Source organism: Ovis aries, chromosome 8 (genome assembly GCF_016772045.2).
Source record: "Ovis aries strain OAR_USU_Benz2616 breed Rambouillet chromosome 8, ARS-UI_Ramb_v3.0, whole genome shotgun sequence".
In the NCBI taxonomy this organism is placed as follows: Eukaryota; Metazoa; Chordata; class Mammalia; order Artiodactyla; family Bovidae; genus Ovis; species Ovis aries.
The window spans coordinates 74,135,145-74,277,276 of NC_056061.1; the positions used below are offsets into that span (position 1 = coordinate 74,135,145).

Sequence of the window (142,132 nt, forward strand, 5' to 3'; positions counted from 1 at the left end):
GCGTGTGGGGCGTTCCTGCCCGATTCTTACGAAGCACTGCAGCCCTCACCTCCTGTGCTTCCCTGCCCTGCCCCCACTTGCTTGTGGCAGATGTAGGCGTCTGTGCTGCTTTTCGGCTGGGGGAGTTACTGTTGGGCTTGTAATCTGTTGGTTTTAATTATTTATTTATTTTTCCCTTCCTGTTATGTTGCCCTCTGTGTTTCCAAGGCCGCCACAGACTGGGCAGGGAGAGTGTTTCCTGGTGTTTGGAAACCTCTCTTCTTAAAATTCCCTTCCCGGGACGGAGCTCCCTCCCCACGTCCTTTGTCTCCTTTTTTGTCTTTTGTATTTTTTCCTACCTGTTTTTGAAGACAATGGTCTGCTTTTCTGGTTGCCTGATGTCCTCTGCCAGCCTACAGAAGTTGTTTTGTGGAGTTTGCTCAGTGTTGAAATGTTCTTTCGAGGAATTTGTGAGGGAGAAAGTGGTCTTCACGTCCTATTCCTCCACCATCTTTACAGTTCCTCTCTCTGTCTCTGCTTTTTAATATGCTGTCTTGGTTGGTCATAACTTTCCTTCCAAGGAGTAAGCGTCTTTGAATTTCATGGCTGCAATCACCATCTGCAGTGATTTTGGAGCCCCCAAAAATAAAGTCTGACAGTGTTTCCCCATCTATTTGCCATGAAGTGATGGGACCAGATGCCATGATCTTTGTTTTCAGAATGTTGAGCTTTAAGTCAACTTTTTCACTCCCCTTTTTTACTCTCAAGAGGCTCTTTAGTTCTTCTTCACTTTCTGCCACAAGGGTGGTGTCATCTGCATATCTGAGGTTATTGAGATTTCTCCCAGAAATCTTGATTCCAGCTTGTGCTTCTTCCAGCCCAGCATTTCTCATGATGTACTCTGCATAGAAGTTAAATAAGCAGGGTGACAATATATAGCCTGACATACTCCTTTTCCTATTTGGAACCAGTCTGTTGTTCCATGTCCAGTTCTAACTGTTGCTTCCTGACCTGCATACAGGTTTCTCAAGAGGCAGGTCAGGTGCTCTGGTATTCCCATCTCTTTCAGAACTTTCCACAGTTGATTGTGATCCACACAGTCAAAGGCTTTGGCATAGTCAATAAAGCAGAAATAGATGTTTTTCTGGAACTCTCTTGCTTTTTCCATGGTGCAGCGGATATTGGCAATTTGATCTCTGGTTCCTCTGCCTTTTCTAAAACCAGCTTGAACATCTGGAAGTTCACGGCTTATGTACTGCTGAAGCCTGGCTTGGAGAATTTTAAGCATCACTTTACTAGCATGTGAGATGAGTGCAATCATGCAGTAGTTTGAGCATTCTATGGCATTCCCTTTCTTTGGGATTGGAATGAAAACTGACCTTTTCCAGTCCTGTGGCCACTGCTGAGTTTTCCAAATTTGATGGCATATCGAGTGTAGCACTTTCACAGCATCATCTTAGAGGATTTGAGAAAAGCTCAACTGGAATTCCATCACCTCCTGTAGCTTTGTTCATAGTGATGCTTCCTAAGGCCCACTTGACATCACATTCCAGGATGTCTGGCCCTAGGTGAGTGATCACACCATTGTGATTATCTTGGTCATGAGGATCTTTGTTGTACAGTTCTTCTGTGTATTTTTGCCACTTCTTCTTAATATCTTCTGCTTCTGTTAGGTCCATACCATTTCTGTCCTTTATCAAGCCCATCTTTGCATGAAATGTTCCCTTGGTATCTCTCATTTACTTGAAGAGATCTCTAGTCTTTCCCATTCTGTTGTTTTCCTCTATTTCTTTGCATTGATCACTGAAGAAGGCTTTTTTATTTCTTCTTGCTATTCTTCAAAACTCTTCATTCAAATGGGTATATCTTTCCTTTTCTCCTTTGCTTTTCGCTTCTCTTCTTTTCACAGCTATTTGTAAGGCCTCCTCAGACAGCCATTTTGCTTTTTTGCGTTTCTTTTTCTTGGGGATGGTCTTGATTCTTGTCTCCTGTACAAAGTCACGAACCTCCATCCATAGTTCATCAGGCACTCTGTCTATCAGATCTAGTCCCTTAGATCTATTTCTCACTTCCACTGTATAATCATAAGGGATTTGATTTAGGTCATACCTGAATGGTCTAGTGGTTTTCCCTACTTTCTTCAATTTCAGTCTGAATTTGGCAATAAGGAGTTCATGATCTGAGCCACAGTCAGCTCCTTGTCTTGTTTTTGCTGACTGTATAGAGCTTCTCCATTTTGGCTGCAAAGAATATAATCAATCTGATTTCAGTGTCGACCACCTGGTGATGTCCTTGTGTAGAGTCTTCTCTTGTGTTGTTGGAAGAGGGTGTTTGCTATGACCAGTGCATTCTCTTGGTAGAACTCTATTAGCCTTTGCCCCGCTTCATTCTGTACTCTAAGGCCAATTTGCCTGATACTCCAGGTGTTTCTTGATTTCCTACTTTTGCATTCCAGTCCCCTATAATGAAAAGGACATCTTTTTTGGGTGTTAGTTCTAAAAGGTCTTGTAGGTCTTCATAGAACTGTTCAGCTTCTTCAGTGTTCCTGGTCGGGGCATAGACTTGGATTATCATGATATTGAATAGTTTGCCTTGGAAATAAATAGAGATCATTCTGTCATTTTTGGGACTGCATCCAAGTACTGCATTTTGGACTCTTTTGTTGACTATGATGGCTACTCCATTTCTTCTGAGGGATTCCTGCCCACAGTAGTAGATATAAAGGTCATCTGAGTTAAATTCACCCATTCCAGTCCATTTTAGTTTGCTGATTCCAAGAATGAGAGATGTTCACTCTTGTCATCTCCTGTTTGACCACTTCCAATTTGCCTTGATTCATGGACCTGACATTCCAGGTTCCTATGCAATATTGCTCTTTACAGCATCAAACCTTGCTTCTATCACCAGTCGCATGCCCAACTGGGTGCTGTTTTTGCTTTGGCTCCATCCCTTCCTTCTTTCTCGAGTTATTTCTCCACTGATCTCCAGTAGCATGTAGGACACCTACGGACCTGGGGAGTTCATCTTTCAGTGTGCTGTCTTTTGCCTTTTCATACTGTTCATGGGTTTCTCAAGGCAAGGATACTGAAGTGGCTTGCCATACCCTTCTCCAGTGGACCACATTCTGTCAGACCTCTCCACTATGACCCGCCCATCTTGGGTGGCCCCACAGGGGCATGGCTTGGTTTCACTGAGTTAGAGAAGGCTGTGGTCTGTGAGATCAGATTGACTAGTTGTCTGTGATTGTGGTTTCCGTCTGTATGCCCTCTGACGCCCTCTCTTAGTGTCTACCGTCTCACTTGGGTTTCTCTTACCTTGGAAGTGGGGTATCTCTTCACAGCTGCTCCAGGAAAACACAGCCGCTGCTCCTTACCTTGGATGTGGGTACCTCCTCTTGGCTACGTAATCAATAGAAATTGATAAGAGGCCAGACGAGAAATTCAGGCTAGGTTTTATTGGTGTTCCTGTAACTAGGGTCTGGCTGCTTCCCGCTCAAAAGCCATTAAAGAGGTCATGTTGATGGAAAGGAAAGTTTGCCTTATTTTGGATGCCAGGAATGGTGGAGGGGAAGCGGGTAGGGGACTTCCATGGTAGATCAGTGGTAAAGAATCTGCCCAGAATCCACCCATCAATGCAGGAGGTGTGGGTTCAATCCCTGCCTCAGAAAGATTTCTTGCAGAAGGAAATAGCAACCCACCCCAGTATTCTTGCCTGGAAAATCCCATGGACAGAGGAGTCTGGCAGGCTACAGTCCATGGGGTCACAAAGAGTGATGCGCTTAGCAACTAAACAACAAATGAAGGTGAGGGCATCTCCATCTGTCCAAAGGCTGACTCCATCCAACTGACAATCAGTGGGCAAGAACTTTTATAGACAGAGGGAGGGGGCTGCATGCAGAAACAGCATAGTCAGCTCTGACAGTCATCTCTAAATTGGTCATGGATGGTCTGACCAGAGTCATCTTGATTGTTTCAAGTTCAATTAATCTTTTGTTCCATGGTTGGCTTGTTTTCATCTCCTTGAGGACAAGTCTTAGAATTGTGGCAGCTTATATCATGGCTACAGTCTGGTCATCATGTAGCTAATTTCTTCCAACTGGTGGGAATTTATGCATCTGTAAGACAGCTCACAGGATAGAGCTCAGAATATTATCAACAGCCCTTGAGAAGGACCTCACAGTCCTTGACTATGCTTAATGACTACATTATTCTTATTTGGTCTCTGTTGACTATTTTCCTTAGTTTCTTCATTTTCTCACTTCTCTGATTAAGCTTAGTGTGTGGCTAAATCTTTTCCACGGACAAAAGGCAGGCTGAGGACATGGTGGGGCAAGGACCGTAGGGTCCCGCTCTGTTTCATTGGAATTCTTACTACAGTTTGAGGGAAGGGAAACAAGTTCCCTCGCTTGATCCCAAGGGGGACAAGCTGGTCCCTTATGTGGGGTGAGGGTGGGGTGGATCCGTGGGTGAGGCAGAAGGCGTGGCTTAGGTGGTCTGCCCACCCTGTTGGTGGTGCTGTGTGTCGGCTTATACTCACTACCTTGCTTTTGCCCCCAACACCTCAGTAGTGGGAGCTGGGGCTTGATCATTTTGTATCTTGTTCCTCATAATTGTCCCAACTGTGCATGCATGCAGCACTTTTTCTCCCTTTATAGTGTCTTTGCATTTTGATGCTTGATGAGACCTTAGTCCAGGTCCCAGCCTGTCTCAGGTGTGACAGAAGCAGGAGGAGAAGAGGGAATTCTCGCTTGGACTCCCCGGTCATAAACTTTCCCATGGTCTATACTCAACACCCAGAAAATGAGTTCTCAGAATAACTGAACCCCCTTCCATCTGATTTCATCAATCTAGTTAATTGGAAGAACTGCTGTATGGAGTTAATTTCATAGTGTGTAGTGAATTAACTTCTCATCCAGACATCTAAAAGTGGTTCTGGCTACGTGCCATCCTTGTGGGATGAACTGAGGAAATAGTCACTGAACTCAATTACTGTGCTCCATGGTTCAGATGAAGAGTGTGGTTGACACAGAGACAGATTCTGGCCACACTGTGTGAGGAGATGGTCAACAGGGGCAGCTGCTGTCTGTGTGCCTGCCAAGTTCCCATTTCTCAGCAAGAGTCCAATAAATATTTATTGACTGACTACATGTTCAGTTACTGCTTGTTCTCTAGTGTTAATGAATATGTTATCAGTCCAGGATCATCAATAGATGGTAAAATTATGTGCTGAAATATTGTCAGGGGACAGGATATTCCTGTTTTATAATAGAGGAATATTACACTATTCCTATTATTATTACTGTTTTATAATAGAGGAATATCCCTCTATTCTAACACAGAAATGAAGTTTCAACCCACGTTTTTTTTTTTTTTTGTCTGTGCAAATATCAGAGTCAAATTCATCTTTTATTTTTATCATCATCGTCATCATGATCACTTGCTAGTCTGTATCTTATTGACATTCTGGAGACTTTGGTTTGACCTCCTTTATCCTCACTATTGAGGACTTTTTCTTCCTTAGGTGAGTTGCTGTGTGGTTTCCACTGGCTTTTTTTGAGAAGTGTGACTAGGATAAACTTAATATTTCTTTTAGCTGGACTAAACTTGAGATGAAGCTTGAGCTCATTCCCAGCTCTAGGCCTCTAACTTCCCTTTTCTTAGAACATTTTATTTCAAAATCTTGTTGTCACTTTTTCTCTTACCAGTTTTACAACTCAGGCCTGTTTTCTCAAAGCCCTGGGCGCCATCTCTTTCTTCTTTCTCTTAAGGTGACTTACTAAGGCCATTGCTTACTGAGACGCGCCAGCACACTCTGTGACCACGCCCACCCAGATGAAAGGGAGAGTGAGAGACTAAGACAAGCCACACACCTGGTGGAAACGGAGTCAGTGGCGGACACTGCTTTGCCAGTCTATGTGACATGAGCTTTTCTACAGGGTATTATCTGATAAGGTATAACTTCCCTTGCTGCTGTTTAGTTCCTAAGTCATGTCCAACTCTTTGAGACCTCATGGACTGTAGCCAGCTAGGCTCCTATGTCCAAGGGATTTCCCAGGGAAGAAGACTGGAGTGGCATCTGTGACAGATTTTTCTTTTTGGTTGCCCTGGGTCTATGTTTCTGCGTGCAGGCTTTCTCCTGCTGCAGCTGGCAGGGGCTCCTCTCTAGTTGCAGTGCTTGGGCTTCTCACTGAGGTGGCTTTTCTTGCTGTGGAGCACTGGCCTGAGGCATGTGGGGTTCAGTGGTCATGGTATTGGGTTCGGCAGTTATGGCCTGCAGGCTCTAGAGCGCGGGCCTTGGGAGCCATCTCTTTGAATCTGAAGTTTTAAAGGAGATAGTACTGGCATCTCCCAGTCTCTGTAGGAGTGTAGGAGCCTATATTTGGCTCCCAAGTAGCTCAGCTGGTAAAGAATCCACCTGCAAGGCAGGAGACCCTGGTTCGGTTCCTGGGTTGGGAAGATCCCTTGGAGGAGGGCCTAGCAACTCACTCCAGTATTCTTGCCTGGAGGATCCCTGTGGACAGAGGAGCCTGGAGGGCTATAGTACGTGGAGTCACAAAGAGTCAGACAGGACTGAGCAACTAGGCACAGCACAGCACAGGAGCCTATACTAGTCAGCTGGTCCTGCCATACAGAGGACCACAGACTGGATGGCTTACACAACAAACACAGGCTTTTCTACAGTTCTGTAGGGAGGAAGTCCAAGATCGTGGTGCTGCAGTGTTTGTATCTTCATAAGAGTAATGTATCTTATTTTTTGATGCATTTCAAACTTGAAGACAATACAACATTTGCCTCAAACACTTCATCATGTAGTTCAGTAACTAATGATCTTTTCTGCCTTTGAATCTGTACTCTGTTTCCCCATGTCACCTTGAACTTCTAATTTAATGAATATTGTGCATTTTCTTTAATGGACTGTATTAATTTTTTAGTTTTAATATTTAAAGGTTAAGGTTTAAAATTTAGTTTCCCCGGATAGAAATTAAGATGCATCATTTTTATTTTCTGGCTGTGCCATGAGGCATGTAGGGTCTTGTTCCTTAACCAGGCATTGAAACCCTACCCCTAGAGTCTAAGCATGGAGTCTTTACCACTGGACCACCAGGGAAGCCCCCCAATCCACCATTTTAATATATATATATGTTTTTATATATATTTATAATATAGATATTATAAATATATTTTATATTTACCTTTTATCTCAGTAAGAGATAAATGATCGCTAAAGGGAGCCTCCCCAGCTGCATAAATAGTACAAATTGAAGAGCTCTGGTCCATGGATGGAAATGAAGAAAGAACATAAGATAAAAATAGACATCAGGAATCAAGACAGCCTTTCATTACCGTCCCTTTTGGTTGTTGTTGTTAGTGTTAGTCCTGTTCAGAATGATCATCTCCAATACATTTTTAGGGGCTATATCAACCAGGCTCCCCTCTAATTTTCAGAAAACGATAGGGACCTCAGCTCCAGAATTCTCCTAGAGGACTCATGAACGTGATGTTAGCAAGACCACAGTCATAGGAGAGAAAAACCTCTCCGTCCACCTGGCCTTGAACCTCACACCACGGCTGTCCAGGTCTGGGCTGAGGACTGATGGTGAAATTATAGGAAAGAGAGTGAGCATGTGTGAAGGCAAATCACAGTGAGGGTGAGGTTGGGAGAAAAAGACCCATAGGCCTCCTCCCCCAGTTATGTGAGAGCGGAGTAGGGCTGCAGGGCTGGGCGGACAGCAGGACGGCCCCACCTGCCCCACCCCCGAGCCCAGCAAGAGTGCCCAGCTCAGACTCGGGCGCAAAGCCTCCAAGCGGAAACCTGGGCGGGGCCTGTCGGCGGAGGGACCGCCCAGGCAGTCAGCCCATAGGCGGCGGAGGTCCACACCGCAGCTGCGGGCTAGCAGAAGAGGATCCCAGGTTCTGACTTGGCAGCCTCGCACTCTTGCAAAACTGGGATCCAGATGGGTGACTCCAAGAGCGGTCTTGGCTTCCTCGTTTTGCTTCGGATTGTGTTGTTCAGCGGGACGTCCAGCGGTGAGTTCCGGATGAACCTGCGGGGGAACGCGAGGAGGTTGGATGGGTTCTGACCCGAAAAGGGGATGGGGGTGGTGTCCGCGGGGTTCGCGAAACTTCTTGCATGGTGTCGCCGCCGCCGCCTCCTCTTTCCATTCCCTCGGCCCCTTTTCTCCTCGGAGGCTCCTCCCGGCTTCTTGCCGGCTCTCCGGGCCAGAACAGGGGCGCCTTGGGTGAAGTAGTGATGCCGGGAGTTTGGGAGGTGACGCTGGGAGAAGCGGGCGGCCGGGACGCGGCAGGAAATGCGGTGAACCGCCCCCACCCCCACCCCCAAGGTTCCACCCGCCCCTGGAAAGTGGGAGCCCTGGAGCCGGGCGGTTTGGGACCAGTCGGCCTTCCCGGGGAGAAGGGACCCAGATCCACCCCACAAAGCACACCCTCCCGCCCCGACCTGTGCAACAGAGACCCTTCTGGTCCCTCCATCTCCTGGCCCTTGAAGGACCCGCGCTCTTTCCCGGCGGTAAGTTATAAACGCAGAGCCGACCCGGGTGCCCAGGCGGCAGCGGCGGCGGCGCACTCCCGGCTTAAACGTGCTTGAGTTGCTGTTGTCCGAGCCGCAGCTGCTGGTTCCACCCCGGTCCCCGGGCTCCAAGGCGCGGCTCCGTCCGTGTTCCCTGGGCTCCACCCCCGGCCCCAGGGCTCCAGCCCAGGACCCCGAAGCTCCGCTGCGCGGCTCCCCTGGTGATCCCCGGGCTCTGCGGCGCAGTTCCTTCCCCGTTCCTGGGCTCCTCTGCGCGGCTCCACCTCGGACCCGGGGCGGGTGCGAGCCTCTACCTTTGCAGGGACCACGTGCGCTGGCCCATTGGTCTATATGCAGAACTTTTTTAATTAGAGAATTGATCTTGTTGGGCACCACGTCTATCCTTTAACCTGTTAGTACCCAGCGAAACAGATGTCCTGCCTTTCACGTGGCCTGCAGAGTCCAAGTTGAGTATAAGCAGGTTTCCAAGTGGACAGTTTCGTGGACCTTCCCCAGGCCAGCATTTCTGCTTGGTGGGGGTGGGGGTGCGAGGGGCACGGGGAGGGGATTTCCAGGCCCTGTATCAGTGATTTGGCTCTAGCTTTCCTTCTCTGCAAAGTAGATGATGAGGTTATGATACTAAATGCCGTGTTACACTGACAGGATTAGTCTGTCAACTGTCAGTATTAGTATTGACAGTAAGTTCTTCAAAAACTTCCCTGCTTCAAAAATTTGAAAGGAAGGAAAATGTGCTACGAAATGTGATGGCTTGTGCTGGGCCTCAGATTCAGAGGAGAAGCCCAGTTCCAGCAGCTGGCTGAGTGTCTCACAGGGCTCCATGCAGCCCTGGGGGCCTGTGTCTGACTGTCCTCTCACAGTCCCCCAGCGTCAGGGGGAAGGTGCCTGCTGAAGCCCGCTTGGAGCCAGGCAGCCACATACATCACCCAGCACCGCAGAAGCACATTGTCTTCCAGAACACTGTGCCTTAGGAAAGCCATAGCATCTGAACTTTCTAAGACAGACTTAATAATGTGGAATATTTTCTAGATATCACCTTCATTAGGTTGAACTGAAAGTGTTTGTATAACTTTTGTGACCAAGAAATTTTTAAACAATGTTATAAAATAAATAGTTTTTAAGATTGTTTCAACACAAATACTTGGACTAGCTTAGGGCCAAGTGCTTTTTAGTTTCTACTTCATCAGAGTAATGTACTTGATTCATCCTTGAATGTGCCATGAGTAGTTGCTCACTCCTGTCTGACTCTTTGGGACCCCATGGACTATACAGTTCGTGGAATTCTCCAGGATTGAATACTGGATCGGATAGCCTTTCCCATCTCTAGGGGATCGTCCCAACCCAGGGACTGAACCCAGGTCTTCCACATTGCAGGTGGATTCTTTACCATCTAAGGCACCAGGGAAGCTCACGAATACTGGAGTGGGTAGCCTCTCCATTTTCCAGGGGATCTTTCTGACCCAGGAACTGAGCTGGGGTCTCCTGCATTGCAGGTGGATTCATTACCTGCTGAGCCACCAGGGAAACCCTTAAGTTTCTTTCTTTCTTTTTTTTTTTTTTAATATTTATCACTAGTTGGGAATTATTTGTCTATAAGATGAAATACTTTGTCTTAGGAAAAGAAAATGAAAAAATGCTCTAGCCTTGTACAAGAAAAAGCAGTGTTGGAGGAAGAAAACTTAAAAGCCAGAAGGAAAAAAAAGGAGAAAAATGCAATAGAAACAGAAACTGCTCTTTCATGGAAAGTTGCCTTAAAAAATTTTTTTTAATACAGAGGAGTTCTGCTGTCTTACTTTGGGGAAAGTAGGAGAGGAATTTACTGAAACATCTTAAATTTGGCAGACCCTAGCATTTCTCAGTGCCAGAAGTGGGTTTGGGTCAGGTCAATAGTAAATAATCCCTTTTACTATGCACAGAATGGGTGCCTGAGTTGTGTTGCGTAGAAAAAAACAAAAAGTAAACAGATTTTGTGCTTATCTTCAAGGCTGGCTTAAGTAGAAAATGGATTTTTTAAAACACTTGAAAAAATTAAAGAATTCAATTTATTTATTTTTTTAAATTACATATGCATCATGAGGAAGGCGCTCAATGCCTAGCCCTGGAGTCAAAGCTCCTCCCAGACAGCTCAGGCTGTTACTAGCTGAAGCTGGTTATGACCCACATCCTACCACCTATGAAGGTAACAAGTGGTTGAAAAGGACAAGTTGGTTTGCTCAGGAGCCCCGGGAAAATAGTGACCTAATGTCCTCAGACTGCCTCCAAGTTTCCAGGTTAGAAAGGGGGCAGAGGTGGCTGCTGCAGGGCGCATCAGCATCTTGAGCACGGTCAGGTTGGTTGGCACAAGGCGAACGTTTGAGCACCACCTAACTTATGGTTTCAACCAGTCTGGGGGTCTGCGTGCTTGCAGCCAGCAGTTTTGATGTGCTGGGGGTCTGCTTCCTGTAGAAACATCTTGAGGCTTGTGTCAGCTCTTTGTTGTCTTTCAGGGAACTGGGAATTTCATGACACTGCTCTGTGGCTGCTCACAGTCTAAATTGTTACCAGTTTCCCAGCCTAAGGAGTATTCCTTTCTCCATCTTCACATGTTCTAATCCTTAACTCTTAAACCACCATTTTGAGACTCACAGGAGGCCTGGCTGACTAAACCTTTTCTACAAACAAGAGGCAGACAGAGACCATGGGGGACGGGTCTTTCCCACTAAGGTGCCCTAGGGCCCTTTTGGTTACAAGACCATTTATTACCCATTTTTCCATGATCCCAAGAAGCTCAGGGCCTCCAACAGCTTCCTATCTCTTCAAGAGAGTCTAGACATGCCCTCTCTCAACTGGCATCTTATCCCTTTGTCTGTTAACTCACCCAGCAAAACCCCCCGACCTGGCCCCCAGGACCTAACTTAGGAGGGACGGGAACAGGGTTTCCCAGAGTGTGACACAGGGCTCGAGGGTGAGGCTGGGCATCCCCACTTCTACCCTTTGCTCCCAAATTCATAGTGTCTAGGAATTGGGACAGCATCAGCCTGTAATGGTTATTGATTAAGGTAGGAGTTGACAGATTTTTTTTTCTACAGAAGAAAGTGAATCTCAAGGTCTCATTAGGCAATTTGGTATCTGTGTCTGGGTGCAAAAGGAGCTTCTGCATTTGTGGAACAGCAGGAGCCAAATATAATGTGTAAATCAACTGAGAACCAGATTGTGCATGGTCCTGGTTTCGCACGCCAGTAATGAGTGACCCATTCCCTAGAGAATCATCCAAGAGCTGCCTCAGTTGTCTGTTTATGAACCAGAAACGTACCCTGTCCTGCCTTGTAGCTCCTGGTGGTGGGACTGTGATAGGAGTGTGGATCTGCCTGTTATGGGCTAATGCACCCCCTTGCTGTAGATGGCTTCCCTGGTGGCTCAGAGGTTAAAGCATCTGCCTCCAATGCGAGTAGACCCGGGTTCGATCCCTGGGTTGGGAAGATCCCCTGGAGAAGGAAGTGGTAAACCACTCCAGTATTCTTGCCTGGAGAATCCCATGGATGGAGAAGCCTGGTAGGCTACAGTCCACGGGATCCCAAAGAGTTGGACACGACTGAGCGACTTCACCTTCACCTGCTGTAGACTGGCTTCCTTGGTTCAAGGAGCGGTAGGGGACACTACATGAAGTCACAGATGTGATCAGGGGATAGTGGCCCTGTATCAACTCTGGTGTCAGGCCTAGGTCCCCTTGCTGGTACATCTTCTTTGTTCCCTGTGGCCCTGGTTATGCCAAGCCACATAATCACTTCTATCCTATGACGGATGGCCTATCTGAACTAATGGTTAGGGGTTGGTGAACCCAGATCATGCTGGGCAACTCTGACATTCCATGACCAGAGGCCTCATCTCTGCCAGGCCCCAGGGCCATACCAGGAGCCACACTGAATGGTATGGGCTTTCTCACTGCAAGTGGTGTGTCCTTTCTTCAGGACACTAGGAGTCTGTGTTGTGAGCCTCCAAGTAAAATGCCTCATACAGCATGTAGCACCTTTCCAAACACAGATAGCTGTGATGTCACCGGTTCTGTTGGGTCACCTGCCCAAGAAGCAGGTCCAGCCACACTCATCATTCATCAGTTGTGACTACTTTTGTGCCAGGACAGCAGTTGCAGCAGAGACCTAGGGTCTGCGAAGCCTGAAATGTTTCATATGTACCATTAGAGGGAACCTAGGACCTCAGTGGTAATTCAGTGGAGATGAGATAGGGACCACAGCTCTGCAGGCCTAGGGTGACTGTAGGTTGGTACTCGTTTCCATGATTTCCTCCAGGAGATGATGTTGTTTACACGTAGTATCAGGCGATGGGGAGTCAGGGTCAGAAGAGTGAATGTGGAATTCACGACTATGGTCCCCTCACCCATGGTAGTTTACTAACAACACAGACTGTCCATTCATATCAGAAGTCCAGGACATGTGCAGTGGACACTGAATGGATCTGTGGACCCAGAGATAACCACCATTAGCAGGACCTGGGACAGGTGTCTATTAATTGCCTGGTCCTCGGAGCATCACCTCACAGCACGGAGGCCATGATCATGCTACAGTCCTGTGCATGATGTTAGTAACACACTGGGTCCTATGTGAATGTGGGAGTGGTTCCAGCTCACTTCAGTCACTCAGTGGTGTCTGACTCTTTGCGTCCCCATGAACCACAGCACGCCAGGCCTCCCTGTCCATCACCAACTCCCGGAGTCCACCCAAACCCATGTCCATCGAGTTGATGATGCCATCCAACCATCTCATCCTCTGTCGTCTGCTTCTCCTCCTGCCCTCAATCCTTCCCAGCATCAGGGTCTTTTCCAATGAGTCAGTTCTTCGCATCAGGTGGCCAGAGCATTGGACTGACTTACCCCAGTAAATAACCATGTGGCTCATCGGGAGAGAATGGAAGGACTTCTGCACTTGCCGTGGTGATGAAAGGGCCCTCCTCACTGGGACGTGGCTTCTCTCTCTGGTGATGCCTTCTGAGAAGTAGCTCAGTCCTGGGAATTTTGGTAGGGGTGTTTGGGAGGGATGGCTGCTTTCCGCCTGCTGATCATCCAGTCTTGTGTTTGTCTCTCCCTGGTTTCTGTCTCTCAGTCAAGCAGTTTTCCTCCAGGTTCACTGGCCATCTCTCTGCCTCTAGATCACCCTGTGCTCTGAGCCGGCATTGTGCTCTCGGCAGTCAGGCCCTGGCTGGCATTGGGACTCTAATCACTTTCAGCTTCCCTGATAGCTCAGTTGGTAAAGAATCCACCTGCAATGCGAGAGACCTGGGTTCGATCCCTGAATTGGGAAGATCCTCTGAAGAAGGGAAAGGCTAATCACCAAAGTATTCTGGCCTAGAGAATTCCATGGACTGTATAGTCCATGGGGGTCACAAGAGTCAGACACGACTAGTGACTTTCACTAATCACTTTGACCATTGTACCAACTTTGCTCCTAACATACAACACTCCACCTGGAATCTTTTTTTTTCCCCATTTTCCATCCTGTTCCTGCTGGAAGCCCACGGCAACACGGTCTCCTACCACTATCCCTGATTTCCACAAAAGTCATCCTTGAGCTGTTGGAGATGCTTCTCATCCACGCTTTCCTCTCGGGCTCCATAGACTCCATCAGGCTTTCCCATGGTGCCTGGTGGCCTGGACACTTTCCTGCCCTTTCATTCCGTGTCTGCCCTGGCACATTCAATTCTCTGAGCCTTGGATGCCCTCCTCTACCACCTGCCTCAGAAGTTCTGGACTTTCTCTTTCATGCCATGTGGGCCAGGCCTTTCTCCAGGCTCCCGAGACCCATCCTAGTGGGAGAGCAGCAAAATCTCACCAGCCTTACTAAGTCCTATGACCCGTAATTATTAACTCTTCCTTCTGCAACTTGGGGTTCTGTGCTCACCCGTTGCCTCTTTGCCCTTCTCCCTGTGATCCTGTTTCCTCAGGGGAATCCCCACAGGCTCCCCATCTCTCACAGGACCTGGAGTTAGATTCTGACAGTGCTCTGTCATCTAGACTTTTCCTGCAGAGCAGCCTGGCACGTCTCTGCAAAGGTTATGATGCTGGGAACGGACCTGGTGGACAAGGGGACACAGCCAGGATGTGTGAAATTTGCCAGGCAGGGGACTCCTCCTTCTCCACAAGGAGAGGAGGGGCACTGGCTGTATGGTGTGTGCTGTGGGATGTCATTGCTCTGTCAGCCCGCCCTGCACTTTACTCCCCTCTCACATAACTGGGGGAAGGGGCCTCAGGGTCTTATTTTCCCCAATCTCACCCTCACTGTGTTTTGCCTTCACAGACGCTCATTCTCTTTCCTATAATGTCACCATTGATCCTCAGCCCAGAGATGATCAGCCATGGTGTGAGGTTCAAGGAGAAGTTGATCAAAAGGTCTTTGTCTCCTATGACTGTGGTAGAGCTCAGATCAAGTACCTTGGTCCACTGGGAGAGGAAGTGAAAAGTATGAGCGCCTGGGAAACACAGACTGACACACTCAGAGACACTGGAGACTTGCTCAAGGGGCAGATGCCTGACGTTACACCGGAGAAACACACAGAGAAGGGTGAGTTAGAAAATCCAAATGCAGGAGGAGTAGACTGGGAGCTTAGCTGCATCCACTGTTTTCAGGTTAAAAAAAAAAAATTGAATATTGTCCTTCCCTAGTAGTCCAGTGGAAACAGCAGCTGTTGCAGGAGAGACCAGGGCCAGATTAGCTGGGCCCAGGGAAGGTGGACCCAGGTGGGTAAGAATCTGTCAAGCCCAGAGGCTGAGCTCTTTCTTTCCTTCAGTGGGATCAGGCCCTCTGACACTGCAGGCCAGGATGACATGCTGGCGTGAAGACAATGGACACACCAATGCATCCTGGGAGTTTGGCTTCAATGGACAACTGTGCCTCCTCTTTGATTCGGAGAATGGGCACTGGACAATGGTTCATCCTGGAGGGAGACAGATGAGAGAGAAATGGGAGAATGACAGGGCTGTGACCGACTTCTTCAAGAAGGTCTCCATGGGAGACTGTCGGGCCTGGCTTCAGGCTTTCTTGGTGCGCTGGGAGAAAATGCTGAAGACCTCGGGTAAGTGAGAAGAGTAGGAGAAAGTGGTCGTCCTCTCATGGTGACATGGACCCACTCCCGTGTGTGTGTGTGTGTGTGTGTTTGAGAATGTGATCCGTCAGAGGTGAGTTGTTCCTGGGAGAGCAATGGCCCGGGGATGCTCTGTCATCCTCCTTCCTCTTCCACTCCTGACGTCTCTCCTCACAGCACAGGCCTTTGGATGACTGAACAGGGATTTTTGCTGACCCCAAACCTGTAGACATCTCTTTGATTTCTGGGATTTATTTCTCACTGTACCCTCTTTCCAGAATCTTCTTTCAAATGTCACCTATACTACTTTGGGAAATCTGTCAATACCGCCTCTGCTGTAGCTCCTGAGGACTGCATCCTCAGGTCTCCATCTCTGATGTCACAGCAGGACTGAGTGGCTGTGTTGGAAACCTTGCTCCCCCATTAGCTGTCAGAGCCTCGTGAGGACTGGGCTCCTCCCTTCCCCCCATCTCGCCTGAGGATCTATCACAGGGGCCTCCATGTGATGGGTGCAAGCTGTCTGCACAGTAGGGGTACTGAGTCAGGGGGGCGAGGAGGCATCTGCTGAGTTTAGGGTCTGGACAAGGGCTTCACTCTTACTCTCCTTGCAGCACCACCAACCACAGTCCACGCTACAGTGCAGCCCGCGGCCCCAGCCAGCAACCACATAACCAAGATCGTCCTTGTGGTTCTCGCCGTTTTCGTCATAATAAGCATCGTAGCCTGGATCCTTTACAAGAAGAGGTACTGAGGGCAGAATTCAGAGGGAAAGCAGGAGCACGGGGCCTGGCGTGAAGGCGGGGAGGGAAATCCCAGCCAACCCCTGCCCCTCACTGAACCTCCTCATCCTGGAAATAAGCCGGTGAATAAGACCCCATATCACCTGAGAGCAGAACTCAGACAAGCTCAGCCCTGAGTGCTGAAAAGTCCCCACTGTCAGGTGACATTGTGAAAAGGGAGGGGCCTTCACTAGGCTGAGGGCCTACTGATGCTTAAAGGGTTTAGCCAAGTCCCCTGGCTGAGCACAGACTGCTGGCTGGCAGGGCCCAGGGTAGGTGGTATGAGAACAGCAGGCACTCAGGGTGACGGCAGGACTCAGGGGGGCTGAGAGCAGCATGGGGGCTCCACGATATGTGTCAGCAGGGAGGGGACCCACCCAGGGCCCAAGATGAGAGGGGCCGGGCTCTCATCCCAAGAGGAAGGCTCTCATCCCAGACCCAACTCCAAAGGCCCGTTCTCACAGGAAGTGGCCTGGGTCAAGCAGGCAAGGCAGGAGCCATACAGCAGAGACTGGGGGAAGGGCTGAGGCCAGGCCTGTGCTCCTGGAGCAGCAGCAGTTGTGGGTCAGCATGTGGCCTGCATGTCACCAGCCTCCTGGGGACCCAGAGCCTCCATCACTGACCGGCCCTGCCTTGAGCAGAGGTGCTTGGGGATGGTGGGCCTGAGCTGGGTTGGAGGCACCCAGCTGAGCGGGACCAGGAAGAGATGGGGGGCAGGGATCCTAGTCCTGAGAGCTGTGTGTGCTGCTGGCTCAGAGGCTGGAGGGGAACTAAAGAAGGAGGTTTGCCTGCAGTCCCCCACGGCTGTCAGGAAGCCAGACCCCTCCTCTGGGGACCTGCTCCCTGGTCCTTTAAGCCCCCCTCGGGGAGGATCCAGACCTCAGTAAAGGGAGCAAATTGATTCCTCACTGGCTCCAGTCCTGAGCCTGAGCAGGGGGTGTCAGGGCCTGGGGTGACTCTGTGATGCAGGAAGGAAGGAGGAGGTGACAAGAAGCTGCTGGGCCTGGGGTGGGGGTGGGGGTGGAGGACACAGGAGCACCTCAGTGAATGCAGGACTAGGGGGGCTGGGGAGGGGCCGCCCCAGGAAAGTGACAGGATTTCCTCAGCCTCCTGGTCCAATACCTGTTTCTTTTCTGCAGGAGACGGTGCTCTCAGGAAGCCCAACGGGCTCTGTCAGCCTGAGGACTCAGTCTCTGCTTGGACGCCTTTGTTCTCCTGCGTTCACTTTAGAGCCAGGAGATGAGACCCAGGAATTCGGAGCCTGCCTTCCAGTTATGATGACAAGGTGGCTTCACTGTCTCGTGTCTCTTGTCACATCTGGTGAACAGCCTCCTCAGTCTCTTTTTTTTCCCCAGCCTATTTTACCTCTTTCTCTTGGTGCTAAGTGATGGAATCCATGTACTTGAAATGTTCAACTACTTGAACAAGAAATCTCCTCAAATAGGACACTTTCTGTCTTCTAGTTTGTGAAAAATCAGACTCTTGTCTGTATGGCAATCTCATTGTTGCAAATGATGATAATGGGAGAAAAGTACCATCGGCTATTACAGGACTCAGGGATTCTTTGTATGTTCAGAGAAACAACTTTAGGGTATTTTCAACAAATAAAATATTATGCCTGAATGCCTCTTTTAGTCATTTTATTTCCTAATATGAATATTTAAGTCAGTATCTTGCTCTTGCAAAAGACATAAATACTTCAACTTTCTCTTTCTAATCAAGGAGGGAACTCGGGACAATTCACCCTTTCTCCACCTTATGGGATTAAATAGAACTGACGATTCAGCTACATTTATTGTGGAAGCCAAGAATAAAAAGAATGCTCTTAAAGTTACATGCGGTCTAGCTGTCAATCCCAATCCTGATACCTGGATCCAAAGACATATCCTGGAACTTGTGCAATGAGACCGTTTTTTATTTCATCAAGATCTGCACCCTCAATAGTGACTCTCCTGTGCTCCTCTACGCCTCCCCCTCTCAAAGAAGAGGCCAGACTTCACACTACACACTATCTCTGTTTTGAGAAGTAGATTTATTTCCCCATTGACAGAGGATCATAATCAGAATAGATAATGAATTACTACAAATAAATAAGATAAATTGTAACTTTTTGGCCACTGATTGAGCTGTTCACATATGATGAATTGTTGTTCAGTCGCTAAGTCTTGTCCAACTCAGTGACCCCATGGACTATAGCACGCCAGGCTTCCCTGTCTCTATCTCCGGAGTTTGCTCAAACTCATGTCCATTGAGTCACTGATGCCATCCAACTATCTCATCCTCTGTTGCCCTATTCTCCTCCTGCCCTCAGTTTTTCCCAGCATCAGCGTCTTTTCCAAGGACTTGGCTCTTCACATCAGGAAGGCAAAGTATTGGCGTTTCATCTTCAGCATCAGGCTTCCAATGAATATTCAGGATTGATTTCCTTTAGGATTGCCTGATTTGATCTCCTTGCAGTCCAAGGGACTCTCAAGGGTCTTATCTAGCACCACAATTCAAAAGCATCATTTATTCAGGGCTCCATCTTCTTTATGGTCCGACTCTCACATATGTGCATGACTACTGGAAAATCCATAGCTCTGACGGGATAGACCTTTACAGCAAACTAACGTCTTTGCATTGCACATTCTACTCCACATCTTTCTTCTTTCCTCTCAAACCAATTTTACCACTTGCCTTGATGGTCAGTTTTGCTTTCTTATCATGCATGTGTTCAGTGGAGGACCACTTTTGATTTCCTTTAAGTACTTTTCCTTTGTGTTCACAACTTGACCAACTGTTTGATGTGAAAGGCCTGGCTTCTGCCCTGTCTTGGCTTTTGAAATGTCTTTTTCAAAAGCTTAACTATTTCTACCCTTGGGTTTAAAGACAAAGACGTCTGATTCTTCCTCTCACTCGGACATGTAGAGGCCACTGTTTGGTTATTCTTTTCTTCTCTTAAGCTTTTCTTCCAAGGAGCAAGCATCTTTTCATTTCTTAATTAAAATTAATTTTCATTTAATGGCTTCAGTCGCATTCCACTGTGATTTTAAAGCCCTAGAAAATAAAATCCGCCTCTGTTTCCACCTTTTTCCCATATTATTGCCATGAAGTGATGGACCTGGATGCCAAAATCTTAGTTTTTAGAATGTTCAGTTTTAAGCCAGAGTTTTCAACCTCCTTCACCTCCCCCAGGAGGCTCTTTAGTTCCTCTTTGCTTTTTGCCATTTGGGTGGTATCATCTGCACATCTGAAGTTGTTGTTATTTCTCCTGGCAATCTTGAATCCAGCTTGGGCTTCATCCAGCCCAGCAATACACATGATGTACTTGGCATAGAAGTTAAATAAGCAGAGTGACAACATATAGCCTTGACGTACTCCTTTCCGAAGTTCAACCACTCCATTGATCCATGTCCGGTTCTGACTATTGCTTCTTGTCCCGCATACTGGCTTCTCAGGAGACAGGTAAGTGTGGTCCGGTACTCCCATATTTTAAAGAATTTTCCAGTTTGTTGTGATCCATGCAGTCAAAGGCTCTAGTGTAGTCAATGTAGCAGAAGTAGATGTTTTTCTAGATTCCCTTACTTCTTCTGTGATCCAGCAGATGTTAGCAATTTGATCTCTGCTTCCTCTGCCTTTTCTAAATCCAGCATGTATATTGCAAGTTCTCCAGTCACCTACTGTTGAGGCCTCAGTTCAGTTCAGTTCAGGCGTTCAGTCGTGTCCAACTCTTTGCGACCCCATGAATCACAGCACGCGAGGCCTCCTTGTCTATCATCGTCTCCCGGAGTTCACTCAAACTCATGTCCATTGAATCAGTGATGCCATCCAACCATCTCATCCTCTGTCATCCCCTTTTCCTCCTACCCCCAATCCCTCCCAGCATCAGAGTCTTTTCCAGTGAGTCAACTCTTCTCATGAGGTGGCCAAAGTACTGGAGTTTCAGCTTTAGCATCATTCCTTCCAGGGAACACCTAGGAGTGATCTCCTTTAGAATGGACTGGGTGGATCTCCTTGCAGTCCAAAGGATTCTCAACAGTCTTCTCCAACACCACAGTTCAAAAGCCTCAGTTCTTCAGTGCTCAGCTTTCTTCACAGTCCAACTCCCACATCCATACATGACCACTGGAAAAACCATAGCCTTGACTAGATGGACCTTAGTCGACAAAGTCATGTCTCTGCTTTTGAATATAATATCTAGGTTGGTCATAATTTTTCTTCCAAGGAGTAAGCATCTTTGAATTTCATGGCTGCAGTCACCATCTGCAGTGATTTTGGAGCCCCTCAAAATAAAATCGGACACTGTTTCTGCTGTTCCCCACCTATTTGCCATGAAGTGATGGGACCAGATGCCATGATCTTCGTTTTCTGAATGTTGAGCTTTAAGCCAACTTTTTCACTCTCCTCTTTCACATTCATCAAGAGGCTTTTTAGTTCCTCTTCACTTTCTGCCATAAGGGTGGTGTCATCTGCATATCTGAGATTATTGATATTTCTCCCGGCAATCTTGATTCCAGCTTGTGCTTCTTCCAGCCCAGTGTTTCTCATGATGTACCCTGCGTATAAGTTAAATAAGCAGGGTGAGGCCTGGCTTGAAGAATTTTGAGCATGACCATGTTAGCATGGGAAATGTGTACGATGGTATGAGAGTCTGAACATTCTTTGGTATTAGAATGAAAAACGACATTGTCCAGTCCTGTGACCATTGCGGAGTTTTCCAGATATGCTGACATATTGAGTGCAGCATTTTAACAGCATCATCCTTTAGGATTTTAAATTGCTCAGCTGGAATTCCATCACCTCCACTAGCTATCTTCTTAGTAATTCTTCCTAAGGCCCACTTGACTTCACACTCCAAGATACCTGGCTCTAAAGGAGTGACCACACCATCATGGTTATCCAGGTCATTAAGACCTTTTTCGTACTCTTCTTCTGTCTGATTTGTCACCCCTTTTTCATCTCTTCTGCTTCTGTTAGGTCCTTTCTATTTGTCCTTTATTGTGCCCATCTTGGCATGAAATGCTCCCTTGGTATCTCAAATTTCCTTGAACAGATCTCTAGGCTTTCCCTTTCTATTGTTTCCCTCCATTTGCACCGATCATCTAGGAGGCCTTTCTTACCTCTCCTTGCTACTCTTGGGAATTCTGCATTCAGATGGAGAGATCTTTCCTTCTCTCCTTTGCCTTTCATGTCTCTTCTTTTCTCAGCTATTTGTAAGGCCTCCTCAGGAATCATTTTGTCTTCTTATATTTCTTTTTCTTGGGGATGGTTTTGGTCAGCACCTGCTGTAAAATCTTGTGAACCTCTGTCCATAGTTCTTCAGGAACTCTGTGTACCACATGTAATCCCTTAAATCTATTTGTCACTTCCACTGCATAATATAAGGGAGTTGATTTAGGTCATAGCTGAATGACCTAGTGGTTTTTCCTACTTTCTTCAATTTAAGTCTGAATTTTGCAATAAGGACCTCATGATTTAAGCCACAGTCAGCTCATGGTCTTGCCTTTGCTGACTGTATAGAGGTTCTCCACCTTTGGCTACAAGGAATATAATCTGTCTGATTTCAGTATTGACCATCTGGTAATGTCCATGTATAGAGTCTTCCCTTGTTTTGTTGGAAGAGTGTTTTTGCTATGACTAGTGTGTACTCTTGACAAAACTGAAAGTAGCCTTTTCCTGCCTTCATTTTTATACTCCAAGGCCAAACTTGCCTGTTACTCCAGGAATCTCTTGACTTCCTACTTTTCATTCCAATCCCCTATGATGAAAAGGACATCTCTTTTGGTGTTAGTTCTAGAAGGTCATGTAGGTCTTCATAGAACTGTAAACCTGTCAAAAGATTGAACATATCTTGAATAATCAGCCTGACAAAAATTGCTGGGATATCCTCATATGTTCATATAACGGACAGCCTTTAAAATAAATCTGGATCAAGTGGTACAGGAAATGCAATAACAGGAGTTCTCATACATTGTTTGTAGGAGTAAAACTGAATCCTGTCTTGAGATGTATATTTCACTGTATCTCAACAGTAGATCGTTTGTCCATCTTACTACACAACCAACCCAATGTTAGTTCCAGATGGAAAATGTAGACCAAAAGCCATGTAGATACAGCAAAATCTCAGAGATAGTCCAGGCTGTGTTCCAGACCAGGGCAATAAAATGAATATCATAATAAAGTGAATCACCCAAATTTTTCATTTCCCACTTTGTATATAGTTAATTGACACTGTCCAACATCTGTTAAGTGTGCAATAGCTTTACAACTAAGTAAATAATATAGAGAATTTCATTAACAACACTTTGTTTCTAAAATAAAGTAGTTTGAGCATCATCTCTGTCTTCACAAGTCAAAATCTTTTTGCTTGTCTTGTCTCACTGTCTGTCTGCTGACTGATCAGGATGGTGGCTGCTGAAGGTTTGGGTGGGTAGGGCAATATCTGAAAAGAAGACAACAGTGAAGTTTGCCACATCCTTTGACTCTTCCTTTCACAGATTTCTCTAGAGGATGCAGTGCCCTTTAACAGTGTTTTTACCCACAGGAGAAGTTCTTTGAAAATTGAAGTTCATCCTCTGCAGTCTGCCACTGCTTTTTTCAACTAAGTTTATGTTATATTCTAAATCCTTTGTTGTCATTTCCATAAACTTCATAGCTTCTTCACCAAGAGCAGTTTCTGTCTCAAAAGCCACTTTCTTTGCTCATGCATAAGAATGAATCCTCCTTCATTTCAGCTTTATTATGCAGCTTTATGATGCAACTGCCGCAATTCAGCCACATCTTCAGGCTCCACTTCTAACTCTAGCTTCCTTGTTATTTCCACTTCATCTGCACTTACTTTCTCCAGTGAATTCCTGAACCCCTCAAAGTCATCTGTGAAGGGAGAAATCGACTTCTCCCATACTCACATTAACGGTGATATTTCAACCTATTCCCATGATTCACATTTTCAGCGGAATCTATAATCATGAATCCACTGTAAAGGGACTTCCCTGGTGGCCCAGTGGTGAAGAATCTACCTTCCGATGCAAGGAATAATAGCTTGATACCTGTTCAGAGACCTAAGATCCCACATGTCACCGAACAACTAAGCCCACATGTTGTAACTGCTGCACCCAGGCAACACCACTAGAGAGTCTGTGTGCTGAGATGAAGGATCCTGCATGACCCAACAAAGTCCTTGCATGCCTCAATTAAGACCAATGCAACCAAAAATATAAATTAGCAAATGTTTTTTTAAAAGACTATATCATTTTTTAAAAAATGAATTCAGTGCAGAAATTTTTCAGTTGACTTTGCCCAGATCCAAAAGAGGAATCTACGCAGCTATAGCCTATAATGTGCTTCCTAAATATAATGAGTTGAACATCATAATTACTCCACGATCCATGTGCTTCGGAATGGATGTTGTGTTGGCAGCCATGAAAATAACATGAATCTCATTGTACTTCTCCATCACATTCTTGGATGCTTTGTCAATCAGCAGTAATATTTAGAAAGGAATCTTTCTTTCTGAGCATTGGTCTAAACATTGGACTTAAAACGCTTGGCGCCAATGTAAACATACCTGTAAACAGGTATGTTGTCATCCAGGCTTCATTGTTTCATCCAAGGACAACAGGCAGAACAGATTCAGCCTAATTCTAAAGGGCTTTAGAATTTTCCAAGTGGTAAGGGACCATTGACTTCCAGTAATCTGCTGCATTAGTCCTTATCAAGAGAATCAGCCTGTTCTTGGAATCTTTGAAGCCAGGCATTGACTACTCCTTTCCAGGTATCAAAGTGCTGGTGGGCATCTTCTTCCAATAGATGGATATTTTGTCTACACTGGAAATCTCTGATTCAGTGGAGCCACCTTCATAGATTGTCTTGGCTAGATCTTTTGGAAAACTTGCAGCAGCTTCTACATCAGGTCTAGTTACTACACTCTGCACTGTATGTTATGGAGATGGCTTCTTTATTTAAACTTCATGAACCACTCCTGCTATCTTCAAATTTTTCTTCTGCAACTTTTTCACCTCTCTCAGCCTTCATAGAAACGAAGAGTTAGGGCTGTGATCTCGATTAGGTTTTGGCTTCAGAAAATGTTGTGCTCGGTTGGACCTTCTATCCAAACCCATAAACCTTTCTTCATATCAGCAATAAGGATGTTGTGCATTCTCAGAAAGAGACTTACTTAGAGAACAAACTTCTAGTTGCTGGAGGTGGGATGGGGGAAAGGGATCATTAGGGAGTATGGAAAGGTCATGTACACCCTGCTCTGCTGAAAATGGATAGCCATCAAGGACTTAAGTATGGCACATGGTGTGTCTGAGTGTGTGTATACTCCTTCTGTGTGTGTCCAACTCTTTCTGTCCTCATGGACTGTAGCCTGCCAGCTCCTCTGTCCATGGAATTTTCCAACCAAGAATACTGGAGTGGGTTGCTCTTTCCTTCTCCAGGGGATTTTCCCAGCCCAAGGAACAAACCCACAACTCTGCTCAATGTTATGTGACTTCCCTGTCAGGATGAGAGTGTAGGGAGAATGCATATATGTATGTATACGGATGAGTCCCTTAGCTGCTCACCTGAAACGATCCCAACACTGTTTGTAAACCAGCTATACCCAATACAAAATAAAAAGGCTTAAAAAAATAGATTGTTTTTTAGTTGGAGTAGTTGAAGCAAATTCTGGAAAAAAGATACAAAGAGATGCAAAACCCAACTGCCACTTTTGAAGAGCCCAGAGCAAAAGCAGGATGCCTCACATGCCCCCGGAACACAACAACACTTAAGGGTTCAGCCAGTCACCTCGCCACCCCTCTGACTGGCCCCTGGACACACCCCTCCCCTCACCCCATAGAAGGAACCAGCTCGCCCCACCCCCTCGGGGAGTGGGCACCCAAGGAAACTGTCATTTGTTCTCACTCCCCTGTGCTGCAGTAGTGGCCCCAATAAAGCCTTGCCTCAATTTCTTTTCACTAAGAAATTTGATTTATTTCTATTGTCTGGCCTCTGATTGATTTCTACTGATTAAGGAGGCCAAGAGCCTGGTGTGTATCAATTTGGGGACAAGAGACACATGGGGGCTGGGAGGAGGACAGGACTCAGGCTTGGGTGGGGCACCAATTTAGTGGGTTCAGGTGATCAATGTGTCAGGGGAAGACTCTCATGCATAGGCCTGGGCGACAGGGCCCTGGGTTTAATCTCTGGCAAGAGGCAACACGGGGACCACATAGCCCCAGTGGAGGAGGCTGGTGAAGAGGCAAGTGATTAGGAGAGCAGGAGAAAGACGAAAGGACAGCGTTAGAGCCCTGGTCAGGACAGCCACATAGGAGAAGACGGGCCACTCTGGACAGGCCTGGCCACCCCCAGACACAGAGTAGCCCCAGATGGGAGTGAAATCAACCGGGAGGTGATTATAATGAGTGTCGACAATGAACATCCTTCCAAGAACATGAAACTCCACCTGATTGCTCTTGCTACTTCCTTAATATTCTGCTCGCATCCATTTCCATATCTACAAACAGTGAAGCCAGCCTCACTCAGTGACAAGACATGAAATGGAGCACTGCCCGTGCTGAAGTGTCAGCGCGACCTTCCGAGGTCAGGGCTCAGTCACCCCTGAAGCTAGCAAAAGCCGAGAGCCCCGTGATAACAGAGAGATGGATCCCTCTGTCACTGACGTTGACCTCTCAATGTCATTGATAGATCACTATGTCATAGATAGACCACTTCCCAAGAATTAGGAGGTCTTGTCAGTCCCAGAAACTGATGGGTCATCTCACTCTTCATCAGCGGATAGCCCTGAGATGTGAAAGTGAGATGTTCAGTGCTTGCTGGATGCTGCATGCAGGTAAATTATGAGGGGGAATAAAATGGATCACACAGGCTACCAGTGTAGAAGGAGCAGCCTGAAGAGACCGCCAGGGGGCGCCTGGTGGCAGTTCTGGATCCCGGTCTCCACGGGGAACTTGCAAATTCAGGTTCTGGCCTCAGTCCTCAAACTCTTTCTAATGAGCAATTACTTTGGCCCACAAAAGACCTAGGACTACTCTGGGGCAGAAACTACTAGAAAACATATTGCTGATGACACTGCAGTTAAGGGCTGTCTGCAGGCCCTTTCCACAGATCCGCAGAATTCTTTGGTGGGGGTGGTTGCGGGGTGGTGGATGGCCTGGAAATCCGGAGTCTTTAAAAAAAAAAAAGCAGGGCTTCCCTCCTGCCTTAGTCGGTAAAGTCTCTGCCTGCAACGTAGGAGATTCGGCTTCGATCCCAGGGTCAGGAAGATCCCAAGGAGGAGGGCATGGCGACCCACTGAAGTACTCTCGCCTGGAGAATCCCCATGGTCAGAGGAGCCCGGCGGGCTACAGTCCTCGGGGTCGCAAGAGTCGGACACGACTGAGCAAGTAAACCACCACCGCAGGAAGATTGCAGGCGGGAATGGGGAGGAAGGTTGAGGGGCGAGAAGGACTCGGAGAGGAAAAGAAACGGGGAGGGACTGGAGGAGAAAGGAGTGAGTCAGGAGGGGGCGGCTGGGTGGGGCCATGCGAGGCTTCGGAAGCCGGAGAAGGAGCCGCCTGGCTCCCCTGGACCGTCCGGGAGTCACCTGAGGAGGGCGGGGAGGTGACACGGCGGGGAAGTGGCGGGAGTGGACGGGAAGGCGGGGCGGAGAGTGGAAGGGCGGGGCGGGCTCTCATATAAATAGCTCTGGTCACCGCGTGAAGTGGGAAGATCTCCTGGAGAAGGAAATGGCAACCCACTCCAGTACTCTTGCCTGGAGAATCCCAGGGACGGAGCAGCCTGGTAGTCTACAGTCCATGGGGTCGCCGAGAGTCGGACATGACTGATCGATTTCACTTTCACTTTACTTTCCGCGCGAAGTCAGATCAAAGCACTTTCCACGTGGTGATGGGCTGGACCACTGACTCCGAAGCGCCTCTTAGTTTGGCTGCCTTGCTTCTACTCGTGGCTTTCCGGTTCTGCACGGCGCGAGGCGGTGAGTTCATGGATTAACCTGCGGGGAGCGGACGCGGGGCCTTAAGACCCCGAGAGGGATGAGGGTGTCCGCCGGGGTTCTGGGAACGGCGAGCCGGGACTGCCTCCCTGCTTTTAGACCTCCGCTCGCTCCTTTCCCGCTGGGCTCCTGCTCCCTGCCCCCACTCCCGAGCTTGTTGCCGTCCCTCGTCCCCCGCCCCGGCTCCCCTCCCCGCCCTGGCATGTAAAAGACACGATCTGGGTGAATCACAGCATAGAGGGAGGGAAAGCTGGGAGAAATGGGAGCCCGGGTAACAGCAAGAAATGCTGCTCCAATCCGCGGGCCGCCTCTCGGGAATTTGGAGCCACTGGAGCTAGTGCAGGACAGGTGGAGGCCGCTCCCGAGGGACCGAACCCACGGGGTTCAGGGGAAGGCTGGGTGGAGTCTGTCCAGTTGCGTTGGGCGGGCCGGGGCGGCAGGGGGCGGGGAGGGAGATGGGCAAAGGTCTAGGTGGAGTCCGTCACTTGGGTGGGGTGTGGGGGGGTGCGGTGCAGGAGGTGGGGGAAGGGAGATGGCTGGAGTCTACCTAAGAAGCCTCCTTAGAGTCCTGCTTGGTTACAACACTATTTTTTCCATATCCCTTCCCATCCCAAGAAGCTCAGGGCCTCAACAACTTCCCATCTGTGAAGGGATCCTAAACCTGCCCTCTGTCAACTGGCACCCTATCCTCTTGCCTGAGAATTCACCCCAGCAGAAGCCTCCCAGCCTGGCCCCCAGGACATAAAGCAGGAGAGATGGGAGAAGAGTTTCCCAAAGTGTGTGACACAGGGCACGAGGGTGAGGACGGGCACCCCCACTTCTACCCTTCAGTCCCACATTCATATTCCCTGAGACTATGGAGACGTGGCCTATAATAGCTATTATTTAAGACAGGAGTTGGAGAACCTTTTCTTTAAAAGACAGAGAGTAACACTGTTGGTCTCGACAGGCTATTTGGTGTCTGTGTGCATTATACATCTCCACGTTTGTGCTACAAGAGCAGGCAAAGACGACCTGAAAAAAAAAAAAAAAAGAACAATGTGACTGCCCTGTAATAGTAATAGTAATAGTAACAGATGACTCGTCCCTTAGGGCCTAGTGCAAGGATGCTTAGCTGGCTGTTTCTGAACCAAAAACTTGCTCTGTCCTGCCTTGTATGTTCTGGGTGGTGTGAATGTGAAAGGAATGTGGGTCCAGCAGATATAGGCTAATGTCCCCTGACCCCCTCTGTTCTAGAGTGGCTTCCATGGTCCATGGAGATATAGGGGACACTGCATGAAGGCTCTGGCATTAGCAGAGAATAGTGTGTGCATGCTAAGACACTCCAGTCATGTCCAACTATTTATGACTATAGCCCACGAGGGTCCTCTGTCCAAGAGATTCTCCAGGCAAGAACACTGGAGTGGGTTGCCATGCTCTCCTCCACGGGATCTTCTCTCACTTAGGGACAGATCCCACATCTACTCCCGCTCCAACATTGCAAGTGGATTCCTTACTGCTGAGCCACAGGGGCAGGCCCTGGAGAACAGTGGTGCTAAAACAATTCTGATGTCAGGCCTAGGCCACCTGCTGCTCTCTCTTATTTGTTGCCTCTGGCCCTTCTTATGCCAAACCACAATATCACTTTAATCCTCTGATGGCTGGTCTATCTGAACTAATGATTAGGGGTTGGTGAGCCCAGATCATGATAGACAACGCTGACATTTCATGACCAGAGGCCTCACCTCCACCAGCCCCCAGGACCATACCAGGAGCCACATTAAATGATGTTGCATTCCCCATTGCAAATCTCATGGCCTTGCTTCAGGACATAAAGGATCTGTGTTGTGAACCTCCAAGTAACATGTCATATTCGGCACATAGCATCTTTCTGACCACAGACAGATACCTCTGACGTCACAGATTCTGCTGAGTCATCTGCCCAAAGAGCAGGTCATCAGTCACCAATCGTCCTTGACTGCTTTTGTGCTAGGACAGCAGTTGTAACAGAAAACCATGGTCTGCAAAGCCTGAAATATGTCATATGTACAATTGTAGAAATCTATGGGCCACACTGGGAATTAAATGGAGATAGGATAGGGATGACAGTCCTGCAGCCCTGGAGGATTGAAGGTTGTTACTCTGTCATTTTCTCCAGGATATGATATTCTTTACACGTACTATTGGGGGATGAAGGTCCATGTCAGAAGTGTGAACTTGAAAATCGCTTCTATGGTAGCCCTCACCACCTGGTAATTTACTAACTGTGAAGATTTTTCATTCATATGCAAATGCAGTGGATGTGAAATGAGCACTATGAGGACCAGTGAATGGGTGGCACTCCTGTGGGCAGGACGTGGGACAGATGTGTATTCCTTACACAGATCTCAGGCACCACAGTAATAACAGGCGGGCCATGATGATGTTTCAGACTGCTGGACATGATGACAGTCCCACTCTAGGTCCTTATGAATGTGGGGTGGCTCCTCTGCCAAGTGTACACTTACCCCAGTCAATGACCGTGTGGCTTCCAAGGCCAGAAGGACTTCTGCACTTGCTGTGGTGATAAGAGGGCCCTCCTTGCTGATGCCTGGCATCTCTGTCTCTAGGAATGGATTCTGAATATAAGACCTGACTCAGTGCTGGATACTGCACAAAGGACTTGGACATTTGGTTGGGATGTCTGCACTCAGCTTCCTGAACATCCAGCCTTGTGTTTGTCTGTTTTTTAATATAATTTTTCCTTTCAATCATGTAGTTTTTAACCGGCCTCACTGCTCATCTGTCTGCCTCTAGGATCACCCTGTGTTAGGAGCCAGCATGGTACTCTCTGCAGTGAGGCCTGGCTACAGGGGGGCTCTCTGGTCCCCTTGGCCGCTGCATCTGCTTTGTTTCTGACATAGGGCACTCCCCCTGGCATCACCTCTTCCACCTTCTCCATCCTCACTCCTGCTGGAAGCGCACAGGAACACCAGTTCTGCCACCATCCCTCACCTTCAGCAAAAGTCACCCTGGCGCTGTTGGAGATGCTTCTCATCCGTTCTTTCCTCTCGGGCTCCATAGAACCTGGGGGACTGCACACTTTCCTGCCCTTTCATACCGTGTCCACCCTGGCACATTCACTTCTCTGAGCCTTTGATCCCCTCCTCTTCCACCTGCCTCGGAAGTTCTGGATTTTCTCTTTCATGCCTTGTGGGCCAGGCCTTCTCCAGGATCCCAAGACCCATCAAAGTAGTAGATCAGCAGCATCTCCCTGGCCTTGCTAAGCCCTGTGACCCCAATTGTGAATTCTCCTTTCTGCAGCTTTGGGTTCTGTGTGGGCCTTATGAGCAGAGTAGACATAATGTTGTGTGGTTTCTCCGCTTGCTCAGCCTATAAGTGTTGTTAGGGGGCAGGGGGGCCTTCCTGCTCTACCAACCCAGCCCTGCAGCTTTCCTCTGCTCTCACATAAATGGGGGGAGAAGGTAATGGGTCTTCTTCTCCAAAACCTGCCCTCACCTGCGTTTTCCTTCACAGATGCTCACTCTCATTGCTACAATTCACCATTGATCCTCAGCCCAGTCCTGGAGAGCCATGGTGTGTGGCTCAAGGCCAGGTAGATGAGAATGTTTTTCTTTCCTATGACTGTGGTGGCACCATGATCTAATCCACAAGCCCATTGGGAGAGGAGGTGAAAACTATGAACACTTGGGAAACACAGAGAGAAACACTGAGAGACATCGGGGACTTCCTCAAGGGGCAAGTGCCTGATGTTATACTGGAGAAACACATGGCCAGAGGTGAGTTCAATTCAGTTCAGTTCAGTCACTCAGTCATGTCCCACTCTTTGAGACCCCATGAACTGCAGCACGCCAGGCTTCCCTGTCCATCACAAACTCCCAAAGCTTGCTCAAACTCATGTCTATTGAGTCAGTGAAGCCATCCAACCATCTCATCCTCTGTTGTCCCCTTCTCTTTCTGCCTTCAGTCTTTCCAGGATCAGAGTCTTTTCCAGTGGGTCAGTACTTTGCATCAAATGCCCAAAGTATTGGAGCTTCAGCTTTAGCATCAGCCTAATGAATGTCAGGACTGATTTCCTTTAGGATTGACTGTTTGACTAAACTCTGGGAGATAGTGAAATACAGGGAAGCCTAGCATCCTGCATTCTGTGAGGTCGCAGGAGTCAGACATGACTGAACAGCAACATGAAAGGGATAGAAGACAGCCATTACCTGCAGGGTCATCAATAATATGTTCTCTAGTTGTTTCTGTTCCAGGGGAGCCCAAGACATTTTGTGGACCAATGTAATTGCTCTTTAGAAAAAGTTTGAGGACTCAGCTTGAAATGTCTGTTTCCAAGTTGGCAGGGAGACTGGGATCCAGAGCTGTCACCTGGAGACGTCTTAAGTGTTCTTGTTCTCCAAATGACACTCGTAACCACTATGAAAGACTTTTCTTCCCTTGGTGTTCGTTTCATTCGTTTCCTTTTGTACAACCTCCAACCAGCGTTTTACTATCTCAGAATTCTCATCTCAGGGCTATCTATCTGGCGATGAAGAGTGAAGCCATCTATCACCTGTTGAGACTGACAAGGCCTCCTAATTCTTCGTAAATGGGTCCTTGTCTTTGGTCATTATTTCCATCCGAAGAGATTGTGAATGACCTAGAGAGGTCAAAGCCTGTGACAGAGGGCTCCATCTCTCTGTTATCATGGGGTTCCTGGCCTTTGCTGACTTCATGGGTGACTGAGCCCTGAACTAGGAGTGTGCTGAGGCCTCAGCACAGGCAGTGCCATTTCGTGTCTTCTCATTCAGTGAGGCTGGGTTTCCTATTGACATCTGTGGAAACTACGCATGTAGAAGTTTAAGAAAGGAACACAAAGCGATTGGATAATTTCATCGTGACCACTGTTTTTGGAAGTATGTTCTATTGCTGACACCCACTAAAATCACCTCCTGGTTGATTCCACTCCCATCTGGGGTCTGCACTGTGTCCAGGTGCCAGGAACATGCATGGGTAGGGGTGGCCAGGGCTGTCCAGGTGTCCAGAGAGGCCCATCTTCCCCACCTGGCTGTCCTGACTAGGGCTCTAACGCTGTCCTTCCATCTTTCTCCTGCTCTCCCAGTCACTTACCTCTTCACCAGCCACCTCCACTGAGGCTACCAGGTCCCCCATGTTGCCTCTTCCCAGGGATTAAAGCCACGCCCCTGTCCCCCAGGTCTGTGCATGAGAACCTTTCCCTGACACACAGATCACCTGCTTAGGCTTGTGACTGAAGCCAGTAAGGAGTCAATCTGTTCCCTTTACTCCTGTCCTGATCCTCCCTCAGGGGGCAGGTCTGGGGAGGAGGGGCCTTGCTTCCTGACAGCCTTGGGGGGCTACAGGGAAACCTCCTTCCTTCGTGCCCCTCCAGCCTCTAAGCCAGCAGCACACACAGCTCTCAGGACCAGGGTCCCTGGCCCCCATCTCTTCCTGGTCCCCCCGCTGGGCACCTCCACCCCAGCTCAGGCCCACCCATCCCCAGGCACCTCTGCTCAAGGCAGGGCCGCTCAGTGATGGGGCTCTGGGTTCCCAGGAGGCTGATGATGTGCAGGCCACAGGCTGAGTCAGACCTGCTGCTGCTCCAGGAGCACAGGCCTGGCCTCAGCCCTTTCCCCAGTCTCTGCTGTGGGGCTCCTGCCTTGCCTGCTTGACCCAGGCCACTTCCTGTGAGGACGGGCCTTTGGAGTTGGGTCTGGAGTTCTTGCTCTCAGGTGATATGGGGTCTTATTCACCTGCTCATTTCCAGGATGAGGAGGTTCAGTGAGGGGCAGAGGTTGGCTGGGATTCACCTTCCCTGATCTCACACCAGGCCCTGTGCCCCTGCCTTCCCTCTGAATTCTTCCCTCAGTACCTGCTCCTGGAAAGGACTCAGCCCAGGAAGACAGTTATGATGAAACTGGTGAGGACCACAGGGAGGATCCAGGTGATGTGCTTGATGGCTGTGGCCACGGAGTTGACTGTGAGGGGAGCTTCAGTTGGTGATGCTGTAAGGTATGTGAGAGTGAAGCCTTTGTTCCGATCCCTAAACTAAGCAGATGCCTTCTCAGCCCCCCGGACCCAGGTACCCTACTATGGAGTCATTAGTGCATAATTTCTTTACAATGCTGTGTTGGTTTCTGTTATAGGACAATGAAAATCAGCCATAATTAGATACATATATCCCTTCCATCCTGAACCTTCTTTCCCGCTCCCATCCCGCCCCTCTAGGTCATCACATAGCACCAGCCTGGGCTCCCTGTGTTATATAGCGTCTACCCACTGGTTAGCTATTTTCCGCATCTTAGTACGTATATATGTCCCTGCTACCGTCTCAATTCGTCCTACCCTGTCCTTCCCCTGCTATGTTCACAAGTCTGTCTCGTGTCATGCAGTCATTTGAACCAACCATATGGCAGCCCCTGTGACAGGTCCTGAGGTGAGATGGGGGAAGGGAGGAGCCCCATCTCCACAGAGCTCAGACAGTGAATGGGCGAGAGAGGGTCCCCACACAGCCACTCAGTCCTGCGTGACATCAGATGAGGTGACATGAGGATGGGAACAGATTAAGTCCTCTCAGGAGCTGATGTTTGAGGCAGTATTGACAGATTTCCAGAACTAGAAGAGCTGATATTTTTTAAAAGGTTGTAGAGAGGGGGTCAGTAAGAAGGAAATCTCTAGAATCGGAGTGGTGCCCTCATGTTAGGGGTCAGCAAGAATCCATGTACAGTGATTCAAAGGCCTTTGCTATGAGGGAGAGATGTCAGGAGGTGGAAGAGGAAAGAGGATCACAGAGCATCCCCAGGGCCATTGTTCTCCCAGGAACTACTCACCTCGAATAGGTCACTTTTACACACACACACACACACACACACACACACACACACACACATACACACAGAGGGGTGGGTCCATGTCACCCTGAGTGGACTACTGCTTCTTTCTTCTGGTCTCACTTACCCATGGTTGGCAACATTTCCTCCCAGCGCACCAAGAAATGCCGAAGCCAGGCCCGACAGTGGCCCATGGAGACCTTCTTGAAGAAGTTGCTCACAGCTCTGTCCTTCTCCCACTTCTCTCTCATCCGTCTCCCTCCAGAATGAACTACGGTCCAGTGTCCATTCTCCGAATCAAAGAGGAAGCACATTTGTCCACTGATGCCGAACTGCCAGGATCCACTGATGTGTCCATCGTCTTCACACCAACATGTCATCCTGCCCTGCAAGGTGAGAGGGTGCCGGGGTCCAGCCCCGGTGGATCCAGGGAATTCGAAGGGTGGACGGCGTCGGTGTGGAAAGACTTGTTTATTTATTAATGTAAGATTAGATTAAGAAACTATAGTGTAGTAAGAAGATTAAGTGGAGGAAGAGGGCTGAATAGCTTGGTTTACGCGGAAGGCCAATAAAATTCCAGACAAGGAATTTGCACCATCTACGTTGGGCCACCGGCGCCCGCTTGAATATCTAAGGGTGCCTCGCCTTAAGCTCCCTTTCTCGCGGGTCTTAACAGCCGGGGCAAGTAGACCTGGCGAGCCTCCGCGCCCCAGGTGGAGATTCAGCCTGAAGTTAAAGTAAAGAGCAGAGAGAGGGAAAGAGAGAGAAGAAGAAAGAGAGAGAGACATGGGGGGAGCCAGAGCCCCAAGAAACCAGGCCGGGAGACTAGTTAGAGAAACTGGTCCGAGAAACTGGCCCCAGAAGCTGGCCCCCACCTTTATTGTTCAGAAGGCCTTTTATACTTTTGATAAAACACAGAGATCAATGGGTAACACAAGATTATGTAGAGTTCGCAGCTCAGACTCTTTCTATACATCATTTTGTATACAAAAGGTCTCAGGTGATTTACATTATCTTCTGGCCAAGAGGCTTGTTAACACTTTTGGCTCTCTTCCTTAATGAATGTTAATCTTGTTTCCCCTGAAGTGTTTTTCTTTAATCTACATCTCCTTAAAGTATTAACATTAAAGTTACATCTCTATAGAACAAAGGTGCAGTGGGATATAACAAAGAAGGTACTTAACTCAAAGATCTAATGTTGCTAATACAAGGTCTACTACTTGTTTTTCTGTATACCAACTATATCTACAAATAAAGGATGTGAAAATTTGGCAGCAAATATTGACTCAACAAATGAAACCTTTAATCAGTCCTATTCTAAAGATTTTGACTCCTCGGAAGCCCCTACATTCCTAGGATGTTTTAAGCTTCCTGTGCCTCCTGCGGTCAGGAGGCCTCAAACATTCACACGCGCAGCTGTATGAGTCCTGCAGGCAGGCTAGAAAGCCATCAGAGGGTTTTTTGGATTGAAACACTCTTTCAAATGCAGAAGACTAAAGCCCTGAATTGACTTTTTCCAGAAAATTTCAGAAGAGTAGAAAAGCAGAGCACAAAAGCCGGCAGATTTTTGTTGGGGTACATGCTTAGGAATTTCCAGAGGGGTCCCTGAAGTCTGAGCACGCCTTGCGTATGTCAGCTTCCTTCCTCATGACCTTGTCACGGGCGGGATTCCTCACACTGGCTCCCGGCAAGAGGGTCTGCCCCCACCGTGGTAAAGAGCTCAGCCTCTGGGCTTGACAGATTCTTTGCCCCACCTGGGTCCACCTCCCCTGAGCCCAGCTAATCTGGCCCTGTTCTCTCCTCCAAGGCCCGCTCCTTCCACTGGACTACTAGGGAAGGACCAATATCCTCCATTTTATTTTTTACCCAGAAACAATGATTGAGTTTAAGCCCCTTGCCTGCTCCTTCTGCACTTGGACTTTCTAACTCACCTGTGACCTTGTGTTTCTCTGACGTAACATCAGGCAGCTGCTCCCTGAGCAAGTCCCCGATGTCTCTGAGTGTTTCAGTCTGTGTTTCCCAGGCCTTTGTCGTTTTCACCTCCTCCCCCAGTGGACTTGTGAATTGGATCTTAGCACGACCACAGTCACAGGAGAGAAAAACATTTCCGTCCACCTGGCCTTGAACCACACACCATGGTTGTCCAGGTCTGGGCTGAGAATTGATGGTAAAGTTATAGCAAAGAGAGTGAGCATCTGTGAAGGCAAAAGACAGGTGAGGGCCGGGTTGGCAGAAAAAGGCCCATAGGCCTCCTCCCCTCAGTTATGTGAGAGCAAAGTAAAGGTGCAGGGCTGGCCTGGCAGAGCAAGCATGGTCCCTCCTGCTCCATCCCCAACACTCCATAGAGCCAGTGCCCCTCCCTTCTTCGTGGAGAAGGAGAAGTCCCCTGCTGGGCAGAAATTGCACATCATGGATATCTCCCCTTGCCCACCAGGTCCGTACCCAGGATTGGCCAACACACAGCCTTTCTGGATATATGCCAGACGGCTCTGCAGGAAAAGCCTAGATGGAAGAGGACTTTCAGCATCGAACCCAGTGTGCTGCCAGAGATGGACAGCATGTGGGGGCTGCTTCTGAGGAGCATTTCATTTCTAGAACGGAGCCCTGCCGGGAGCCGGCTTGGGGAATCCTGCCCATGGCAAAGGTCATGAGGTTAAGGGGCCCGACAGGCAAAGGCGAATCGGGCCTTAAGGGAGCCTCCCTGGATCTGCTCATGCATCTGTCCCCAAAACCAGAGTTTGCCTGCCTTGCTGCCTTATGCCTTTCACCTATACTTCTGACATTATGGGGGGCTATCCCCCACCACCTCTCTCTGTAAAGGAGTTAACTTAGGACTCCAGTTTAAATCTCCTGGGCATGACAAGGGTGTTTCCATCCAAAAACTCCTCTGATGGCTCTCTAGCCTGCCTGACAGGATTATCCGGCCACATCTGATTGTTTACAGCCTCCCAACCGTGAGAGGAATGAGACACTTTAAACTTTCCAAAAACAGATTCTTTTGAAAAGTTAGAAAATTATTAGTATTAGCGAGTTAGTTAGAAATTATGTTGGTGAGGGGTTTCATTGCTGAGTTAATGATTGCTGCCAGGCCTCCATATCCTTAGGCACCTGGGAGTATGTTAATCAATGTAATTGGAATGTAGAAAAAGAAATATAGTAGTTTTGATGTTAGCAATACCAGACTTTTTGAGTTAACGAATTTTCTCTTTTGTTATAGGTCACTGTACTCCTCTTTCTTTGTTGTAAATCACTGTGTCCTTGCTATGTAAAAATGCAACTTTATCACTATCTTAAGACTAAGTAAATCTTAAGGGGAAACAAGCTTTCTGATCGATTAACCTTTATCAATAGAAAGAAAGGTGGGGCCATAAAATGTTAATCGGTCTCCAGACCAGAAGATATTGTAAAACAAATGTAAGACCCTTGTAAGAACAAAGGTACGCTGAGAACACATTTATCTCTATGTACAGCTAAAAGTATAAAAAGTGGACCTGGAAAATAAAGAAAATGGACCAGTTTCTGGAAAGACTGGTTTCCCCTGCGTTGTCTTTTTTTCCATTTCTGGCTGAATTCCCATCTGGAGCGCAGGCTCACCGAGTCTACTTTTTTGCCCTGGCTTCTAATACCCACGCCAGAGGGAGCCCAAGGCGGGGACCCTCCACTATTCAAGTGGGCACCAGTGGCCTACGTAGACGGTGCAAACTCCTTGTCTCAGAGTTTTATTGGTTTTCCACATAAACCAAGTTATTCAGCCTCTTTTCTCCACTATTTTCCTACTACACTATTCTTTCCTAATCTCTCTTTGCTAATTAAATAGTCCTTTCCTAGACGCCGACTCCGTCCCTGCCTCGAATTCCCTGGATCCACTGGGGCTGGACCCTGGGAGAGTCCCTTTTCAGAATGCAGCCCCAGAGAAGGAAGCCACGTTCCAGTGAGGAGTGCCCTTTGATCACCACAGTAAGTGCAGAAGTCCTTTCCTTCTTTCCCAGTGAGCCGCATGACCATGGGCTCAGGTAAGTGAACCTGAAGAAACAGAAACGACTCCCACATTCATGTTGGACCTAGCATGTTACTAGCATTATGCACAGGGACTGCAGTATCGTCATGGCCTCCCTGTTTCTGAAGTGAGGCTCAGGGCTCCAGGCAGTCAGTGGACAGCTGTGCCAGGCCCTGCTAACAGTGCTTATCCCTGGGTCCACAGATCCACACCATGCTAATTTCACATCGCCTGGATTTCTGACATGAATGGACAATCTTTGTAGTTAGTAAAATACCATTGGGTAAGGGCTACCATAGTAGGGATTTCCACATTCATACTTCTGACCTGACTGTCTATCTCACAATAGTATCCGTTCAGTTCAGTTCAGTCACTCAGTCATGTCTGACTCTTTGCGACCCCATGGTCCGCAGCACACCAAGCCTCCTTGTCTATCACCAATTCCTGGAGTTTACACAAACTCATCTCCATTGAGTCGGTGATGCCATCCAACCATCTCATCCTCTGTCGCCCCCTTCTCCTCCTGCCCTCAACCTTTCCCAGCATTAGGGTCTTCTCAAATGAGTCAGTTCTTCCCATCAGGTGGCCCCTTGCCAATATCTCCAAGCTAACCCAGTCCCAAAGCAACAGAAACCACTGTTTACTGTTATGCAAGCCATTTAGCTTGCAGTGTAATTTGTTACATAACAATATATAACTATTATAATTTCTCAACAAGACCTGGAACTGGGCCTCTTCTCCAGATCGAAGGCCCAGCACAAGCCATCACAGCAAATGGTTCATCAGGACAGCTGATGGGCTGGGCTATTTGGTAACCCCTTTCAGGTACCTGCCCATCTCAAATGGGTAGATGTTTATGTAGAGCATTTATGATCACGTCGGTCTCTTAGTTGCAGGATGCTGCTTTCTTAGTTGTGCATGCAGGATCTGGTTCCCCAACCAGGGACTGAACCTGGGCCCCTGCATTGAGAGTGCTGGACTCTTGGCAACTGGATCACCAGGGAAGTCCAGAGAACTCATTTTTAACTAGACTTTCAGGGGCCATCCATTGATCCATTGTTTTCATTGTTCCCCAGACAGTGAGATCCCATGGGGAACAAGACTCTGGAGAGGGGTTGTCTGTACTCTTAACTTAAAGTTGTCATCAATGACACAGCTCCTAGCAGCCTGGTATTTGTGGATGACTTCCCTTCTGACCAGGTAACTAATCCCACAGGCAATGTCAACAGACCTGTGGACCAGGTCTTGTTGAGAAATTCCCTGTGGCCTCTACTAACTTGTGCTGCCTGTGGATTACTGGCCTCTACTAACTTGTGCTGCCATAAAAACACTTTAAGATTCTCCCAATTCATGTAAGGCAATCCACCATGGGTTTTTCTCCTTCTATACACACATGGGTAACAGGGAGATTTCTGTGATGAAGCCTTCATAGCTTACAATTTTCAGTGAGCATCACTGCCACCTGAATTTCAGAAGCTTGATTTTTTTTTTAACACAGAACAAGAAATTTTTATTATCTTGAATGATGGTGCATAACCAAAAACAATCTTAATTAGAGGAGGAGACAGAGGGAAACTTCAAATACTGAGGTGGATTTCTGGGAAGATTTAAAACTTTTAAGGGCTGTTCATAATGTCTTTTTTTTAGATGTAAGGCTTTCCTTTTACTGGACAATTTTCACTTAACATTTCTTACATTATGAAGTTCAACCAGTCTTTTGCTGTAAAGCTAAATGAAAAAAGAGAGCAAGAGAAACAGAAAATTCTCTAGTATATAAGGATGTTTGAAAGAGTTTGTATTCTTTGTACCTTCATGTACATTTTACAGTCTAAATTTGAAACTTTATTAAGGATGTCTTAACTTTTGCCTTTTAAAAATGTTCAAGGCAACTAATTTTCTTGAATTAAAGATTACAGTAGCTTTAAAAATGATCAAGATAAACGTACAAACAAAATCTCCGTTGTTCTTGGAAACACGTTTTAAGATATAGCACACATGACACATACCTCTTTGGGGACTAGATTATCCTTTGAGATCCTGAGGAACACTGGGTGGAAGATTTATTTTACAGCAAAATTTAGCCTTTGATAACCACAGCTTGGATAGCTCACAAAGTTGAATCTTTAAAGTTTTCTCAATATGCTTTGAGTCCGAATAACTCAAAGACATCTTATGTCCTAAGGTGGATAAATCAGTCATTTTTTTCTCATATAATTATCATCAGTGGGCTCTTGACTGGCAGTCTATCTTGGTCATAACTTATTCTTGCAAAGCCATTCCTTACAGTGAAACATGAAAGATTATCTTCCCCAATAAGAGGAAATTAACCTGAATAAACAACAAAGTCAAAGCCATAAGTGTCTCTGGACATTCTTGAAAACAGATTTCAACAGTACTAAAATACTTTATTAGGTGAAGTTGCTCAGTCGTGTCTGACTCTTTGCAACTCCGTGGACTGTAACCTACCAGGCTCCTCCGTCCATGGGATTCTCCAGGCAAGAACACTGGAGTGGGTTGCTATTTCCTTCTCCAGAGGATCTTCCCGACCCAGAGATCGAACCCAGGTCTCCCGCATTGGAGGTAGATGCTTTAACCTCTGAGCCACCAGGGAAGCCCAAGCTTTAACAATTTTCCTCTTTTTTCATAACTGTGCAGTCACTACCTTTTTCTACTCTGCTTTTTTTTTTTTTTAAGTTGGCAGGGGGTGGGAGGTGGGGTGGGAGGGAAGATCAAGCTTTTCATTGGCACAGAACTATTTGGAATGAACCCCAAAGACAGTGGAATGCTGGGTCTCTCCTCAAGCAGCTTCCTCCTCTCTTAACAGCATTTAACTACTCTCTATCAATGATCTCATCACAGCCCAGTTCTTCAGTCAGACGATTGACAACCATAAGTGAAAACTCTCCGATAAAAGCCAACTGATCAAACAGGGTCTTCTCAGAATGCATCTGAAACCCGCCATCCAGAGCTGCTTCTCTGGCTCTGGAGGTTCTCAGAAACATCTTGGTGGCTTCTTCAAGGACCACTGATACTCTGTAGCCCTCACCGCTGAGCGGCTCCTCTTCTGGAGAGTCATAGTCGTCCTCCCAGTCATCGAGTTTCTCGCCCTGGCCTTCGCTCTCGAATTCAGGGCCCGTGATCTGGCCTGGCTGCTCCCCAGGGCTGGGGCCCCTCTGGGGCCATTGGCTGGGCTGCCTCTTCCTCCGTGGGGCCTTCCTCCTCCAGCTGTGGCTCGGCACCGGCTGCGCGGGAGGGGTTCTGGGATAGCTCCGGGCTCCCGCCGCCTACCATGATATGCGGAAGGTCACTCTCACCAGGCCTCACATTCATCTACAGGTCATTGCTCTCTTCATAGAGCTCCGACAGCTTGTTCATTTCAGACATAGTGTAAGCAGCTCAAACTCCCCGCAAGTTGTTCGTTTTCCACCCAGAAGCTTGCTCTTTAACTGTTTCTCTTTATTTGGATATTTTGCATCTACTAAAACCCCATGAAAAATACACCTCAAAGTACTTCTTTTAGAGTTATCCTTTCCCTGAATACGTGTAACGTGAACTTCCAGATGTTCAAGCTGGTTTTAGAAAAGGCAGAGGAGCCAGAGATCCAATTGCCAACATCTGCTGGATCATCAAAAAAGCAAGAGAGTTCCAGAAAAACATCTATTTCAGCCTTTGACTGTGTGGATCACAAGAAACTGTGGAAAATTCTGAAAGAGATGGGAATACCAGACCACCTGACCTGCCTCTTGAGAAACCTATATTCAGGTCACGAAGCAACAGTTAGCACTAGACATGAAACAACAATCTGGTTCCAAATAGGAAAAGGAGTCCATTAAGGCTGTATATTGTCACCCTGCCTATTTAACTTATCTGCAGAGTACATCATGAGAAACGCTGGGCTGGAAGAAGCATAAGTGAGAATCAAGATTGCTGGGAGAAATATCAATAACCTCAGATATGCAGATGATACCACCCTTATGGCAGAAAGTGAAGAAGAAGTAAAGAGCCTCTTGATGAAAGTGAAAGAGGAGAGTGAAAAAGTTGGCTTAAAGCTCAACAATCAGACAACTAAGATCATGGCATCTGGTCCCATCACTTCATGGCAAATAGATGGGGAAACAGTGGAAACAGTGGCTGACTTTATTTTTCTGGGCTCCAAAATCATTGCAGATGGTGACTGCAGCCATGAAATTCAAAGACGCCTACTCCTTGGAAGGAAAGTTATGACCAACCTAGACAGCATATTAAAAAGCAGAGACATTACTTTGCCAACAAAGGTCCATCTAGTCAAGGTTATGGTTTTTCCAGTGGTCATGTACGGATGTGAGAGCTGGACTATAAAGAAAGCTGAGCACCAATGAATTGATGCTTTTGAACTGTGGTGTTGGAGAAGACTCTTGAGAATCCTTTGGACTGCAAGGAGATCCAACCAGTCCATCCTAAAGGAGGCCAGTCCTGGGTGTTCACTGGAAGGACTGATGTTGAAGCTGAAACTCCAATCCTTTGGTCATCTGATGCAAAGAGCTGACTCATTTGAAAAGACCCTGATGCAGGGAAAGAATGAAGGGGGGAGGAGAAGGGGACGACAGAGGATGAGATGGTTGGATGGCATCACTGACTCAATGGACATGAGTTTGGGTGGACTCTGGGAGTTGGTGATGGACGGGGAGGCCTGGCGTGGTGCAGTGCATGACCTCTTCCTAGATACAGAGGCTCAGACCCTCCAGTCTTATACCATGGCCATTGGGCAATTCCAACAGGACACACACTTATGGGGTGTGAACCAGGACCCAAAAGATTCTAAGGAGTCACTACTATCTGCTCCAGGGACTCAAGTCCTAATTAAAGTCTGGAAAGATGGGTCCCCAAAGGCTCAACTCCAGCCCACATGGAAGGGCCCCTACCCTTTAATACTTTCTACCCCCACAGCAGTCAAGGTACCAGGACATGACTCCTGGGTTCACTACTCACGAGTCAAGCTGTGGATGAAAACAGGAGACACTCAACACACCTGTGAGTCCCTGGGAAGATCTCAGACACCTATTCAGGACTACAGAGGAGTGCCACTCTAATGAGAATGCCCAAAATCTGGTTTCTGGGGATAAGATTTCTCAGCTCAGCTCTAAAGAGCCAACATATCTTGGCAGGGGTTATACTCCAAAACAGACAGGAGATAGGTCTTCTGATCCCTGAACAGGGAGGGACTTGAGCCATCCTGGCGACAGAATTTGAAATTGGCTAATGCCCCTACTAGTCCTTGTTATGCCATATTGATGCTGCTTATGACTGTTCCATGTATTATCAATTGTCTAACCTGTGTTGTCTCTGCCACCAGGTCAACAAGCTACAACATGCAGTGCCAGTTCAACAAAGATATATAAAACTACAGCCGACCATGAAAAATCTCACTCACCCTTACATGGACACCACCATAAGGACTCTGAGGCCTGAGACTAACAAGAGGGGTAAGCCCAATACCCCTCGCCATCCCAGTTCAGCAGGAAGTAGCCAGAAAGAACTTGACACCCCTATTCCTAAAGAATTGGGCCTCCCATCTCTTGAGGAAGGAGTGTTAGGTAGTTAGAATAGGAAACAGGAGTCCAAAATGGCGGTGGCTAAAAGACAAGGAAGGGAAAAGCCCGTGAAAAGCGAACAAAGGAAGGTGCAAGGACCAGAGTGAGGACCACAGGCAGAACAGCACTCCTGGCTAGTCCAACTTACATAGGGCAGGCCCCGGGGCAGCGGTGGGGGGGAGTGGGGGGAGACATATAAAAAGAGGAGCCAAAGGGCTGGGGTGCTCTCTCTTCCCCACACGTGTGTGCTCATTCCCCCTCTCTCTCTTCTCTTCGCTTCTTTGGGTCAGCATGCCCTCATGCCTCCAGGATGTATTTTCCTGCTATTTTTTAAATATAATGGAGCTGTAACACTGATCTAATAGCTATAACACGGTCTGTTCCAACCTGAGAGGTATAACATGGTCTGTCCGAGAGCTATGACAAGCTGAGGGCTCTAATGTCCATCGTTTCAAATTTTTGTTGAGAGGAGACAGAACTGAGAATACACTCTCCTGTCAGGGGGAAAGGACCCACAGGCATCCCTTCCCAATCCCTGTGACAGCAAGTGCATCCCTCTGTAGGGCTGCGCTTGGCAGAGCAAGGACTGTCCCTACCCAGCCCTGTCATCACCAGTCAAAATGGTGTCCTTTGCTGGCTTGAGGAGGGAGAGGAAGATGCGGGGAGATGGAAAGCATGTGGAGGCCACTCCTGAGGAAGTGGGATCACAGAGGAGGCGAGGAGCACAGAATCCAAAGCTGGATACCATAGGAAATCAAGAAACCTGGCAACCCAGGCATGCCCATCGTGATCTGCGCTCCTCAACCCAGTACTCATTAGGTCAGGGGGGCTCAGTGATCATCAGATACACCCTCTCCTCACACCTTCAGCTTCACGAATCATCTCTCGTGGCCCCTTAGACCAGGAAGGCACTGCATAGCACACCCATGCTCCTAGCGCATCCACTGTGCCCCGAAATCATAGCCAGGGCTCTTCAAAGGCAGGCTGAGGCACCCCTCAGCAGGTTCACTAGAGGTGAGGCACCCATTTCTGGGACCCCCATATACCCTAGATCTGAGGATGGTAAGCTAGGACAGTGGCACTCCTGTCCCCCGCATTGATTTGTCTGTTGTCTTCCGTTGCTTTTGTTCTACAAAGGTCGGGCTGGGCCCCTGAGACAGAGACTGAACCAAACGGCCTGCAGGGAAAGGTTTGCAGAGTCCTGCTTCAATCAAGTACCACCGTGATATTTGTGTCCCCAGCAGGTAACTATACGGATCTGGGACCAGAGGGTAGAAGTGGGGTGCCCATCCTCACCCTCACAGCCCAAGCCCCACTTTGGGAAACTGTACTTCCATTCCTCCTACTTCAGGAACTGAGGGCTTCACTGGGGTTTGTCCTCAGGCAAAAGGATAACATGCCAGTGTTTGGGGAAGTGAGCGTTAACTCGCTTTGGTTAGTGGTTTTCCTCTGGCAAGTTCAAGGGTAAAAGCAGAAGTGTCATGAATTTATCGAATGAGGGGGAGGGGTGTGTTTGTGTGTGTGTCTGTGCGCGTACATGCATTCACTTGCTCACTGGCTTTTTAAAGCATTTCAGGTCTTCTCACAGCTCTGCAGGGAACCACAGGGAGGAACTGCCTTGTCCTGCCCTGCCCAACTCAGGGGCTCCCACTTTCTGAGGGGGTGGGGTGGCCTGCTGGCAGCAGCATTTCCTGCCACGCCCTCTTCTCTGTGCGCTACCTCTCCTCCACACAGTACTTTTAGGGGGCCAGTTTTTAAATTTTATCTGGCCTTGCCTTGACTGGAGGATGGCAACAAGCCCCAGGAGAATTTACAAGGAGGAAGAGCCTACAGAGAGAAATGAGTCAGGGGTGAGGAAACCACCAGCAAGAAACTTCTGGGGCACCGCCTCCTAGTCCTGGGTCTTAATGGCTTCCCAGTCCAGAAACTCTAAGGAAATGGCTTCTGTTAGTGATCTAGGGAGGTGTGAAGCTGATTCCTCTCAGGGCCCAGGCCAAGGGCCCAGCTGGTCCACACTTTGATTTCAGGCTGGAGAGAACCAGAGCAGTGAAACTCAGGGAGTCACCTCGGACTTCTGTCCTGCAGACAAGAAGTGTCTGAAAATAGTGGGTTTGATTTGAGCAGTTGAGTCTGTGTTATGGCAGAAATAGAAAACTAATACACACACCCTTCCCACTTAAAGGAAACTTTGTCTGGCTATAAAACTGTAGGCCTAAAACTCTTTTCAAGACTTTGGCAGTAGAGCTCCTAGGGGCTTCACAGGTGGCTCAGTGGTAAAAACAATCCGCCTGCCAATGCAGGAGACCTGGGTTCCATTCCTGCCTTGGGAAGATCCTCTGGAGAAAGAAATGGCAGCCCACTCCAGTATTCTTGCCTTGAGAATTCCATGGACAGAGGAGCCTGGCGGGCTACAGTCTGTGGGGTCACAAAGAGTTGGACACAACTGAAGCAACTTAGCATGCATGCACACACAGGCAGTCATTTAGTCCTAGTGGACGTGGGGGAAGGCTTCAAAAATGTTTTTAAACAACAGATCAATAGATGTGCTCATAGATGGGACAAGTTCATTGTTTTTCTTTTCTTCCACTATTATTAGTCTTCTCTCTTTCCATCTTTAATGTAAACCAGTTACTGAGACATAATTTACAGACAGTTATAGTTGAGATATAATTTATAGAAAGTTATTGAGATATAGTTTATAGAGTACCTTCCTTTTGAATAAAGCAGCTTAAAGTCCTTTATCTTTGGGAGTATATTAGAAACATGTAGGCATTTGGCAACATTATAAGACATGTTCCCAGGCTATGGAAGTAAGAGCAGATGAATGATATTACTTCAACCATGAATCATCATCAGTTCAGTTCACTTTAGTCACTCAGTCATGTCTGACTCTTTGCAACCCCATGGACTGCAGCAACCCAGGCTTCCTTGTCCTTCACCATCTCCTGGAGCTTGCTCACACTCATGTCCATTGAGTCAGTGATGTCATCCAACCATCTCGTCCCCTGTCATCCACTTCTCCTCCTGCCTTCAATCTTTCCCAGCATCTTTCCCAGGTCTTCTCCAATGAGTCATCTCTTCACATCAGGTGGCCAAAGTATTGGAGCTTCAACTTCAGCATCAGTCCTTCCAATGAATATTCAGGACTGATTTCCTTTAGGACTGACTGGTTTGATTTCCTTACTGTCCAAGGGACTCTCAAGTCTTGCCCAACACCACCGCTCAAAAGCATCACTTCTTCAGTGCTCAGCCTTCTTATCGTCCAACTCTCACATCCATACATGACTACTGAAAAAACCATAGCTTTGACTATAGGGACTTTTGTTGGGAAAGTGATGTCTCTGCTTTTTAATATGCTGTCTAAGTTTATCATAGCTTTTCTTCCAAGGAGCAAGCATCTTTTAATTTCATGGCTGCAGTCAGTGTTCACAATCATTTTGGAAGGCTTTAAAAACAAAACAAACAAAAAAGGGAGCTTCCATTTCTCCTCTCCAAAAATATAAGTCTTTTGCCTGGGTTCTCAGGAACCATCTGATCCATCTGTGGTCCCTCAGAGTGAGGGGAAAAAATAGCATTTTAAAAACCAAAGCAGTAAAACAAGGAGATTTCTGGTTCTGTCTTTACATGGAAATGAATTTGTAACTGACCTGGATTTAATTCGGTTAAGGGAAAGTAAGCACTATATAAATAAACTCTCAGAAATATCAATAAAGCTCACCAGAACACATTTCTGACACGAGGGACGACCCTGAGTCAGAATGATTGGCCAGAGATGACCCAGAAACTAACTCCATCACCAGAGACCCTGAGACTACAAGCCATGTGGCAGAGCAGTTCTCCTGGGTTCCCTTACCCTGCTGCTCTCCGCCCTGTAGCCCCTTCCCAAAAAAGCCTCTTGCCTTGTCAGCATGCGTGTCTCCTGGAACCATTAATTTCCCAATGGTTACACAAAAGCCCACTCTCAGACCCTGCAAGGAGTCCCCCTTTCTGTAACAGATGGCGACTCTGGTGGGATTTCCTCACTGCGACTGATGCCCTGACCATTCAGGTACTTAGGGACAAGCTTGTCCGCTGACTAACCCAACCCAGTGGCCCAAACAAGAATTTTCTTTTGTTCCTTGTCTCCTCCCAACTCAGATGACTGGCTTGAGTGCCCCCGATCTGATAAGGAACAAGAGACTTAAGGCTGATAAGGGACAAGGTGAGAAACAAGAGCCTTAAGTTCAGTGGCTCAGTCGTGTCCGACTCTTTGCGACCCCATGGACTGCAAGCCCATCACCAACTCCTGGATTTTACTCAAACTCATGTCCATCGAGTCGGTGATGCCTTCCAACCATCTCATCCTCTGTCATCCCCTTCTCCTACCGACTTCAATCCTTGCCAGCATCAGGGACTTTTCCAATGAGTCAGTTCTTCTTATCAGGTGGCCAAAGTACTGGCGTTTCAGCTTCAGCAACAAGAACTAGGCGGTCTCCTATCACCATTGCAAGCTGACGCACCGCGTAAACAAGTGGGCAGAGGAGTACACAGGGAAGCCAGGATAGAAAGGGAAAGAACTGTTAGGATGCCCCGCCCAGCCCCGGCGGCTCGGGCCCTGGAGGGGGGGGCGGGGTGCAGCTGTGGGCTAGCGGGAGAGGATCGCGGGTTCTGGCTTGGCAGCCTCGCACTCCTAAAAAATTGGGATCCAGGAGGCAAAGGGAGAGATGGGTGGCTCCAAGATCAGTGTCGTTTTGCTTTCCATTGTCTTGTTCAGCGGAACGTCCAGCGGTGAGTTCGGGCATGACCCTGCGCAGGCCGTGGCGGTGGAACGCGAGGAGGTTGCATGGGTTATGAGCCGGGAAGGGGATGGGGGCGGTCTCCTCGGGTTTCGCGAAACTTTTTACAGGGTGGGGCCGCCGCCCCCACCTCTTTCCCCTCCCTGGCCCATTTAGTCCTCGGAGGCTCCTCCCGGCTTGTTGCCTGCTCTCCGGGCCAGAACAAGGGTGACCTGGATGAAGTAGTAATGCCCGGGAATTTGGGAAGTGACGCCGGGAGAAGAGGGGGCCGGGACGCGGCAGGAAATAGGGTTGAAACCCTCCAAGGGTCCAGCCCGCCCCTTAGAAGTGGGAGCCGTGGAGCCGGGCCGTTTGGGACCAGTCGGCCATCCCGTGGAGAAGAGACCCAGACCCGCCCCGAAAAGCACACCCTCCCGCCCCGACCTGTGCAACAGAGACCCTTCTGGTCCCTCCATCTCCCGGCCCTTGAAGGACTAGTGCTCTTTCCCGGCTGTAAGTTATAAATGCAGAGCGGACCCGAGTGCCCAGGAGGCGGCTGCGGCGCACTCCAGGCCTAACCGTTCTTGAGTGCTCTTGTCTGAGGGGTAGCTGCTGACTCCACCCTAGGCCCCAGGGCTTTGTGTCACGGCTCCACCCCCAGCCCCAGGGCTCCATCCCCGGTCCCCGGGCTCCACCTTCCGCCACTGGGCTCCGCGGCAGGGCTCTACCCCTGGCCGCGGGCTCCACCCCCAGCTCCGGGGCCTCACCCGCGACCCTGGGGCCGGTGGGAGCCTCTTCCTGAGCAGGCACCAGGTGCCTGGGCCCATTGGTCTAGATGCAGAAATTTTTTAGTAGAGAAGTGGCCTTGTTGGGCACCACGTCTATCCTTTAACCCAGCGAAACAGATGTCCTGCCTTTCACTTGGCCTGCAGAGTCCAAGTTGAATATAAGCAGGTTTCCAAGTAGACAATTTCGTGGACCTGCCCCGGGTCAGCATTTCTGCTTGGTGAGGGTGGGGCGTGCGAGGGGCACGGGGTGGGGGGACTTCCACGCACTATATAGGCTCTAGCTTTCCTTTTCTGCAAAGTAGATGATGAGGGTATGATACTAAATGCAGCTCAACTTGACAGTAAATTCTTTAGAAACTTCCCTTCTTCAAAAATTTGAAAGGAAGGAAATGTGTTACAAAAAACTTCGGTCTTAGACAAAGCCAGTAGCAGAACTGTTTATGATCCTGTTCATGCAGCTCCAGCTACTTCTACCCGTGTGTTTTATATCAGCACAGGGGTTTGCCGTGCAGTTATATTTCTTGTAGTAATAATATTAGCTGTTTTGCACCTTCAAAACATGACAAGAATTGAACTCAAAGACAGCATCAGTGTCCAGTAGTTCCCAAAGGTGGTCTCAGCTATGTCCCAGATGACTCAGTATCTGAGAGGAGACACACCCAACAGTGGAACTTCCATCCCGTTATCCTGCCTTGTGGCTGGGCAGAGAAGTGTTTTGAGAAGTGCCACTCTTTTGGGGGCCAGAGCGAAGGTGAAGGATATCGAAATGTCCAAGGAGAGGATAACTCTATCCACAGACAGAATGTACTCCAAGAAGGTAGTTTAGGGCGTATTTTCCATGGGATTTATGTAGATGAAAAAGATCCAAATAAAGAACAGCGATCGATTGTAAAAACAGAGATTAAGCTTCTGAAATTCAGGTGACAATGATTCTCACTGAACATTGTAAGCTATGAGATCTTCGTTACAGAAATCTTCCTCCTATTTCCCTTGTGTATATAGAAGATAGAGAAAACCCCTGGTGATATTGCCTTACATGAATTGGGAGAATCGTAAATAGTTTTCACAGCATTGCTAATTGTGTGTCTGTGTGTGTATTAGCCAGTCAGTCCTGTCCAACTCTTGCCACCCCATGGCCTGTAGCCTGCCAAGCTCTTCTGTCCGAGGAATTCTTCAGGCAAGAATAATGGAGTGGGTGGCCATTCCCTTCTCCAGGTGATCTTTCCAACCCAGGGATCAAACTCTGGTCTCCTGAATTGTAGGCAGATTCTTTACTGTCTGAGCCACCAGGGGAGCCTGCAGCACAAATTAGTAGAGGCCAATAATCCACAGGCAATTTCTCAACAGGACCTGGTCCACAAGGTCAGATTGCCTGTGGAATGGATTACCTGGTCAGAAGAGAAGTCCTCCACAAAGACCCAGCTGCTAGGAGCTCTGCCATTGATGACAGCCTCAAGTTAAGAGTGCAGAGAGCCGCTCTCCAGAATCTTGTACCCATGGACTCTCACTGTGTGGGGGACAATGAAAAAGTGGGATCGATGGATGGCTCATGAATGTCTGGTTAAGAATGAGGTCTCCAGACTTTCCTGGTGATCCAGTTGCTAAGTTTCCACACTCCCAGTGAAGGGGCCGGGTTCGATCCTTGGTCGAGGAACTGGATCCCGCATGCTACAACTAAGAAGTCAGCATGTTGCAACTAAGAGTCTTCATGCTGCAAAAAGATCCCAAGTGCCACAACTAAGACCCAATACAACCTATATATATATATATATATATATATATATATATAAAATAATTTTTTTTTAGTTCTCCAGTGCTAGTGATGTGTGGGCCTTCAGAGTGATAGTGTAGGAGTTCATAGCTCTGGGTCAAATACCCTACACGGATGTAGACTCTTTAGAGATATGAAGGAAGGTTATCAAATAAGCCAGCCTATCAACTGTCCTGATGAACCATTTGCTGTGATGCCTTGTGCTGGGCCTTAGATTTGGAGGAGAAGCCCAGTTCCGGCAGCTGGTCCAGTGTCTCAAAGGGTTCCATGCAGCCCTGGGGGCCTGTGTCTGACTGTCCTCTCACAGTCCCCCAACATCAGGGGAAAGGTGCCTGCTGAGGCCCGCTTGGAGCCAGACAGTCACATATATCACCCAGCACCACAGAAGCACATTGTCTTCTGGAACACTGTGCCTTAGGAATGCCATAGCATCTGAACTTTCTAAGACAGACTTAATAATGTGGAATATTTTCTAGATATCACTTTCATTAGGTTTAACTGAAAATGTTTGTATAAATGTTTTGACCAAGAAATTTTTAAACAGTGTTATAAAATAAATAATTTTAAAAATTGTTCCCACACAAATACTTGGACTAGCTTAGTGCCAAGTGCTTTTTAGTTTTTACTTCATCAAAGTAATGTAGTTGATTCACCCTTGAATGTGCCGGGCTTAGTTGCTCAGTTGTGTCCAACTATTTGCAACCCCGTGGACTATACAGTGCGTGAAATTCTCCAGGCTTGAATACTGGAATGGGTAGCCTTTCCCTTCTCTAGGGGATCTTCCCAACCCAGGGATTGAACCTCGGTTGTCCACATTGCAGGTGGATTCTTTACGTTCTAAGGCACCAGGGAAGCTCAAGAATACTGGAGTGGGTAGCCTCTCCCTTTTCCAGGGGATCTTTCTGACCCAGGAATTGAGCTGGGGTCTCCTGCAATGCAGGTGGATTCATTACCTGCTGAGCCACTAGGGAAACCCTTAAGTTTTTTTTCTTTCTTTTTTTTTTTTTAATATTTATCACTAGTCTTGGGAATTATTTGTCTATAAGATGAAATACTTTGTCTTAGGAAAAGAAAAATGAAAAAGTGCTCTAGCCTTGTACAGGAAAAAACAGTGTTGGAGGAAGAAAACTTAAAAGCTAGAAGGAAAAAAAGAGAAAAATACAATAGAAACAGAAACTACTCTTTCATGGAAAGTTGCCTTTTTAAATTTTTTTTTAGTACAGAGGAGTTCTGCCTTTTTACTTTGGTGAAAGTAGGAGAGGAATTTACTGAAACATCTTAATTTGGCAGATCCCAGCATTTCTCAGTGCCAGAAGTGGATTTGGGTCAGGTCAATAGTAAATAATCCCTTTTACTGCACCTAGAACAGTCCTATCAGAGAAGGCAATGGCACCCCACTCCAGTACTCTTGCTTGGAAAATCCCATGGATGGAGGAGGCTGGTAGGCTGCAGTCCATGGGATCACAAAGAGTCGGACATGACTAAGTGATTTCACTTTGACTTTTCACTTTCTTGCATCGGAGAAGGAAATGGCAACCCACTCCAGTGTTCTTCCCTGGAGAATCCCAGGATCGGGGGAGCCTGGTGGGCTGCTGTCTATGGGGTTGCACAGAGTTGGACACGACTGAAGCGACTTAGCAGCAGCAGTAGCAGTAGCAGCAGAACAGTCCTATGCACACAATGGGTGCCTGAGTTGTGTTGTGTAGAAAAAAATAAGTAAACATATTTTGTGCTTATCTTCAAGCCTGGCTTAAGTATAAAATGGATTTTTTTAAACACTTGAAAAAATTAAAGAATTCAATTTTTTTAAAATTACATATGCATCATCAGGAAGGCACTCAATGCTATCCACTGATCAGCGCCTCCCTGGAGTTAAAGCTCCTCCCAGACAGCTCAGACTGTTACTAGTTGAAGCTGGTTATGACCCAGATCCTACCACCTATGAAGGTAACAAGTGGTTGAAAAGGACAAGTTAGTTTGCTCAGGAGCCCCGGGAAAATAGTGACCTAATGTCCTCAGACTGCCTCCAAGTTTCCAGGTTAGAAAACGGGCAGAGGTGGCTGCTGCAGGGCGCATCAGCATCTTGAGCACAGTCAGGGTGGTTGGCACAAGGCAAACGTTTGAGCACCACCAAGCTTATGGTTTCAACCAGTCTGGGGGTCTGCATGCTTGCAGTTTTTATGTGCTGGGGGACTGCTTCCTATAGAAACAACTTGAGGCTTGTGTCAGCTCTTTGTTATCTTTCAGGGAACTGGGAATTTCATGACACTGCTATGTGGCTAGTCACAGTCTACACTGTTACCAGGTTCCCAGCCTAAGGAGTATTCCTTTCTCCATCTTCACATGTTCTAATCCTTAACTCTTAAACCACCATTTTGAGACTCACAGAAGGCCTGGCTGACTAAAACTTCTCTACAAACAAGAGGCAAACAGAGACCATGGGGGACGGGTCTTTCCCACTAAGGCGCCCTAGAGCTCTTTCGGTTACAAGACCATTTATTATCCATTTTTTCATGGTCCCAAGAAGCCCAGGGCCTCCAACAGCTTCCTGTCTCTTGAAGAGAGTGTAGACATGCCCTCTGTCAACTGGCATCTTATCCCTTTGTCTGATAACTCACGAAGCAAAACCCCCTGACCTGGCCCCCAGGACCTAACTTAGGAGGGACGGGAACAGGGTTTCCCAGAGTGTGACACAGGGCTCAAGGGTGAGGCTGGGCATCCCCATGCCTACCCTTTGCTCTCACATTCATAGTATCTAGGAATTGGGACACCAGCAGCCTATAATGGTTATTGATTAAGGTAGGAGTTGACAGATTTTTTTCTCCAGAAGAAGGTAAATCTCAAGGCATCTTTAGGCAATTTGGTATCTTTATTTGGTGCAAAAGAGGCTTCCATGTTTGTGGGGCACCAGAAGCCAAATATAATGTGTAAATCAACTGAGAACCAGACTTGTCCACTGTCCTGGCTTCTGACCCCAGTAATGAGTGACCCATCCCCTAGAGAATCATCCAAGAGCTGCCTCAGTTGTCTGTTTATGAACCAGAAACGTACCCTGTCCTGCCTTGTAGCTTCTGGTGGTGGGACTGTGATAGGAGTGTGGATCTGCCTGTTATGGGCTAATGCACCCCCTCTGCTATAGACTGGCTTCCTTGGTTCAAGGAGCCATAAGGGACACTGCATGAAGCCACAGGTGTGAGCAGGGGATAGTGGCCCTGTATCAACGCTGGTGTCAGGCCTAGGTCCCCTGCTGGTACATCTTATTTGTTCCCTGTGGCCCTGGTTATGCCAAGCCACATAATCACTTCTATCCTATGACGGCTGGCCTATCTGAACTAATGCTTAGGGGTTGGTGAACCCAGATCATGATGGGCAAGTCTGACATTCCATGACCAGAGGCCTCATCTCTGCCAGGCCCCAGGACCATACCAGGAGCCACACTGAATGGTATGGGCTTTCTCACTGCAAGTGGTGTGTCCTTTCTTCAGGACACTAGGAGTCTGTGTTGTGGGCCTCCAAGTAAAATGCCTCACACAGCATGTAGCACCTTTCCAAACACAGATAGCTATGACGTCACCAGTTCTGTTGGGTCACCTGCCCAAGAAGCAGGTCCAGCCAGACTCATCATTCATCAGTTGTGACTGCTTTTGTGCCAGGACAGCAGTTGCAGCAGAGACCTAGGGTCTGCGAAGCCTGAAATGTTTCATATGTACCATTAGAGGGAACCTAGGACCTCAGTGGTAATTCAGTGGAGATAAGATAGGGACCACAGCTCTGCGGGCCTAGGGAGACTGTAGGTTGATACTCATTTCCATGATTTCCTCCAGGAGATGATGTTGTTTACATGTACTATCAGGGGATGGGGAGTCAGGGTCAGAAGAGTGAATGTGGAATTCACGACTATGGTCCCCTCACCCATGGTAGTTTACTAACAACACAGACTGTCCATTCATGTCAGAAGTCCAGGACATGTGCAATGGACACTGAGTGGATCTGTGGACCCAGAGATAACCACCGTTAGCAGGACCTGGAACAGTTGTCTATTAATTGCCTGGTCCTCAGAACATCACTTCACAGCACGGGTGCTGTGATCATGGTACCGTTCCTGTGCATGGCGTTAGTAACACACTGGGTCCCATATGAATGTGGGAGTAGTTCTAGCTCACTTCAGTCACTCAGTGGTGTCTGACACTTTGCGACCCCATGGACTGCAGCCCGCCAAGCTTCCCTGTCCATCACCAACTCCCAGAGCTTACTCAAACTCATGTGCATCATGTCAGTGATGCCATCCAGCCATCTCATCCTCTGTCGTCTGCTTCTCCTCTGGCCTTCAATCTTTCCCAGCATCAGGGTTTTTTCCAATGAGTCAGTTCTTCGCATCAGGTGGCCAAAGTATTGGAGTTACTTATCCCAGTAAATAACCATGTGGCTCATCGGGAGAGAATGGAAGGACTTCTGCACTTGCTGTGGTGATGAAAGGGCCCTCCTCACTGGGACGTGGCTTCTTTCTCTGGTGATGCCTTCTGAGAAGTAGCTCAGTTCTGGAAATTTTGGTAGGGATGTTTGGGAGGGATGGCTGCTTTCAGCCTGCTGATCATCCAGTCTTGTGTTTGTCTCTCCTTGTTTTCTGTCAGTAAAGCAATTTGCATCCAGGTTCACTGACCATCTCTCTGTCTCTAGGATCACCCTGCACTCTGAGCCAGCATTGTGCTCCTGGCAGTCAGGCCCTGGCTGGCATTGGGTCTCTCTAATGACTTTCAGCTTCCCTGATAGCTCAGTTGGTAAAGAATCCGCCTGCAATGCAGGAGACCTGGGTTCGATCCCTGAATTGGGAAGATCCTCTGGAGAAGGGAAAGGCTACTCACCGAAGTATTCTGGCCTGGAGAATTCCATGGATTGTATAGTCCATGGGGGTCACAAGAGTCAGACACAACTAGCGACTTTCACTAATCACTTTGACCATTGTACCAACTTTGCTCCTAACATACAACAATCCGCCTGCAATCTGATTTTTCCCCATTTTCCATCCTGTTCTTGCCGGAAGCTGATGGGAACACCATCTCCTACCATTATCCCTGATTTCCACAAAAGTCAACCTTGAGCTGTTGGAGATGCTTCTCATCCACGCTTTCCTCTCGGGCTCCATAGACTCCATCAGGCTTTCCCATGGCGCGTGGTGGCCTGGACACTTTCTTGCCCTTTCATTCCGTGTCTGCCCTAGCAGACTCACTTCTGTGAGCCTTGGATCCCCTCCTCTACCACCTGCCTCAGAAGTGCTGGACTTTCTCTTTCACGCCATGTGGGCCAGGTCTTTCTCCAGGCTTCTGAGACCCATCCTAGTGGGAAATCAGCAGTGTCTTCTCAGCCTTGCTAAGTCCTGTGACCCGTAATTATTAACTCTTCCTTCTCCGACTTGGGGTTCTGTGTTCACTCGTCGCCTCTTTGCCCTTCTCCCTGTGATCCTGCTTCCTCAGGAGCATCCCCACAGGCTCCCCATCTCTCACAGAACACGGGGTTAGATTCTGACAGTCCTCTCTCATGTAGACTTTTCCTGCAGAGCAGCCTGACACGTCTCTGCAAAGGTTATGATGCTGGGAACGGACCTGGTGGACAAGGGGACACACCCAGGATGTGTGATGTTTGCCAGGCAGGGGACTCCTCCTTCTCCACAAGAAGAGGAGGGGCACTGGCTGTATGGTGTGTGTTGTGGGATGTCATTGCTCTGTCAGCCCGCCCTGCACTTTAATCCGCTCTCACATAACTGGGGGAAGGGGCTTCATGGTCTTTTTTTCCCTAACCTCACCCTCACTGTGTTTTGCCTTCACAGACCCTCATTCTCTTTCCTATAATTTCACCATCGATCCTCAGCCCAGAGATGATCAGCCATGGTGTGAGGTTCAAGGAGAAGTTGATCAAAAGGTCTTTCTCTCCTATGACTGTGGTACAGCTAAGATCAAGTACATGAGTCCATTGGGAGAGGAAGTGAAAAGTATGAGCGCCTGGGAAGCACAGACTGTCACACTCAGAGACACTGGAGACTTGCTCCAGGGGCAGATGCATGACGTTACACTGGAGAAACATACAGACAAGGGTGAGTTAGAAAATCCAAATGCAGGAGGAGTAGACTGGGCGCTTAGCTGCATCCACTGTTTCTGGGTAAAAAAAAAAAAAAAAAAAAAGGATATTGTCCTTCCCTAGTAGTCCAATGGAAAGAGCAGCTGTTGCAGGAGAGACCAGGGCCAGAATATCTGGGCCCAGGGGAGTTGGACCCAGGTGGGTAAGAATCTGTCAAGCCCAGAGGCTGAGCTCTTTCTTTCCTTCCGTGGGATCAGGCCCTCTGACCCTGCAGGCCAGGATGACATGCTGGCATGAAGACAATGGACACACCAATGCATCCTGGGAGTTTGGCTTCAATGGACAACTGTGCCTCCTCTTTGATTCAGAGAATGGACACTGGACAGTGGTTCATCCTGGAGGGAGACAGATGAAAGAGAAATGGGAGAATGACAGGGATGTGACCGACTTCTTCAAGAAGGTCTCCATGGGAGACTGTCAGGCCTGGCTTCAGACTTTCTTGGTGTGCTGGGAGAAAATGTTGAAGACCTCGGGTAAGTGAGAAGAGTAGGAGAAAGTGGTCATCCTCTCATGGTGACATGGACCCATTCCCATGTGTGTGTGTGTGTGTGTGTGTGTGTGTGTGTGTGTGTGTGTGTATGTGTGTTTGTTTGAGAATGTGATCCATCAGAGGTGAGTTGTTCCTGGGAGAGCAATGGCTCGGGGATGCTCTGTCATCCTCCTTCCTCTTCCACTCCTGATGTCTCTCCTCACAGCACAGGCCTTTGGAAGACTGAACATGGATTTTTCCTGACCCCAAACCTGTAGACATCTTTTTGATTTCTGGGATTTATTTTTCACTGTACCCTCTTTCCAGAATCTTCTTTCAAATGTCAACAATACTACTTCGGGAAATCTGTCAATACCGCCTCTGCTGTAGCTCCTGAGGACTGCATCCTCAGGTCACCGTCTCTGATGTCACAGCAGGACTGAGTGGCTGTGTTGGACACCTGCTCCCCCATAAGCTGTCAGAGCCCCGTGAGGACTGGGCTCCTCCCTTCCCCCCATCTCGCCTGGGGATCTATCACAGGGGCCTCCATGTGATGGGTGCCAGCTGTCTGCACAGTAGGGGTACTGATTCAGGGGGGCGAGGAGGCATCTGCCGAGTTTGGGGTGTATAGAAGGGCTTCACTCTTACTCTCCTTGCAGCATCACTGACCATGGGACCCTCTACAGTGCAGCTCAAGGCCCCAGCCATCAAGCACATCACCTGGATCCTCCCGGTAGTCCTCACCAGTTTCACCATAACTGTCTTCCTGGGCTGAGTCCTTTCCAGGAACAAGTACTTGCTGGGAGCCAGCGTGAGGAATCCCACCCGTGACGACGTCATGAGGGAGGAAGCTGACATACACAAGGATGTGATCAGACTTCAGGAGTTCCCCCTGGCACTTCCTGAGCATGTACCCCCAAACCAAAAATCTGCCGGCCTTTGTACTCTGCTTTTCCACTCTTCTGATAGTCTCTGGAAAAAAGTCAACTCAGGGCTTTAGTCTTCTGCATTTGAAAGGGATGTTTCAGTTAAACCCCCTCTGATAGCTCTCTAGCTTGCCTAACAGGTGCCCCAGACCTCTTACAGCTTGTGAATTGCTTACAGCCCCCCAACCACGAGAGGCACAAAGCTTAAAAGCACCTTATAGATACAGAGCCTTTTCTAAAGAGTTAAAACTTATATTGGTAGAGGGTTTTCACTGTTGACTCAATGATTGCTGCCAGGCCTCCATATTCTTTTATCTTTTAGGCACCTGGGAGGATGTTAATCAATGTAAACAGGATATGGAAAAAGATATATAGTAATTTTGATGTTAGCAACACTAGTCTTTTGAGTTAATTGCTTCTCTTTTGTTGTAAATCACTGTACTCCCTTTACTTGTTATAAGTTGCTGTATCTTTGCTATGTAAGAATGTAACTTTATTTAGTGCTTTCTGAGAGTGGCACCAGACACTGGGAAGATCAACACAAATAAGTCTTCTGGTTGACAAACCCTTATCAGAAAAAAGGCTGTAAAATGTTAATTGGCCCTTTCTGGCCAGAAGATGATATAAATCACCTAAGACTTGTGTATACAATTAGGTATGCAGAGAGAAAAGCCTGGTTTTGATAAGAGTCTGGACTGCTAACACTGCATAATTTTGTATTACACATTGATTTCTATGTACAAAAAAAGGTGTAAAAGGCCTTTCTAGACAATAGGAGCTGGAGCCAGTCGCTGGACTGGTTTCCCCCGTCTCTCTCTCTCTCTTTTTCCTTTTCCTCTTTACTTTAATTTCAGGCTGAATTCCCATCTGGGGCGTGGAGGCTCGCCAAGTCTACTAACTTGCCCTGGCTGTTAAGCCCCGCGCGAAAGGGAGCCTAAGGCAAGGCACCCTTAGATATTCAAGCGAGCACCAGTGGCCCAACGTAGATGGTGCAAGTTCCTTGTCTGGAATTTTATTGGTCTTCCACGTAATCCAGGTTATTCAGCCCTCTTTCTCCACTTAATTTTCCTACTATACTATTGTTTCTTAAACTAATCTTATATTAATAAACAAATTAGTCTTTCCTCGCCAATGCCGTCCATGCTTCAAATTCCCTGGATCCACTGGGGCTGGACCCCAGCAGGTACTAAGGGCAGAATTCAGAGGGAAGACAGGGGCATGGGGCCTGACGTGAAGACGGGGAGGGAAATCCCAGCCAACCCCTGCCCCTCAATGAACCTCCTTATCCTGCAAATGAGCAGGTGAACAAGGCCTCATATAACCTGAGAGCAAGAACTCAGACACACTCAGGCCTCAGTACTGAAAGGTCCTGACTGTCAGATGACAGTGGGAAGTGGGGGGCGGCTGGGGGCCTGTTGGAAGTTAAAAGGGTGTAGCCAAGTCCCTTGACTGAGCACAAACTGCTGGCTGGCAGGGCCCCTGATAGGTGGTGTGAGAATAGCAGGCACTCAGGATGAGGGCAGGACTAGGGGAGCTGAGAGCAGCATGGGGGCTCCACGTGAGTGTCAGTGGGGAGGGGACCCACCCAGGGGCCAAGATGAGAGGGGCCGGGCTCGCATCCCAGGAGGAAGGGATGGCAAGGCCTTCGCAGTCCCAACTCCAAAGGCCCGTTCTCATAGGAAGTGACCTGGGTCAAGCAGGCAAGGCAGGAGCCCCACAGCAGAGACTGTGGGAAGGGCTGAGGCCAGGCCTGTGCTCCTGGAGAAGCAGCAGGTCTGACACAGCCTGTGGCCTGCACGTCCCCAGCCTCCTGGGGACCCAGAGCCCCATCACTGAGTGGCCCTGCCTTGAGCAGAGGTGCCTGGGGGTGGTGGGCCTGAGCTGGGGTGGAGGCGCCCAGCTGGGGGGACCAGGAAGTGATGGGGGCAGGGACCCTGGTCCTGAGAGCTGTGTGTGATGCTCAGAGGCTGGAGGGGCATGAAGGAAGGAGGTTTGCCTGCAGCCCCCCAAGGCTGTCAGGAAGCAAGGCCACTCCTCTGGGGACCTGCTCCCTGGTCCTTTAGACCCATTTGGGGAGGATCCACCTGAGTAAAGGGAGCAGATTGATTCCTCACTGGCTCCAGTCCTGAGCCTGAGCAGGGGGTGTCAGGGCCTGGGGTGACTCTGTGATGCAGGAAGGAAGGAGGAGGTGACAAGAAGCTGCTGGGCCTGGGATGGGGGTGGAGGACATAGGAGCCCCTCAGTGAGGACGGGACTGGGGGTCTGGGGAGGGGCAGCCCCAGGAAAGTGACAGGAGTTCCTCAGCCTCCTGGACCAAGGCCTCTTTCTTTTCTGCAGGAGACAGTGCTCCCAGGAAGCCTGACAGGGGCTCTGTCACCCTGAGGACTCAGTCTCTGCTTGGACGCCTTTGTTCTCCTGTGTTCACTTTAGAGCCAGGAGATGAGACCCAGGAATTCGGAGCCTGCCTCCCAGTTATGATGACAAGGTGGTTGCACAGTCTCGAGTCTCTTGTCACATCTGGTGAACAGCCTCCTCAGTCTCTCTTTTTTCCCATCCTATTTTGCCTGTTTTCTTGGTGCTAAGTGATGGAATCCCTGCATTGAAATGTTCAACTACTTGAACAAGAAATCTCCACAAATAGGACATTTTCTGTCTTCTAGTTTGTGAAAAATCAGACTCTTCTCTGTATGGCAATCTCATTGTTGCAAATGATGATAATGGGAGGAAATACCATCTGCTATTACAGGACTCAGGGATTCTTTGTATGTTCAGAGAAACAACTTTAGAGTATTTTCAACAAAATAAAATATTGTGCCTGAATGTCTCTTTTAGTCACTTTATTTCCTAATATGAATATTTAAGTCAATATTTCGTTATTGCAAAATACATAAATACTTCAAGTTTCTCTTTCTAATCAAGGAGGGAACTCAGGACATTTCACTCTTTCTCCATCTTATGGGATTAAATAGAAATGATGATTCAGCTACATTTATTGTGGAAGCAGAGAATAAAAAGAATGCTCTTAAAGTAACACGCAGTCCAGCTGTCAATCCCAACCTGATACCTGGATCCAAAGATCCTGGAACTTGTGCAATGAGATTGTTCTTTATTTCATCAAGATCTGTACCCTCAGTCGTGACTCTCCTGTGCTCCTCTACACCTCCCCCTCTCGAAGGAGAAGCCAGACTTCACAGCACAAACTATGTCTGTTTTGAAAAGTAGATTTATTTCCCCATTGACAGAGGATCATAGTCAGAATAGGTAATGAATTACTACAAATAAATAAGATAAATTGTAACTTTTTGACCACTGAGCTGTTCACATATGGTGAATTGTTGTTCAGTTGCTAAGTAATGTCCAACTCTGTGACCCCATGGACTATAGCACGCCAGGATTCTCTGCTTCTCACTATCTCCAGAGTTTGCTCAAACTCATGTCCATTGAGTCAGTGATGCCATCCAACTATCTCGTCCTGTGTTGCCCTATTCTCCTCCTGCCCTCAGTCTTTCCCAGCATCAAGGTCTTTTCCAACGACTTGGCTCTTCACATGAGGAAGGCAAAGTATTGGAGTTTCATCTTCAGCATTAAGCTTCCAATGAATATTCAGGATTGATTTCCTTTAGGATTGCCTGATTTGATCTCCTTGCAGTCCAAGGGACTCTCAAGAGTCTTATCTAGCACCACAATTCAAAAGCATCATTTATTCAGGGCTCCATCTTCTTTATGGTCCGACTCTCACATATCTGCATGACTACTGGAAAATCCATAGCTCTGACGGGATAGACCTTTACAGCAAAATAATGTCTTTGCATTGCACATTCTACTCCACATCTTTCTCTTTTTTTCTCAAACCAACTTTACCACTTGCCTTGATGGTCAGTTTTGCTTTCTTATCATGCATGTGTTCAGTGGAGGAGCACTTTTGATTTTCTTTAAGTACTTTTCCTTTGTGTTCACAACTTGACCAACTTTTGATGCGAAAGGCCTGGCTTCTGCCCTGTCTTGGCTTTTGAAATGTCTTTTTCAAAAGCTTAGCTATTTCTACCCTTGGATTTAAAGAGAAAGACTTTGATTCTTCCTCTCACTTGGACATGTAGAGGCCACTGTTAGGTTATTTTTTTTCTTCTCTTAAGCTTTTCTTCCAAGGAGCAAGCATCTTTTCATTTCTTAATTAAAATTAATTTTCATTTAATGGCTTCAGTCGCCTTCCACGGTGATTTTGGAGCCCTAGAAAATAAAATCTGCCTCTGTTTCCACCTTTTCCTCATATTATTGCCATGAAGTGATGGACTCAGATGTAAAAATCTTAGTTTTTAGAATGTTCAGTTTTAAGCCAGAGTTTTCACTCCTCCTTCACCTCCTTCAGGAGGCTCTTTAATCCCTCTTCGCTTTTTGCCATTTGGGTGGTATCATCTGCACATCTGAAGTTGTTGTTATTTCTCCCACCAATCTTGAATCTAGCTTGGGCTTCATCTAGCCCAGCGTTTCAGATGATGTACTTGGCACAGAAGTTAAATAAGCAGAGTGACAACATACAGCCTTGACATACTCCTTTCCGAAGTTGAACCACTCCAGTGTTCCATGTCCGGTTCTGACTATTGCTACCTGTGCTGCATACAGACTTCTCAGGAGACAGGTAAAGGTGGTCCGGTACTCCCATCTCTTTAAGAATTTTCCAGTTTGTTGTGATCCATGCAGTCAAAGGCTCGAGCATAGTAAATGTAGCAGAAGTAAATGTTTCTCTGGATTCCCTTACTTCTTCTAGGATCCACCAGATGTTAGCAATTTGATCTCTGCTTCCTCTGCCTTTTCTAAATCCAGCATGTATATTGCAAGTTCTTCATTCACCTACTGCTGAGGCCTCAGTACAGTTCAGTCGTTGAGTCATATGCAACTCTTTGCAACCCCATGAATCGCAGCATGTCAGGCCTCCCTGTCCATCACCATCTCCCAGAGTTCGCTCAAACTCACGTCCATCGAGTCGGTGATGCCATGCACCCATCTCATCCTCTGTGGTCCCCTTTTCCTCCTACCCCAATCCCTCCCAGCATCAGAGTCTTTTCCAGTGAGTCAACTCTTTGCATGAAGTGGCCAAAGTACTAGAGTTTCAGCTTTAGCATCATTCCTTCCAAGGAACACCCAGGACTCATCTCCTTTAGACTGGACTGGTTGGATCCCCTTGCAGTCCAAAGGATTCTCAAGAGTCTTCTCCAAAACCACAGTTCAAAAGCATCATTTCTTCAGCGCTCAGCTTTCTTCACAGTCCAACTCTCACATCCATACATGACCACAGGAAAAACCATAGCCTTGGCTAGATGGACCTTAGTCGGCAAAGTAATATCTCTGCTTTAGAATATGCTATCTAGATTGGTCATAACTTTTCTTCCAAGGAGTAAGAATCTTTTAATTTCACGGCTGCAGTCACCATCTGCAATGATTTTGGAGGCCCCCAAAATAAAGTCTGACACTGTTTCCACTGTTTCCCTACCTATTTGCCATGAAGTGATGGGACTGGATGACATGATCTTCGTTTTCTGAATGTTGAGCTTTAAGCCAACTTTTTCACTCTCCTGTTTCACTTTCATCAAGAGGCTTTTTAGTTCCTCTTCACTTTCTGCCATATGGGTGGTGTCATCTGCATATCTGAGATTATTGATATTTGTTCCGGCAATCTTGATTCCAGCTTGTGCTTCTTCCAGCCCAGTGTTTCTCATGATGTACTCTGCATATAAGTTAAATTAGCAGGGTGAGGCCTGGCTTGAAGGATTTTGAGCATGACCATGCTAGCATGTGAAATGTGTACGATGGTATGAGAGTTTCAACATTCTTTGGTATTGGAATGAAAAACAACATTTTCCAGTCCTATGACCATTGCAGAGTTTTCCAGATATGCTGACATATTGAGTGCAGCGTTTTAACAGCATCATCATTTAGGATTTTAAATTGCTCAGCTGCAATTCCATCACCTCCACTAGCTATGTTCTTAGTAATTCTTCCTAAGGCCCACTTGACTTCACACTCCAAGATGCCTGGCTCTAGATGAGTGACCACACCATCGTGGTTATCCAGGTCATTTAGACCCTTTTTGTACTCTTCTTCTGTCTGATTTGTCACCCCTTTTTCATCTCTTCTGCTTCTGTTAGGTCCTTTTGATTTGTCCTTTATTGTGCCCGTCTTTGCATGAAGTGTTCCCTTGGTATCTCAAATTTTCTTGAACAGATTTCTAGGCTTTCCCTTTCTATTGTTTCCCTCCATTTGCACTGATCATCTAGGAAGCCTTTCTTACCTCTCCTTGCTATTCCTGGGATTTCTGCATTCAGATGGAGAGATCTTTCCTTTCCTCCTTTGCCTTTCACGTCTCTTCTTTTCTCAGCTATTTGTAAGGCCTCCTCAGAAATGATTTTTCTTCTTGCATTTCTTTTTCTTGGGGATGGTTTTGGTCAGCACGTGCTGGAAAATGTCATGAACTTCCATCCATAGTTCTTCAGGAACTCTGTGTACCACATATAATCCCTTAAATCTATTTGTCACTTCCACTGCATAATATAAGGGAGTTGATTTAGGTCATAGCTGAATGGCCTAGTGGTTTTTCCTACTTTCTTCAATTTAAGTCTGAATTTTTCAATAAGGAGCTCATGATCTAAGCCACAGTCAGCTCCCGGTCTTGCCTTTGCTGACTGTATAGAGGTTCTCCACCCTTGGCTACAAGGAATATAATCTGTCTGATTTCAGTATTGACCATCTGGTAATGTCCATGTGTAGAGTCTTCTCTTGTTTTGTTGGAAGAGTGTTTTTGCTATGACTACTGTGTACTCTTGACAAAACTCAAAATAGCCTTCTCCTGCCTCATTTTGTACTCCAAGGCCAAACTTGCCTGTTACTCCAGGAATCTCTTGACTTCCTACTTTTCATTCCAATCCCCTATGATGAAAGGGATATCTTTTTTGGTGTTAGTTCTAGAAGGTCATGTAGGTCTTCATAGAACTGTAAACCTATGAAAAGATTGAACATATCTCAAATAATCAACCTGACAAGAAATTGCTGCGATATCCTCACATATTCATATAACTGACAGCCTTTAAAATAAATCTGGATCAAGTGGTACAGGAAACGAAATAACAGGAGTTTTCTTACATTTTTTGGAGGAGTAAAACTGAATCCTATATATTTCAGTGTATCTCAACAGTAGATCATTTGTTCATCCTACTACACAACCAACCCAATGTTAGTTCCAGATGGAAAATGTGTACCAAAAGCCATGTAGATACAGCAAAACCTCAGAGATAGTCCAGGCTGTGTTCCAGACCAGGGCAGTAAGTTGAATATCATAATAAAGTGAGTCACACAAATTTTTCATTTCCCACATTACATATAGTTTTGTTGACACTGTCTGAAGTCTGTGAAGTGTGCAATAACTGTATGACTAAATAAATAATATACAAAGCTTAATTAACAGCACTGTGTTTCTAAAATAGAGAAGTTTGAGCATCATCTGTGTCTTCGCGAGTCAAAATCTTTATGCTGGTGGAGGGTCTTGTCTCAGTCTCTATGTCTGCTGACTGGTCAGGATGGTGGTTGCTGAATGTTGGGGTGGGTAGGGCAATTTCTGAAAAGAAGACAACAATGAAGTTTGCCACATCATATGACTCTTCCTTTCACAGATTTCTCTGGAGCATGCAGTGCCCTTTAACAGTGGTTTTACCCACAGTAGAACTTCTTTCAAAATTGGAGTTCATCCTCTGCAGTCTGCTGCTGCTTTTTTCAACTAACTTTAGGTTATGTTCTAAATCCTTTGTTGTCATTTAAATAATCTTCATAGCTTCTTCACCAACAGCAGTTTCTGCTTCAAGAAACCGCTTTCTTTGCTCATGCATAAAAATGAACCCTTATTCATTTCAGCTTTACGATACAGTTGCAGCAATTCAGCCACATCTTCAGGCTCCACTTCTAACTCTAGCTGCCTTGTTATTTCCACTACATCTGCACTTACTTTCTCTAATGAATTCTTGAACCCCTCAAAGTCATCTGTGAAGGTAGAAATCTACTCCCATACTCGCATTAATGTTGATATTTCAACCTATTCCCATGATCCACTGTTTTCAGTGGAATCTATAAGCATGAATCAATCCACTGTAAAGGGAGTTCCCTGGTGGCCCAGTGGTGAAGAATCCACCGTCCAATGCAAGGAATGATGGCTTGATACCTGTTCAAAGAACTACCTGTTCCGAGACCTAAGATCCTACATGTCGCTGAACAACTAAGCCCACGTGTCGCAACTACTGAGCCCAGGCAACACCATTAGAGAGTCTGTGTGCTGCGATGAAGGATCCTGCATGACCCAACAAAGACCCCACATGCCTCAATTAAGACCAATGCAACCAAAAAAAATTAGCAAAAATTTTTAAAAGACTATATCGTTGGTTTTTGTTTTTTTTTTTTTATGAATTCAGTGCAGAAATTTTTCAGTTGACTCTGTCTAGATCCAACAGAGGAATAACTATCTATGCAGCTATAGCCTATAATGTACTTCCTAAATACAATGAGTTGAACATCATAATTACTCCACGATCCATGTGCTTCAGAATCGATGTTGTGTTGGCAGCCATGAAAATAACATAAATCTCATTGTTCTAGCAGCCCTCAGGCTGCAGCCATTATTTAAGGGGCCAGAAAAATTCTCATTGAGATATCTGACCAACAGTTATTTGGGGCAAGAATTAGGCCAAGAGGCCTGACCATCTTGGCTCAACCCCACTCTGGGGATCCCAGAGCTTTTTATATAAAACTAGATAAAATGGACAGGGAACAAAAGAAAAAAAAATCCAGTATGCTTCCCCTGTGGCTCAGTGGCAAAGAATCCGCCTGTAATGCAGGTGACATAGGTTTGAACGCTGGGTCAGGATGATCCTCTGGAGAAGGAAATGGCAACCCACTCCAGTATTCTTGCCTGGGAAATCCATGGGCAGAGGAGCCTGGTGGGCTACCGTCCATGGAGTCACAAAAAGTCGGATGCATCTGAGCTACTGAACAACAGCAATAACGATAGAAAATAAAGTTAAAAGGTATACAAGTTAATGGAATTTAGATAAAAGTATATAAAATTGGCATATTTAAATGGATTTGTAGAAAATGGTTAAATCTCTTGTTTAATTATACTATGAGATAGACATGTTTCCCTGGAGAATATTTCTCCTGCGTGGTATTATAAGATAAGAGATATAGATTGCCACCCAGGAGATAATAACTAAACGTACTAACCAATAATGTTACCTGAGCCATACAAGAAAGGAAAAACAAAAAACAAACAAACAAACAAACAAAAAAAAAAACTGAGAGCTAACATACTAGGACTAATAAAAATAGTGATTTACTTTGGGTGTAATTTGTAAACTCAAAAGGATCTTTGCTAAATACTTTATATAAACCTTTGAAGGCATGGTAAATTAAATTCTAAAGTTCTAACACAGACAATTAGTAAAAGAAATTTCAGTTTTGTTAAAGATCTTATCACTGATTTTAATATCTTTAGGTGACAGAACTGTTCTTTAGAAAACTGTAAAAGCAACTGGCTTTCTCTTAGAAATCTCTTACAAACCAAAGTGTAAATACAAGCCCCAAGGACTGAGACTGAGCCTAATTAGCTCCATCAGACAAGACTGGAAACCAAGGGGAAAAGTGGCAGCTTTAAAATTAAAAGCCCTGGGAATGTTCTGTTAACCAAACCGTACAGATAGCAAAGCCTTAGTCATCTGAGCAAACAATGTTAATGTATTTCAGCTGTTCTTTGTAAACTAATAACTTTATATTGTAATACCCGATTCATGGTTAAGCTTTTAAGTGAAGCTATGAGATCTCTGGTTTTGCCTGTAGATTTCATTTAGAGACAGTGGCTAAAGTAACTTTCAGGTTCACATGAACTGGCAAATATTCAATAATAAGTTGATATCTAGTATTAATGTTTGTTTGTTTATCTAATTGATATAGACATCTCAAGAGTCATCTAAATTATGTAACTCCTTATTGTACCTAGATTTAATACATAAGACCTTACTAGATCTGTTATAAGAAAAATAACTTGATATTATGAAATCTGAAAGTAAATGTAAATGAGATAAAAACATTGGGATAAACTCTTTAAAATAATTAAATTTTAGAAATGTCTACCTAAAATAATCTTTCTAGATATTTGATAACTGAGTTTGAGCAAGCTCCAGGAGTTGGTGATGGACAGGAAAGCCTGGCATGCTGCAGTCCAGTGGGTCACAAAGAGTCGGACATGACTGAGCAACTGAAATGACTGACTGGCTGAAAGTCCTAGAACTGTGTTAATTTGAGTGATCAAAGTTTATTAAATAAAATACACTGAAACATCAATTACTAAATTAAAAAACTAAAGGTATTTAGAAATATCAAAAAATGTTGCTATCACATCGATATGTATTCTATAAGAGAACAAAAGTTTTAAAACCTTATCACTGGTGTTTATGATAACCAGTCTATAAAATGCCAGTGTAAAAGACAGTTCATTGCTTAATTCTTAGCTTTTATTAAAAACTAAGGTTTTAAGTGTTGAAGATTCTAATTTAGCATGTCAGTAAATCTATAAGGAATAATACAGTAACATTTCAGTATATAGTAAGAAGTAAAATATATGTTTTCAGTTAAAAAAGATATGAGAAATGAGATTACATTTTATGGAGGAAAAAAAACTAGCTGGTTGGTCATATTTAGATGGAAAAATGAGAGACAGGATGAATACAGAAAGTGATGAGAGATTATGCAAAGGAAGCCTGAGGAGAAAATTTTATACATAGTTAGGATGAACAACACTGAAGTGCTAAGTGAAGTCGCTCAGTCGTGTCCGACTCTTTGTGACCCCATGGGATTTTGCAGGCAAGAATATTGGAGTGGGTTGCCATTTCCTTCTCCAGGAGATCTTCCCAACCCAGGGATTGAACCCGGCTCTCCCGCATTGTAGGCAGATACTTTACCGTCGGAGCCTTGAAGCTAACTAAATGGATTTTGTTAAATAAGCTAATGCAAGACTGGAATTTGATTTCTCTTTCTGTTAAAAGTGCTCCTGCTTGAAAACAAATTGCATGAGTTTCTGTGCCCTTAGGCGAGCCATATTTACTGTTTTTATGACTTTGGTGAAGTGAATAAGTACTGTTTCAGTGACCTATGATCCTGTTGTCTTTTAAAACTTTTTTTAATATTTCTAACAAACTTCCCAAATAGTAAAATCTAACTAAAACTCCGTTAGCCTCCAGCTAACTCAGAGATGCTTCAAAAAAATCTCTGAGACATCTCAGAGAGAAATACTAAATTAAGTTTATTTTTAATTTAAAAACATTGTCATGTTATTGAAGGTAAACTTTAGGTTGTAATGTATAGATAAATGTCATTGATATAGATATCCCAAAATTTATTCCTAACATCTGATATGTCCTGATATAATGTTATCAGTCATAATTCTAGTTATTATCCTAAAAGGTTACATGTTACAGAAATATCCAAGTTTCCTGCTAATTACACTGTATTCAAAGTTTTAACTATACTATTTTAAATTTGTCCTTCATAGAGTATTATAATTTTATATGGCTTGTACAAAATAAAGATTTTCAAAAAGACTCATAAAAAGAACCTGTTTAAACAAATGTAAGTTTCTGATAGCCTTTAGGTAATGCCACTAAACTGGATAATAAATGACACACTATAATAGAAAACTTGACTAATTCCTGCAGATCAATAGGAGTTAAGTACATGAGACTAAATAGATATATATAATTTATCACTTGGATTTTAGAAAACATACTAACTTGAATCTGTCTTCCAGTAAACCTTTTTCTCTGATACTGTCCCAAGTTGATATATTAAGCCTTTGTAAACAAAGATAAAACATTTAACTTTTTCTCTCTACCTGATACTGGCAAAATTTGGATTCTCCAGCTGGCTCTCCTATGGATTTGATGGTTTATTACAACTGGATTACAACTAGTGATACTAATTTTGTCTTAATTTATTTTTCATTTCCAAATTGTTTATGCCCCTGACTCTACTACACTATGACTCTGTCAATGTTGCTATTAACAGCTGCTGCTGCCAAGGCACTTCAGTCGTGTCCGACTCTGTATGACCCCACAGATGGCAGCCCACCAGGCTCCCCCGTCCTTGAGATTCTCCAGGCAAGAACACTGGAGTGGGTTGCCATTTCCTTCTCCAATGCATGAAAGTGAAAAGTGAAAGTGAAGTCTCTCTGTTGTATCCGACCCTCAGTGACCCCATAGACTGCAGCCTTCCAGGCTCCTCCATCCATGGGATTTTCCAGGCGAGAGTACTGGAGTGGGGTGCCATTGCCTTCTCTGGCTATTAACAGCTACATTACTTATATTCTATTTTATAAAATTGTTTTCTCTTAGAGTGTATAACAAGGCTTCCAACAAACGTAACCGTGACTTAAAACAATTAATCAAATATTTACTTCTGTATGTGATCTATAATTATAATAGTGTGACTATAGGTGTGGGAAAAGAAAAGAAGGGAACTATCTCCTGGATCACAATAGGTTAAAAGACAGAGGACCCAGGAAATCTTTCATTGTTTATCAATGGGTCTAATCCAGAAACTAACACCTGGAGCGGTATATCAATGAAAAATTCACCTGACCTGGGATGAGCCTCACAGCACTGTGGGACCAAAATTGGTCATGAAATGTCTCCCAAATATCAGTCGAATTTCTGACCAAGGGAAATAACTGGAAAACAGAATATTTCCTGTTATGTCAGTAGAGGATGTCACAGTCATCAGTGATTCCAGCCCTCCAGAGCACTCAGGAGGGAAAAGAACACCTGTGTGATATGGCAGGAATCAGGCTGCAGCCACTTGCTACGGAGAGCCCTGAGGAACTCAGAAGGTGAAAACACAGACAAGAGGCCTCAGAGAGCTGAGATGCATATGAAAGGAATGATTCCAGTGAGCCCAGACTCTTACATCTTCCCATATATAGGAAAGCACTAAATTCCCTAACTTGAGATATCTGGTTTTCTTTAATTCACAAAAATACTTTTGATGCTCAGACTACCTGCCCTGTGTTGCAAACTTCTACATCACCTGAGTCCTCCCCGCTGCCTTCTTGGAAGAGTTCTCTCAAGGCTACTTGAGATGCTACCTCCAGGATTTATGTCTTAAAAATTTCAACCAAATAAAACACAGCTCTCAACTTTTAGGTTGTGACTATTTTTGAAGTCAACAATGGTGAATTGATTTTCAAGTCATGGGCAAAGAAGAGTGTTTTCAGCAAAAGGTGCTGGGGCAACTGGAGAGTCACATGCAAAAGAATGAGGTTGACCCGCCCCCTTACACCATATACAAAATTAACTCAAATTGGATCATAGACATACATTGAAGAGATAAAACTATGAAAGTCTTAGAAGAAAAGATGAGTGAATCTTTGCCTTTGCATTTGACAAAACTCTTCTTAAATACAATACTAGCCACAAAAGACAACAGAAAAAAAAAAAAAGACTTTTTCAAAATTCAAAGAAAATTCCTTTTTAAAGGATACCATGAAGAAAGTGAAAAAATGAGAGAAGATATTTGCAAGTCATGTGTCTGGTAGGGCTTCCAGGTGGCTCATTGCTAAAGAATCCGCCTGCCAACGCAGGAGACACAAGTTCAATCCTGGATTAGGAAGATTCGCTGGAGGAGGACATAGCAACTCACTCCAGTATTCTTGCCTGGCAAATCCCATGGATAGGGGAGCCTGACGGTCTACAGTCCATAGGGTCGCAAAGAGACAAACACAACCGAGCGGCTGAACACAAGAACGAGCACACATGTATCTGGTAAGTGACCGACATCAGAATAGATAAAGAACTCACACTGCATAGTGGGTGTGCTCTCTGGACAAGCTCCCAGGGAGGACCCATGGCAGATGATCTAAAAAGTGCTGAGGAACCACAACAGATGAAAGGACACGCTGTCACATCTTACATCATTCTAGTCTCAAAATAACTTTACCATGAAAAACTAACTTTCTTGTTTTTGTTATAAACAAGTGGACTAGCACATTTCATTTAAGTCATAAACAAGTAGTACAACTTCATTTAAGTCAAAAGCATGTGGATTTGAAATCAGATCAAACCAATACACAACAGACATTCCGTGTGGGAGGCAGTGTGAAGTGAGGGGTGCTGGGGAAGACCGTGTCCCTCGGACCCTGGAGGTTCAAGGTGAACGTGGAACCACTGTGGGGGAGGAGCAGAGAGTGACTGTCCCTAGACGTGGGGTGGTTCCCTGCACCCTCTAACTTGTCCCAGACTTGATCACAGACCACCTAGAAGGCGGTGGGAGTGACAGAACTGTCGGAAGAATAAACAGCCTGCTGCCATGTATTTTATTTAGCTCATCTATTTATTTCAGTTCAGTTTAGTCACTCAGTCGTGTCCGACTCTTTGCGACCCCATGAACTGCAGCATGCCAGGCCTCGCTGTCCATCACCAACTCCCAGAGTCCACCCAAACCATGTCCATTGAGTCGGTGATGTTATCCAACCATCTCATCCTCTGTCGTCCCCTTTTCTCCTGCCCTCAATCTTTCCCAGCATCAGGGTCTTTTCAAATGAGCCAGCTCTTCAAATCAGGTGGCCAAAATATTGGAGTTTCAGCTTCAACATCAGTCCTATGAATGAATACCCAGAACTGAACTCCTTTAGGGTGGGCTGGTTGGATTCCCTTGCTATCCAAGGGACTTTCAAGACTCTTCTCCAACACCACAGTTGAAAAGCATCAATTCTTTGGCACTCAGCTTTCTTCATAGTCCAACACTCACATCCATACATGACCACAGGAAAAACCATAGCCTTGACTAGACGGACATTTGCTGGCAAAGTCATGTCTCTGCTTTTCAATATGCTATCTAGGTTGGGTCATAACTTTTCTTCCAAGGAATAAGCGTCTTTTAATTTCATGGCTGCAGTCACCATCTGCAGTGATTTTGGAGCCCAGAAAAATAAAGTCTGACACTGTTTCCACTGTTTCCCCATCTATTTCCCATGAAGTGATGGGACCAAATGCCATGATCTTCGTTTTCTGAATGTCGAGCAACTTTTTCACTCTCCTCTTTGACTTTCATCAGGAGGCTCTTTAGTTCCTCTTCACTTTCTGCCATAAGAGTGGTGTCATCTGCATATCTGAGGTTATTGATATTTCTCCTGGCAATCTTGATTCCAGCTTGTGCTTCCTTCCAGCCCAGCGTTTCTCATCATGTACTCTGCATAGAAGTTAAATAAGCAGGGTGACAATATACAGCCTTGGTGTACTCCTTTTCCTATTTGGAACCAGTCTGTTGTTCCGTGTCCAGTTCTAACTGAGTTGCCCTTATAAAGAATGCCATCCATGAAGGACTGACTTGGGGCAGCTGGTCAGGTGGCCAGGAAACACGGGATAGGATGGTAGAGAAGAGAGGGGCGGAGCCTGAGCGCCTGGAAACTCGCCCGGGCAGGACCGAGAAGTCGCCCGTGGCTCGTTGGCCGGCCCCCTTCCCAGGCCCTGGGTCCCCGAAGTCACCGCGGCGGCGCCCAACTGACAACCGGAAAGAGCCTCGTCATCACCCCCCAACCCTGGGCACTTCCTTACAGAGACTCATTCACCGGCCGGGCGGGCCTCCCGGGACGCCGTCCCCCGAGAGCAGCACCTCGGCCCGGGGCCCTTCTTCCGCGCCCGCCCGGGGTCCCCCGCTCCAGCGACGCCTCTCCGAAGGCGCCGGCCGAGCTTCCCCGGAGCCGGGGCCACGGGGCGTCGGGCTGAGATTCGAAAGAGCGATTCAAACTGAAAACCCCAAAACGAAACCCCGAGGAGAGTTTCGGAACTTCCCTTGTCGTTGTGAACTCGACAGCCTCAACCTGCGCGGAAGAGACCTTGGCTGGACCGTGCAGGCGAGGACCGCGCCCCGCCGATCGCAGGAGCCGGGTGCGGAGAAGGAGTGGGGGGTGAGGACGAAACCAGGACGGGCCCCAGCAAATGTTCTGTCTTCTCTTGCCGCCCCGAAGCCACCAGCCAGAAGACCGCGGGGCTGAGCCACCTGCGCGGCGGATGTCGTGCTGGAGACGGGTAGCGCAGGGGAGGGAGCTGGGAAAGGCGGGAGGGGGCCGCTGCTGCTGCTTGACTCGGGAAGATCCGCCAATGTTTTGCGGTGAGCTTGCTTCTCTGGGTCTCTAGGAGGACTTTGCCACTTGCGGATGAGCAAACGATAATAAATTCCTGGCTGTTCTGGAGCTCGGCTCCAACAGGACTATCGGACCTTGTTGTACACCCTCCTCGGATATGGCAGACCTGGTGGGGTCGGCCGCTGCTAGTTTGATTAACAGAAGGGAATGACAACCCACTCCAGTATTCTTGCCTGGAGAATCCCATGGACAGAGTAGCCTGGCAGGCTATACAGTCCATGGGGTCGCAAAGAGTCGGACACGACTGAGTGACTACCATGTAGGGAATCGTAATCATTACAGAGAAAGTTTGAGAGGTTAGGATGGGAAGTGGATGTAGGAGAAAAGAAGGGATAACTGAGCAGGAGATGGCAGCGGAGGGTGCTGGTACTGGTGCCCTATGAGTGAGGGAGGACGTGAGTTCAAAGAAAGATCAGAGCAGGAAGTGGTTCAAGGAATGAGCAGAAGAGCCAACAAAAGGGGCTTTGCTTGCTCACACCAGGAAGGGGCTTTTTTGGAGGGAGGATAGTTATTCAAAGTCAATTTGGCTTTGTAATGTCATGACTATTTTTTTTAATGAGTAATTACATTTGAAACTTAAGAAATACTTCCTGGGTATAAGTGTTATTTTTCTTGTTTTTCAACAGGGCTTCCTCAGTCTTGGACTGAAGACTTTGGGCGGTGCCAGGAGACAGAGGTATAGACACAGCCCAGGCTACCTTTTGCTGGTCACTCTCCTAAAGCTGCAGGGAGGAATGTCAGTGGCTCACACCGCAGGTCATCTTTTGCTGACACTGCTGCTGACAGAAGCCGGGAAGACTCTGGGCAGTGAGTGTCCTGGATCTGGGGCTCTGGTGGGGGAGGGGGCACATGAGAAAATGGGGAGGGAAGGGGCTCCACCCTGGTGGGCGCCTGTCCACCTGCTCTTAGGACAGGGTGTGGTTTAGCTGGACTGGCTGCCCAGGAGGGGACACCCTGCCTCCTGGGACCCCACCCAAGGCGTGGTGCCTGGGCCTGTGCTCCTGTAGCAGCGTTCCCTCTCCTGGCAAGCCCCACCTCCTACTCCAGTAAGATTTTCCTGATTACCAGGGGCCCATCGTGAATGTGGCATGTGTCCTATGGCATCCTTCTCCCATTCTGTTGAAAGTCTTATCTGTTCAGATAGATTTTAAGTCTCTAGAAACCAGACACTGTCTTCTGTTTTTGCTGCCTCACAAGCTGGCATGTGCATACTTAGTCACTTGCTGCTGCTGCTGCTGCTGCTGCTGCTGCTGCTAAGTCGCTTCAGTCGTGTCCAACTCTGCGACCCCATAGACAGCAGCCCACCAGGCTCCCCCATCCCTGGGATTCTCTAGGCAAGAATGCTGGAGTGGGTTGCCATTTCCTTCTCCAATGCATGAAAGTAAAAAGTCAAAGTGAAGTCGCTCAATCATGTCTGACTCTTCGCGACCCCATGGACTGCAGCCTACCAGGCTCCTCCATCCATGGGTGTGTCCAACTGTTTGCCAGCCTACAGACTCTGTAGGCTCATCTGTCCATTCTCCAGGCAAGAATACTGGAGTGGATTGCCATTTCCTTCTCCAGGGATCAAACCTGGGTCTCTTGCATTGCAGGCAGATTATTTACTGCCTGAGCCACCATATATCAGATAAATCTTCCTGCTAATAGTATATGGACGGAAAAGATCCATGGTGGCACCAAAGTGTTTAACTAAAGCTCAGACAGTTAATGGAGGGGCAGGACTGAGGATGCAGCAGAGGAGGGGGTCTGGGATAGAGACCCCTCCCTCTGCAACCAGGCCCTGGAGGAGGAAACTCCCAGCCATACCTGTGGTTTTCTCTCACAGATGCCCATTCTCTGTGCCTTGACCTCACTATCAAATCTCAGTCCAGACCTGGCCAGCCCTGGTTGTCAAGTCCAGGGCTCTGTGAACACAAAGCCTTTCCTCCAGTATGACAGTGACAGCAACAAGGTCAAACCTTTGGGTTTCCTGGGGAAGGAGGTAAACGACACGAAAGTGTGGACCGAATTGAGCCAAACACTGGCAGAAGCAGGAAAAGAGCTCAGGATGGTCCTGCCTTTCATCAAACTGGACAAAAAGGAGATGAGGGGTAAGTATGGGAATGGAGATAGCAAGAGAAAGAGTGCATGCAAGGTGGAGATTCCTGTGAAAGGACTGAAAACGATCCAGCTTTAGAGACCCAGTGGACCTGATGGGTAAGAGGGGGAGGTCTTGGTCGGAAGATCACAGGCCCCTAGATGTGCAGACACATTTGAGTGACTGGGGAGGAGGGACTGTGGAGAGTCCAGAAAGATTCATTGTGTGTGGGGGGTACAGGTCCTCCCACCCTGCAGGTCAAAATGTGCTGTTAACGTGAAGCTGAGCAATGCTCTGGTGCATCCTTGCACTTCAGCCTCAATGGACGGACAGCTCTCCTCCTTGACACCATGAGCGTAACCTGGACAGTCATTGATCCTGGAGCCACAGGCATCAAGGAGGAGTGGGAGAACAACCAGGAACTGGCAGAGTATTTCAGGACCATCTCAACAGGAGACTGCAGCTATTGGCTTAGGGAATTCCTGAAACACTGGGAGAACATGCTGCTCCCAGAGTCCACAGGTAACTGAGCGAGGTGTGGGGGAGGTGGCAGCTCTCTTCAAAGGTCTAGAGCCTTCATGTGTGGATGTGAGCACATATGTGTGTGTAATTGAAAATATGGTGGATGGATGGAGTGACTGATCTCTTGGTGGACTTCCTGTCTGGAGAGTCAGTGATGGGCATAGCACAGAACTTGCCAGCATCCTCCTGTCCCAGCCCACCTCCCTCAGCACAGGAGCCCCCTTCCCCATTAACCAATGACCCAGACCCCAGGCACTGCACGATGGTCCCCAAATCTATACATGCATTATGTTTCCAGGCTTTCTCTCCCTCCTGTCATACTGATCCTTTAACCAGCTCCAGTGTCACTTAATGAAGCCCTTATCCCTTCCCAGACAGAATTAAGTGCCCCCAATCGTGTCCTCCTCAAAAAGGACTCCTCACAGTAAACATGTCCACCTGAAAGACAATCAGATGGACACTTGCTGTCTCAGTGACTCAGACGGCAAAGAATCTGCCTGCAAGGCAGGAGACCCGGGTTCGATCCTTGGGTTGGGAAGATCCCCTGGAGTAGGAAATGGTAACCCACTCCAGTATTCTTGCCCGGAGAATCCCATGGAGAGAGGAGCCTGGCTGGCTACAGTCCATGAGCTCTCAAAAGAGTCGGACATGACTGAGCCACTAAGACAACTCAGGAGAAATATTAGCTCCACGAAGACAGAGCACAAGCCCATTAATCTTTCCATACCCCGACCTGAAGCGTGCCTTCCCATGAGTCAGTAACTATATGGGGAACGTGCTAAGGACAGCAGGTGCTGAGGAAGGTGTATTCTTAAATTTAACAAGGCTTTTGCTTTTTTGTTTTAGAACCACTAATAATGGCCCCAGATATCAGCCAGTCTGCATCCATCCGATTGGTCGCTTGCATTATCCTATTGATCATCACCCAGTTAGTTCTAATTGCTTCATCGTCATGAATCTTATGAAGAAATCAGGGACCACAGCAGGTGAGAAGCCAGCCGGCCTCTGGCTCCTAGGCAGGCATGTTCTGGTCAGGACTTGGGAGAGGTGAGCCTCGGGTCTCACCAAGCCCCTGCCCACTGGACCCATCTTTACCAAGATGATGTTCCGTCTTTGTCTTGGGCCCCCACACTTCCCTGTAGGGTTGGGAACCACCCTGTCATTGGGGTAGAAGAGGCTGGTGTGGGCAGCAGGACAGTGCAGTGGGGGTGGGGATGAAGACAAGTGTCTTCTCCTTTGGGGGCCCCAGGTACGAGATGTCGACGTGGTGGGGTGGGGTGTTGTCCTGAGATCTTACTCAGGCTTTCCCAGCCCTTTGATGAAAAAAACCTTTTGTTCTCTGATGATAGCACTATCTAGCTGAAATTTCCCCCAGTGTTCTAACAGCTATTCCATCATTTGGATGTTTCTCCTGAGAAGGTACAATGTTAACCCAACTCTGGGTGGCAAACACTGACCTTTGATGACAGTCTGGCTGTTGGTCTAACATACTACCTTCTACTCAGAGTGGGGTTTAACAAGAAGCTAAAGAAGCTTATGCTTAAGAATTCCTTCACTTTCCATGGCTGTTGATGGGCCCTTAAGATGTATTGACTTGGTCATTTTGAGGATTTGCAGAAGTCAAATATTTGCTCACAATCAGTTAAGACTTCCAGTTCTATTCTTTCCATCAGACTTCCCTTCATGTGGGGTGGAATTGGGACGGGGGGCAGTGTTGGAATTTTTTAAATTCTGTTAAGAAGATAATGCATTAGGGATATACTTCTGTGATTTAATGAGACATAATTTATGTGTTCACACTCACTTTCATGTATAGTTAAGTTACCACATGCTTTTATGGGCTGAATGTTCTTAATTCATGTGATAAAATCCTCACCTCCAGGAAGACTTGTTGAAACCACTCAGTCGGCGGTGTGCGGTTATAGTCTGTGTTGTGATACAACAGGAAGTATACGTTTGGTCAGAGTCCTGGTTCCTGGAGCAGAGTTTCTAAAACCCACATTTTGGTAGCATATTTGGTGTTCTGAGTATAGCAAAATAGTTTTTCTTTAGAGACCTACCAGATTAATACATATGCAGAAACCACAGTCAAGTGCTAACTACCTAGATGTCATGACACAAAAGTATGAGGCTACCAGTTGAATTATCATGTAGATTAATATGCATATTAACATACTAACATGTTAATGCATAAAAATGTATCCAGGACAGAAGGATAAAGTGTGATATAGCCAGAAATGGAACACTATAATGCAATAAATAATGAATGAATTACTGCAGTAAAAACATACATGCCTCATAAAAAGGATTTGAGAGGCAAGTGCTGGACACAAAAGAATAGATACGCTGTGCTACTCCTATTTGTTGTGTTACATGATTGTGCAGTTTAACTGAATTATCTTTTAAAGATGTATTTATTTTTGGTCGTGCTGGGTCTTCACTGCTGTGTGTGGGCTTTCTCTACTTGCTGCTCTCTAGTTACGGTGCAAGAGCCGCTCACTGTGATGACTCTTCTTGTAGCAGAGTGCAGGCTCTAGGCTGCGGGCTTCAGAAGTTGGGGCACACAGGCTCAGCAGTTGAGGCTCCCAGGCTCCAGAGCACAGTCTCAGTATTTGTGGCCCATGAGCTTAGCATGTGGGATCTTGCCGGACAGGGATTGAACTCGTGTCTCCTGCATTGGCAGGCAGATTCATTACCAATGAGCCACCAGGGAAGCCCCTAATCGAATTATTAAAAAGACATTCTAAGCTTGCTTCTAAATCACATCTCAATAATTTATGGATGAAGATTAGATGTTCCATGACTTGCAACCAGGAAATTATGCATACTGGAAAAGATATTATTTAAAGGACTATCCACAACCTAGATGGACCCTTATCAGGTGCTCTAAACCAGCTCATGCACAACAAAACTGTAGAGAATTAGCTCTTGGATGAATATTTTCCACTTAGAAAGGGCGACTGCACTGAACTGGCTAACAGAGAACACTGCTGACCTCAGAAACACCTAAAAACAATGCTCAAACACAGAGGATGTTTGAGCTCATACAGTCATACCAGGATGAGAAGAAGACAACATCGGAAAAAATTTTAACCTTTCAGTTTTCACTAATGTCTAGACAAACTTGAAGTTTTCTCCTGTCAGGAATATATTCAGTGATGCAGAGAATTCAATTATACACTGTACCTTTTTTTCCCAATGAGAATCACATGAATGTTTATTGAAACTCCTTTATTTTAGGGGCCCAAATGTGGTGAAGTCCTACCATTAGATGAAGGAGACCTCACCTGGAAATAGAGTGTGTGCAGATGTAATCCAACCATGGTGAGGTCAGCGTAGATTAGGTTGGGCTCTAATCCAAAGACTAGTGCCTTTACCAAGAGGCACGCCTTTAAAGAAATGTAGGCACGCAAAGAAGAGATGTACTGGGAGCCAGCATGAGGAATCCTGCCCGTGGCAAAGGTCATGAGAAAGGAAGCCAGACATACGCAAAGGCGTGATCTGGCTTCAGGGCTTCCCCCTGGGTTTTCCTGAATGTCTACCCCCTAAAACCAGAGTCTGCCTGCCTTATTGTACTGTGCTTTCCACTCTTCTGACATATCAGGGGGCCATCACTGATCACCTTCCTCTAAAAGGAGTAACTTAGGGATCCAGTTAACAGTCTCCTGCATATAAAAAGAATGTGTCAGCTTAAACCCCTCAGATAGCTTTCTAACTTACCTGACCGGTCTGCCCGGACTTTTAAAACTTTTGATTGTTTACGGCCCCCAGCCGCGACAGGCACAAAGCTTAAAGCATCTACAGATACAGAGCCTTTTCTAAAGAGCTAAAAATTATATTGGTGACGGGTTTCACTGTTGAGTCAATGACTGCTGCCAGGCCTCCATATTCTTTATCTTTTAGGCACCTGAAGGATATTAATCCATGTAATTGGGATATAGAAAAAGGAATATAGTAGTTTTGATGTTAGCAACACTAGACTTTTGAATTAATTACTTTTCTCTTTGTTATAAATCACTGTACTTCTTTCATTGTTATAAACTGTTGCGTCCCTTGCTATGTAAGAATGTAACTTTATTTAGTGCTTTCTGAGAGTGGCACCAGACTTTGGGAAGAACAACACTATTAAGGCAAATAAGTCTTCTGCTTGACAAAGCCTTATCAGAAAAGGGCCGTAAAATGTTAATTGGCCTTCTGGCCAGAAGATGATGTAAATCACCTAAGACTTGTGTATATAACTAGGTATGCAGAGAGAAAGCCTGGTCTCAATAAGAGTCAGGGCTGCTGACACTGCATAATTTTGTATTATCCATTGATCTCTATGTACAATCAAAAGTATAAAAGGCCTTTCCGGACAATAGAGGAGGGGCCAGTCACTGGAAAGTCTGGTTTCCCCGTGTCTTCTTTACTCTATTTTCTGGCTGAATTCCCATCCGGGACGTGAAGGCTCGCCATGTCTACTTACTTGTCCTGGCTTCTAAGATCCACGAGAGAGGGAGCCCAAGGCGGGGCACCCTCCGCTATTCAACCAGGCGCCGGTGGCCTAACATAGATGGTGCAAACCTCTTGTCCTTAGGTTTTATTAGTTCTCTGCGTAAACCAAGTTATTCAGCCTCTTTTCTCCATTAAATTTTCCTACTATACTATTTCTTCCTAATCTCTTTTTATATTTCTAAATAAATAAGTTTTTCCTCGCCTACTCTGTCCCTGCTTCGAATTATCCTGGATCCACTGGGGCTAGACCCTGGAAGAGATGGATATAGGAAAACAAGACACATGAGTGTCATGGAAGGACAGAAGTAGACACTGGAGTTACGCAATGCCAAGTGTTTCTGGCAACCACCAGTGCTCTGCATAGTACCTCAGTTGTGTCTGACTCTTTGCGACCCCATGGACTGCAGCCCACTGGGTTCCTCTGTCCATGGGGATTGTCCAAGCAAGAATACTGAAGTGGGTTGCCATGTCCTTCTCCATGCAACCACCAGTAGTCAGGAAGAGAAAAGATGGAGCCTCCCTTAGAGCCTTCAGAGAAGGCCCTACTGACAGCTTGATTTCAGACTTCTAACCCTCACAATCTTGAAAGAATAAATTTTGGTTGTTTCAAGCCATAGAGTTTGTGGTCATTTTTATGAAGACTTCACTGTCCCAACCAGCTTGAGGGGGCTTAGGTTGCATTCCCAGCACAAAGGGAACTGGTGAGCAAGAAGGAAGGCAGGAGAGCAGTTTTAGAAAAGAGCCAAGAAACAGACCCAGGGACGTCTAGAAATGTGACACCTAGTAGACGAGGAAAGAAATACCAGCGAAGGGTACGCTGATCAACACATGACAGCAGGAGAACGGGCTAATCCTGTAACTAAAAGAGGATTTCTATTCAGCAGGACACACAAACATTCATTTTAGGTTGATTAATGCACGAAGGTGACTGTTCGTGGGGGCTTGGGGCTGTATGCCAGTTGGAGCATGTTTGCTGAATAGTTTCAGATATGGGGCTGGGGCATTAAAACGAGATGGCACATTTCCAGGTAGGACCCAAGCAGAGAGCTAAAATTCCTGCTTGGCCCTGGGGCAGAGTCCTGGCAGCCAGCCTCTTCCCAAAACAACGCTGTGCTGTGTGTGGCTTTGCAGCAGCTGCAAGGCCCAGTATCTTGGGGAGAACTCGTCAGTGTGACTGTGTGTGTGTGTGTGTGTGTGTGTGTGTGTGAGAGAGAGAGAGAGAGAGAGAGAGAGAGAGAGAGAGAGAGAGAGAGTGTATACGTGAGAGGAGGAGGGCAGAAGAGAGGAGTGCTATTAGTTGCTCAATCCTGTCTGCCTCTTTGCGACCCTGTACCTTGTAGCTTGTTTAACTTATATGCAGAGTACATCATGAGAAACGCTGGACTGGAAGAAACACAAGCTGGAATCAAGATTGCCGGGAGAAATATCAATAACCTCAGATATGCAGATGACACCACCCTTTTGGCAGAAAGAGAAGAGGAACTAGAAAGCCTCTCGATGAAAGTAAAAGAGGAGAGTGAAAAAGTTGGCTTAAAGCTCAACATTCAGAAAATGAAGATCATGGCATCCAGTCCCATCACTCTATGGGAAATAGACGGAGAAACAGTGGAAAGAGTGTCAGACTTTATTTTTGGGGGCTCCAAAATCACTGCAGATGGTGATTGCAACCATGAAATTAAAAGACACTTACTCCTTGGAAGAAAAGTTATGACCAATCTAGATAGCATATTCAAAAGCAGAGACATTACTTTGCCGACTAAGGTCTGTCTAGTCAAGGCTATGGTTTTTCCAAGGTCATGTATGGATGTGAGAGTTGGACTGTGAAGAAGGCTGAGTGCTGAAGACTTGATGCTTTTGAACTGTGGTGTTGGAGAAGACTCTTGAGAGTCCCTTGGACTGCAAGGAGATCCAACCAGTCCATTCTAAAGGAGATCAGCCCTGGGATTTCTTTGAAAGGAATGATGGTAAAGCTGAAACTCCAGTACTTTGGCCACCTCATGCGAAGAGTTGACTCATTGGAAAAGACTCTGATGCTGGGAGGGATTGGGGGCAGGAGGGGAAGGGGACGACAGAGGATGAGATGGCTGGATGGCATCACTGACTTGGTGGGCATGAATCTGAGTGAACTCCGGGAGTTGGTTGTGGACAGGGAGGCTTGGTGTGCTGCGATTCATGGGGTCCCAAAGAGTCGCACACGACTGAGCGACTGAACTGAACTGAGCGACTAAACTGAACTGAAGTCTTGGGAACAGCAAGGAGAGATAAGAAAGATAAGAGAGATAAGAAAGCCTTCCTCAGTGATCATTGCAAAGAAACAGAGGAAAACAATAGAATGGGAAAGACTAGAGATCTCCTCAAGAAAATGAGAGATACCCAGGGAACATTTCATGCAAAGATGGGCTCAATAAGGGACAGAAATGCTATGGACCTACCAGAAGCAGAAGAGATTAAGAAGAGGTGGCAACAATACACAGAAGAGCTATACAAGAAAGATCTTCATGACCCAAATAACCACAACAGCAGCAGCAGCATAATAAATGGGCTTTCTCAGTGGCTCAGATTGTAAAGAATCTGCCTGCCAATACAGGAGACACAGCAGACGCGGGTTCAATCCCTGAGTTGGAGAGGTCCCCTGGAGAAGGAAATAGCAACCCACTTCAGTATTCTTGCCTTGAGAATCCCATGGACAGAGGAGCCTGGCAGGCTACAGTCCACAGGGTCACAAAGAGTTGGACCCGACTGAGTGACTAACACTTTCACTTTAAACATAATAAATTATTAAGGGAAACAGTCATGAATAAAACTTCACCTTATTGAAAATAGGCTGAGGTGATTTCTCCAGACACAGAATCACTGAGTTCTGTAATAGCAGATAGTATTTTTCTTGCAATATCATTTGCAAGAACGAGGTCACGAGGCTGAGTCTAATTATCCACAAACTAGAATCAGATGATAAATGTCCTGTTTGTGGAGATTTCTTCAAGTACTTGAACATTTCAGTGTGGAAATACCATCACTTAGCACCAGGAGAAAGTGGCGAAATAAATTGTTCCTGTTTTTTTTTTTAAGATGCTGTGTAGGATTTCGTCAAGTGTGATAAAGCCCATGAGATGATTCATCTACTGTGTCGTCATAACCAGAAAACACTGAGGATTCATGGGGTCTGATCTCCTGGATTTGAAGTGAAGAGCAGGAGAAAGGCAGAGAGAGCACATGTCAGGCTTCCTGGGAGCACTGTCTCCTGCAGAAAAGAGACAGGTGTTGGTCCAGGGGGCTGAGGAACTCCTGTCACTTTCCTGCGGTGGCCCCTCCCAAGTCCCCCTCCAGCCCCGCCCTCACTGAGGGGTTCCTATGTCCGCCACCCCCACCCCCACCCCAGGCCCAGCAGCTTCTTGTCACCTCCTCCTTCCTTCCTGCATCACAGTCACCCCAGGCCCTGACACCCCCTGCTCAGGCTCAGGAGTGGAGCCAGTGAGGAATTAATCCCTTTACTCAGGTCCGGAACCTCCCCGAGGGGGGTCTAAAGGACCAGGGAGCAGGTCCCTAGAGAAGGGCCCCCGCTTCCTGACAGCCTTGGGGGGCTGCAGGCAAACCTCCTTCCTAGGCTCTCCTCTAGCCTCGGAGCCAGCAGCACAAACAGTTCTCAGGACCAGGGTCCCTGCCCCCATCTCCTCCTGGTCCCCCAGGCTGGGCGCCTCCACCCCAGCTCAGGCCCACCCATCCTGTCACCTCTGCTCGAGACAGGGCTGCTCAGTGATGGGGCTCTGGGTCCCCAGAGGAGTCTGCTGACGTGCAGGCTGAGTCACAACTGCAGCTGCTCCAGGAGCACAGGCCTGGCCTCAGCCCTTCTCCTGTGGGGCTCCTGCCTTGTGTGCTTGACCCATACCACTTCCTGTGAGAACAGGCCTTTGGAGGAGGGTCTGCAAAGGCCTTGCCACCCCTTCCTCCTGGGATGAGAGCCCGGCCCCTCTCATCTTGGCCCCTGGGTGGGTCCCCTCCCCGCTGACACAGCACGTGGAGCCCCCATGCTGTTCTCAGCCCCAGTGAGTCCTGCCCTCCCCCTAAGTGCCTGCTGTTCTCACATCACCTACCCTGGGCCCTACCAGCCAGCAGTCTGTGCTCAGTCAGGGGACTTCGATAAACCCTCTTAACTTCCAACAGGCCCTCAGCTGCCCCACTTCCCACTGTCATCTGACAGGACCTTTCAGAACTGAGGCCTGAGCTTGTCTGACTTCTTGCTCTCAGGTTATATGAGGCCTTGTTCACCTGCTCATTTACAGGATGAGGAGGTTCAGTGAGGGGCAGGGCTTGGCTGGGATTTCCCTCCCTGTCCTCACACCAGGCCCCGTGCCCCTGCCTTCCCACTGAATTCTGCCCTCAGTACCTCTTCTTCTAATGGATACAAGCGATTATGATGCCTATTATGACAAAACTGGTGACGAGCACGGGGAGGATCCAGGTGATCTGCTTGATGGCTGTGGCCGTGGACTTCACTGTATGGGGGCCCATGGTTGGTGATGCTGCAAAGAGAGTAAGAGTGAAGCCCTTGTCAAGACCCCAAACTCGGCAGATGCCTCCTCACCACCCTGACTCAGTACCACGACTGTGCAGACAGCTTGCACCCATCACATGGAGGCCCCTGTGATAGATCCCCAGGCGAGATGGGGGGAAGGGAGGAGCCCAGTCCTCACAAGGCTCTGACAAGTAACGGGGAGCAAGGTTTTCAACACAGCCACTCAGTCCCGCTGTGACATCAGAGACGGTGACCTCCTCAGGAGCTGACAGCAGAGGCGGTATTGACAGATTTCCAGAAGAAGGACTGGTGACATATGAAAGAAGATTCTGGAAAGAGGGTACAGGGAGAAATAAATCTCAGAAATCAAAAAGATGTCTACAGGATTCGGATCAGCAAAAATCCATGTTCAGTCTTCCAAAGGCCTGTGCTGTGAGGAGAGACATCAGGAGTGGAAGAGGAAGGAGGATGACAGAGCATCCCTGGGCCATTGCTCTCCCAGGAACAACTCACCTCTGACAGATCACATTCTAACACACACACACACACAGAGTGGGTCCATGTCACCATGAGAGGACGACCACTTTCTCCTACTCTTCTCACTATACCCAAGGTCTTCAGCATTTTCTCCCAGCACACCAAGAAAGCCTGAAGCCAGGCCCGACAGCCTCCCATGGAGACCATCCTGAAGAAGTCTGTCACAGCCCTGTCATTCTCCCATTTCTCTTTCATCTGTCTCCCTCCAGGATGAACCATTGTGCAGTGTCCATTCTCCGAGTCAAAGAGGAGGCACAGTTGTCCATTGAAGCCAAACTCCCAGGATGCATTGGTGAGTCCATTGTCTTCACGCCAGCATGTCATCCTGGCCTGCAGGGTCAGAGGGCCTGATCCCACGGAAGGAAAGAAAGAGCTCAGCCTCTGGGCTTGACAAATTCTTACCCACCTGGGTCCACCTCTCCTGGGCCCAGATAATCTGGCCCTGGTCTCTCCTGCAACAGCTGCTCTTTCCACTGGACTACTAGGGAAGGACAGTATTCAATTTTTTTCTTTTTTTACCCGAAAACAGTGGATGCAGCTAAGCCCCGAGTGTACTGCTCCTGCATTTGGATTTTCTAACTCACCCTTGTCTGTGTGTTTCTCCGGTGTAACGTCAGGCACCTGCTCCTGTAGCAAGTCTCCAGTGTCTCTGAGTGTGTCAGTCTGTGTTTCCCAGGTGCTCATATTTTTCACTTCCTCTCCCAATGGACTCATGTACATGATCTGAGCTGTACCACAGTCGTAGGAGAGAAAGACCTTTTGATCAACTTCTCCTTGAACCTCACACCATGGCTGATCATCTCTGGGCTGAGGATTAATGGTGAAATTATAGGAAAGAGAATGAGGGTCTGTGAAGGCAAAACACAGTGAGGGTGAGGTTGGGGAATAAAAGACCATGAAGCCCCTTCCCCCAGTTTTGTGAGAGTGGATTAAAGTGCAGGGCAGGCTGACAGAGCAATGACACCCCACAACACACACCATACAGCCAGTGCCCCTCCTCTCCTTGTGGAGAAGGAGGAGTCCCCTGCCTGGCAAATTTCACACATCCTGGGTGTGTCCCCTTGTCCACCAGGTCCATTCCCATCATCATAACCTTTGCAGAGATGTGCCAGGCTGCTATGCAAGAAAAGTCTAGATGACAGAGCACTGTCAGATTCTAACCCCGGGTCCTGTGAGGGATGGGGAGCCTGTGGGGATGCTCCTGAGGAAGCAGGATCACAGGGAGAAGGGCAAGAGGTGACGAGTGAGCACAGAACCCAAGTCGGAGAAGGAAGAGTTAATAAATATGGGTCACAGGACTTAGCAAGGCTGGGGAGACACTGCTGATCTCCCACTAGGATGGGTCTCAGAAGCCTGGAGAAAGGCCTGGCCCACATGGCATGAAACAGAAAGTCCAGAACTTCCGAGGCAGGTGGTAGAGGAGGGGATCCAAGGCTCACAGAAGTGAATGTGCCAGGGCAGACACGGAATGAAAGGGCAGGAAAGTGTCCAGGCCACCAGGCGCCATGGGAAAGTCTGATGGAGTATATGGAGCCCGAGAGGAAAGCATGGATGAGAAGCATCTCCAACAGCTCAAGGCTGACTTTTGTGGAAATCATGGATAGTGGTAGGAGACCATGTTCCCATGGGCTTCCAGCAGGAACAGGATGGATAATGGGGAAAAATCAGATTCCAGGTGGAGTGTTGTATGTCAGGAGCAAAGTTGGTACAATGGTCAAAGTGATTAGTGAAAGTCGCTAGTCGTGTCTGACTCTTGTGACCCCTATGGACTATACAGTCCATGGAATTCTCTAGGCCAGATTACTGTGATGGGTGGCCTTTCCCTTCTCCAGAGGATCTTCCCAGTTCAGGGATCGAACCCAGGTCTCTGCATTACAGGCAGGTTCTTTACCAGCTGAGCCACAAGGGAAGCCCAAGAATACTGGAGTGGGTAGCCTATCCCTTCTCCAGCGGATCTTCCCGACCCAGGAATCAAACTGGGGTCTCCTGTGTTGCAGGCGGATTCTTTACCAACTCAGCTATCAGGGAAGCTGAAAGTGACTAGAGAGTCCCAATGCCAGCCAGGGCCTGACTGCCGAGAGCACAATGCTGGCTCAGAGCACAGGGTGATCTAGAGGCAGAGAGATGGTCAGTGAACCTGGATGCAAACTGCTTGACTGAGAGACAGAAACCAAGGAGAGACAAACACAAGACTGGATGATCAGCAGGCTGAAAGCGGCCATCCCTCCCAAACATCCCTACCAAAATTCCCAGGACTGAGCTACTTCTCAGAAGGCATCACCAGAGAAAGAAGCCACGTCCCAGTGAGGAGGGCCCTTTCATCACCACAGCAAGTGCAGAAGTCCTTCCATTCTCTCCCAATGAGCCACATGGTTATTTACTGGGGTAAGTCAGTCCAATGCTTTGGCCACCTGATGTGAAGAACTGACTCATTGCAAAGGACCGTGATACTGGGAAGGATTGAAGGCCAGAGGAGAAGCAGACGACAGAGGATGAGATGGCTGGATGGCATCACCGACACGATGGACATGAGTTTGAGTAAGCTCTGGGAGTTGGTGATGGACAGGGAAGCCTGGCGGGCTGCAGTCCATGGGGCCACAAAGAGTCGGACACCACTGAGTGACTGAACTGAACTGAAACTGCAGAAGGAGAAACTACCCCCACATTCATATGGGACCCAGTGTGTTGCTAACATCATGCACAGGACTGTAGCATGATCCTGGCCCCCGTGCTGTGAAGTGATGCTCTGAGGACCAGGCAAGTAATAGACACCTGTCCCAGGTTCTGCTAAAAGTGCTTATCTCTAGGTCCACAGATCCACTCAGTGTCCATTGCACATGTCCTGGACTTCTGACATGAATGGACAGTCTGTGTTGTTAGTAAACTACCATGGGTGAGGGTACCATAGTCGTGAATTCCACATTCATTCTTCTGACCCTGACTCCCCATCCCCTGATAGTACATGTAAACAACATCATCTCCTGGAGGAAATCATGGAAATGAGTAGCATCCTACAGTCACCCTAGGCCTGCAGAGCTGTGGTCCCTATCTCATCTCCACTGAATTACCACTGAGGTCCTAGGCTTCCTCTAATGGTACATATGAAACCTTTTAGGCTTCCCAGACCCTAGGTCTCTGCGGCAACTGCTGTCCTGGAACAAAAGCAGTCACAATTGATGAATGATGAGTGTGGCTGGACCTGCTTCTTGGGCAGATGACCCAACAGAACCAGTGACGTCGTAGCTATCTGTGTTCGGAAGGGTGCTACGTGCTGTATGTGGCATTTTACTTGGAGGCTCACAACACAGACTCCTAGTGTCCTGAAGAAAGGACACACCACTTGCAGTGAGAAAGCCCATACCATTCAGTGTGGCTCCTGGTATGGTCCTGGGGCCTGGCAGAGATGAGGCCTCTGGTCATGGAATGTCAGAGTTGCCCAGCATGATCTGGGTTCACCAACCTCTAACCATTAGTTCAGATAGGCCAGCCGTCATAGGATAGAAGTGATTATGTGGCTTGGCATAACCAGGGCCACAGGGAACAAATAAGATGTACCAGCAGGGGACCTAGGCCTGACACCAGAGTTGATACAGGGCCACTATCCCCTGATCACATCTGTGACGTCATGCAGTGTCCCCTATGGCTCCTTGAACCAAGGAAGCCAGTCTACAGCAAGGGGGTGCATTAGTCCATAACAGCCAGATCCACACTCCTATCACAGTCCCACCACCAGAAGCTACAAGGCAGGACAGGGTTTGTTTCTGGTTCATAAAGAGACAACTGAGGCAGCTCTTGGATGATTCTCTAGGGAATGGGTCACTCATTACTGGGGTCAGAAACCAGGACAGTGGACAAGTCTGGTTCTCAGTTGATTTATACATTATATTTGGCTCCTGCTGCTCCCCAAATGCAGAAGCTCCTTTTGCACCCAGATACAGGTACCAAATTGCCTAAAGATGCCTTGAGATTTACTTTCTTCTGTAGAAGAAAAATCTGTCAACTCCTACCTTAATCAATAACCATTATAGGCTGCTGCTGTCCCAATTCCTAGACACTATGAATGTGGGAGCAAAGGGTAGGCGTGGATATGCCCAGCCTCACCCTCGAGCCTTGTGTCACACTCTGGGAAACCCTGTTCCCGTCCCTCCTAAGTTAGGTCCTAGGGGCCAGGTCAGAGGGGTTTGCTGGGTGAGTTATCAGACAAAGGCATAAGATGCCAGTTGACAGAGGGCATGTTTAGACTTTCTTCAAGAGACAGGAAGCTGTTGGAGGCCCTGAGCTTCTTGGGATCATGGAAAAATGGGTAATAAATGGTCTTGTAACCAAAAGGGCCCTAGGGTGCCTCAGTGGGAAAGACCCGCCCCCATGGTATCTGTCTGCGTTTTGTTTGTAGAAAAGTTTTAGTCAGCCAGGCCTCCTGTGAGTCTCAAAATGGTGGTTTAAGAGTTAAGGATTAGAACATGTGAAGATGGAGAAAGGAATACTCCTTAGGCTGGGAAACTGGTAACAATTTAGACTGTGGGCAGCCACATAACAGTGTCATGAAACTCCCAGTTCCCTGAAAGATAACAAAGAGCTGACACAAGCCTCAAGTTGTTTCTACAGGAAGCAGACCCCCAGCACATCAAAACTGCTGGCTGCAAGCACACAGACCCCCAGATTGGTTGAAAGCATAAGCTTGGTGGTGCTCAAATGTTCGCCTTGTGCCAACCACCCTGACCGTGCTCAAGACACTGATGCGCCCTGCAGCAGCCACCTCTGCCCCCTTTCTAACCTGGAAACTTGGAGACGGTCTGAGGACTTTAGGCCACTATTTTCCCGGGGCTCCTGAGCAAACCAACTTGTCCTTTTCAACCACTTGTTACTTTCATAGGTGGTAGGATCTGAGTCATAACCAGCTTCAACTAGTAACAGCCTGAGCTGTCTGGGAGGAGCTTTGACTCCAGGGAGGCGCTGATCAGTGGCTAGGTATTCAGTGCCTTCCTCAAGATGTATATGTAATTAAAAAATAAATAAATTGAATTCTTTAATTTTTCAAGTGTTTTAAAAAATTCATTTTCTACTTAAGCCAGCCTTGAAGATAAGCACAAAATCTGTTTACTTTTTTTTTTTTTTTTCCTACGCAACACAACTCGGGCACCCATTCTGTGCATAGTACTGTTCTAGGTGCAGCAAAAGGGATTTTTGACTATTGACCTGACCCAAACCCACATCTGGCACTGAGAAATGCTAGGATCTGCCAAATTTAAGATGTTTCAGTAAATTCCTCTCCTACTTTCCCCAAAGTAAGAAGGCAGAACTCCTCTGTATTAAAAAAAAATTTAAAAAGGCAACTTTCCATGAAAGAGTAGTTTATGTTTCTATTGTATTTTTTCTTTTTTTTTCCTTCTAGCTTTTAAGTTTTCTTCCTCCAACACTGCTTTTTCTTGTACAAGGCGAGAGCATTTTTTCATTTTTCTTTTCCTAAGACAAAGTATTTCATCTTATAAACAAATAATTCCCAGGACTAGTGATAAATATTAAAAAAAAAAAAAAAGAAAGAAAGAAAGAAAAGAAAGAAACTTAAGGGTTTCCCTGGTGGCTCAGCAGGTAATGAATCCACCTGCAATGCAGGAGACGCCGGCTCAATTCCTGGGTCAGAAAGATCCCCTGGAAAAGGGAGAGGCTACCCATTCCAGTACTCTTGAGCTTCCCTGGTGCCATCTAGCTTCTTTCCTAGATGGTAAAGAATCCACCTGCAATGTGGGAGACCTGGGTTCAATCCCTGGGTTGGGAAGATCCCCTAGAGACAGGAAAGGCTATCCACTCCAGTATTCAACCCTGGAGAATTCCATGGACTGTATAAGGCCATGGGGTTGCAAAGAGTCAGACAGGAGTGAGCAACTACTCATGGCACATTCAAGGATGAATCATCTACCTGGCCGTGAATGACACACCACAGCTCTCCATTACTGGGCTGAGGATCAACAGTGAAGTTGTAGCAAAGAGAGTGAGCTCCTGTGAAGGAAAACGCAGGTGAGGACAGGTTTTGGAGAAGATCCATTACCTCTTCCCCCAACTTATGTGAGAGCAGAGGAAAGCTGCAGGGCTGGGTTGGTAGAGCAGGAAAGCCCCTCTGCTCCCAACACCACCTATAGGCTGAGCAAGTGGAGAAACCACACAACATTATCTCTACTGTGCTGATAAGGCCAACACAGAACCGAAAGCTACAGAAAGGAGAATTCACAATTGGGGTCACAGGGTTTAGCAAGGCCAGGGAGATGCTGCTGATCTACTACTTTGATGGGTCTGGGATCCTGGAGAAGGCCTGGCCCACATGGCATGAAAGAGAAAATCCAGAACTTCTGAGGCAGGTGGTAGAGGAGGGGATCAAAGGCTCAGAGAAGTGAATGTGCCAGGGTGGGCACGGTATAAAAGGGCAGGAAAGTGTGCAGTCCCCCAGGTTCTATGGAGCCCGAGAGGAAAGAACGGATGAGAAGCATCTCCAACAGCTCCAGGGTGACTTTTGCTGAGGGTCAGGGACGGTGGTGGGATTGGCGTTCCTGTGCACTTCCAGCAGGAGTGAGGATGGAGAAGGCGGAAGAGCTGATGCCAGGGGGAGTGCCCTATGTCAGAAACAAGGCAGATGCAGCGGCCAAGGGGACCAAAGAGCCCCCCTGTAGCCAGGCCTCACTGCAGAGAGTACCACGCTGTCTCCTAGCACAGGGCGATCCTAGAGGCAGACAGAAGAGCAGTGAGCCTGCTAAAAACTACACAATTGAAAGGAAAAATTATATAAAAAACAGAGACAAACACAAGGCTGGGTGTTCAGGAACCTGAATGCAGACATCCCAACAAAATACCCAGGTCCTTTGTGCAGTATCCAGCACTGAGTCAGGTCTTATATTCAGAATCCATTCCTAGAGACAGAGATGCCAGGCATCAGCAAGGAGGGCCCTCTTATCACCACAGCAAGTGCAGAAGTCCTTCTGGCCTTGGAAGCCACACGGTCATTGACTGGGGTAAGTGTACACTTGGCAGAGAAGCCACCCCCACATTCATAAGGACCTAGAGTGGGACTGTCATCATGTCCAGCAGTCTGAAACATCGTCATGGCCCGCCTGTTATTACTGTGGTGCCTGAGATCTGTGTAAGGAATACACATCTGTCCCACGTCCTGCCCACAGGAGTGTCACCCATCCACTGGTCCTCATAGTGCTCATTTCACATCCACTGCATTTGCATATGAATGAAAAATCTTCACAGTTAGTAAGTTACCAGGCGGTGAGGGCCACCATAGAAGCGATTTCCAAGTTCACACTCCTGACACTGACCTTCATCCCCCCATAGTACATGTAAGCAATATCATATTCTGGAGAAAATAACAGAGAGGAGTACCAACCTATAACCCTCCAGGGCTGCAGGAGTGTCGACCCTATCCGATCTCCATTTAATTCCCAGTGTGTCCATAAATTTCTATAATTGTACATATGACATATTCAGGCTCTGCAGATCATGGTTTTGTGTTACAACTGCTGTCCTAGCACAAAAGCAGTCACAGATGAGTGTTGAATGATGACCTGCTTCTTGGGCAGATGACCCAGCAGAACCTGTGACGTCAGAGGTATCTGTGGTCAGAAAGGTGCTATGTGCATTCTACGTGGAGGTTCACAACACAGACCCTTTATGTCCTGAAGCAAGGCCATGTGATTTGCAGTGGGGAATACGACACCATTTAAATGTGGCTCCTGGTATGGTCCTGGGGGCTGGTGGAGGTGAGGCCTCTGGTCATGAAATGTCAACATTGTCTATCATGATCTGGGCTCATCAAACCCTAATCGTTAGTTCAGATAGACAAGCCATCAGAGGATTAAAGTGATATTGTGGTTTGGCATAAGAAGGGCCAGAGGCAACAAATAAGAGAGAGCAGCAGGTGGCCTAGGCCTGACATCAGAATTGTTGTAGGACCACTATTCCTCCGGGCCTGCCCCCGTGGCTCAGCAGTAAGGAATCCACTTGCAATGTCGGAGTTGGAGTAGATGTGGGATCTATCCCTGAGTGAGAGAATATCCCGTGAAGGAGAGCATGGCAACCCACTCCAGTGTTCTTGCCTGGAGAATCTCTTGGACAGAGGACCCTGGTGGGCTATAGTCCACAGGATCATAAAGAGTTGGACATGACTGAAGCGACTTAGCATGCACACACCACTCTGCTCATGCCTGAGGCTTCATGCAGTGTCCCCTATATCTCCATGGACCATGGAAACCACTCTAGAGCAGAGGGGGTCAGGGGACATTAGCCCATATCTGCTGGACCCACAATCCTTTCACATTCACACCACCAAGAACCTACAAGGTAGGATAGAGCAAGTTTTTGGTTCACCAACAGGCAGCTAAGGCATCCCTTGCACTAGTCCCTAGGGGATTAGTCATCTGTTACTGTTTTGTGACCCAGGGAAGTCACATGGTTCTTTAGGTTTTATCCAGGTCGTCTTTGCCTGCTCTTGTAGCACAAACGTGGAGATGTATAATGCACACAGACACCAAATGGCCTGTGGAGACAAACAGATTTACTCTCTGTCTTTTGAAGAAAAGGTTCTCCAACTCCTGTCTTAAACAATAGCTCTTCTAGGCCACTGTCTCCATAGTCTCAGGGAATATGAATGTGGGACTGAAGGGTAGAAGTGGGGGTGCCTGTCCTCACCCTCGTGCCCTGTGTCACACACTTTGGGAAACTCTTCTCCCATCTCTCCTGCTTTATGTCCTGGGGGCTAGTTTGGGAGGTTTCTGCTGGGGTGAATTCTCAGGCAAGCAGATAGGATGCCAGTTGAAAGAGGACAGGTTTAGGATCCCTTCACAGATGGGAAGTGGTTGGAGGCTCTGAGGTTCTTGAGATGGGGAGGAATTCGGAAAAAAATAGTGTTGTAAACAAGCAGGACTCTAAGGAAGCCTCCTAGGACAGACTCCACCCATCTCCCCGCCCCGCCCTCCTGCACTGGGCCCCCCACGTCCCGCCCAAGTGGCGGAATCCACCTACACCCTTACCCATCTCCCGCCGCCTCTCCTGCGGCCAAGGCAACTGGTCAGACTCCACCCAGCCTTCCCCTGAACCCCCGTGGGTTCGGTCCCTCGGAAGCGGCCGCCACCTTTCCTGCACCCGCTTCAGTGACTCCGAATTCCTGACGGGGGAGCCCGGGGGGCTACAGCAGCATTTCGTGACGCCGACCTGCCTCTCATGTCTCCCTGCCTTCCCTCCCTTCCTGCTGGGATTCCTTTTTCACCCAGATCTTGTGTTTTCCCTGCAGGGGGACGGCAACCAGCCGCGAGAGGAGGCGCGGAGCAGGAGCCCAGCGGGAAAGGAGCGCGCGGAACTTTAAACAGGGAGGGGGCCCAGCCTCGTGTTCCCCGAACCGCCTCGGACAGCCCGTCCCTCTCAGGTCTTATGGCCCCATGTCCTCTCCTCGCAGGTTAATCTCCGAACTCACCGCCTCCCGCCGTGCAGAACCGGGGAGCCACGAGGAGCACCAGAGCCGCGAAACCAAGACGGGCTCTGGGGCCAGCCTTCCAGTCCATCACCAGCTGGAGACTGGTTGGATTCGACTTCGCGGGGAGCTATTTATACCCGCCCAGCTTTTCGGTCCGTTCTCCGCCCCAGTCTCCTCCCCTCGTCACTGACCCCGGGCAGTAGCCGCCCCCTCGTGACTCACTCCTGTCCCTTCCAGTCCCTCCCCGTTTCTTTTCTCCTCCGAGTCCTTCTCGCCCCTGAACCTTCCTCCCCATTCCCGCCTGTCTTCCTGCGGTGGTGGTTTACTCGCTCAGTCGTGTCCGACTCTTGCGACCCCGAGGGCTGTAGCCCGCCGGGCTCCTCTGACCTTGGGGATTCTCCAGGCGAGAGGACTTCAGTGGGTCGCCATGCCCGCCTCCTTGGGAGTCTCCTGACCCTGGGATCGAAGCCGGATCTCCTACGTTGTAGGCAGAGTCTTTACTGACTGAGCTTCGAGGAAAGCCCTACTTTTCTTTAAAAGACTCGATTCCCCCCTACACCCCCCCCCCCCCCCCCCAAAAAAAAAAAACCCACCACCCCCACCGGAAAACTCTGCGGATCTGTGGAAAGGGCCTGGAGAGAGCCCTTAACTGCAGTGTCATCAGCGATATATTTTCTAGTAGTTTCTGTCCCAGGGTAGTCCTAGACCTTTTGTGGGCCGAAGTAACTGCTCATTAGAAAGGGTTTGAGGACTGAGTCCGGAACCGGATTTACAGGATCCGCGTGGAGACGGGGAGCCTGTGCCCCCGGGCGCCCCCTGGCGGTCACTCTGGCTGCTTGCTTACTCTGGTGCCTTTGTGCATGCTAAGTGGCGTCAGCCATGTCTGACTCCCAGTGCCCCATGGACTTTAGCCCGCCAGGCTCCTCTGTCCATGGGGATTCTCTAGGCAAGAATACAGGAGCGGACTGCAATGCTCTCCTCCAGGGGATCTACACTGTGGCCTGTGTGATCCATTTTCTTCCCCCTCATAGTTTACTTCTATGCAGTGTCCAAGCAGCATTGAGCATCTCACGTTTACGTCTCAGGGCTGTCCACTGATGAAGAGTGAGATCATCCATCACTCACTGGGGCTGGCAAGACCTCCTGATTCTTGGGAAGGGGGTCTACCAATGACATTGAGAGGTCAACGTCTGTGACAAAGGGATCCACCTCTCTGTTATCACGGGGCTCTTGGCCTCTGCTAGCTTCAGGGGTGACTGAGCCCTGAGCTCGGAAGGTCGCGCTGACTCCTCAGCACAGGCAGTGCTCCATTTCATGTCTTGTCACTGAGTGAGGCTGGCTTCCCTGTTTATAGATGTGGAAATGGATGTGAGCAGAGTTTTACCGAAGCAGCAAGAGCAATCAGGTGGGGTTTCATGTTGTTGGAAGTATGCTAGTGGTCAACACTCATTAAAATCACCTCCCAGTTGATTCCACTCCCATCTGGGGTCTAGACTGTGCCCAGGTGCCAGGAGCATGCACGGGTGGGGGTGGCCAGGCCTGTCTGGAGAGCCCCGTCTTCCCCCACCTGGCTGTCCTGACCAGGACTCTAATGCTGTCTTTCTGCCTTTCTTCTGCTCTCCCACTCACTTGCCTCTTTGCCAGCCTCCTCCACTGGGGCTACGTGGTCCCCGTATTGCCTCTTGCCAGAGATTAAACCCAGGCCCCTGTCCCCAGGCCTATGCACGGGAATCTTCCCCTGACACATCAGTCACCTGAACCCACCAAGTTGCTGCCCCACCCAAGCCTGAGTCCTGTCCTCCTTCCAGCCCCCATGTGTCTCTTGTTCCCAAATTGTTACACACCAGGCTCTTGGCCTCCTTCAACAATAGAAATCAACCAGAGGCCAGACAATAGAAATAAATCAGGTTTCTTAATCAAAAGAAATTGAGGCTAGGTTTTATTGGGGCTCCTGCTGCAGCTGAGGGGAGAGAGGACAAATGACAGTTTCGTTGCTTGCTCACTCCCCGAGGTGGTGGGGCGAGCTTGTTCCTTCTATGGGGTGAGGGGAGGGGCGCTCCCAGGGGTCAGTCAGAGGGGTGGCTAGGTGACTGGCTGAACCCTCAAGTGTTGTTGTGTGCTGGGGGCACGTGAGGCATCCTGCTTTTGCTCTGGGCTCTTCAAAAGTGGCAGTTGGGTTTTTCATCTCTTTGTATCTTTTTCCCAGAATAGCTTCAGCTACTCCACCTAAAAAACACTCTATTTTTTAAAACCTTTATTTTATGTTGGGTATAGCTGATCTACAAACAGTGTTGGGATAGTTTCAGGTGAACAGGTTAGGGACTCACCCGCACACACACACACACACACACACACACACATATATATATATCCATTTTCCCTACACTCCCATCCTGACAGGGCAGTCACATAACATTGAGCAGAGTTGTAAGTTCGTTCTTTGGGCTGGGAAGATTCCCTGGAGATGGAAAGAGCAACCCACTCCAGTATTCTTGGTTGGAAAATTCCATGGACAGAGGAGCTGGCAGGCTACAGTCCATGAGGACAGAAAGAGTTGGACACACACAGAAAGAGAGCACACACACACACACACAGACACACCATGTGCCATACTTAGGCCCTTGACGGCTATCCATTTTAAATAGAGCAGGGTGTACATGACCTTTCCACACTCCCTAACTATCTCTTTCCCTCATCCCTCCTCCAGCAACTAGAAGTATGTTCTCTAAGTAAGTCTGTGAGTCTCTTTCTGAGAATGAAAAACATCCTTATTGCTGATATGAAGAAAGTTTTATGGGTTTGGCTTGAAGATCCAACCAGCCACAATATTTTCTTAAGCCAAAGCCTAATCGAGATCGAAGCCCTAACTCTCTTCATTTCTATGAAGGCTGAGAGAGGTGAAAAAGCTGCAGAGGAAAAATCTGAAGATAGCAGGGGGTGGATTATGGAGTTTAAGGAGAGAAGCCATCTCCATAACATACAGTGCAGAGTGTAGTAACTAGACCTGATGTAGAAGCTGCTGCAAGTTTTCCAAAAGATTTAGCTAAGACTATCTATGAAGGTGGCTCCACCGAATCAGAGATTTCCAGTGTAGACAAAATATCCATCTATTGGAAGAAGATGCCCACCAGCACTTTGATACCTGGAGAGGAGGAGTCAATGCCTGCCTTCAAAGATTCCAAGAACAGGCTGATTCTCTTGATAAGGACTAATGCAGCAGATTACTGGAAGTCAATGGTCCCTTACCACTTGGAAAATTCTAAAGCCCTTTAGAATTAGGCTGAATCTGTTCTGCCTGCGCTCTGTAAGTGAAACAATGAAGCCTGGATGACAGCATACCTGTTTACAACATTGGTGCCAAGTGTTTTAAGTCCAGTGTTGAGAACAACTGCTCAGAAAGAAAGATTCCTTTCAAAATATTACTGCTGATTGACAAAGCATCCAAGAATGGATGGAGAAGTACAATGAGATTCATGTTATTTTCATGGCTGCCAATACAACACCCATTCTGAAGCACATGTATTGTGGAGTAATTATGATGTTCAACTCATAGTATTTAGGAAGTACATTATAGGCTGTAGCTGTATAGATAGTTATTCCTGTCTTGGATCTGAGCAGAGTCAACTGAAAAATTTCTGCACTGAATTCATTAAAACAACAACAACAACGATATAGTCTTTTAAAAAAAACATTTGCTAATTAATTTTTTTGGTTGCATTGGTCTCAGTTGAGGCATGCAGGGTCTTTGTTGGGTCATGCAGTATCCTTCACCGCAGCACACAGATTCTCTAGTGGTGTTGCCTGGGCTCAGGAGTTGCGATACATGGGCTTAGTTGTTCAGCGACATGTGGGATCTTAGGTCTCTGAACAGGTGTCAAGCTATTATTCCTTGCACTGGAAGGTAGATTCTTCACCACTGGGCCACCAGGGAAGTCCCTCTACATTGGATTCATGATTATAGATTCTGCTGAAAACAGTGAATCATGGGAATAGGTTGAAATGTCAACATTAATGTGAGTATGGGAGAAGTCAATTTCTCCCTTCACAGATGACTCTGAGGGGTTCAGGAATTCACTGGAGAAAGTAAGTGCAGATGTAGTGGAAATAACAAGGAAGCTAGAGTTAGAGGTGGAGCCTGAAGATGTGGCTGAATTGCTGCAACTGAGTCATAAAGCTGAAATGAATGAGGGTTCATTCTTATGCATGAGAAAGGAAGTGGTTTCTTGAGACAGAAACTGTTCTTGGTGAAGAAGCTATGAAGTTTATGGAAATGACAACAAAGGATTTAGACTATAACCTAAACTTAGTTGAAAAAAGCAGCAGCAGACTGCAGAGGATTAACTCCAGTTTTCAAAGAACTTCTACTGTGGGTAAAAACACTATTAAAGGGCACTGCATGCTCCAGAGAAGTCTGTGAAAGGAAGAGTCAAAGGATGTGGCAAACTTCATTGTCTTCTTTTCAGATATTGCCCTACCCACCCCAACCTCAGCAGGCACCATCCTGATCAGTCAGCAGACATAGACACGGAGACAAGACCCTCCACCAGCAAAAAGATTTTGACTTGTGAAGACAGAGATGATGCTCAAACTACTTTATTTTAGAAACAAAGTGCTGTTAATGAAATTCTGTATATTGTTTATTTAGTTGTAAAGCTATTGCACACTTAACAGATGTTGGATAGTGTCAATTAAACTATATTCAAAGTGGGAAATGAAAAACTTGTGTGATTCACTTAATTATGATATTCAACTTACTGCCCTGGTCTGGAACACAGCCTGGACTATCTCTAAGGTTTTGCTGTATCTACATGTCCTTTGGTCTACATTTTCCATCTGGAACTAACATTGGGTTGTTTGTGTAGTAAGATGGACAAACGATCTACTGTTGAGATACAGTGAAATATACATCTCAAGACAGGATTCAGTTTTACTCCTACGAACAATGTACGAGAACTCCTGTGATTGCATTTTTTGTACCACCTGATCCAGATTTATTTTAAAGGCTGTCAGTTATATGAATATATGAGGATCCCAGCAATTTTTTTGTCAGGTTGATTATTCGAGATATGTTCAATTGTTTCATAGGTTTATGGTTCTGTGGAGACATACACGACCTTCTAGAACTAACACCAAAAGAGATGTCCTTTTCATCATAGGGGATTGGAATGAAAAAGTAGGAAGTCAAGAGATTCCTGGAGTAACAGGCAAGTTTGGCCTTGGAGTACAAAATGAAGGCAGGAGAAGGCTATTTTGAGTTTTGTCTAGAGTAGACACTAGTCATAGCAAAACACTCTTCCAACAAAACAAGAGGAGACTCTACACATGGACATTACCAGATAGTCAATACTGAAATCAGACAGATTATATTCCTTGTAGCCAAAGGTGGAGAACCTCTACACAGTCAGCAAAGGCAAGACCGGGAGCTCACTGTGGCTTAGATCATGAGTTCCTTATTGCAAAATTCAGACTTAAATTGAAGAAAGTAGGAAAAACCACTAGGCCATTCAGCTATGACCTAAATCAACTCCCTTATATTATACAGTGGAAGTGACAAATAGATTTAAGGGATTATATGTGGTACACAGAGTTCCTGAAGAACTATGGATGGAAGTTCATGACATTTTATAGCAGGTGCTGACCAAAACCATCCCCAAGAAAAAGAAATGTAAGAAGACAAAATGATTTCTGAGGAGGCCTTACAAATAGCTGAGAAAAGAAGAGACGTGAAAGGCAAAGGAGAGAAGGAAAGATCTCTCCATCTGAATGCAGAATTCCCAAGAGTAGCAAGGAGAGGTAAGAAAGGCTTCCTAGATGATCAGTGCAAATAGAGGAGAAAAAAAAAAAAAAAACAGAAAGGGAAAGCCTAGAGATCTGTTCAAGAAAATTTGAGATACCAAGGGAACATTTCATGCCAAGATGGGCACAATAAAGGACAAATCAAAAGGACCTAACAGAAGCAGATGAGATGAAAAAGAGGTGACAAAAACAGACAGAAGAAGTGTACAAAAAGGGTCTTAATGACCTGGATAACCACGATGGTGTGGTCACTCATTTAGAGCCAGGTATCTCGGGGTGTGAAGTCAAGTGGGCCTTAGGAAGAATTACTAAGAACATAGCTAGTGGAGGTGATGGAATTCCAGCTGAGCAATTTAAAATCCTAAACGGAGATACTCTCTAAGATGGCAGAGGAATAGGACGGGAGACCACTTTCTCCCCCACAAGTTCAATTTTCAGGTGAATAAAATCACTGACAGGCAGTAATGTAGGTGAAATTTTGCCGAGGTCCATATCTGTTTTGGTGCCCTGACATATGGTGGTTTTTCTTTGCTTCTCTGTCTCCCCTTCTGTCTTTGCTCTCACCCCCGGGAAACCACTATTCTCTGGCTTTTCAGTGTCAAAACCCGCACTTTGGGGGTGCTTCCTTGATGATCCAGTGGTTAAGAATCTGCCTACCAGTGCAAGGGTGCTTAGTCACTCAGTCAATTCCAACTCTTCGCAACCCCATAGACTGTAGACTGCCAGGCTCCTCAGTACATGGGATTCTCCAAGCAAGAATACTGGAGTGGATTGCCATTCCCTTCTTCAGGGCCAAAACAAGGGACATGAGTTCAATTCCTGGTCTAGGAAGATCCTGTGTGTCTCAGAGCAACTTGGCCCATGTGCCACAACTACTAAGCCCATGTCTAGAGCCTTCAGGCTGCAGCTCCTGAGAACACACATCAACGACTGAAGCCTGCACACCCTAGAGCCCATGCTCAGCAACAAGAGAAGCCACCACAGTGAGAACCCCAAGCACCGCAAGGAAGAGTAGCCCATAAATAAAATAAATGTCTTAAAAAAAAAAAATAGAAACTGCACTTTTCAAAAAGTCCTGTTTAGGAAAAAAAAAAAAAGAGAGAGGAAAAAAAAAAAACCCACTGTCCAGAAACCAGTGGGAAAATCATGGTCCTCAAGAAATGAATCAGTGGAACTCTGCTTCCTTGGGTGATTACAAAAGGGGACTGTGTGGGACTTATAAAAGTGTCATTGTTGCTTCTAAATCTGTTAAGTAATTCCAAAAGAAACATATTATACTTGGATCTCCAGAGGGGTGTGTATGTGTGGGAGGGGGAGAGTGTCTGGAAACCAGTGGAAAACTGGTGGTCCCCAGGAAATGAATCAGTGGAACTATAACTGTTTCCTTGAGTCAATACAAAAGGGGCCTGAATAGGACTTAATTACAAAAGTGTCACTGTTACTTTCAAACTCACTGTTTGTTAAGGTTACTAAATTTAAGTAATTCTGAAATAAACACATTATCCTGTATCTCCAAAAGGAGGGGGAAAAAAAACCCCACATACTGTTTTGACCCAGACTGATCTGCGGTGGCCTCCACCTGCAATTCAGGGCTTTGGTTCTGGAGACTGAGGTCGGGGTACGGCCTTGAGAGCTGAATCCTAGACACTAGACCAGAGGTCAGGGACAAGGCCCTGCCCCTTCGGCTTGGCAGAAAAGAATCCCCACAAAGACGGGAAGCAGTGAAACAAGTGTTTCTTAGGAGGAAAAAGAATGCAGTACCTGTGGACGGACACACAGGCGGATTCAGAGAGAGAGTCATGCCCTAGTGGCAGTCTGAATCACTTTTATGGGACATTTTTTCATTTGGGTGTCCTTTGGCCGATCATTTTGATTTGCCTGGTTGAGAATCCGTATTAGGAATATTTCAGGATTCTCCCACATGTGCACGCACATCTCTCAGGCAAGATGGACTCCACCGAAGAGGTCTATGGGTAGATTTGACATCACTCCCGTTTTGACCTCCAAGGAGCTTTCTAGTTGGGAGGGTCTCCTTGATTTCAAGAATGAGAAATATGTAATATGTGGTCTCTAATCTTTTATCTGGGCAGGGGCCCAGCCTCCTCTCTTGATGGTCCCTCTATGATATTTTGGAGTTTCTGTCCACAGGGAACAAACTCCAATGCTCACCCTGGGTGTGTGTGTAGAGGGGTGGGTATGGGGGACATGAGGTGGAGGGTCCATCTATCTCCTACCTCAAGACCAGAGTTTGGAGGATTTCCTCCACAGGCACTGGAGGTATGAGGTTTTGTTCCCTGTTAAAGGCCTTCTGGGCACTGTTGAACACAGGGAGTAAGTATTTGGGGTTCCTTGGGAGAATCTCTAAGAGAACATTACCCAGGCACCAACATAGTCTGTCTGGGTGCAAGACAGGACTACCAGAGACCACGTGGATACCATCGAAGGAAAGATGATCTCGGAATAAATAGAATAATATGCTTTTTGACTGTTTACTCTGTGCTGCTCACTGTTCCAGGGGTCTTATTTGCATTTCATCCTTTCATCACAGTAATAATGTTAGGAGAACCACTGACTGAAACCGCCCACTCACTCTGGCCACGTTCGACAGGAACCACTTGCATGAGTTACCCTACAGTAGTAAGGAGCGTGGAACCTATTGAACTACCTCCAACTGAAAGACTTCGGCAAAGGTCAGAAGAAGGGAGCAGATGCCAGTCTGTATGTCCTACCGTGTGTGTGCGTGTGTGTGCGCACGTGTGTGTGTGCGTGTGCGTGTGTGCATGTGTGTGTGTGCACTGTAGCTTCAGTTGTCTCCAACTCTGCGTGACCCCATGGACGGCAGCCTGACATACTCCTCTGTCCATGGGATTCTCCAGGCAACAATACTAGAGGGGTTGCAGTGTCTCTTTCTGTCTCCTGCATTGGCAGGCAGGTTCTTACCACTATGTCCTACCAACCTCCCAGAATCCTTCTCGCTAGAATCCATCTTGGCTGAGCAATGTGTGCGCTACCAGGAAGGACGTTGAGTCAGAATGATTGGTCAGAGACAACCTGGAAACTAATCCCATCACCGTAAAGGCCAAGACTGTGAGCCAAGTGGCAGAGCAGTTCTCCTGGGTCCCCTTATCCTGCTGTTCTCCACCCGGGCACCTCTTCCCAGTGAGTTCTTTTACTTTGTCAGCACCTGTGTCTCCTTGGAACATTTGTGCCCGAGTGTTAGACAAGAGCCCAGTCTTGGGCCATGGAAGGGTGTCCCTGTTCATGCCATGATAATACCTTGAAAGAGGCCTTTTGTTATCCCATCTGGCACAGGGAAGTGGTGAATCAAGGATTCAAAAACCAAAGCCAAGCAGAGGCTGCGTTAGACTTTTTCTTTCATTCACTGTTAAACTGACTCACTGAGGGAGGAAAGAAATAGTTGAAATGTGATAGGAAGCTTTCTCAGTTATTTATTAATATCATTTCTCTTTTTAAAATTTAGAAAGAGTCTACTCCCCCTCGCTCCTCTACCCCTACCCCATGGCCTAGAATATCTAGGATAACTTTTATTAAAGGGATTTACAGTTTATTTCATGAAGACTAGATATTGTCCAGTAGCCAAGAAAAAACAATAGGTGATATGTGTCTAGGATCTCCTTTGATGAGATGCAAAGTAATTGTTCGATAGCTCTTAGTGGCCCTTCCTAACATCCGTGTGAGGCCAGAGTGTGGAACAATGCTGATCTTGCTAGGAAGGATGATAAAAATTTGAGGGTTAAAAGGTTAGCAAAATAGTCAATCGTTTTTTTCTTTTTTTTAAAAGAGCCAATCAATTAGCGAGTGTTAGCATCCTAGTGGTTGGAGAAGGAAATGGCAGCCCACTCCAGTGTTCTTGGCTGGAGAATCCCAGGGACGGGGGAGCCTGATGGAGTCACACAGAGTTGGATACGACTGAAGTGACTTAGCAGCAGCAGCAGCAACAGCATCCTAGTGAGTACAAAGTATAGTTCTAGGCTTCAGGAGGTAAAGGGAAAGAATATTAAGAAAGGAAGAAATAAAGATGAGAAGGAAGAGGAAGGACAGAAGGAAGAAGAAATGGAAGAAGGAAGAGAGGAGGGAAGGGGGGGGAAAGAGGAAGGGGGAGAAATCCTGGTAGCATACAAATGACTGAAATCCCTATCCACTCATCACTCTGTCCCTCATTGAAAATCATTCTAAAGAAATCCTTCATAATCCTTATAAATTCTGTTGTGATAGTATAGATTTTATATATTTTCTTGACCTGTTATCAACAAACATAAATGAAAAACAGAAGACAGATATAGTTATTAATAGCCTTTACTCTTCAAAGATCACATGGGTTCTCTGGAACTTTGTGTATTAGTTAAACAACCCAGGCTGCCTTGAAAACCCTGCTAACTAAATGTTTAGAAAGTCTTTCAATATGTTTTTTAATGTTGTCCTTAACATATATGATTCTTTCCTTTTGTAGTCATTTTCAGTATTGACCCAGATTATATCCCAGGGAATCTGACTGAGGAGGGGTAAACCACAAAACATCTCCTACGTAAGACAGAAGACAATTTGAAATTCGACATTTATTTTGCGTTCTCTTTCCCCTAGGACAAAAAGTCAATATTTTTCTATTTATGTTCCTTTCCCAGAAAACCTTTTCTCTAAGCCTCAGTTTTAAAACCCTATTTAAATCCATTTAAGGGGATCTAAAAATGAGATTAATTAGGAGACTAATCATTCGGTCTCATGAAACTTGAGTTTTATCAAGAGGGACCCATGTATCTGTTTGCTCAAGACAGTCTCAGTCGATCTCTGTGGTCCTGGTGTAATTATTATTTCCACTTCCCAAACATGTTTCAGTGTAGATAATACACCTACCTGTTTGTAAAAAGTAATTATTTATAGCAGACACACCAGTGTGCAATTGGGTTTAAGTTAATGATGTTATTAGTGTAAACAACATCCATCCTTTAGTAGGCTTCCGTTACATGTGGCTCCACCTCCAATGCAGGAGACGCGGGTGGGGAAGATTCCCTGGAGAAGAGAAAGGCAACCCACTCCAGTATTCTTCCTGAAGAATCCCCATGGACAGAGGAGCCTGGCGGACTACAGTCCATGGAGTCACAAAGAGTCAGACACGACTGAGCGACTAACACTTTCACACATGGTATTTTAACACAGTTTAGCTCAATTTTCCACATCTCATGAATGGAAATCAATCTACAGATTTATGAATTTCAAATCTCCTTGAACACTATCATACTCTGTATCATATTTTACATTCTGACTTCAGATTTAACGTATTACATTAAATAATCATGAAACTCAGCAACATATAATGGACTATCTAAAAAAAGTGTCTTCTTACATTTAAGAATGTGTTATAGAATAATATTCAGTTAAATGGATGTAGAATATCCTGTTAGAAAGCAGAAAATATGTAACTTTAAATTCAGAAACCTCTTGGGAATTCCCTAGTGGTCTGGTGGTTAGGGCTTGGCACATTCACTGCCGTGGCCTGGGTCTAATCCCTGGTCAGGCAGCTAAGATCCTGAAAGCCACAGGGTTAGCCAAAGCACAAAGCAAAACAAACAGATCCTCTTGGTCATGGCCAGTCATCTCTCTTACTCATTTCCTTCATAAATGAGGAAACCATATGAGCTTTTCCATAAGAACATGAGCTTTTCCTTATGCTTAGTCAATTTAAAGTGCTGAGAATGCTAAAATAAGGTTAGCTATTAATTTTATCATAATTAAGGTGGCAGCATAATTCTTCTTAAGATGGAGAACCTCATTTATTTTTGTTTTTTGGAGACCTGAATGGGTGATTTGGATGTGAAAGGACAGGTCCTAGAAACTGGTCTTAAAGTATTGCAAAACAAAGCGAGGACTGACTATTGTACCATGGAAGATGAGAAAAGGGGTGAGAATTCTGCAGATGGTGAAGAGAGTGGAGGGGAGGGCACAAGAAGGGGTTGGGATAGGCACTCAGTGGAAAGCCTGACCAATGAGAGTTAACTTTGAGGGCATTCGTGAATGTCTCACGAATATATATATATGATAGTATATATAAAAATATATAATTATATATATTATATAATTATATATGATTATTATATAATATAGTGTGTATAATTATATATTTATATATAAATAAAATTTCTAATATATTAATATAATATATAAAATATATAATATAATTATATAATATATACAATATATATTTGTATATATATTTATATATAATTATTTATAAATAATTATAAATAATCACTGTAAAACAGTTGTAGTTTGAGAGCAAATAGCTCCTCTCTTGCAGGCTTTGTTGCTAGATGGTGGCTTTATAGTTTTAGGTCTATGTGCTATCACTGTTACAACTTGGCTGGGGAATTGTCCACAATTTCCTCTTTTTTCTTTCCTTAGTTCTTCTGACCAGAGATGGAATCCCCACCTCCTGCAGTGGAAGTGCAGAGTCTTAACCACTGGACTGCCAGGGAAGCCCCACACATTTTCCTCTTTAGTCAGCCTTAAATGTCTAATTTTGTTACTTCTTTATAAACACTTTCAGTAAATTTAATGCTGAATCATAAGCATTATTTTTACTTGGCATTCATACACACAATTCATAATCTACAGAATAAAGCTTTTCATATCAACTATGAAAATCTAGGTGATCATAGAGACAGATTTGCAATTGCTTGAACAAATATACCCATGAGTGCCAGTTAACAGTCAGCATCCACCTCAAGGGAACTCTCATAGAGGTCTGATCAGTGGCTTGTTCATGCGCCTTTTCTGATCAATCTTGAAAGTAAAAGCGAAAGTGTTAGTTGCTCAGTTGTGTACGATTCTGTGACCCCATGGTCTGTCCACGGAATTCTCCAGGCAAGAAAGTGGGAGTGGGTTGTCCTTCCCTTCTCCAGGGGGTCTTCCTGACCCAGGGATTGAATGTGGGTCTCCTGCACTGCAGGCAGATTCTTTACTGTCTGAGCTACCAGGGAAGCCATCTTTAAGGCTTAAGATTGATCAATCTTATCTTAATTCTCAGAAATTTCAGTAAAAATGTATTAATTTTGCAGCTGACACAATGCACAGAGGAATAATAAACAATGGGTTGGCAAAATGTTCATTTGAGTTTTTCATCAGGTTTAACATCTTACAGAAAAACCCAAACAAAAATTTTTTTAAACTCTAAATTTTTTATTGGGATATATAGCCAGTTAACAATGTGACAGTTTCAGGTGAACAGTGAAGGGACTGTTCATACATAAACAAACTTTTTTGCCAAGCCCAATATAATGGTGATACTCAAAGTTCAAAAATTATTTCTGTTGTAGCTGAAAACTACACTTATGTATAAAAGGGATAAACATATGGCCTTGCAGTCAGGTTCAATAAATCAATCACACAAACACAGAATGGGGGAGACCTCAAGATGGCAATTTGTGTGGAAAGATGATGCAGGCTTTGGGTGTTCCTTCTAATGGAAGGCTCAACATGAACCTACTCCCATGGTTCATGGCAGCCTACTCCAGCATTTGCTTGGAAAACCCCATGGACAGAGGAGCCTGGTGGGTTACAGTCTGTGGTGTCACAAAGAGTTGGACATGACTCAGCACGCATATTTGTAGTTTCTGATGGAAAGGTCAACATGAACCTATAGTGAGAAGCAGATATTAAAATGGTTTATGTAAATGAATCTTCATTAGTAGAAGTGAAACAATGTCTGGACCACAGGAGGTACTAGTCTGTCAGGAAGAACCACAGTTTAAGTATTGGTTTCAACTAGGGGGTTCAGATTTTAAGAAGGGCATGGATGAACCTGAGAAAATCTAAAAAACAGGCTGAATGGTGGACAGTTTAAGAGGCAATTCATATGAAGAACATCGTAAGAACTGGGAGTGTTGACTTCTGAGAACACCATTTTCAGTGGTGACATTCATTAAAAAGAAAACAAAACAAACTTTAATTGCTGCTGTATAGAATAAAAAGATGTGTTCAGTGCTTTTTCAAAAGGAAGACCCAACATAGATGCATAGAAGTAACAGGGAGGCACATCCTATTGGCCCAGTTATGACAGCTGATTCCAGATGTCACAGGACATGATGCGAACTAGAGAGCTTTCATCTCTGGAAATATCAGGCAGGTTGCATGACCACTAGAAGGGAGGTGAAAGCAGAGTCTCTTGTTTGGATAGGAGACTAGGTAAGATGCTGGTCGAAGGTCTGGTCCAGTTCTAAGACTGTATAGTCTTTGGATAAATCAATGTGCTTAAATCAGTCTTGAGGGACTAGCTGATTACTGTTCTTGTTTTCATCCCAAGAGAAGAGAAATCAGTATTTCCTCACAGTGGGAAGAGCCTGTGAAGATGTAGGAAGGAGAAGACAGCCACCTGCAAGCCAAGGAGAGAGGCCTTAGAAGATGGCAGACCTGCTGACACCTTGACCTTGGACTTCCAGCCTCCAGGACTTGAGAAAAGCATTGTTTAAGCCATCCAGCCTGTGATACTCTGCTATGGTAGCCCTGGCAAACCAACCCAGATTTTTCTCCACCTTCTCTGACTGGAGTGATTTGGATGAAGTTTATCTGCCTAAGCCAGGAAATACTCTTATCTACAAAGAGGCCCAGCAGGGTTAATAAAAAGCCACTTTCCTAAGGACTGAAGACTCTGTTGATACAGCAATTCAACATCTGGGTATTTATCTGAAGGAAAGAAAAACGCTAACTTGAAAAGACATATAGGACTTCCCTGGTGGTCCAGTGGTTAAGAATCTGCCTGCTATGCAGGGGACACGGGTTCAATCCTCGGTTCAGGAAGATTCCATGTGCCATGTGGCCACAAACTGAGCCCACACCGCAACTACTGAAGCCGAGCCGAGTACTCTAGAGCTTGTGCTCCACAACAAGAGAAGCCCCTGCAGTGAGCACCCTTGCGCTGAAACTAGAGAGTAGCCCCTGCTCACCGCAACTAAAGAAAGCTCGCGCACAGCAAGGAAGACCCAGAGCAGCCAAAAAGAAAATAAATAAAATTTTAAAAAGATATATGCACCCCATGTTCACTGCTGTGTTATTACGATAGCCAAGATATGGAAACAGCCTAAACATCCATCAACTGTTAAGAGCAAAATGAAAATATGGTGTACAAAAAGAAGGAAGTCTTGCCATTTGCAACAACATGGATGGTCCTTGAAGTCATTATGGTAAGTGAAACAAATCAGACAGAAAAATTAAATATTGTATGATCTCACACTTACATGGAATCTAAAACAAACAAATGATCAAAAAACCCCAAACCAAGCTCAGAGATACAGTGAACAGACTGGTGGTTGCCAGAGGCAGGGGGCAGGGCTAGGTGAAAGGAATCAAAAGGTACAGATTTCCAGTTATAAAATAAATAAGCCATGGGATGTAATGTACAGCATGGTGATTTTAGTCAATAACACTGTCTCTTATTTGAAAGTTGCTAACAAAGGTCTGTCTAGTCAAGGCTATGGTTTTTCCAGTAGTCATGTATGGATGTGAGAGTTGGACTGTGAAGAAAGCTGAGCACCGAAGAATTGATGCTTTTGAACTGTGGTGTTGGAGAAGACTCTTGAGAGTCCCTTGGACTGCAAGGAGATCCAACCAGTCCATCCTAAAGGAGATCAGCCTTGGGTGTTCTTTGGAAGGAATGATGCTAAAACTGAAATTCCAGTACTTTGGCCACCTCATGCAAAGAGTTGACTCATTGGCAAAGACTCTGATGCTGGGAGGGATTGGGGGCAGGAGGAGAAGGGGACGACCGAGGATGAGATGGCTGGATGGCATCACCGACTCGATGGACATGAGTTTGAGTGAACTCTGGGAGTTGGTGATAGACAGGGAAGCCTGGTGTGCTGCAATTCATGGGGTCGCAAAGAGTTAGACATGACTGAGCGACTGAACTCAACTGAACTAAAGAGAGTAAATCATAACAGTTGTTACCACAAGAAAAAAGAATTGTAACTTTGTGTGGTGACAGATGTTAACTAGACTTACTGTGATGATCATTTCACAATATACAGGTATATCAAGTCATGATGTCCTACATCTGAAACTGATATAATGTTGCATGTCAGTTGCATCTTAATTGAGTGTAGGTAGGCACTGGACAAGAGGCTCATTCCCATCAGCTGCAATTCCAGCTCAGGTAAGCCTTATGAAAATCAGTGAGGAGCACTTGATAGGAGGCCTTGATGTCAAACTCCCCTCAGTTAATTAACTCAGCTAACTCAGGCAGGCCTAATGCTACGTGAGAGAAGCTTGCTTTCTGGATCATGCGAACAGTAAGTTCATTTTGTTATTTTCCTCTCTATGCTTTTTGGTATTTTTCATATTTTCTACTTGGGCTCTGAACTGAAACAAAGAAGAAAGGAAAATATATAATGCTTTTAACATTTCTTAAATGTTTTAAAGACATTTTAAAATCTGAGTCAACAAAACAAAGCATGAGTCTTCCCCCTTGAAGCTTTTATGTGCTCTGGAGAAGTCGACAAAAAAGCAAGAATGAAGGTAAGCTTTACAACACATGGCCAGGGTCTTCCCTGGTGGTCTAGGGCTGAGGACTCCATGCACTCACTGCCAAGGGCCTGGGTTCTACCCCTGGTTGGGAAGCTAAGATCCCACAAGCTGAACGGTGTGGCCAAAAAAATAAAATAAGAACAAAACACATGGTCAGGATCACTGTTTACTCAGAAGAAAGGTAAATACATATAATAAGACACCTTTTCAACAATCATTTTTATGCTTTCTCCATTTTACACTTCTGCCAATTTACAGACATTCGGGGAACATAAGTAGAAAGATCACTTTGCTGAAACATTAGTTTTCTTTACAATTACAACATGAATTACCTTCATGTCCACTGTTGGGTCACCTTGCAGCAGTGTTCACTCATACTGGACGATGGCGTGGTCATCTGTGCTTTCTCGGCCGTCCAGAATCACGCCATCTGTGGGCAGATGCAAAACCACATCCTGCCCAGCCTTGCTGAGTGGAGGCTTGTCCTTTTTTGTGAAAGAAAAGAAATAATTCATAGGAGAAATGATTCCCTATTTTTTCTCATTTATTATGAGAGGTATTTTTGCCAAGAGGATGTATAGCAAGTGAAAGTTATTTTCTTATTTTCGTTGCAATAAATTAAATCTGGAAAGTTAAGGCAAGTTCTTGGATTCACATAATATTCACTTGGAATCCAATTTTCATCTAGGAAAACAGAAGAGGTTCACAGCTTCTTACTAGTTTTTATAAGGGAAGCTGACACAGAATTTGAGATATCCTAAAATATTAAGAGCAAACAAGTGTGTATTGATATTTAGCTTTTCTCCTTCATGGTAATTCTCACTGTGTCCACTAAATATTAAGCATGATGGACAGCTGCTCCAGGGGTGATTGATAGAAGCCATCAGATACGGAACACATTAAGAGCAGAATTGTGGGTATTTTACTTGATTTAAGCGTCTTATTAGGAAACTTCTGCAAATGCACAGGTATTTTGATGAAGCTTAGTAATTTCTTTTTTGATGTGGACCATTGTTAAAGTCTTCATTGAATTTATTACAGTATTTCTTCCGTTTCATGTTTTGGTGTTTTAGCCATGAGGCATGTGGGACTTAGATCCCCCACCAAGGATCAAACCTGCACACCGCCCCCCCACCTCCCAAGCACTGGAGGGTGAAGTCCTCACCACTGGGCCACCAGGGAAGTCCCCAAAACTTAGTAATTTAGCTGGGAAGAAACAACTCTGCAGGCTTTTGTAATACATCCTTCTTGGCATCCACTATTCCACTATCTCCTTCCTCCTCTAGCACCAAAACTTGATCTGAATTTTGGGCTGGACTTCCTTAACTTATTTTGAATGATGTTGCTAAGACAGTGCTCTCTTTCTGCACAGCTGAAGTTGCCCTCCAAGCAAACTTCTAAAGACCAATCCAGATACCCACTGCCTTGAAGAGGAAAAGTTGAAGTTTTACATAACCTCCTTCTCCTGCCTCTGTAACTCAGCTTGCCCCTTGCAAAGTCTAGATCACGTAGGTCACATAGTCTCAGAAAATGGGGACTTGCAATACTAGGAACTGGAGCTTATCTCGCTCACCCTTGTTCTGCTCTTTGCAATCACTCAGCCCCTGCAAACCTGCTTAACCATGCCTGTCCAGGTCAGGCATCCCCCTCCCCATCTTGACCACTGTTCCCCCACATGAGAAATCCCTTAGTTTAAACCAGCCTATTAATAGCTAGTGTTGCCCACTACAGTCTGTCTATAAAAACTCTGTAATTCCTTTGTTCGGGGCTCAGAGCTTAGAGTGTTAACTCCTCTGGGCCCGCTGGTGTAATAAACCTGACTTCTCCAGCTCTCCAAGTGTGGTGCTTGGTTTCTCGAGTACTGGTTTCTCCAACAGCCTCTGGCATGGGGGTAAGGTGTCTTTGGAGGGTTGGCTTTAGTCTGTATTGGCACAACTTGTTGTCCTTGCTTGGCAGGACACTGCCAGCAAAAATGCCCCATTTGGCCGCAAGAGAAGGAGAAACACTTTTTATTTGTAGAATCATTTCCATTAGGATTAATCTTTCTTTCTCATTCCCTGAATAACTTGGGCAGCAGTTTCTCCCCTCCAGGCTGCGGCTAAGGCAACCCCCTGCGTAAAGGAAGTTCCTACTTTCTGGCAGGTCTGTATGTAAGTCCAAAGACTTTCTTTACTTCTAACAAGTCTAAGCAATGCCTGGCAGGTAGAATTGGCATTCTCATAAGCCAATTGTTTAAGAACTATCTCTGCTGGCTCAATACTCTTAATAGTTCTTTATACAGCAGTTTTCAATCTGGCCACAAAGTCTTCATATCTCTTATCAGGTCCCTGTTTGATATTACTCAAAGTGGATAACTTTCCATCTGAAGGGGGCAAAGATTTCCATGCCAAGATACCTATGGCCATAATCTGATTCAGTGATTCTTTAGACAACCTTGCTTGGGCTAGGTTAGATTCGTATTCTCCATCTCCTTTTAATGCTGCAGATCCCATGTCCTGGGCTGTGCATCATTAGAGGGTTTGTTTTCCGCTGACTGTAGTCTAGCCAACTTATCATACTCTGCCAGCCACAGGAGGAACTCTCCTCCAGGAAGGCAAGCCTTTGCCACCGTTCTCCAATCATATGGTGTCATCCACCTTCCGGCCAAGGCATCTAGCAGGGTGAGTGTATAGCGGGAGGTAGACCCATAATCATGACAAGCTTGTTTAAGCTCTTTCAGTAGCTTATATAGGACCAGTTCCCATTTTCCCTCCTCATCCCTTCCCCCTTCTGTTTTGGTAAAGACTAGTGGAAAGGCCATAGAGAATTCAAAGGCCCCCTGTTGTTCCGCTTCTCTTCTAGCCTGGGTGAGGCCCCCTTGAGGGGGTTTTCTCCAAGGAGCATGCTCTATATATTGTGCATACATCTGCTTCAAAAGCTCCTTTGTTTCAGAAAACTCTTTATCTTCCTAAGCCTCAGGCAATGCTCTGGGAGGCTTTGGGGGCAAAGTGGGGAACTCCTGGGCCCTGGGAGACACAAACCAAACGGAGGCAGCGGTGATTGCCTTAAATCAGAAAGTGATGGACAAATTTTTAAAGGTTTGCATAGAGGAGGAAGGGCCTCGCTAGGGTGCCCGGCCGCAGCATCCTGCAAGTCTTCCCTCTCCTCCGGAGGTAGAGCAGAGTCTCCCTCCTTTCTTTTTGTCAATGGCAGAAAACACGATCTGCGCAGAAGGCAGAGACCCACCATCCACCTCTGTAGCCTCTCCCATAGGCTGTCTAACAGCCTCATGCTGAGGGTCCAGGATGTCCCTAATCATATTCCACAGAGCAAAAGCATCTGCAGGAACCTTTTCTGGCCCATGCAAAGTATAAAATGAATGTAACTGATCTCCAACCTTAGTCCAGGTTTCTAGATTTATGGTATCCTCCTCAGGAAACCATGGGCATTGCACTTGGACAAAAATTAGAAATTAAGACAGTCTTCCTGTGCTTACTTTAATGCCTCTTTGGGCTAACATGTGAAGTAATATTTCAGTAAACATTTGTCTATTCTTGGATGCAGAGAGACCCATTTTCCTAAAGAATATTCTTATTCCTTTTGTACCCTCCTCACCCTGCCTTAACTGCAGAGGAGTGCTGGCCACCCACAGTACAATCCTAACCACTCCGCATTACAGTCACGAAGTTGCTTACCCTTCAGATGTCCCTGTTCGAGGGCATCACTTGCCGGAGTCCAGCTCTGGCAGCCAGGGAATCAGCCTGAAGAGGTGAGCAGTGTCGGTGGACAATGATGTAGCCTCTGACTGGAGGTACGGGCCTACATGTTTATTTCAAGCTTCAGGTTTTCTTTTATACTTTGACAAAAGCATTAGGTCAGAGGTTTGGCATTTTCAGTTCCCCTCATCCAGATTTATTGTCTCCAGAAATCATTGTTGCCCTTCAGAGTTCCTACTTCAGTGATTCTTTCAGAATCGGCTTTACTATCTATTATCTACTTTCCCTTATGTGTCCTATACTTATCTTGCGATTACATTGTAACTCAAGCCACATTCCTCAGTTTATTTCTTATCTTTTTAAATCCTGTTTGCCCCTAGTATCTTAAAATCACTATCTTCTAAAAAGGCTTCTAGCTATTCTTAATTATTCCTAGATCATAAACTCAGCAAACTTATTTTGTCATAATAATTTCCTGCACAAACAGGTCTCAGATAACAATCCTTCCCATGGCCTCAAGCTGTGGCCTAGGTGCTCATCCTGGCAGGTTCTTTGTAAAGATCCTTGAACAAATGTCAATGGTTACTTTATGGCTTATTTTCTGGGCACAACTGCAGAAGGCTTTGTGCTTTCTCATGTTTCTCTCAAGAACAATAAGCACCTTAACATTCTTTCCAGCCAACTCAACCAGAGAAAGGAGAAAACAAGTCAGAATCATAAGACTTAACTCCTTCATCCTGGGTCCGTGCATGTGGGACAAGGAGAGGGAGTTGGGGGCTGTGCCTCCATTTTGTCAGTAATGCCTAATGCAGCTCCCAATAGTTGCTTCCTGACCTGCACATAGGTTTCTCAAGAGGTAGATCAGGTGGTTTGGTATTTCCATCTCTCTCAGAATTTTCCACAGTTGATTGTGATCCACACAGTCAAAGGCTTTGGCATAGTCAATAAAGCAGAAATAGATGTTTTTCTGGAACTCTCTTGCTTTTTCCATGATCCAGCAGATGTTGGAAATTTGATCTCTGGTTCCTCTGCCTTTTCTAAAACCAGCTTGAACATCTGGAACTTCATGGTTCACGTATTGCTGAAGCCTGGCTCGAAGAATTTTGAGCATTATTTACTAGCGTGTGAGATGAGTGCAATTGTGTGGTAGTCTGAGCATTCTTTGGCATTGCTTCTCTTTGGGATTGGAATGAAAACTGACCTTTTCCAGTCCTGTGGCCACTGCTGAGTTTTCCAAATTTGCTGGCATATTGAGGGGAGCACTTTCACAGCATCATCTTTCAGGATTTGAAATAGCTCCACTGGAATTCCATCACTTCCACTAGCTTTGTTCATAGTGATGCTTCCCTAATGCCCACTTGACTTCACATTCCAGGATGTCTGGCTCTGCTGCTGCTGCTGCTGCTGCTAAGTCTCTTCAGTCGTGTCCAATTCTGTGTGACTCCATAGATGGCAGCCCACCAGGCTCCTCCATCCAAGGGATTTTCTAGGCAAGAGTACTGGAGTGGGGTTCCACTGCCTTCTCCACTGTCTGGCTTTAGGTGAGTGATTACACTGCCATGATTATCTTGGTCATGGAGATCTTTTTTGTACAGTTCTTCTGTGTATTCTTGCCACCTTTTCTTAGTATCTTCTGCTTCTGTTAGGTCCATACCATTTCTGTCCTTTATCAAGCCCATCTTTCATGAAATGTTCCCTTGGTATCTCTAATTTTCTTGAAGAGTTCTCTAGTCTTTCCCATTCTATTGTTTTCCTCTATTTCTTTGCATTGATCACTGAGGAAGGCTTTCTTATCTCTTCTTGCTATTCTTTGGAACTCTACATTCAGATGCTTATATCTTTCCTTTTCTCCTTTGCTTTTCACTTCTCTTCTTTTCACAGCTATTTGTAAAGTCTCCCCAGACAGCCATTTTGCCTTTTTGCATTTCTTTTCCATGGGGGTGGTCTTGATCCCTGTCTCCTGTACAATGTCATGAACCTCCATCCATAGCTCATCAGACACTCTATCTATCAGATCTAGGCCCTTAAATCTATTTCTCACTTCCACTGTATAATCATAAGGGATATGATTTAGGTCATACCTGAATGGTCTAGTGGTTTCCCCTACTTTCATCAATTTCAGTCTGAATTTAGCAATAAGAAGTTCATGATCTAAGCCATAGTCAGCTCCCAGTCTTGTTTTTGCTGACTGTATAGAGCTTCTCCCTCTTTGGCTGCATATAATATAATCAATCTGATTTCAGTGTTGACCACCTGGTGATGTCCATATGTAGAGTCTTCTCTTGTGTTGTTGGAAGAGCTTGTTTGCTATGACCATTGTGTTCTCTTGGCAAAACTCTATTAGCCTTTGCCCTGCTTCATTCCATATTCCATGGCCAAATTTGCCTGTTACTCCAGGTGTTTCTTGACTTCCTGCTTTTGCATTCCAGTCCCTTATAATGAAAAGGACATCTTTTTTGGGTTTTATGACTAAATATCATTCCTCAGCCTCGATTTCACTCCTTTTCCTTCTTTAAAGGTAACTTTTCAACTTCTTAAGTTTTTTGATGTCTATTCTTTTCTAACCTGTAGTAATTATTTAATTATTTTTTCACTATCCTAAGTCAAGACTTAGCTCTTTCAGATCTCTTTACCCCCACCACACAAATGAATGTTTCATAAACACTCATTTTCCCACTATAATTTCATTATAATTCTAGTTAGCTCAATAATTTCACTGTATAAATGCTAGTCATAGCTGAGGCAAGTTGAGTCATTATGATAAGACATAATTAAAGAAATAGAGAATTAGAACATAGATTTAAATATTTCACCAGAATTTAGCTTATATACATAAAAAGAAGAGAAATTGTGAAATACAGGTTAAAGGAAAATGAAGGAGATCTTACTTCATTCTTACATTCTTACATGCTCAACATATGCTAATGTGAAATTTGGAAGGAGAAAATTTAAAAGTTGAGGGGGAATTAAGAGTCAGATAATGTAGACAAAGGAAGAAAAATCAAATGACTGGCAGGAAAATTGAAAAATAATCTACTACCTATTGATACTAAAAGTGAAATAAAGATTTTTTCCCAACAAAGTCTGAAAGACTTGACCATTCACAAACCCTTAATATTAAAAGATGCTATGTGTGATTCAGGTTGATGTTTGGCAGAAGCCAACACAATACTGTAAAGTGATTATCCTTCCTTTAATAAATAAATAAATTTAAAATTAAAAAAATTAAAAGATTCACTTCTGTAAGAAGGAAACCTAGAAAGTAGAATCAGTATCTAAGAAGTCATGTTGAACTAAGAAATTGGCAAACAAGTTGGTAATTTTAAAGATCCAGTGACTGTCTGAAAATAACCCCATAATAATAAGAGCAGTTATGACAGTAGAGGGGAGCATAAAGTGGTATAGAGTATAAATAAAATAGAATTAAATATTATATGACCTATCTTGGAGCACTGGGGATAAATATCTTGAGTTACAGAATTCTGAGTACGTTGCATTGTCAGGAAGAGTCTAAGCAAGTGACTACACTCAAAATATTAAAGTCAGGTAGGTATGTTAAATCTTTCTATTAAAATAATGGAAATAAGATGTATATTTTCCAAGTAAATGGAAAACAGAAAAAGAGGGGGGAAAAGAAGCAAATGGAAAAAAAAAAAGAAGCAAAGAAAAATCAAAGTAGCTAGAACACTCAAAATAATGAAAATGAATCCACATATATCTGTAGTAATCATAAGTATAAATGGTTCAACGTTCCTCATTAAGTGTAGAGCTTCCTAGATTAGATAAAATCCCAAATCCAAACTGTGTGCCATTTATAAGACATATAAAGCATAAAGACATGGAAAGATGGAGTGTAAAAGAATAGAAAAAGGAAACCCAAGCTACTATTTGTTTACAAATGATAATAATTCCTAGATGGCAGAAACTGTGTTTCTCCTCTTATTGACAGACTTCATTTTTAGAGCACTTGTAGGTTCAGTTGTAGCTTCACAGTGAAATCGAACAAGTACAGTGAAGTTCCCATTTATCCCCTCCCTCCATTCCCACAGCCCCTCCTATCATCAGCATGCACCTCCAGAGTGGTACATTTTTGTAAATCAGTGAACCAACATTAGCACATCATTATCACCCGAAGCCCATAGTTTGCATTAGGTGTCACTCTTGATGTTGTTTATTCTATGGATGTTAATGAATGTATAGTGACAAGTATCCTCCATTACAGTATCACATAGAACAATTTCACTTCCCTAAAAAAATCTGCTTCACCTGTTCACTGAGAGTATATTTTCTACTTATCTGTCTCACTTGCTACAGTGCCATGATTATCTTAGGGCTTTGAAGTCTATGCTAGGATTCAACTGTTTTTCTTAGTCTCTTCTGATTGAATTCATGGTAATTAGAGTAAATGAAAAAAATTTTGACATTTCCAAATAGTAAATCTTTAGTGACAATGCTACTGCCACCACCACCAAGTAATGAAGTCTTTTCTAGACAATTCTCAGAAAATGATATTTCTTGCACAAATAGAAAATAAACATTTGTGATCTTATCTACTGTCTGGAAATGTCCCTTTAATGTTATTCAAATAATTTGAATGTTCTGTAAAGGATTATCAATTGGTCTTATTGTTTTTTGAGTTTGTGATTATTATTAGACAAACTATCACATGTCACAGCCCTATGTGACAACCATCAAAGATCCTTGGACAGAAAGAGTGTCATCCATCAAGTTAACAATTTATCAATTGATTTTAGCAAAAGACTTCTATAATATTTATAGACCTAAATTATACTGAAATACTCTCTGTTAGTTTTCTATTATGTATACTAAATTACTCTAAAACCTAGTGGCTTAAAACAATTTATTATGCTACTGATATTTAAATCAACATCTCAGTACTCCAGAAAACTTGAAGTATTTAAGATTTTTGTTTTCTAACCCACAAGAGCGGTCATGATGTCTCACCATTTCTCCGTCTTATGGGATTCAGTGCACCTGGTGACTCTGAGGAAACAGGGTCTGAGAGGACACACACACCCTGTGTTCACGGCAGTGCTGTTCACAGTAGCCGGGACCTGGAAGCCACCTAAACGTCCACCCACAGGTGAATGGATAAAGAAGATGTGGGACATATACTCAGGGCAGTATTACTCAGCCGTCAGAAAGAATGAGATAATGCCATATGCAACAATGTGGATGGACCTGGAGATTGTCATATTGAACAACAAAAGTCAGACAGGGAAGCAGAAGCACCTTCTGACGGCCCTTATATGTGGAATCCAAAAAGTTGTGATACAAGTGCTCTTACTTATGAAACAGAAAGAGACTCACAGACTTGGAGAATGAATTTATGGTTGCCAGGGGGAAAGGATGAGGGGAAAGGGATAGTTAGGGAGTCTGGGATCAACATGTACATACTAATTTATTTAAAATGGATAACCAGCAAGGACCTACTGTATAGCACATAGAACTCTGCTCAATGTTATGTGGCAGCCTGGGTGGGGATGGGAGGGGAGCTGGGGAAGAATAGACGCATGTATGGAAGTGAAAGTGAAAGAAGGTTAGTTACACAGTCATGTCCGACTCTTTGGGATCCCATGGACTGTCAGCTGCCAGCTCCTCTGTTCATGGAAATCTCCAGGCAAGGGAGTACTGGAATGGGTTGCCATTTTCTTCCCCAGGGGATCTTCCCGACCTGGGGATAGAAGCCAGGTCTCTTGCATTGCAGGCAAATTCTTTACCAACTGAGCCACCAGGGAAGATAGAGACATGTAGGTGTGTTTTAAATCCCTAGCCTAGCTTCTTTGTGCTGCTCATTCAGGATGCCCGCACTCCTCTCTGTGTGCATATGTCCACCTTGCTTCCATCTTAAATAAACGAACTATTTCTGTATGTCTCCAGTAATAACTTTGGTATCTGTTTTTGCCTCCTTGAAACATTCTTGCTTTCAAAGATGGTAAGAGCCAAGGGTACTTTGCATCTCACCCCTGGTGTTTAGTGTCTAGAACTCCTCATTTTACACCAAGCTCCCCAGGTTCAATTCCTGGGCAGGGAACTAGGATCCTTCCTTAGCACCACTCACTGCGGTCCCTCTAGATCAATATTAAGTAAATAGACACCTTATACTACTATACCTTATATTAAGGTGTAAATATGCACCTTAAATATACAGATAGAGGGGCTTCACAAGTTTTTCATGAGAGATTTCACCTCTGCCAAGAGTTTAAAAAAAAAAAGAAAGTCCTCCAAAAGTTGACCTGTTTCTTCCCTTTCTAAGCCTTTTAATGGCTATTGTTCTTTCCTTTCTAGTCCTTGTTTATTTTGCCTTTTGATTGACTTTGTGTCTGTAGGATCTACCAGTTTGAAATCACACTCCTGGTGGCTCAAGGAATATAGCCCATTCCAGTCGAGGGTGGCCCAGATCAATGTAGGTCCTTGTGAGGGACTTCTGCACCTTGAGGGGAGGCTCAGTTCAGTGGTCCCTGTCCAGCAGGGAGAAGTTTTGATAGAAGAAAGCTTCAGCCCCCTAACTCTTAAGGATAAGAGTGTAGAACCCCTCAGTGGGGAATGAGACAGGCTGGGACAGTTTGCTGCAGTGAGTATACCTGTACAAAAGTCATATCAAGCATCAAGATACAAAGAAATTATAAGGGGCTAAAAATAATTGCATACATGTGCAGTTGAGGAAAATAATCAGCAACAAGATACAAAAAGACCAAAAACCCAAGGGGAGTTCAGAGCAGCCAGGAGCAAAAGCAGGCTATTGGTCATGATTCCTGTACACAGCACCACATAGGGGGAACAAACACCCAGCTCACCCCTCTGGCCTGAACCCAGGACCCGCCCCCACCCTCATCTCATATGCGGGATTGGCTCCCCCACCCTCTGGAGCCAGCAAGGGAACATGTTACTTTTTTTTGCTCCTTCATGAGTCCCAATAAAGCTTTTTTCCCCTCTGAATTTGTGTCTGGCCTTTTACCAACTTCTATTGATCGAGTCCAGGAGCCCAGGTCGGTAACACAGGAGGGCTTTTGCTCCAGGCAGCCAACCAAAAAGCAAAAAACCCAAGAAATGAAAATAGAACATAAACTCGATGATCAGGACGCTGAAAGCAGCCATGGCAACAGCTTGTCTGGATACTTTGCCCAGTTTCTAGAACTGAGCCAGTTATCAGAACCGAGAACCCGTTACCTGAGAGAGATGCAGTTTCCAGCAGGTGGGCCCTCATCACCATGGCAAGTGCAGTGCCACGGTCCTCTGGCCTTCCCCATCCTTGGGAGCCACAGGGCCATTGACTCAGGTAGGTGCACAATGGGAAGCAAAAGCCTCCCCACTTTCATATGGACCCAGTGTCTGACTCACATCACATCCAGGGATTAGAAGCATCATCACGGCCCCATTGTTATTAATGTGATGCATGAGATGCAGGGTACTGAGTACATAACCATCCTGCATGCTGCTTACAGGGGTCTCACGGTGTGTGAAGACCCACACAGTGGTTATTTCATATTCTCCAGATCTGAACCAGTGATGGAAAATTCTCTGTAGTTAGGAATGGGGTGAAGGCTGCCATAGTTGAGAAGTACGAGTACATTCTCATATTGCCTTTCCTTTGCTACAAACAGAATGTTGCAAGACCACCCTTTTCTGGGTAAAATGACAGAGATTAGTGACAATCATAGCCTGAAAGCATGCAGGCCTGCGATCCCTTCACATCTCCTTTTTATATCTGCCTGGTCTAAAGCATTTCTATCAATGGCTGGACACTAAATATTACAGGATTTGCAGACCAGAGGCCTCTGCAACTGCTCATTTCAGCTATGGAAGGTGTTCATGGAAAGGACATGAAGGAAGGTGTGTGGCGGGATCTGCCACTGGGACCCTAGGACCCTGCAGCACCCATGACACAGAAGTCCTTCAGTGGGGGAAATTGTGCCAGGGGTAACCCGCCTGCCTGCTAAGTCACCTCAGTCGTGTCTGACTCTTTTGACCCCATGGACTGTAGCCCACCAGGTCCCTCTGTCCATGGGATTCTCCGGGCAAGAATACCAGTGTGGGTTGCTACGCCCTCGCCAAGGGACAGCTTGTGACATCCTAATCAGAGCATCACAACGCAGCCCCACAGGGTCAGAGGCACGACCACGCCACTTCAGTGAGGAAAGCCTAACATTTAAACATGGCTACTGATATGGTCCTGAGTCTGGTAGAGGAAGGACCTCCAGTCAAGATGGACTGGGCTCATCCACTCGGTAATCGCTACTGAGAGGTCAGCTGTCATAGGATAGAAGTGATCGTGTGGTTTGGCATAAGCAGGGCCACAGGGGACAAGTAAGATGAGCAGCAGGGGACCAAGACCTGACATCAGAACTGTGGTACCTCCCTGTCCTCTGCTCACCTCTGTGGCTTCACACAGGGTCCCCATGGCCCCTTGGACCCAGGAAGCCACTCTACAGCAGAGGAGGGGGCGTTAGCCTGTAACTGCAGGACCCACCCTCCTATCACATTCCCACCACCAGAGGCTACAAGGCAGGACAGGGCAGGGTTGGGATTCATAAACAGGCAGCCGAGGCAGCCGCTGGATAATTCCCCAGGTGATGAGTCTCCCAGTGCTGGGGTTCGCAAACCAGGGCAGTGGTCAGAGGGGTTCCTTTGGTTTTTCACGTTGTCTTTGCCTGTTTTCGCACCACAAACCTGGACGTGCACAGAGACAGATGCCAAAAGGCCTGAAGAGGCGAACAGATTTGTCTTCTGTAGAAGATTTCCCCAGCTCCTGTCTTAATCAATAACCATTTTAGGCTGCCATCTCCACAGTCTGTTGGCGATATGAATCTGTGACCAAAGGGTAGAAGTGGGGGGTCCCCCTCCTCACCCTCCGGCCCCATGTCACACTTTGGAAGAATGGGCTCCCGACCCTCCTGGGGACCAGGCTGGGAGGCTTTTGCTGGGGTGAGTCCTCAGGCAAGGGGATAAGATGCTAGTTGGTGGAGAGTGTGATTCGGGTCCCTTCACAGGTGGGAAGCTGTTGGAGTACCTGGGCTTCTCGGGATGCAGAGATGTGGAATGAACTTAGTGAGCTGCAGAGGAGGAGCTGTGGCCACTAAGGGGATGTGTCTGGGGAAGGAAAGCCCGGGGTGGCACGAGTAGTTTATAGCTGGTAAAGTGGCCTGGGAGTCAATGGCAGGGGGGTCGTGTGGAGGAGAAGGGTTTGTGTGGACAAATGAGATCAGTGGTGTGTGCTTTTCAGGGGGTGTCTGGGTTCCTCCCCACAGGAGGGTCAACTATCCCAGCCCTGCCACGGGGGCTCCCACTCCTGGAGGCATGGCTGAGGGCTGGGAGCTTAGGGATGGCCGTGTTTCCTGCCATGCTCTTTCCATGTCCCCTCGCCTCCCCACCTCCCATTGTCTGAGCATTGCTATTTCAACCAGTTTACCCTTTTGCTGGCCTGAAAGTGGCCAGCAGCCCAGCAGCTGCCAACAAGGAAAGGAGCTCACCTAAGGATTGAGGAGGAGGAGGCGGAGGCAACACCATGCCCGTGGGCTCTCTAATCAAGGCAGCTCGGGTCCCGCTCTCTGGATATAACTCATCATCCCCGCCCTCTCCCAGTAGGTTCACCAGGAACTCACCACCGTGCACTTTGTGGACACAGTTGGGCAGTAGAAGCAGAACCAAGATGGCAAGACTGAAGTTGGTGCCAGCAGCCCTTGCCACCTGGAGCCCTGGGGTGACCCACCCTTGGAGAGGAGCCTGGTTGGCCAGTGGAGAAGGGAATGAGTCCCCAGAGTCCTCCCACTAGAGTCTCTCCTGGGGGCTCCCCCTAGGCTCCCCACACCCTTTGTGGGACTGATGTTCCTCAAAATTTCAATGATCTGTCCCTCACCTTTCTTCTATCCAGCCCCTTCTCTGGATCCCCGAGTTCTTAGTGTTTTTTTAGCAGCACTAACTCCTGATAAGGGGCTTCCCAGGTGGCTCAGTGATAAAGAATCCACCTGTCAATATGAGAGATGTCTGTTCCATCCCTGGATGGGGAAGATCCCCTGGAGGAGGAAATGGCAACACACTCCAAAATTCTTGGCTGAGGAAATCCCATGGACAGAGGAGGCTAGCGGCCTACAGTCCACAGGATCACAGAGATACGACCTAGTGACTGAACAAGAACAACTCCTGAGACAGGGGTTGGCGAACCCTCAGCATATACACACTCGGGGCCACCTGCATGATCTCCTCAGGTCCTGAATGAATGTTCAGCCTCTATTCATTCCCATAGGTAGTGTTTCCCATTGACAAATGTGTAAATTGAGGCATGGCAAGATGAGGAAACTAGCACAGTCAGAATTTTGTCCAGATTCCTCTTCCTGGAGGTAACTATAGTCCACATCCATGAAACTGCTTCAGGTACTAATTGCAACCTCCCCAGCCCTCCAACTCTGACCTCACTCCTGGGGATTTGGTGTGAGCCCGGGGGTCAGGGGCATGCCTGGAGTGAGTCAGGGTGCCCAGGTCCCTGGGGCCCGTGTTCCTCACTCGGGGCTGACCTGGCCCATCTCTGACAGCAGCCTCTGACTTCCTTCTGTTCTCCCAGTCCTTCCTCCCTGTGGTCTGAGTCTACCAGGGGCTTCCAGGTTGCCTCCTCTGGGGGATTCAACCCAGGCTCCCGCCCTCCCCCCTTCATAAGGGAGTCTCTCCCACTCAGCTCACCTGGCCCCACCAAGCTCTTGTCCCACCCAACCCTGAGTCCTGCCCACATTTGTGGGTTTCTTGTCCTCCAACCAGCCTCCCAGCACAGGTCCATCCCACACAGAGACTCTAGTGAGGCCATTCAGAACCTTCTTGCCTCCTTTGCACCTGCTGATTCACAGAGTTTGCTGCTCTCCATGGGTGGCAGCTGAGTGACTCCAAGGTAGAACCTGGTGCTGGACGGATGTGAGTCAGGGCTTCTACCGGATAACCCTGTGTGTGGCAATGCAGTCACACAACTCATCAGGATTCCAGGGACCAGCAGTCATTGTCTTAGCCTGGGCTGGTGTCACATGGAGGTGTGGAAGAGCTGAGAGATTGGCTAGAACCAAGCTTTGGCTTCTCCCTATACCCCACGTCCAAGATAAGAGAAACCCAAGTAAGATGGTAGGTGTTGCAAGAGGGCATCAGGGGGCAGACACACTGAAACCATACTCACAGAAAACTAGTCAATCTAATCACACTAGGACCACACCTTGTCTAACTCAATGAAACTAAGGCATGCCCGCAGGGCAACCCAAGACGGGTAGGTCATGGTGGAGAGGTCTCACAGAATGTGGTTCACTGGAGAAAGGAATGGCAAACCACTTCAGTATTCTTGCCTTGAGAACCCCATGAACAGTATGAAAATGCAAAGTGATAGGATACTGAAAGAGGAACTCCCCAGGTCAGTAGATGCCCAATATGCTACTGGAGATCAGTGGAGAAATAACTCCAGAAAGAATGAAGGGATAGATCCAAAGCAAACACAATACCCAGTTGTGGATGGACTGGTGATAGAAGCAAGGTCCAATGCTATAAAGAGCAATATTGCATAGGAACCTGGAATGTCAGGTCCATGAATCCAGGCAAATTGGAAGTGGTCAAACAAGAGATGGCAAGGGTGAACGTCGACATTCTAGGAATCAGCGAACTAAAATGGACTGGAATGGGTGAATTTAACTCAGATGACCATTATATCTACTACTGCAGGCAGAAATCCTTCAGAAGAAATGGAGTAGCCGTCATGGCCAACAAAAAATTCCACAATGTAGTACTTGGATGCAATCTCAAAAATGACAGAATGATCTCTGTTCGTTTCCAAGGCAAACTATTCAATATCACAGTAATCCAAGCCTATGCCCCAACCCGTAACGCTGAAGAAGCTGAAGTTGAATGGTTCTATGAAGATTACAAGACCTTTTAGAACTAACACCCAAAAAAGATGTCCTTTTCATTGTAGGGGCATGGAATGCAAAAGTAGGAAGTCAAGAAACACCTGGAGTTACAGGAAAATTTGGCCTTGGAATGCGGAATGAAGCAGGGCAAAGACTAATAGAGTTTTGCCAAGAAAATGCACTGGTCATAGCAAACACCCTCTTCCAACAACACAAGAGAAGAATCTACACATGGACATCACCAGATGGTTAACACCAAAATCAGATTGATTATATTCTTTGCAGCGAAAGATGGAGAAGCTCTATACAGTCAACAAAAACAAGACTGGGAGCTGACTGTGGCTCAGATCATGAACTCCTTATTAGCAAATTCAGACTTAAATTGAAAAAAGTAGGGAAAACCGCTAGACCATTCAGGTATAACCTAAATCAAATCCCTTATGATTATACAGTGGAAGTGAGAAATAGACTTAAGGGCCTAGGTCTGATAGATTGAGTGCCTGATGAACTATGGAATGAGGTTCATGACATTGTACAGGAGACAGGGATTAAGACCATCCCCATGGAAAAGAAATGCAAAAAAAGCAAGATGGCTGTCTGGGGAGGCTTTACAAATGCTGTGAAAAGAAGAGGCGCAAAAAGCAAAGGAGACAAGGAAAGATATAAGCATCTGAATGCAGAGTTCCAAAGAATAGCAAGAAAAGATAAGGAAGCTTTCTTCAGTGAACAATGCAAAGAAATAGAGGAAAAGAACAGAGTGAGAAAGACTAGAGATCTCTTCAAGAAAATTAGAGACACCAAGGGAACATTTCATGCAAAGATGGGCTCGATAAAGGACAGAAATGGTATGGACCTAACAGAAGCAGAAGATATTAAGAAGAGGTGGCAAGAATACACAGAAGAACTGTACAAAAAAGATCTTCATGACCCGGATAATCACGATGGTGTGATCACTCATCTAGAGCCAGACATCCTGGAATGTGAAGTCAAGTGGGCCTTACAAAGCATCATTACAAACAAAGCTAGTGGAGGTGATGCAATTCCAGTTGAGCTGTTTCAAATCCTGAAAGATGATGCTGTGAAAGTGCTGCACTCAATATGCCAGCAAATTTGGAAAACTCAGCAGTGGCCACAGGACTGGAAAAGGTCAGTTTTCATTCCAATCCCAAAGAAAGGCAATGCCAAAGAATGCTCGAACTACCACACAATTGCACTCATCTCACACGCTAGTGAAGTCATGCTCAAAATTCTCCAAGCCAGGCCTCAGCAATACGTGAACTGTGAGCTTCCTGATGTTCATGCTGGTTTTAGAAAACGCAGAGGAACCAGAGATCAAATTGCAAACATCCACTGGATCATGAAAAAAGCAAGAGAGTTCCAGAAAAACATCTATTTCTGCTTTATTGACTATGCCAAAGCCTTTGACTGTGTGGATCACAATAAACTATGGGAAATTCTGAAAAAGATGGGAATACTAGACCACCTGAACTGCCTCTTGAGAAATCTGTATGCAGGTCAGGAAGCAACAGTTAGAACTGAACATGAAACAACAGACTGGTTCCAAATAGGAAAAGGAGTCCATCAAGGCTGTATATTGTCACCCTGCTTATTTAACTTATATGCAGAGTACATCATGAGAAACGCTGGACTGGAAGAAGCACAGCGAGAATCAAGATTGCCGGGAGAAATATCAATAACCTCAGATATGCAGATGACACCACCCTTATGGCAGAAAGTGAAGAGGAACTAAAAAGCCTCTTGATGAAAGTGAAAGAGGAGAGTGAAAAAGTTGGCTTAAAGCTCAACATTCAGAAAACGAAGATCATGGCTTCTGGTCCCATCACTTCATGGGAAATAGATGGGGAAACAGTGGAAACAGTGTCAGACTTTATTTTTTTGGGCTCCGAAATCACTTCAGATGGTGATTGCAGCCATGAAATTAAAAGACGCTTACTTCTTGGAAGAAAAGTTATGACCAACCTGGATAGCACTTTGAAAAGCAGAGACATTACTTTGCCAGAAAAGGTCCGTCTAGTCAAGGCTATGGTTTTCCCAGTGATCATGTATGGATGTGAGAGTTGGACTGTGAAGAAGGCTGAGCGCCGAAGAATTGATGATTTTGAACTGCGGTGTTGAAGAAGACTCTTGAGAGTCCCTTGGACTGCAAGGAGATCCAGCCAGTCCATTCTGAAGGAGATCAGCCCTGGGATTTCTTTTGGAAGGAATGATGCTAAGGCTGAAGCTCCAGTACTTTGGCCACCTCATGCGAAGATTTGACTCATGGGAAAAGACGCTGATGCTGGGATGGATTGGGGGCAGTAGGAGAAGGGGATGACAGAGGATGAGATGGCTGGATGGCATCATTGACTCGATGGACGTGAGTCTGAGTGAACTCCGGGAGTTGGTGATGGACAGGGAGGCCTGGCGTGCTGCGATTCATGGGGTCGTAAAGAGTCGGACACACTGAGCGACTGAACTGAACTGTATGCCTGTGTGTGTGTGTATGTGTGCATGTTGTGGGGATGGGTTGTGGGGAGTCTCCTGTCTGGAGCTTTGTTGGCTGTGAGCTCAGCCAATGCTAGGTATGGTCTCCAGATGTTGACCATCACACCAGACACTTTTGCAATCTGCTGACTCTGTGCTGGGACAGGAAGCAAGTAATTCTGTGCCCATGGTCTCTTAGGATGGAGTCTCCATTTCCCACAGTCCTCCAGTGCTCCAGATCATAAACCCTTTTGGTTTCTAAAACAAGAGTGAGGGAATGGGCGCATGGGGCTGCTTCTCCCAGCACTGCACCAGGGCTGGGGTGCCTGATGGAGGTCAAAACTTCCTGCTCCTTAGGCAGAATGCTCCAGTACTGAAGTACTTAACTTTTCTGCAATATAGAGATGTTGATTTAAGAATCACTATAAAGGCTTCCCAGGTGGTGCTTGTGGTAAAGAATCAACCTGCCAACAAATGAGGTACAGGAGACACAGGTGACATCAGTTTGATCCCTGGATCTGGAAGATGCCCTGGAGATGGAAATAGCAACTCACTCCAGTATTCTTGCTTGGGAAATCCCATGGACAGAGGAGCCTGGTGGCCTACAGTCCATGGGGTCGCAAAGAGTTGAACATGACAAAGAACCAATAGGGTAATAAATTATGAAGGGAACCAGTCAATGTAAAATTGTATCCCTTTGAAAATATAATGAAGTTGTTTCTCTGGATAAAGAAACAAAACCCTGAGTCCCGTAATAGCACATGTATTTTTCCACCAATATCATCATTTTTAAGAATAAGGTCATGATGCAGGCAGAAGTCTAATTTTCCAAAAACTAGAAGATTGAAAGTGTTATGTTTCTGGTGATCTCTTGTACAAGTAGTTGGAAGTATCAGTGCAGAGACTGCATCACTCAACACCAAGAGGAAGTGGGAAAGGAGATTTGAAAAAAGTAAAGATGTTGAGGAGGATGCTCATCAGATGCGACAAGAGACTCGAGATGGTGCAGCCACCGTGTCGTCATAACTGACAGACAGACTTGGGGTTCCTAAGGTCTGGTCTCTTGGCTCTAAGGTGAACACAGGAGAAGAAGAGCAGCCAGGCAGAGACCGAGTCCTCAGGCCGACAGAGCCCCTGTTGGGGCTTCCTGGGAGCACCGCCTCCTGCAGAAAAGAAACAGGTGTTGGTCCAGGAGGCTGAGGAACTCCTGTCACTTTCCTGGGGTGGCCCCTTCCCAGCCCCTGCAGCCCTACCCTCACTGAGGGGCTCCTATGTCCTCCACCCCCATCCCCACCCCAGGCCCAGCAGCTTCTTGTCACCTCCTCCTTCCTTCCTGCATCACAGAGTCACCCCAGGCCCTGACACCCCCTACTCAGGCTCAGGACTGGAGCCAGTGAGGAATCAATCTGCTCCTTTACTCAGGTCCGGATCCTCCCTGAATGGGGCCTATTGCACCAGGGAGCAGGTCCCCAGAGGAGGGGCCTTGCTTCCTGACAGCCTTGGGTGTCTGCAGGGAAACCTCCTTCCTTTGTGCCCCTCCAGCCTCTGAGCAGCACACACAGCTCTCAGGACTAAGGTCCCTGCCCCCATCTCTCCCTGGTCCCCCTAACTGGGCGCCTGCACCCCAGCTCAGGCCCACCCATCCCCAGGCAGCTCTGCTCAAGGCAGGGCCACTCAGTGATGGGGCTCTGCATCTCCAGGAAGCTGGGGACATGCAGGCCACAGATTGAACCACAACTGCTGCTGCTCCAGGAACACAGGCCTGGCCTCAGCCCTTCCCCCAGTCTCTGCTGTGGGGCTCCTGCTTTCCCTGCTTGACCCACACCATTTCCTGTGAGAATGGGCCTTTGGAGTTGGGTCTGCAAAGGCCTTCCCACCCCTTCCTCCTGGGATGAGAGCCCGGCCCCTCTCATCTTGGCCCCTGGGTGGGTCCCCTCCCCGCTGACACAGCACATGGAGCCCCCATGCTGCTCTCAGCCCCTGTGAGTCCTGCCCTCGCCCTGAGTGCCTGCAGTTCTCACATCACCTACCCTGGGCCCTGCCAGCCAGCAGGCTGTGCTCAGTCAGGGGACTTGGCTAAACCCTTTAAGCATCAATAGGCCCTTAGCCTAGTGAAGGTCCCTCCCTTTTCACAATGTCACCTGACAGTGGAGACCTCTCAGAACTCAGGGCTGAGCTTGTCGAGTTCTGCTCTCAGGTGATATGAGGTCTTATTCCCCTGCTCATTTCCAGGATGAGGAGGTTCAGTGAGGGGCAGGGGTTGGCTGGGATTCACCTTTCCCGTCCTCACACCAGGCCCTGTGCCCCTGCCATTCCTCTGAATTCTGCCCTCAGTACCTCTTCTTGTAAAGGATCCAGGCTATGATGCTTATGAGATGCTTATGATGAAAATGGCGAGAAGGATGATCTCGGTTATGTGGTTGCTGGCTGGGGCCGTGGGCTGCACTGTAGCATGGACTGTGGTCGGTGATGCTGCAAGGAGAGTAAGAGTGAAGCCCTTGTCCAGACCTCAAACTCGGCAGATGCCTCCTTGCCCCCCTGACTCAGTACCCCTACTGTGCAGACAGCTGGCACCCATCACATGGAGGCCCCTGTGATAGATCTTCAGGCGAGACGGGGCAAAGGGAGGAGCTCAGTCCTCACGGGGCTCTGACAGCTAATGGGGGAGCAAGGTTTCCAACATAGCCACTCAGTCCTGCTGTGACATCAGAGACGGTGACCTGAGGATGCAGTCCTCAGGAGCTGACAGCAGAGGCGGTATTGACAGTTTTCCCGAAGTGGAATTGGTGACATTTAGAAGAAGATTCTGGAAAAAGGGTACAGTGAGAAATAAATCCCAGAAATCAAAAAGATGTCTACAGGATTTGGATCAGCAAAAATCCATGTTCAGTGGTCCAAATGCCTGTGCTGTGAGGAGAGACGTCAGGAGGTGGAAGAGGAAGGAGGATGACAGAGCATCCCGGATCATTGTTCTCCCAGGAACAACTCACTTTTTAAATTTTTTTTTTTACATTTTTTTATTTTATTTTTATCCACGCCCAAAACATTGTTAATTGGGGAATAGCCATTACCAATGTTATGATAGTTTCAGGTGAACGGCGAAGGGATTCAGCCATACACATACATGTACCCCTTCTCCCCTAAACCCCTCTCCCATCCAGGCTGGCACATACCACTGAGGAGAGTTCCGTGTGCTATACTGTGGGAGCTTGTTGGTTATCCATTTACATATAGCGATGTGTACATGACCTTCCCAGAGTCCCTAACTATCCGTCCCCTCGGATAACCATAAGCTTGTTTTCTAAGTCTGTGAGTCTCTGTTTTGTAAGTTTTCTTGTACTATTTCTGTTTAGATTCCACATATAAGGCATATCATATGGTATTTCTCCTTCTCTTTCTGACTTAGAACACTCAGTATGACACTCTCTAGGGCCATCCATTTCAGGAACAGCTCACTATGGATGGATCACTTTGCCAAAACACACAGACACACACAGACACATACACGTACACACACAGGGTGGGTCCATATCACCTTGAGTGGACAACCATTTCTTTATACTCGTCTCACTTACCCGAGGTCTTCAACATTTTCTCCCAGTGCACCATAAACTCCCGAGGCCAGGCCCGACAGTCTCCATGGAGACCTTCTTGAAGAAGTTGGTCACAGCTCTGTCCTTCGCCCACTTCTCTTTAATCCGCCTCCCTCCAGAATGATCCACTGTCCAGTGCCCATCCTCTGAATCAAAGCAGAGGCACATTTCTCCACTGAAGCCAAACTGCCAGGATCCACCGATGCGTCCATCCTCTTCACACCAGCACGTCATCCTGCCCTGCAGGGTCAGCGGGTCTGACCTCACCAAGGAAGTGAAAGAGCTCAGGCTCTGGACTTGACGAATTCTTTGCCTCACCATGTCCACCTCCCCTGGGCCCAGGTAATCTGGCCCTTTTCTCTCCTCCAAGGCTTGCTCCTGCCACTGGACTACTAGGGAAGGGACAATACTCAATTGAATTTTTTACCCATAAGCAATGCATGCAGCTCCTTCAGTATTTGGACTTCCTAACTCACCCCTGGACTCAATGGACATGAGTTTGACTTGATGGAAATGAGTTTGAGAAACCTCTGGGAGTTGGTGAAGGACAGGGAAGCCTGGCGCGCTGCAGTCCATGGGGTTGCAAAGAGTGGGACACGACTGAGTGACTGAACTGAACTGAACTGAACTCACCTCTGGAAGTGTCTTTCTCCAGTATAATGTCAGGCAGTTGCCCCTTGAGGAAGTCCCCGATGTCTCTGAGTGTTTCTCTCTGTGTTTCCCAAGTGTTCATAGTTTTCACCTCCTCTCCCAATGGACTTGTGGATTGGATCATGGCGCCACCACAGTCATAAGAGAGAGAAGCATTCCCATCTACCTGCCCTTGAACCACAAACCACGGCTCTCCAGGACTGGGCTGAGGATTGACGGTGAAGTTGTAGCAAACAGAGTGAGCGTCTGTGAAGGAAAATGCAGGTGAGGGCAGGTTTTGGAGAAGAAGACACATTACCTCCTTCCCCCACTTATGTGAGAGCAGAGGAAAGCTGCAGGGCCGGGTTGGTAGAGCAGGAAGGCCCTCCTGCCCCCCAACACCACCTACAGGCTGAGCAAGTGGAGAAACCACATAACATTATCTCTACTGTGCTCATAAGGCCCACACAGAACCCAAAGCTCTAGAAAGGAGAATTCACAATTGGGGTCACAGGATTTAGCAAGGCCAGGGAGATGCTGCTGATCTACTTCTTTGATGGGTCTTTGGATCCTGGAGAAGGCCTGGCCCACATGGAATGAAAGAGAAAATCCAGAATTTCTGAGGCAGGTGGTAGAGGAGGGGATTAAAGGCTCAGAAAAGTGACTGTGCCAGGGTGGGCACGGTATGAAAGGGCAGGAAAGTGTGCAGTCCCCCAGGTTCTATGGAGCCCGAGAGGAAAGAACGGATGAGAAGCATCTCCAATAGCTCAAGGGTGACTTTTCCTGAGGGTCAGGGACGGTGGTGGGATTGGTGTTCCTGTGCGCTTCCAGCAGGAATGAGGATGGAGAAGGCAGAAAAGCTGATGCCTGGGGGAGTGCCCTATGTCAGAAACAAAGCAGATGCAGCGGCCAAGGGGACCAGAGAGCCCCCCTGTAGCCAGGCCTCACTGCAGAGAGTACCACGCGGCTCCTAGCACAGGGCAATCCTAGAGGGAAACAGATGAGCAGTAAGCCCAGTAAAAAACTACACGATTGAAAGGAAAAATTATATAAAAAAACAGAGACAAACACAAGGCTGGATGTTCAGGAAGTTGAGTGCAGACATCCCAACAAAGTGTCCAGATCTTTTGTGCAGTATCCAGCACTGAGTCAGGTCTTATATTCAGGATCCATTCCTAGAGACAGAGATGCCAGGCATCAGCAAGGAGGGCCCTCTTATCACCACAGCAAGTGCAGAAGTCCTTCTGGCCTTGGAAGCCACACGGTCATTGACTGGGGTAAGTGCACACTTGGCAGAGAAGCCACCCCCACATTCATAATGACCTAGAGTGGGACTGTCATCATGTCCAGCAGTCTGAAACATCACCATGGCCCGCCTGTTATTACTGTGGTGCCTGAGATCTGTGTAAGGAATACACATCTGTCCCACGTCCTGCCCACAGGAGTGCCACCCATTCACTGGTCCTCATAGTGCTCATTTCACTTTCATTGGAATATGAATGAAAAATCTTCACAGTTAGTAAATTACCATGTGGTTAAGGCTACCAGAGAAGCCATTTCCAAGTTCACACTTCTGACACTGACCTTCATCCCCCAATAGTACGTGTAAGCAATATCATATTCTGGAGAAAATGACAGAGAGGAGTACCAACCTACAACCCTCCAGGGCTGCAGGAGTGTCGACCCTATCCTATCTCCATTTAATTCCCAGTGTGGCCATAAATTTTTATAATTGTACATATAACATATTCAGGCTCTGCAGACCATGATTTTCTGTTACAACTGCTGTCCTAGCACAAAAGCAGCCACAGATGAGTGGTGACTGATGACCTGCTTCTTGGGCAGATGATTCAGCAGAACCTGTGACATCAGAGGTATCTGTGGTCAGAAAGGTGCTATGTGCCGAATATGCCCTTTTACTTGGAGGTTCACAACACAGACCCTTTATGTCCTGAAGCAAGGCCATGTGATTTGCAGTGGGGAATACGACACCATTTAAATGTGGCTCCTAGTATGGTCCTGGGGGCTGGTGGAGGTGAGGCCTCTGGTCATGAAATGTCAACATTGTCTATCATGATCTGGGCTCATCAACCCGCAATCATTAGTTCAGATAGACCAACCATCAGAGGATTAAAGTGATATTGTGGTTTGGCATAAGAAGGGCCAGAGGCAACAAATAAGGGAGAGCATCAGGTGGCCTAGGCCTGACATCAGAATTGTTGTAGGACCACTATTCTCCAGGGCCTGCCCCCGTGGCTCAGCAGTAAGGAATCCGCTTGCAATGTCGGAGCTGGGGTAGATGTGGGATCTATCCTTGAATGAGAGAAGATCCCATGGAGGAGAGCATGGCAACCCACTCCAGTGTTCTTGCCTGGAGAATCTCTTGCACAGAGGACCCTCGTGGGCTCTAGTCCATAGGATCATAAAGAGTTGGACATGACTGAAGCGACTTAGCATGCACACACTATTCTCTGCTTATGCCTGAGGCTTCGTGCAGTGTCCCTTATATCTCCATAGACCATGGAAACCACTCTAGAGCAGAGGGGTTCAGGGGACATTAGCCCATATCTGCTGTACCCATACTCCTTTCACATTCACACCACCAAGAACCTACTAGGTAGGACAGAGCAAGTTTTTGGTTCACCAACAGGCAGCTAAGGCATCCCTTGCACTAGTCCCTAGGGGATAAGTCATCTGTTACTGTACTGTGACCCAGGGCAGTCACATGGTTCTTTTGTATTTTTTTCAGGTCGTCTTTGCCTGCTCTTGTAGCACAAAGGTGGAGATGTAGAATGCACACAGACACCAAATGGCCTGTCAAGACCAACAGATTTACTCTCTATCTTTTGAAGAAAAGGTTCTCCAACTCCTTTCTTAAATAATAGCTATTCTAGGCCACTGTCTCCATAGTCTCAGGGAATATGAATGTGGGACTGAAGGGTAGAAGTGGGGGTGCCCATCCTCACCCTCATGCCCTATGTCACACACTTTGGGAAACTCTTCTCCCATCTCTCCTGCTTTATGTCCTGGGGGCTAGGCTGGGAGGCTTCTGCTGGCATGAATTCTCAGGCAGGAGGATAGCGTGCCAATTGACAGAGGGCAGGTCTAGGATCCCTTCACAGATGGGAAGTGGTTGGAGGCCCTGAGGTTCTTGTGATGGGGAGGAATTCGGAAAAAATACTGTTGTAACCAAGCAGGACTCTAAGGAGGCTTCCTAGGACAGACTCCACCCATCTCACCGCCCCTCCCTCCTGCACTAACTCCCCCACTCCCCGCCCAAGTGGCAGACCCCACCTAGACCCTTACCCATCTCCCGCCACCTTTCCTGCGGCCAACGCAACTGGTCAGACTCCACCCAGCCTTCCCCTGAACGCTCGTGGGTTCGGTCCCTCGGAAGCGGGCTCCACCTTTCCTGCACCAGCTTCAGTGACTCCGAATCCTGACGGGGGAGTCCGGGCGGCTGCAGCAGCATTTCCTGACGCCGACTTACCTCTCGCGTCTCCCTGCCTTCCCTCCCTCCTGCAGGGATGCAGCGGGATGGCACCCAGCCGCGAGAGGAGGCGGGGAGCAGGAGCCCAGCGAGAAAGGAGCGCGCGGAGCTTTAAACAGGGAGGGGGCCCAGCCGCGTGTTCCCCGAACCGCCTCGGACACCCCAACCCTCTCGGGTCTTATGGCCCCATGTCCTCTCCTCGCAGGTTAATCCCCGAACTCACCGCCTCGCGCCGTGCAGAACCGGGGAGCCACGAGGAGCACCAGAGCCGCGAAACCAAGACGCGCTCTGGGGCCAGCCTTCCAGTCCATCACCAGCTGGAGACTGGTTGGATCGGACTTTGCGGGAGCTATTTATAGCCCGCCCAGCATTTCAGCCCATTCTCCGCCCCGGCCTCCTCCCCCCGTCACTGACGCCGGGCAGTAGCCGGCCCCTCGTGACTGACTCCTTTCTCCTCCCGCCCCTCCCCGTTTCTTTTCTCCTCCGAGTCCTTCTCGCCCCTCAATCTTCCGCCCCATTCTCACCTGCAGTCTTCCTGCGGTGGTGGTTTACTGGCTCAGTCGTGTCCTATTCTTGCGACCCCGAGGGCTGTAGCCCGCCGGGCTCCTCTGACCATGGGGACTCTCCAGGCGAGAGGATTTCAGTGGGTCGCCATGCCCTCCTCCTTGGGAGTTTCCTGACCCTGGGATCGAAGTCGGATCTCCTACGTTGTAGGATGAGTCTTTACTGACTGAGCTTCGATGGAAGCTCTGCTTTTCTTAAAAGACTCAAGACTGCCCCCTGCACCCCCCAAAACACCACCCCAACCGGAAAACTCTGCGGATCTGCGGAAAGGGCCTGGAGAGAGCCCTTAACTGCAGTGTCATCAGCGATATATTTTCTAGTAGTTTCTGTCCCAGGGTAGTCCTAGACATTTTGTGGGCCAAAGTAACTGCTCATTAGAAAGGGTTTGAGGACTGAGGCCGGAACCCGATTTTCCAGGATCCCGGTGGAGACAGGGAGCCTGTGTTTTACCGAAGTAGCAAGAGCAATCAGGTGGAGTTTCATGTTGTTGGAAGTAGGCTAGTTGTCAACACTCATTAAAATCACGTCCCATCTGGGGTCTAGACTGTGCCCAGGTGCCAGGAGCATGCACGGGTGGGGGTGGCCAGGCCTGTCTGAGAGCCCCATCTTCCCTCACCTGGCTGTCCTGACCAGGACTCTAATGCTGTCTTTCTGCCTTTCTCCTGCTTTCCCACTCACTTGCCTCTTTGCCAACCTCCTCCACTGGGGCTATGTGGTCTCCATGTTGCCTCTTGCCAGAGATTAAACCCAGGCCCCTGTCCCCCGGCCTATGCATGAGAGTCTTCCCCTGACACATCGGTCACCTGAACCCACCAAGTTGCTGCCTCACCCAAGCCTGAGTCCTATCCTCCTCCCAGCCCCCACGTGTCTCTTGTTCCCAAATTGTTACACACCTGGCTCTTGGCCTCCTTCTTCAATCAAACTGAGGCCAGAGAATAGAAGTAAATCAAATTTCTTAATCAAAGGAAATTGAGGCAAGGGTTCATTGGGGCTTCTGCTGCAGCTGAGGGGAGAGAGGACAAATGACAGTTTCGTTGCTTGCTCACTCTCCGAGGTAGTGGGGCGAGCTGGTTCCTTCTATGGGGTGAGGGGAGGGGTGCTCCCAGGGGTCAGTCAGAGGGGTGGCTAGGTGACTGGCTGAACCCTTCAGTGTTGCTGTATGCTGGGGGCACGTGAGGCATCCTGCTTTTGCTCTGGGCTCTTCAAAAGTGGCAGTTGGGTTTTTCATCTCTTTGTATCTTTTTCCCAGAATAGCTTCAGCTACTTCACCTAAAAAACAGTCTATTTTTAAAAAACTTTTTATTTTATGTTGGGTATAGCTGATCTACAAACAGTGTTGGGATAGTTTCAGGTGAACAGTTTAGGGACTCACCCGCACACACACACACACACACACACACACACACACACACATACATATATATATATATACACACACACATATATCCATTCTCCCTACACTCCCATCCTGACAGGGCAGTCACGTAACATTGAGCAGAGTTGTGGGTTCATTCTTTGGGCTGGGAAGATTCCTTGGAGAAGGAAAGAGCCACCCACTCCAGTATTCTTAGTTGGAAAATCCCATGGACAGAGGAGCTGGCAGGCTACAGTCCATGAGGACAGAAAGAGTTGGACACACACAGAAAGAGAGCACACACACACACAGACACACCATGTGCCATACTTAGGGCCTAGACGGCTATCCATTTTAAATAGAGCAGGGTGTACATGACCTTTCCATACTCCCTAACTATCTCTTTCCCCATCCCGGCTCCAGCAACTAGAAGTTTGTTCTCTAAGTAAGTCTGTGAGTCCCTTTCTGAGAATGCAAAACATCCTTATTGCTGATATGAAAAAAGTTTTATGGGTTTGGATAGAAGATCCAACCAGCCACAGCATTTCCTTAAGCCAAAGCCTAATCGAGATCAAAGCCCTAACTCTCTTCATTTCTATGAAGGCTGAGAGAGGTGAAAAAGCTGCAAAGGAAAAATTTGAAGATAGCAGGGGGTGGATTATGGAGTTTAAGGAAAGAAGCCATCTCCATAACATAAAGTGCAGAGTGTAGTAACTAGACCTGATGTAGAAGCTGCTGCAAGTTTTCCAAAAGATCTAGCTAAGAAAATCTATGAAGGTGGCTCCACTGAATCAGAGATTTCCAGTGTAGACAAAATATCCATCTATTGAAAGAAGATGCCCACCGGGACTTTGATACCTGGAGAGGAGTAGTCAATGCTTGGCTTCAAAGATTCCAAGAACAGGCTGATTCTCTTGATAAGGACTAATGCAGCAGATTACTGGAAGTCAATGGTCCCTTACCACTTGGAAAATTCTAAAGCCCTTTAGAATTAGGCTGAATCTGTTCTGCCTGTGCTCTGTAAGTGAAACAATGAAGCCTGGATGACCGCATACCTGTTTACAACATTGGTGCCAAGTGTTTTAAGTCCACTGTTGAGACCAACTGCTCAGAAAGAAAGATTCCTTTCAAAATATTACTGCTGATTGACAAAGCATCCAAGAATGTGATGGAGAAGTACAAGGAGATTCATGTTATTTTCATGGCTGCCAACACAACATCCATTCTGAAGCACATGGATCATGGAGTAATTATGATGTTCAACTCATAGTATTTAGGAAGTACATTATAGGCTATAGCTGCATAGATAGTTATTCCTCTGTTGGATCTGGGCAAAGTCAACTGAAAAATTTCTGACTGAATACATTAAAAAAAAAACGATATTGTCTTTTTAAAAAACATTTGCTAATTTATCTTTTTGGTTGCATTGGTCTTAATTGAGGCATGCGGGGTCTTTGTTGGGTCATGCAGGATCCTTCACCGCAGCACACAGATTCTTTAATGGTGTTGCCTGGGCTCAGGAGTTGTGACACGTGGGCTTAGTTGTTCGGCGACATGTGAGATCTTAGGTCTCTGAACAGGTGTCAAGCTATTATTCCTTGCATTGGAAGGTAGATTTTTCACCACTGGGCCACCAGGGAAGTCCCTTTACAGTGGATTCGTGATTATAGATTCTGCTGAAAACAGTGAATCACAGAAATAGGTTGA

At 46.7% G+C, this 142,132-nt stretch overlaps 4 protein-coding genes, 1 long non-coding RNA gene and 2 pseudogenes across 13 annotated transcripts; 3 read left to right on the forward strand and 4 right to left on the reverse strand.

Annotated features, from left to right (window-relative positions):
• The first annotated feature begins 7,793 nt into the window (after positions 1-7,793).
• Positions 7,794-25,302, forward strand: LOC114116113 (UL16-binding protein 1-like). The gene is made up of 5 exons (XM_042253604.2): positions 7,794-8,006; positions 14,811-15,074; positions 15,301-15,585; positions 16,206-16,338; positions 17,513-25,302. The coding sequence occupies exons 1-5, from the start codon at positions 7,934-7,936 to the stop codon at positions 17,553-17,555; spliced, it is 798 nt and encodes a 265-aa protein (XP_042109538.1). The 5' UTR covers positions 7,794-7,933; the 3' UTR covers positions 17,556-25,302.
• Positions 25,303-27,029: 1,727 nt separating this feature from the next.
• LOC114116085 (UL16-binding protein 1-like) lies at positions 27,030-59,696 on the forward strand. Of its 5 annotated transcripts, XR_009601671.1 has the most exons (8): positions 27,030-27,330; positions 30,844-31,106; positions 33,197-33,339; positions 34,423-34,550; positions 37,975-38,114; positions 43,487-43,616; positions 44,862-44,968; positions 50,614-50,949. XR_009601671.1 is itself a non-coding variant. In XM_060419814.1 (4 exons), exons 1-4 carry the CDS (start codon positions 27,174-27,176, stop codon positions 58,411-58,413), a joined length of 813 nt encoding a protein of 270 aa, XP_060275797.1. In that variant the 5' UTR covers positions 27,030-27,173; the 3' UTR covers positions 58,414-59,696. The 5 variants fall into 5 exon arrangements, 4 of the variants coding, with proteins under 4 accessions (XP_060275797.1, XP_060275798.1, XP_042109542.1 ...); XM_060419814.1 differs by lacking the exons at positions 30,844-31,106; positions 33,197-33,339; positions 34,423-34,550; ... (2 more) ...; positions 44,862-44,968; positions 50,614-50,949 and adding exons at positions 56,862-57,125; positions 57,367-57,642; positions 58,298-59,696; XM_060419815.1 differs by lacking the exons at positions 30,844-31,106; positions 33,197-33,339; positions 34,423-34,550; ... (2 more) ...; positions 44,862-44,968; positions 50,614-50,949 and adding exons at positions 56,862-57,125; positions 57,367-57,642; positions 57,966-58,081.
• LOC114116144 (uncharacterized) lies at positions 28,210-34,424 on the reverse strand. Its single transcript, XR_006060656.2, has 2 exons — positions 34,285-34,424; positions 28,210-28,362 (listed from the first exon to the last, which is right to left on the reverse strand). It is a non-coding gene; the product is annotated as an uncharacterized LOC114116144 (long non-coding RNA).
• Positions 39,933-113,183, reverse strand: LOC132660258 (EP300-interacting inhibitor of differentiation 1-like; annotated as a pseudogene).
• LOC114116087 (uncharacterized) lies at positions 74,013-82,496 on the forward strand. The gene is made up of 4 exons (XM_060419184.1): positions 74,013-74,552; positions 76,615-76,879; positions 77,183-77,388; positions 78,235-82,496. Exons 1-3 carry the CDS (start codon positions 74,013-74,015, stop codon positions 77,218-77,220), a joined length of 843 nt encoding a protein of 280 aa, XP_060275167.1. The 3' UTR covers positions 77,221-77,388; positions 78,235-82,496.
• Positions 80,106-96,520, reverse strand: LOC114116088 (UL16-binding protein 3-like). 5 transcript variants are annotated; one of them, XM_060419812.1, is made up of 5 exons: positions 96,396-96,517; positions 87,517-87,780; positions 87,004-87,279; positions 86,267-86,402; positions 80,106-85,123 (listed from the first exon to the last, which is right to left on the reverse strand). In XM_060419812.1, exons 1-4 carry the CDS (start codon positions 96,481-96,483, stop codon positions 86,275-86,277), a joined length of 756 nt encoding a protein of 251 aa, XP_060275795.1. In that variant the 5' UTR covers positions 96,484-96,517; the 3' UTR covers positions 80,106-85,123; positions 86,267-86,274. The 5 variants fall into 5 exon arrangements, 2 of the variants coding, with proteins under 2 accessions (XP_060275795.1, XP_042109537.1); XR_009601670.1 differs by having other exon boundaries at positions 86,267-87,279; positions 96,396-96,520; XM_042253603.2 differs by lacking the exon at positions 96,396-96,517 and having other exon boundaries at positions 87,517-92,843.
• Positions 113,184-131,541: 18,358 nt separating the features above from the next.
• LOC101120063 (UL16-binding protein 3-like) lies at positions 131,542-138,895 on the reverse strand (annotated as a pseudogene).
• Between the last annotated feature and the right edge of the window lie 3,237 nt (positions 138,896-142,132).

Excerpts from the sequence above, each read along its gene's own strand:
- LOC114116088 (XM_042253603.2), bottom strand. The coding sequence starts at position 87,913 with ATGGTGTGTGTTGTGGGGTGTCATTGCTCTGTCAGCCTGCCCTGCACT. Across the intron at positions 87,280-87,516 it reads GGAGAAACACACAGACAAGG|GCCCTCTGACCCTGCAGGCC; the intron begins GTGAGTTAGAAA and ends CCGTGGGATCAG. Across the intron at positions 86,403-87,003 it reads GAAAATGCTGAAGACCTTGG|CATCACCAACCATGGGCCCC; the intron begins GTATAGTGAGAA and ends CTCTCTTTGCAG.
- LOC114116085 (XM_060419814.1), top strand. The coding sequence starts at position 27,174 with ATGACTGATCGATTTCACTTTCACTTTACTTTCCGCGCGAAGTCAGAT. Across the intron at positions 27,331-56,861 it reads GTTCTGCACGGCGCGAGGCG|ACCCTCATTCTCTTTCCTAT; the intron begins GTGAGTTCATGG and ends TTGCCTTCACAG. Across the intron at positions 57,643-58,297 it reads GAAAATGTTGAAGACCTCGG|CATCACTGACCATGGGACCC; the intron begins GTAAGTGAGAAG and ends CTCTCCTTGCAG.
- LOC114116113 (XM_042253604.2), top strand. The coding sequence starts at position 7,934 with ATGGGTGACTCCAAGAGCGGTCTTGGCTTCCTCGTTTTGCTTCGGATT. Across the intron at positions 8,007-14,810 it reads GTTCAGCGGGACGTCCAGCG|ACGCTCATTCTCTTTCCTAT; the intron begins GTGAGTTCCGGA and ends TTGCCTTCACAG. Across the intron at positions 15,075-15,300 it reads GGAGAAACACACAGAGAAGG|TGGGATCAGGCCCTCTGACA; the intron begins GTGAGTTAGAAA and ends TCTTTCCTTCAG.
- LOC114116087 (XM_060419184.1), top strand. The coding sequence starts at position 74,013 with ATGGTAGAGAAGAGAGGGGCGGAGCCTGAGCGCCTGGAAACTCGCCCG. Across the intron at positions 74,553-76,614 it reads GTGCGGAGAAGGAGTGGGGG|ATGCCCATTCTCTGTGCCTT; the intron begins GTGAGGACGAAA and ends TTTCTCTCACAG. Across the intron at positions 76,880-77,182 it reads GGACAAAAAGGAGATGAGGG|CCTCAATGGACGGACAGCTC; the intron begins GTAAGTATGGGA and ends CTTGCACTTCAG.